We start from the raw sequence: 144,179 nt of genomic DNA, 5'->3' as shown, positions 1-144,179 counted from the left end.
TGAAGCGCCCAAATTGTACCTTTCTGGCTAAAAGTAGTGAAAGGATAAGAACAAGCGGGCACCATTAGCTCGAGTTATTAGTAAAGCCCGTATCATTCACTCTGCTTCAAACGAAATTGCGCGTGCCTTTCTATACCTCATGCCTTCGAGCGATGACGCACTTGAAAACTTGGCCCTTTCGGTCACGGGCTATTCTTTCCAATGAAGCCCTCGTCCGACAATGCCATCTCATTTCTCCCGTTTATTTCGCGAAATGAACAGTTCTCGGTGTTTACTGCATCGGGAAAATGTCCTTTACGCTTCTGCCACGCGCTTCCACTTTCATCGATCTGTTTACATAATAATCGCCACGCCTGAAATTGGAGCTCCGTAATCCGCTTTCGCTCACGCCACGTAGTATTGACTCGTTGCAATCAAAAAATGTTTTTCCATTAGAACAGCCGTCCATGCGTGTGTTACCTGAGTGCGTGTTCCTTCTTTTTGCGCACGCTAGCGGGTCGTTAAGAGATTATCGGCTTGCGAGCCTTCGCGTGCACGACACGGCGCATTTGATGTAGCGCCACACTTGAGTCAGCGTGGCGCTCAATTTCTTTCTAGTATCCCCTGGTGGCGGTTCACACTCTTTTAACAGTCCAGTGCGAATCGGACAAGCGCAGAGCCGGGCTGGGGTCATTACGTCGAAGAGAAAGTGTCCCGTATAGAATTCATTAACGGAACTCCGCGCATGGTGGCGATATGCTTGCATGAAATGAAGAATAAGCTAGAGCGTTGTTTCCTTGAATGTTTGCACCTCTTAACGACGGAGCTGCTTATACCAGTAGTACATCGTAGTTCGAGAAGAGAAAACTCTCTTCATTATGGGCCGGCACGCGATGTCATTCGTCCGCTGCGTCGCTCCCAGAACACGAGCGCCGATTTGTCCATCGTGGGATGGTATAATACTGACGGCTGAGAACTGTACGGAGAGGAGAGAAATTAAGGGAAAGGGAGAAACATAAGTTATTGGCGGAAAATTTTTTGACGAAGCGGGATTCGAACCTGTTTACCCATGATCTGAAGGTGAGCCTCATAACCACCCGCTGTCCACGCACGCTCGCTAGCAGAGCGTAACAGAGCCTTGTATAGTGTACTATACGAAAAAGTGGGAAGGAAGGTGCTTGTGAGGAGGAGGGATAGGAGGATGGGTAAGAGCAAAGTATTGCTTAGAAAGAAATAGAGAAAATAAGGGTGAGGAAAAAAGAGACAGAAAGAGAAGTGAAGGAAAACAGAGAGATTCAAAGAAATAGAGAGAGATTTTAAGACGGAGAGAGAGATTGTACGAACGAGAAAGCTAAAAATAAAGAAAGAGAGGAAACAAAAGGAAAAAAATAAAGAGTTATAAAAACAGCCAGATGTGGAAGTAAATACGTTGAGTGAAAAATTGAAATGGGAATAAAAATAGACACAAAGCAGACATAAAAAAAACTTCACAGCATATCCACGAGGTGAATGCTGATGAGTGGGGCGAAACGTCTGCCCGTTCGTCCGTCCATGCGTCTGTCTGTCTATCCATCCATCCGCTGTTATCACACTAGAGCACGCATCGAGCGGACGGACGGATGGATGGATGAACGCTTCGACCCCCTCATCGTTACTCACTCCGTGGATATGCTCTAAGTTTCTTATTATAACAACGCCACCTATCCTCTTTAATCGTCAATTATACGAAAACCACTAATGTCGCGTAGTGATATTGTTTCCAAGGGCATATACACACAACGCCATCTAGTGAGCAATTCAAGAACTAGAGGTGGCTACAAACAAATTATATACAAATGGAGGTGGGAACGACCCACACCCTATGGAGCTTCGCCCCTGACCAGCAGATAGAAGAGAGCAAAATAAAGACACAGAAGTAGAAATACAAATAAAAATAAATAGAAGCAAACAAATATTCCCAGTTTATTCATGCTTGGCACTACTAGCGCAAAGCGGACTTGATCTTTCTTTGTGCATAAATTGTGACACGCTATAATGAATCAATCCCTTCTGTATTTCTTTCTCCTACGGCCAAAGGCACGGAGGTGAAATTAAGGAGTAGAATAATGTTGCAGGGTGGGCTTGTTGTACGCCATAATTGAAAAACGATGGTAGTGCAAGGTATAACGAGATGCAAGATCAACTCGAAGACACACATATACACATAGCTAGACTTCCAACAAATGGTTTATTTCTGGGCACCACGTGATTCTTATACAGTTTTTTGCGCACAGCTGCACCTAACAAGGGCACAGGCAATTAATTCTTCGTCAGCCTTTTTTAGCAAGAAATCCTACAAGTGAATCATATCGCACAATGAAAAACAATAGTCATTGATTGCACCTTTCAGCTGCAGATTCCGTGAAGTTTTGGAAAGAGTTACATATGGGGCAGACGAGCAAGTGTTAATATTAACGCCATGCTGCATGAGCACAGCAATGAAGTGAACAAGGCACCACCAGAACGATTCATGTCCCTGAATCGCAAGACATATGCACACGAAAATCATGCTTTCAAAATACTGCCAACCTAAGTAGGAGGTGTGAAGTGAGACGCTTAATTCTAAAAGCTGAATGGATAGATAGGGCTGGTAGTGCATGTGTCAGCATTACGCCGATCATGCTCGCAAGAAAGGAGCTACAGTACCTGCGAATGAGCTGGGGGGTGCCATGAACGAATTTGCAATAAGGTTCACTTGCATATTTGTCGGCTCCAAAAAAAAATTCGACGTTGAATGGCTTGTGCTCTCACACCTGCTGGTTGCAGCTGTGAGCATAGGGGGGTATCATAGCCGCATGCTGCCAACAAGTACACCATTTGTTGGAAGTGTAGCGCTATGTGTGCATCTCCGTATTATTATTGTGTCCGGTTACTTTGTGCTGTCATTGCTATCCAAATTAAAGAATAGGTCAATGAATTTCCGGGCTAGTTGATTTTTTTTTCGCGTAAGCTGAAGATGCCGCCCGGGTTCAAGGACTTCGAGCGGTCACCTGAGGCACCGCCATCATAATCGATGGAGAGTGGAAAGGGACAGGGGTTAATCCCCTATTCCCCCACCTCGCCCGGGGAAAACTGCCGGACTTTAAATAAAGTTGATCGATTGATTGACTGATTCATTCATTCATTCATTCATTCATTCATTCATTCATTCATTCATGTGTGTTATCATAACGCTGGAGTGCATATCCTAAATGTCCCCATTTTCATATGTCCCTATATGACATAGGAACATGCGATGGAACGCGTATTTTTATGTCATAACGCCAATAAGCGCATTATCTGTTGTCTTACATATCCTGCACTTCCAGTGCTACAAAATCGTTCATATTCAGAGACGTTTTCATTGTTAAAGGGGTCGTGAAACGCTCGCTCTAAAGCGACAATGCGAAGCCACCGGCGTCCACACGCACTAACTAGGTGATGTCATCATAAGTAATTCTTTGCCTATTGAGCAACGCGGAACTTTTCGGTACTTGCAAGTGCGTGCAACTGGGACGCTCATCAGCGTCTTTGTCATACGCAATCAGCGCTAACTTGAACTCTGACGTCATATTAAGTAGCGTACTTGTGGGACGCGGATCGCGTATGGCAGACGCCGATGAGCGCCTCTTGCGCGTGCTCGATATGCCATAGAGTTTCGCGTTTCTCGATAGGCAAAGCTATGCAGGTCCACTCGGGCTGATGATACAGTTAGCGCATGTGGCTGCCGATGGTGCCGCATTGTCGTTGTAAAGCGACCATTTCACGACCCCTTCAAGTGCTCTTTTCCACTGGTTGGTCACTTTAGCGCCTACTAAACCAAACTTCATGATTGGCTGGAAGCTTATATCAAGAATATTTCTATTGTAAGAATTTTCTGATAAATGCGAGTTTCATTTCATTCAAAGCGACTGCGATGAAGTGCGAGCCTGGTCCGCCTAAGATCAGGAGTTTGATGACTGTATGCAGGGCTTGCTTCAGCATGCACTAAAAATCTTACCTCGTTCAGTTGTCGTTGGTAACTCAAGAATGAGTGGATAAAAGTGCCATGCGATACCTATGCAGGCGAAACCTTCGTTGTTTGGCATATATATTCTATCACAAACACAGCACTTGCGTATGGCGCTCTGAGCCTCATGCGAAGTAACGCAGGAAAGTGGACGTCCTTCTGAAAACTCTCTTATTGATCTACGCTGCAAGCAATATGCCTCTCTTTTACTGCGGTGTTATTGGTCCCGCTGTTCGCAAAGTGGATGAAGTAAACATATACATCCAGATTATTGGATGATTTGGTGATTGATATGTGGGGTTTAACGTCCCAAAACCACCGTATGATTATGAGAGATGCCGTAGTAGAGGGCTCCAGAAATTTCGATTACCTGAGGTTCATGAACGTGCACACAAATATGAGCACACAAGCCTAGATCATTTTTGCCTCCATTTAAAATGCAGCCACCGCAGCCGGGATTCGATCCCACGACCTGAGGGTCAGCAGCCGAGTACGTTAGCCACTCGACCACCGCGGCGCGGTGCATGTGAATGAAGCTGCGAGTCAGCCGTATGCGCAGTCTTTCATGGATCGTAACGTTGAATTGGCGCTGTCAATTAGTTTCGAGAGATTTACCAGTTTGCCTGTATTCTGTGTATGTTCAAAGTTTTTCTTACCCGCGTCTGCCGTAGACTGCGCTGCACTATATACCGGAAGTTGCCGGCGTTTCCATACTCCGACATAAAGCAAGCCTTCCACTTTGTAAAGCGTTTGTTCACGAAGCCTACATTTCGAGGCAACGCACAGTGCTCCCTGAAAAGCGGTTACAGCAAAAACAAAACGAACAAAAAAAAGGCACACTTCCAGAAAGTTTCGAAACCACTTAACGGCGACGTCCAGTGTTTGTACACTGCGGCGACCAATCAGGTTTTTCTGTGTTTACTCTCGAACGCACCACGCAAGACTTCCCTGCGTATACACTAGGAGGTTGGAAGGGTGGAACCGTGCGCGGTCAACTAGCGGTCACATCTCGCGCCCTCTAGGAGCTGGGGAGCCTCTTCTCGTCGTCCCCTGATGTTTACGCCAGCGAAGCGCGTGCACCGCCAGAGATAACTTAAGTTGGGCACGTATACTTCGAAGAGGAGGGTATACGCCGAAGTTGCTCGCTTCTGCGGCAGACATAATCTATCGAGCCAAGCGTCCGCTGCGTAGGCGGTCCGAGATTAATACGAGCTCCGTAATCTTTCTCGATGCGCGCTATACTTACGGCGTTGTCCTACGCATTCCGCCGGATAAGTAGGCTACACCGAAACTTCGAGACCTTGAAAAGGCCGCAACAGCTATGAATAATTTCGCTTTTCTTTTTTTTCCTTGAATGGAACGTTTTTAGAACGCGTAGTCTGACTAAGACTTGGCATTCTTCGTCGTTAATGAGAAATGCCTGATTGGGATGATGGTGTCAATGATGACGAGTTCAAAACAGGCATACGCCAACTTTGAAACTTGAAGTAGACATATTCACAGCTCTCTTGACCTTCACAAAACCAAAGTGCGTGGCGTTCAGAAATACCGACACGATGTAGTCTGAATATTTCAGCAGCACTCTGCGTCGAACGCTCTTGCTTGCTGTCCAGGTGCCGACTTTTTTTTTATTTTTTCCATAAACACTGTCTACATAGTCGTTTTGTTAACTATTGATTGGCCGCCTAGGGATCCAAAAATGGAGTTTTTTGCAGTTTTTTTTCTCGTACTATTTGAATGAACTGCACGCGTGCCTGGGGTTACATATATTTCTTTTCTTTTCTTTCTTTATTCAAAGGTTACCCCGCATTACCTAAAGGCGTTACAGCAGGGGGGTTACAGAAACGACGTAAACAATTCTTCATTCTTACAGCACACTTGCATGGCAGACAATTCATTCCACTCTTTAACAGTTTTAACAAAAAATGAATTCGCGGAGAGGGGGTTACAGAAACGACATAAACAATTCTTCCTTCTTACAGCACACTTGCATGGCAGACAATTCATTCCACTCTAACAGTTCCAACAAAAAATGAATTCGCGAACAGGCTTGTTCGGGTGCGTAATTCTCTTATTTTAAAAACATGGTCAGTAACTAGATTTACGGTAATGAGGTTCCTTAAAGTATTTTTCTTTGTTAATTCCTGTTTTATCATTATATATCTGAAAAAAGAACTTCAGTGCAGTTGGGGGGGGGGGGGGGGTGGATATCAAGCATTGTGATGTAGACATTGAGAAACGTCGTCACGCAAAGCAAACGTCGTACATCATCTTCCCCATTAAACAGAAGCAGCTGCTAGCACTTGTTAATGATATTGAATGAGTTTAGTAAACGTTATAAATTGAATATCCACCTAAGCATAAAAAAGGTCGACGCAGTATAGGCTGCCATCTTTAAGAGGTCCATATTTGGCGCTATATTAAAGAAAACGTGCTATTCATGTACGAAACTAGTCCAGGTTATAATTTATTTGGTACGCGACGAGACGCATGTTGTCGAAACGTCGGCGTAGTAGACGCGGCTGCAGCAAAGCGACCTTCGTGCAGTCTGTTGTTTCGACGCAAAGTGAACGCTGAGAACACGTCAGGTACAAAGGTATGAGCTGTATGCTCATACCTTTGTACACGCTATAGCTTCTGATCACGTAGTTCTAATTGAGAATGAGGAGGCCTCGCGCGACCATGCCCAAGGCCGCTCAACGTATGCGCAGTTTTTGACTGAGCCACGCAACTTACCTTCCGGAGTACGCCATGGGCATTTAGCACGACAGAAGATGGCTGGCGCGTTTTGTTTTTTTTTTCTGCTTGAGTTGCGTTCGTTGGCTTCCCCCTCAGACTTTCACTCTCACCTAGCACTTTGCGCACGGCATAATAAAGAGTTTTAGTACTGCGCATTGGTGCTACGTACGCATCACGCAAACGCCTTGCGTTGCGTGGCGTCGTTTGCCACTAATCGACTTTTAGTACGCCGTAGTACCCGCGTACGTAACGAGCGTGAAGCGGGTTGCGTCATCTGGTAGATCAAAATAGAAGAACGTGTTGTTGACAGCCAATGTGAGCCAATCCAAGTGTTATAGCCAGATTATGGCCATATTTTAAGCCACAGAGCCGGTCGGTGCTTGCCTTCGATGCCGCCATTTTGCAAAACGAAGTCTCGCGCTGTCGCGAACTTGTTCGAGAGCGGCGCGATCACCTCATACGTACGCACGCACGCATCTCATGCGTGCGTACGTAGCGGCTGCGTACGTAACGCGATACGTGCGCGTTGCGGTCTGCGCATGCGCACTACACAGAACGTGGCGTCCATACGTACGCAACGCCGCCACGTACGCAGCGTACGCAGTACTAAAGCTCTCTAATACTACGAACTTTTGAAAGTTTCACGAAAGCTCGCGCTTACGGCAACGGCGTCGGCAATAGCGTGCATGGAGTGTACGAATTATTATATCTACATTTATAATAATGGTAATAATAAATAATGAAATAATTGTTGGGGTTTAAAGTTTTGAAACCAGCATATGATTATGGGGGACGCCTTAGTCTAGACCTCCGGAAATTTTGACCACCTGGGGTTTATAATAATAATAATAATAATAATAATAATAATAATAATAATAATAATAATAATAATAATAATAATAATAATAATAATAATAATAATAATAATAATAATAATAACACTTGCACAACTATATGGAGAACCCATGACTCGTGAAACTCGAACTTAGGGGAGCGCCACAGGTCCACATAAACGTAAGAACCAACACGTAATGAAGTAAGTGCAAGTAAGTGCATTACCTTGGTTTCGCTGAAGTCCTTGTCGCATGTGTGTAGACACGCCATTTCTTCTTCCTCTTGTAAGTTCGTTGATTCGTTCCTGTCACATAAAGAAAAATAATAAGAAGCTGGACTGTCTCGAATTGGAGGCCACTGGTTTACCTTAGCTTTTCCCTTCTGATCAAGACCCCTGTCGTTCCGGTCACTCCCGGCCAACGGAAATGGCTGCTTTCCAATTGATTCTGCTCTACGAGTTGACAACATGTACAGATTGCCAGAGCGAGTAGGTCCCTGTCTGCTTCATTTTTTTCTTCTCACTTGTTTACTAAGAACGGGATGTTATAACGGTGTCGTGATTACTTCAGCTTGCGAAACGTGTCTGTCTGCGCTCTGCAGCTCATCTTGTCGCCTGAAAATGCCACAAGCAAGATACTTTGCTTCCGCGACTATCGATCTCGTTTTTTTTCTTTTAGTGTATTTAAAAGTCTGTATACCATCAATATAGCGGAGCGTATAATGAAGTGTGTATACACGTACACAACGCAACTCCATTGACTCGTTTGAGAGGCTTCAGGTGACATTAAAAAACCGAGATGTTGATTAAAAAAAAGTCTTTATGGTTCCTTTCAGATCTCATCTTGTCGAGTGCTGCATACAGCATGTTGGCGGTGCTTCGGTTGCTAACGTTATGCGACAGCAATGTATGTGCGAGTTCCCGAGTAGAAATAGCTGCGAAGGGCTCGAGAAACTAACCTTTTGTGCGGGCTTACGTTCTAAGAATGCCGGTAAACGTGGGCGGGCACCTCTCCACTTCTCTTGTCATCTACGCACCACTTCTCTCTATCATCTCTCTATCTATCAGCATTTCCCACCCTTTCCCATTTTTAAAGGCACTGAGCCAGGCCACCACGACGGAAGGAATGAAATAGTGTCCTTTTATTTTCTTCTTCTTCTTGAATCACTCTCTCTTCTCTCCTTCTCCTCTGGCTGCCTAACTCCCTGAAGACCAGACATTGTACTCTCTTGGTCTTTCCGTTGCCACCTTGAAAGCACGACGCTTGCCTAGATAATGGTGACAATAAAGCAAAGTACGAACAAAATGGCCAGCACACTCGGGATTACTCTGGATGTATTTTTTTTTGTTCTTCAAGTTCTTGGGAAGGTCTAGGTTTTCAACAGTGCCCGCTGCTACCCCTACTTGGAAGGTATCTTCAGAAGTGTTGAGAGAATATGTGGGGAGAATAATGTGCCCGACAATGCTGAGAAAGTAATCCGTAATTTGGGCCGCTCTGTCATAAGTCCTCTTTAAAATAAAGGCCTGCAAAATATGCAAAAACCGTTTTTAGATCACATTTGAAAATTTTTATAAACAAATGTACTTTACGCACAGAATCGAAATATAATTTATCGTAAGCGCAAGTACGCCTGCATTTATCTTAAGAAATGTGAGATACGTAGCTTTAATGTATATTGTGTAAATATTCGCAAAAAAAAAAAAACAAGCAGAGCAGCTAAGCGTGGCACTCCACCTCTTCGTCATTATTGATTTACTGTGCTTCTAAAAAAATTTTCACCAAAATCACTTGCGGGTATCTTTTTTCCAATGATCAGGCAACAATCTACAAAATTTTGAAAGAAATTTAAGAGGTCGACCAGCCATGCTTTGTTCGATCTTACATGGAAACACCTAGTAGTAGGTAATAAAGTTTCTTGTTTGTATAAGAGCCTACGCGGCTTGTACCTGACACTATAGATTGGCCATTAAGGTTGAACAAAAAAAAAAGAGAGAGAAAGGACGCCGTTTGTGCTTCTCAGTGTTCGCCGCGGTACTGATACGGGGACTGATCGGAGGACAGTCCAGCGTTAGCGGTCCGAAGGTAGGAAGGGAGGAACAGAAAATGAAGGAAAGGCGGGGATGTTAATCAGTCTAGAAGGACCGCTATGCTACGCCACACTGGGCGAAAGGGTGAGGGAGTTTTAAAGATGGAGAAAGAGAGAGAGTAGATAAATCGTGCTCACACGTGGCGCTAACCTGCGCGTCTTGTTATGCACTCCACCGATATACAGTCCCAGCACAACGTTTCAGAACACCGTGTTTGAAATATTAATGGCTGATCAAGCGAACAGCAGCTTAAAAATTCCCCGGGATCAGGAAATGGCGGCTGTTCTATTTGCGTTTCTAACTTTACTAAAAGAAGAAAAGGGAGAACACGAGGACAGCATAGGCTTAATGAGCAGGCTCAGAGCTGCTGGTAGGGCTGTACAAATGGCCTCTAAGGAAAGCCATTATTTGTAATGTGCAGTCATCACTTATCAAGAGCAAAGCATGCTTATGTGTATGCGTACATTCGAGCACCTTTTCGGATACACCGCTTTCTGGCGCGCCACTTTCTTTCTATATGTGCACGTGTTTAAAAGTTCTTATGCACGTGTGCGTTTGCGCACTGTGTGTGTGCGTGCGCATGAAGTTTGTAATGAGAAAATCACTCCTCAAGTCATGAACACCCGTGATTGCTCATTAGCAAAGCAGTCACTTAGGCACTTTCGATCGAATCCGAATATCTTTGCGGTCAAAAGAACTTTACTCAATATGGCTCTCATCATTTTCCTAAGCGAAGTTGATTTGTCAGTTCACAAGTGAGGATGAAGGTGCTTGCTATTAATATGAAACACGTGGGGCCACAAGGAAAGTAATTTATTCACTACCCTTAAAGCAGCACTCACAAACACTCAGCCAGCCTAACGTGCGAAAATGCGTGTAACAGCTCTGTGAGTCAACAAGTTAATCTGCCTCCTAGGCAGGTATACGTGCTTACTTCATAAAGCTAATAGATTCCGACAGCAACCGAGCTCTAGCTTGCGTTCTATGCTGTCACTGAGCGATAAATAAATTGATTATTTCGCTAATATAATTCACTTACATGCTATCAATATACACCTCGTGACATACACATCAAGCAGAGTAATCGCGTTTGTGCTGGGTGACTTTTAGCAAAAAGGCCCTACAAGTTTCCTTCTTTTCTTCTTTATATAGCAGCAACCTTACGTATACAATTAGCAAGCTTTGTTTGTTTCGTGTGTGTGTGTGTGTGTGTGTGTGTGTGTGTGTGTGTGTGTGTGTGTGTGTGTGTGTGTGTGTGTGTGCGAGATATTGAGCTGCCTTAATCATGTAATCACTAGCAGTCCTCTACGAAATGTCTAAAATTTTGTGTGCCGCAAGTATTATCTCGTTATACCATTTAAGTTTCCAGCGCAATCGTTCTTCTGATTTATAAACAGTCGTTATCAACAAGTGAACTCCCCACTGAGTGAAAAGTATGAAAGTCAGTGCCTCTTTCCAAAAGTAAACATTTGCACGAAACTCATCGCCCCATCTCACTAACATACACTTGCTGCAAGACATTTGAGCACATCTGCAATCGCCTAGAATATAATAATTTCTTCCTCCAAAATAAGCATGGTTTCAGGAAAGGCTTCTGTGAGTCACAGTTATGTGAATTCACTACTGACCTTCAGTAAAACATAAATATTAATTTACAAACAGATTGTATCTTCCTAGGATTTGTACTAGAGAATTCGATCCCGTAACGCATTGCCGACTAATATAAAACCTTTCTGTGCTTAAGTTGGATTTTCTAACCTTTTGATGTGTTCGTACCTTTTTTTTCTAGCCGCCAGGAGTTCACCGTCGTTAATAATTACTTCTTGTCTCCCTCCAACGTCACATCAGGAGTTCTGCTTCGTAGCGTTCGTGGCCTTTTGCTATTCGTAATTCACGTTATTGACCTGATAAATAGCATATGATGTTGTGCACGTATATTTGTTGATGACTGCACTGTTTATTGTTGCACAAACAGTGCTGATGATCACCTGTCCCTCGAAAGTGTCTTGGATCGCATTGACAACTGTTGTAAAACATGGCCAATGACTTCTAACATTTTAAAATTTGAAATAATATCAGTTACCCATAAATAAGTTCATTCGTGCTTTGTTTTTTAAAATAAATGTATATAAGGAGAGGTTATTGCCAATGCGTGGCAACGGCTACTCCTCTTTTCTTGCACAAAAGTCGACATCGCATATTCTGTAGCAAACACAAGGCTATACATAGGTGCATTGCACGACGGTTGCGCAATGAGTCCACGTTTTTCAATACTGTGTGCCCACACCACACAGAAATGTGTCCACACTACATAAAAATGTGTCCACACCATGCAGAGTTTGTAAAAACACAAGTAATCACGCCAATTTAAATGTTCCCACAAAAAATAAATGTTCAACAAACTGTCTAAGGTGATCTTGTCGCTTAGGTACTGAACTCTTTTCAGAAAGGTTTTCTTTTTCTGTCCTCTCCTCCTCATTTTCACTTACTTTTCCCACCCCCTTCTTATACTATACAGTATAAAGCCATGCTACGTTTGCTCTCTTCCTGTTCATTTGTATCGTTTTCTAAACTTGATGGGCAGTCAAACTCGGCTCCGCTGAAGCCTGGGGGTCCCGGAAGGACATCTTAGGGTTCCGAGAACGGCTTGAACGATTGCGAGTTATTCACATGTTACCCCTATTTGCAACTAATTTACTTTTTCGGACAGGCAAGTTCGGGATGAGGAGCCCCGCGGGTTTCTGGAATATCCGTTTATGTTTTCGACGTTTGAGAAGCCCTGCTGCTCCTTTATTTTGTTGTCTCTTTTTCTTTCTCTCTTTTCTGGTTTTCCAGCTCACATCAACGCGTTGATACCGTTCCTTAAATATTTTCTTCCGATAGCTTGCCTGGATAGCTGAGTGGGTATGACGCTTGCCTTCGAAACGTAGTCACGCGTGTTCGAATTCAGCCTCACCGAGACAGACAGACAGACAGACAGACAGACAGACAGACAGACAGACAGACAGACAGACAGACAGACAGACAGACAGACAGACAGACAGACAGACAGACAGACAGACAGACAGACAGACAGACAGACAGACTTCTAATGCACATATCCTGAGAAACGCTACTCCTTCATAGCAATGCCGCGGGCCACCCCAACGTGGGTTGCCTAACCTAACCTAATCTCATCGCGGGCTCTCTAGACAGCCCGTAGTTGTGGTAGTAACTCGGAACTTCGTAAGGTAGAGTCACAATCCTGTTCTGTGAGCCAACTTGGGTCCCCTAACGAGGGACACTGCTAGAGCATGTGTTCAAAGTTACTAACCTCACTGCAATCAAGGCAAGTAGACGCAAAATCCTCGGATGAGACGATGCTGAGGAAAGATAGATTGAATAGTACTTGTTCTGCAGCGTTCGAACGTGATGGCCTGAGGTCTAGCCAACTTGCTGTGCGGAGGATAAAACAAACATCTAGTCAACTGAGCCTCGCCGAGAACGTTCATTTTCAAGCGAAGCTTGCATAGACTGACCTATGTAGGTGAAGGTGTGCCAGAAAACTATCTTGATCGTCTTATGGCGCACGCGCACGAAGTAAATAATAAATAAAACAAAGTAAAATTTCTTTTTGGGGCTGCGGTTCGAAGCCTGGTCACCGTGGCCTGAACGCGATTGCGTAGAACACTAGGCCACGCACCCATGTTGTCATATGTGAATTGAGCTGAAGCTCAATTCACATATGACATTCACATATGAATGCGTTCTACCAACTGTCTAAAACACATTTGGGGAAAAAGTATACGCTTGTTGTGCGCGCTTCATTGTAATATTTCATACGGGCGGACTGAAACCAATCTCCTACAGAACGCGCAAGGTTGCTTTTACCGAAGGTTTTGACTTTGAAAAAAAAAATTGAATACGGAACTTCGTTTCCATGATCACGTGAAACTTCTCTTGTTGACCCGGTCGCGTATTTGGTATTGCTGGTCCCGCATCGCACGAAAGAGGAAAAAAAAAAGAGTGCGAGGAGGACGCCAGCGGCAGCGTCAGGATTGCTCGCGCGCTATCGGTTCCTCTCTGCAGGTGACATGCACGCCTGTAGGTGACGTGCAGATGACGCACGCACGCGCCCGCGATGGAATGAGCGGAGTTTTTCCGGCTGTTCTATCGTACACAAGCACCCACAACTTACCGCCACACTCTTTCTCTACCTTTTCTTTCTGACTTTTGGCGTCCCTCTTTTTCTCTCCCTGTGAAAGCTGAGCTGAACCGTGCTACCCGCAAAAGTTGCAGAAGAGTGACTGTTGTTTTTATTCAATCAACCACTACTACATACGCGACACTGTTGGCGTGGTCGACGTAAGGTCCCTAGATGTTTCATCTAGGGGCATTACCTAGGGATGGTAGTGTGCGAAATAAAGTTCGAAATCACCATCTAATATTCAGTCAAGTGCATTGCGCTTCTGTCACAGACTGCACCAGTTCCAGCTGCCCTTGCAGAAACACGATTCCGACTGCCACGGCAGACGCCCAGACGCTCACGTCTGAATTAGACGCCAGTACAACAAACGCGAAGCCTGTTTCGGTTAGCGACGTGGTTCCGAAAGACATGACAGCCACGCACACATTTAAGTGCGATATAGACGCCACTTCAGCCAGCCCATCTGACGTGAAGTGCCTCCTCGTCGACCTCTGCAAAGACGGATGCACACGAGTGGCTCGCCAGCTACAGCAAGGCAAGTAATACGACGATCCACGTCGTGTTAGTTGCTTGCTGCTGTCTGTGCTGAAGGCGTCGCAGAGGCACTTCCCGACGACAGTCGAAACCTTTTCGCTCATTGACACCATCCCCATGCTATCGTCATTTGATCGAAACCCACTCGCTCGCACCGTCGCCTCACGGTAGCGATCCACCCAAGTCACAGAAGGGGCGAGGGTGCTTCCGCACTATGGAACAGCCGTAAACACTTTCTCTGTGTTTCGGTGACTCAGCGATGACGACAGTAACCGTACGCGTGTCTTCGGGAGATCGGTGGCTGAGCGAAAATTCGCCCCATGTCTTTGCTTCAAACGACCATGACGCAGGCAGTCTTGGGGGAGCTAACAATGCCCTCTGCGAGGCTTCCGCGGCATCTGAATAAGCAGCTGGAGCACCCAACCAATGTCTTTTCTTCACTACCCTAGTGTGTATCCCCAACCCCGTCCCTCGTTATCATGGATTATGGCGGGGGCTGCGCCGCTTAGACGGACAGGGACAATGGCAGAGCGGGGAGCATGGGTGAAAATGAGGTGCAGGTGTACATGGATGGATGGTAAAACTTTATTTCGTCAGAAAGCAGCTACGGATGGTTGTTAGATGGCCATCAACCCAAGGTTGGCGGCGACCTGTGTGGCTCACTCCACGACCCTTAACTGGACGACTGGGTCTGAGCTCGTCAACATGGCCTCCCAGTGCTAACAGGTGTGCAAGCTTAGTCTGTGTCGCTGCGTCACCAGCGCACGCGTCACCAACACGTCACCTACAGAGGCGAACCAATAGCGCGCGAGCAATCCTGACGCTGGTGCTGGCGTCCACATCGCACTCTTTCTTTTCTCTCTTTCGTGCGATGTGGGACCAACAATTCCAAATACGTGAACCGGTCTAAAGGCTTAGGAACGATAGAAAAAAGATGAAAAACGCCACGCCGCTTCTGCCCGAAAGCAGCGTTCCAGGAACGGCTGCTACTAATAAATAAATAAATAAATAAATAAATAAATAAATAAATAAATAAATAAATAAATAAATAAATAAATAAATAAATAAATAGAAAACGCCTGTTGAGCACGCCCTGCACGCTCTCGCGTGTTATGCACGTTTCTGAATTTCAGTTTTATTCATTTCTTCTGCTTGTCCTGACCCTTTCTCTTTCGCGCTCCTCCTATTTTCTTTCATAAAACGCGTTGCTAGGCGACGCTAGGCGCCATATAAGGTAGAGGTCATTCTTGATGATGGTAGTTTTCTGTTAACGCCACATGGGTCATTGGCGAGCTTAAACGGCGCCAGTTTTTAGGAGGGCTGACGACATTCAAATTCTGTCTTCGATTCCTTTTTCGGACTCTCGTATTCGGGAACACTTCCTAAATATAAACACTGCCTCCGCTTTCACCGAACCACAATCCGGACATCCAGGAAACCATACGCGCTTGATGTCACCCAGCAGCCGAAAATTTGCAAGACAGATGAAAGATCGGGCAGAGGGTGAGTGAGCATGTTGAATGAGTGAGTTAGTGAGTGTTTATGATTCTCCGAAATAGCAGTTTCGTGATAAGCTGTGGCTGATTTATCTGTCGACTTGGTGACAAGGTTACAGGTGTTCGCAAGTTTTTTTGTTCTTTTTTAGCCTGCTGTATCGCATAACTTGAAGTCATACATAGAGAAATTACTGCGGATTTATAAGAGAAAGAGAGGGTGGAGAGAATGACTGCAGTTTTTTGTCTAATTTGCTTTATTAAGTTCCAAATGCAGTGACAGCTTTTAGACGGTGTGACATTTAGCTTGGCGATCCTTTCTGCTGAATGTAACAAAACAAAATTAAAAAAAAAATTGCCCGCAGCTTCCCTCGGGGTACACTGAGGAGGATGCAGAGCATATAATTGGTTAACGGGTGTTAAAGTGCGACTTACTTGGGTCGATGGCTAAATTGGTTAACGTGGTTGTGAAATGGGGTGTTAAATTGCGACTTACTTGGGTCGATGGCTAAATTGGTTAACGTGGTTGTAGGAGGGGGTGTTAAATGAGTGAACACGTACACACGTATGCGAAAGGGCGGCGCTGGTCGAAGGGACGTCGATCATTGTGTTTGTGGATTCGTTGGAATTCATTTCACCGTGACCTTGGACGTCGACGCGCCGTACAAACCAACCGACGAGCGGCAACTGAGCGAGCGAGCGCCGACCTTGAGTATATATACAGCACGACGGCGCATGCACTGTCAGCTGTCGAATGTTCGAGAAGGGGGGGAAGCGCAACGGCGCATGCGCGCGCGTCAGCTGCCGATGTTCTCGAAGCGTGACGGCGCATGCGCGCTACATTATACAGCTAGCGAATGTTCGTGAAGAGGAGAAGCGCACGCGTTGTGTAGAGGAGGAAGGGTGCACAGATGGTGGAGGAGTGAAGCGCGCGCGGTGTGTAGAGAAGGAAGGGATGCACAGATGGTGGAAGAAGGAGGAGGAAGCTTGCGGACGGCGCCGCACTACAAGCCTCGAGTATTAGATGCTCCGCATCTAAAAACCCTGAGAAAAAGCTAGAATATGCAAAAATCAAGAACCCATTACAAACAGAGAATACATGTGAAATGGTTGCATCCGTAGAGACGAAGCAAAGCCGAGCACAAAAGGAAATTGAAGCTCCAGAGAAGCACAGAATGCCTCAATTTTTCACACAGACACGTGTTGCTGAAACTTTTTAAAGCGTCTTACCTTCTTTTCTCAAGCAGTCTAAGAAATCTGACGACATCGACTTGCTTTTTTTTTATTTGCGTGTCAGGGGATGGGGTCTTTCCTCAGTTCTTTTTTTCTTACTGGTCTTAGCGTTACTTACAGACACGTGGCATAGTGTCAAATTCCTGGATCTTTCAGAACCTCAGATCGATCGCTCACTTGAGCGGTGCACAGTCTTGCCTCTGAACACACTATGAGCTGAGGTGTTCACTCGCAGTGTTTTTAAAATGGCAGTAGTTATAGTATGTAAAGATAGAAAAAAATCTATAAATTTAGTGCAAAAGTAGAGCAAACAGCTGGGACAAAAGTGTCTCAGAGGCGGCGAGAAAAGTAGGTAGGCTCGGTGGGAGTGGACAAAGAAAAACACGAACGTACCTATCGTTTTACAATGTAGCTTACCGCATCCATCAAGCCACCGCCGACGTTCAACGCCGAAGGCTTCACTTGAAATCGCTGCCACAGGTGTCGACAGACGCTAAGTGCCAGGCAACTCAAGTGCGAATCCGTAAGTGTCCTTGAAAGCGGCTGTCACTCATCACCGAGTGATGGATTTTCGCGAAAACCACAGAGAAGTTTTAAAGGAAGTTAGACACATACCACGAAAATGCACAGATATGCTGAACGAATGACTGTTATCTCTCGAGAGAGAAGCAAATAGCCGCGGCTTCCAAAGAGCGCGTCACGTTAAAACGTGAAAGGTGAAAGATATTTGCGTCCATTCAGAAAACAGACAGGCCATCGATTAAGGGACAGATGCTTCTCCAGCGCAGCGCTCTTATCGATTGCCAATGACGTGGCGGAAATGTCGCGAAGAGGCTCCTGGCCACTCACTCGCGTGGTCCGTAAACTTTTGTGCTTGGCTACACACGTGAAAGGGCCACAGAAGTGATATAAAAATAAAGAAAACCGAGGCAATTCAAAGGAATTAGATTTGTAAAGAGTCCTTGACCTGTCGATCAAGATCTAATTGCATGCTTCTCTGCTGTTGGCGTGAACGCATCGCATGATGCTAATAAAGTATAACGCCAAAGGGGAGACACGCTGCGAAGGCGGAGCATGACGGCACTGTCGAGAAGCGATATCAATCAATGTCGATTTCCCTATGGTACAAAAGAAAAAAAAACGATAATGTGAGGTGGCCTGGATTAAGCGCCTTTTCTCCATCGAGAAGATACTCGAAGAAAGTTACCCTGGTTCGGCTCAACAACGCGCGACGAGAAGAAAGCGCTGGTCTTGTCCCAACAAACTGCAACAACAGTGTACCAATGAAAATGTGAGTTAAGCTTGTTGCTATAAATAGCACAGCGCCCGTGCCGGCGTGGTTATAAAAAATAGTGTCCGTTAATGAAGACGTATTTGAAAACACAAAGGCTTGGATAAAAAACCATCTTTCCACGCGTCATTGACGCCTCCAACTTTGCCGTCTTGTGCGGTGTTGCGCTCGCTTTTTCTGTATTTTGTTTATTGGCAATTGGGAGTTTAGGGAGTTCGTGTTCTCGAAGACATCACATCTTGGTAAGCCAAAAAGTCTGGCCTGTTTATGCATTGTTTAGCTTCTCGGTATTGCTCTCTTGTTGCTACAAAAAGTATCTATAAGCCCAAGTAAAGAAAAAAAAAACATTTGGTGCACTGATCCGATAAGACAGCCTCAATGTAGAGTCTGCTGGGTAAAAGTGAACCTAACTGCGGGATTACACACGCAAAAAGTTGCGTCATTTTCTAAGAAGTCTCTTTTCGTATTTGTACGGCTGAAGAAAACGTGTCCGCGTTCCTTCGACGTCTTTCAATCGCTCATTGCTATTGTGCACGAGAGAGACAAAGAAAGGAAAAGTAAAGACTGGGAGCTTGAACTGGAAAAAACTCCCGTTTGCATGACTGTACTGGGGAAAGGTTAACAGCAAAACGAAAGAAGAAGAGATAATGTAACGTCATTGTCCAAAAGCATTCTCTGAGACCAGTGACCTGTCGTTCAGTCTGGTTTCTTGAACAGACTTCAACAGCGCCACTATATATAGCCGCTCGCGCTAGAGACCGGGTAGGTCAGTACCCTAAGAATCTATCCTCTTTGATAGGGTGGTTATCTATCTGGCTCAATGTGGCTGAAAGGGCTGCTCTTTGAAATGAATAAGCAGGCGAGAATGCCTCTCCGATCCAGAGACAAGCCGGCAGAGTATACGAACACGTCGCAAAAGGTTAGATTGGAGCTGTAATTAAGGATCTGGGTTTGAGGCATGCATGCGGAGGGTTGGGAACGTCTGTGTATCCCACCGGTTCAGCGCTAAATGACGTGCTAGCACGCGAAGTCTTTCAGCTGCGTCAGACCTTGATAGCGGGCTGTGGTGGTCACTGCTGACGCCGTCGGGGGCGCATCGAGTAGCTGTGTCCACTCGATCATTGTCCGAAGTGCCAAAGTGTCTTGCTAATTAACCCCTGGAATATTATATGGTGTCTTTTGATCGCGGATTCATGGCGAACATGCCTAAATTCTGCAACTAGCTGCTCATGTAGGCCGTTACGCAAAATGGAGAACAAACTTTGGAGGGCTGCATACTTTGCAGTCACTCAGGATTAGGTGGTTCTTGTGCGACAAACTGTATACAGAGCTGCATCATGGGCACCCATATTCGGGGACAGCTTCTGGAACTGTAGCAAAAGCTACCGGGGGGGGGGAGGGGAGGGGGAGAGCAAACTGTTTTTTGTTAATACGCCAGAGTCTAGATCCCGATACACTGGTTTCATTTACAGTTTCTGCGTGACACTTGTCTCATGTGCTCCATTTCAGCGAGCAGAATTTTAACGCGATAGAGTTAAAGCGCTCGTTTCGCAGAAACGCTGGCATCAGCGTCGTTGGTTGTGAGCGAAAAATCACCATCTTATGCGTGACAAAAATATCGAGAACGATGCAAATAAAATAATTGATAAAAAATACTGGGTTAGAGTGGGGATGAAACTCTGGTCGTTTGCGTGGAAAGCAAATGTTCTACACTCTAAGCCAAAAATGGCCAAAATGGGAGCAACGGCTGTTTTTACTCCTTCAGACCGACTGTTACTCTCCGAAAAGACCAAGCGGAACAAGATGGCCGACTTGTTCGAGAAGGGGGGAGCAACTGTATTCATCTTAAGTTTGTAAGGGAGCAACGGAAGGAGGAACCGCTGTAAATGCTCTCGTCACGCAACGGTTACTCCCCGGCAGGACACCGCACACAAATATGCATGCCGCCCACAATGATAATCATGGACCAGAATATTGTTTGTTCTGTGTGCCAAACTTCACCAAACCAAACCAGTGATTTATTTTAGCATCCGCAGATAATAAGATAGCAGCGCTGGCTGAACACAGAAGGCCTGAGAATACAGCTACGGCAAGTACCTAACACACGCAGCAGCAGAATGGAGAGTTGGCACGTCAAAGCGGACCGAACACTGAAACACGTGCAAAACAACGATAAAAAAAGCCTAGACATGCCGTTCGTCCGCGAAGTAAGGGCGTCAAAGTCGATCAAGCACCGAAACACGTGCATAAGGAGCCCCCCCCCCCCCCCCCGCCCAGATATATCGGAGAAGAAAAAAAAAAAAAGCGGACCCAGACGCGCTTCTCATCAGCGATATACTTAGTAGCACGCTTCACCGTGTAGTTTGAGGGCAGAATGACAAATCTGCGCCATCTGCGCCCGCACGACAAATGTGGCGCTAGTGTAGCAAACGATGTAAGTTACAAAGTAATTTTTATTCAGTGTTTATGTTGACTAGCACTAAATAAAAATTACACTCAACTTTTTATATTTATTTATGAGTTTTAGTGTACCTCAGTTTTTTTTTATAATTGTATTAGGAGAACACACTGAAATTATTGCGCTGACGCCTGTGCTGCCACTGCTCGACGTTTTTTTTTTTTTTTTTTTCGGCGCAACTAGGTTCGCGTTCGCACTACTTACTCATTTTCATATGGTCTGTGGTTGGCGAGCACATGGACGTGCGAGCTTGTAAGCTATGTTTTGATCGTGTGTGTGTGTCGCAGATTTGCGTTTCTACTTATTCGTGATGAAGGTTAGTGTATATATATCTTTATGGAGCGCGAAGTAGTTGTGGATTTTGCTGCTGGGTGGAACAAACACATCGTAAACACGTCTTCAGCTATCTGCAAGCCTGTTCGCTCGTCGGACAAAGGACTGTGCATGCATCAGCGTGCAGGTGAGTGGCATTTCCAGCAACATTTAATGCTCTTACAATACATTGTTGAGTGGTTGCGCTATTGAAAGAGAAATGATTTGCTCTTATTCACCGTATCCATTGCTGGCCGTATCGGACTAAATTACCTCTATTACCGCCTGCATACCCTCTTGCTTCCCCTGTCACCACTGCAGTGCCAGTGTACTTTTGCAGTTAAAACTTCATTTCCGCAACACTACCTCGCTTGAAAAAACATTGGGGCGGGGTTGTAGCTGCATTCATACTGGCACTTTTCTACCATTGGCTTTATGTAATGTTAACGGCTGAGTGTTGGGGCCTTGGGCCGCATTTTTTAGAGATGTAAAGTGTATGTAAATCAGTAAGTTAACAAATCATTGTCGCATCACTTCACTGGCATAGCCAGGCGGTTGCGCACAGAATTTTTTTAGGCCGGGCGTAGGGAGCCCAAATTGACGACCATATTTGCTTGCCCGGCCTATTCAGATAAGCGGACCCCCCCCCCCCCCTCCCCGCACGCCTAAAAAAAAAAAAATCTGCCCACATCACTGCGTCACTTGCTTCACCTCTGCGCTGAACGTACTATTTTATAAGCGCACCATCAAGCGAGCAGTTTACATATTGACAGAACAATTGGAGGAGGAATGACCCAAATCTTTCAGATTTCTTTAGTGATGCAAAACCTTAGCAAAACTGAATATTGTAAAAGACAATCATAAATGCTGTACGTTCTCGTTAGCGCTGTCATTATTCTGCATCATGAAATCTTTATGCACTGTGAAAACTTGGCATGCCGTTGAAGTCACATATCGACGTTAATACCAATCGACGAAAATTTCGACAACCTCAATTACGCCGTTTGGGATTCGCCGCATGCACATAATTAGGCTGATTCCCACTTGGCTGTTCTTAACCTGACTTCACTGCTACCATATGAAACAATATTTGATGCATGTCTTTTACTTTTTTTCAGGGATATGACACAAATTTGGTTATACTGCAGATAAAGATGCTCCCAACGATGCTAAAGTACAGAAAGCAAGTGAATTTTGGTAAGTGCAGACTTTTTGTACTACGTATATGAAAGCATCGCTTTTTAGGGGCAAACTGTGCATGTGTTGGCCAGAGAATAGTTCATTATGCCACATGGTTACACTGGCACTGACAATTCGACATGGCTGCGCTGGCCCGTGAGTGTGCTCACACTGTTACCGTTAAGATAAAATGTTTATGTTTTCATTGCAGGGATTGCTGTTTGTACTAAAAAGCCAACTGCCAAGATTTGTTTACGCTGGTACTCCTAATAGTATGCTTTCCCTATTTACATGGATTTTGGCTTGCACAAAGCATAACACTTGAGTCTAGATTCACAAAGCTGTCCATGCGCAGGCCTTCATAACAGCGTTTCTTGACTTGCCTTTACCCTGTTTTCTGCAGATGTTTCGTGGGTTTAAAATTGCCACAGCATGTTGACCTCCCCCACTCTGAAATATTCGCGTTCAAAGTTCCGCAAGAGTGGGCTTAACTTTCTTGTGCACCTCTTTGCTAGTCCAAGATACTGAAGTGTTATGCTCTTACTAGAGGTGGCAGTGTTTCTAATGTTTGTATTTCCATCACATTGACCAAGTATGCGATCTTGGCTTGACTGGTAGCACATCCTCAACAAATGTCTTTGTGGCACATGTAGAAGGCAGTACAAAATAAATAGGCAGACATTCACACCGGGAGCTAACTTCTAATAATGCTTTTTTTTTGGAAACCATGGTGTGCTTATTCCAATTTGTCTAACAAGCAGTAACCTGTTTGGCTGTGAACCAACAAGACCTTGAACTAATAAAAGCTTCACATCTTGTTGCTCTCAAATATATATGTATTGGAAAGCTATCTGTGACACTGTCAAACAAAGAATCAGAATATCTGTGCATGCCTTAAGATATATTGCTTCGTTTACATATCTCGTGGCTGTGACTCGTCAACCGAGTGAACAAATGCACCCTAGTTTTTTAAATTTAAAGCATTTTTTGAATGTAGCACGGTCTACATTTATTTGTCTATAGTTTTGTCCAGCCGTTTGCGTCAGGTACAAAGAAATATACTGAAGATTATCATGTAGCCTCTGCAAATGGTTGCTTTCAAGCGGGCTTTGCATGCTTGGCTTGTGCCTACAGGTATTGCACAATTCAAGACGCAGCAGCGTATGATAGAACAGTAGAATCGAGAGCAACTATGTGCACGAGCTAAATAAGTATTTTAACATGAGCGGACAGTACGTGTTATTTGCCACACACATGACCTCCTTTAGAATGCCCATTGCTGAATGGGCTCATAGAAATGTCACTCAGCTGTGTATAGGAAACAAGTTAACTGAACCTAAAGGTATCTTTACCTGCTACAAATATGCCTTGTTGAGGTGCTGAACATTTTCTTCCAGAATATTGCTGTCTGAGACATCATGTGAAGAGCGTCTACCACATCAGCATTTATATGGCTTGCCAAGTAACGTTTGGCCGAACCTTCCTTTTTTTCACATTTCGTTTTGCAGTAGACATCCTAGAATGTAAGCGCTGCTGCAGTGTGTGTGACTCATTGTTATGAATTGATTCTGGCATGTTTAACCTCACACTTCTATTTTTTTTCTTGCAGCAATGAGATGCTTCACATATGCCTGCGGTGACGTTCTGCTGCGCTAGCCTGATGGAAACACCAGCTGCGAAACTTTAGTTCTTCAGAATTGGAGAAGTTGCCCTTCTGTCACCAATGATGACACAAACTGCCCTATGCTAGAAATTCAAGATTGTTTTTCCACGGATGACGCAGAAAACCTTTGGTGTATTATGGTGTTTGTTTAGTGTTGGCTGTGGTGTGGCGAAGTCTACTTTTATGTGTGGTCACACGTCGCCTCATAAAAAGAACAATAAAGCATTTATTTTCCTTTCAATATTGTCCACTTTTTGTGTTAGAAGCACCCAAGCAGTGCTCTTCCAAGGAGCTCTCGCCATGTGTTAAGCGTTAAAAAGTGGCGACGATGTGTGTTATAACACACATCGTCGCCACTTTTTCTTCTCTTACATGATATTTAGCACAATTGCGGTTTAGGTACAAGCATAGCGTACGACATACGTAAGAATGCTTCGACAAATGTACAATGTACATTACAAAGCAAATCCCATAATACACAATGTCTAAAAGGGTATTAGAGCAGCACGATTCATGAACTCTGGATACCAGTCCGGCTGAAACTGCAGCTGGTCATAAAAGTCTTTTAGCTGCACAGTCATTTGTACAAAGTGGCATTGCGAAGACGCCATTAATTCCGCATGCCTGTCCAACACGCGAGTTTTCCATAAAGTATGCATGCCCATTAACAACAACATGTCAACTGACATATCATTGCATTTGGGTGGTACAAGATATCGAATATTATGATCATTTAAATTCAGTCATTCTTTTAAAGCCCTCTGCAGGACATCCCGAAAAAGAATGGCGTTCTTACAACTAATAAAGCAATGTTCTATTGTTTTTCGAACTTCACAGAGGCGGCAGTTAGTTGAGAATACAAAGATGCCTTTGGCGTTTAAGCAAGTTTTTACAGGTATTGTTTCTATATGCGCTTCGTAAAAAAGTCCTGGCTATGGGTGAAATAGGCTTCGTTACACGTAATGACACGACATGACCAGACAATCCAATATAGGGGGAGCGGTAAAGTGGGGCAGGAAATACCATACCGAATACAGCATAATATAGATATTTTTTTGAGCTAGAGAACAAATTTTAATTGGCGAATGTGGCTGTTGGAAAACGCACGGGCTTGTACACTTGACGCATAAACTCTTGCAGATAGGAAGGCGATGAAAAATTAGTAGGTACCACTGAATTTGGTAAAACATCTGTGAAATTTACTTGCAAGAATTTTCGAAGCAGCGGGGGAGCACAGTCAAGGAAATAGGAAAAATTCCACACCAGTTGTCTGATAAAGAGGTGCGCCAACCCAAGACCTCCTGCACAAACAGGTCTAAAAACATTGTCTAGCCACATCAGTTCTTAGGTTGATGACCAAATAAAGGTAGCAAATACACGGTGAAATTTCTGTATGTGAATCCTTGATTAACAAATCATTTGCAGTACGTCGTCATCATCATCATCATCATGACTACGTCCACTGCAGGACAAAGGCCACTCCCATGTTCCGCCAGTCGACTCAGTCCTGTGCTTGCTGCTGTCATTTTATACCCACCAACTTTTTAAGCTCATCTGCCCATCTAACTATCTGTCTCCCCTAACTCGCTTGCCTTCTCTGGGAATTCAGTTAGTTATCCTTAATGACCAGTGGTTATCCTGTCTACGCGCTACATGCCCAGCCCATCTCAATTTTCTCTTCTTGATTTCAACTATCATATCCTTAACCCCCGTTTGTTCCCTAATACACTCTGCCTTCTTCTTGTGTCTTAAGTTTACACCCACCACTTTTCTTTCCATTGCTCGCTGCGGCGTCCTCAATTCAAGCTGAACCCTCTTTGTAAGTCTCCAGGTCTCTGCTTTGTAGCTAAGTACCGGCAAGATGCAGCTGTTATATACCTTTCTTTGAGGGATAGTGGAAATCTACCAGTACTGATTTGAGAGTGTTTGCCGAATGTCCTCCACCCCATTCTTATTCTTCCAGTTACTTCAATCTCGTGGTTCGGCTCCGCCGTTATTACCCGTCTTAAGTAGACGTAGTCTTTTACAACTTCAAGTGCACTATTACTGATCTCGAAGCGCTGTTCTTTTCCGAGGTTGTTATAAATTACTTAAGTTTCCTGCAGATTACTTTCAAGATCTTTTAAGGCCATTACCTCATTTCCATAAGCACTGAAACCACGGACGTTACTAGATCGAATTACTCCTAAGCGCAGTGGCTCCAAGTAAAGAACAAAAAGCATTGACGACAACGCAAAACCTTGTTTCACAAACGAGTTAGGGAACACGGGCTTTAAAGAATAGCCAGTAACAATTGAATGGGTTGGAAAGTCATTGCAGCATAGTTTTGCACCTTTCAATATAGTGGAGCCTACGTTGGCATGTTCGAGAAAAGAAAACAGAAAATAATGGTGAATGCGATAAAAAGCCTTCGCTAAGTCTATTTGCAGTATGGCCAATTGTTTATATGAGTGTGAAAAATGTTCCAATATTGTGCGAGAAATATGTATGTAAGACTGTATTGGGCGACATTTTAGTCCGCAGGTCTGATAGGCAACGATAAATTTCAACATTGCAAATTGAAGTGTGTTTGAAAGTACCTTTGCAAAAATTTTGTTGTCAACGTTGAACTTTGTAAATGGTCAGTAGCTACAAACGTGGCGAAATTTCTCTATATCTGAATATTTTGGGATTAGAACAGTGTTACTTTCAGTAAAAGATCGAAAGAGCGTTTCCAGATTAAAACACAGCGTGAGAATCTCTAGAGGTACGGGGTACAATAATGATATAAATGTTTTGTAAAACTCGCCGCACATTCCATCAGGTCCTGGCCTTTTCGACAATGGTAACTGTTCAATGGCAAGTTCTGTTTCTTGTATAGTGATTGGCTTACTAATAGATTCAGATTCCTAGTCAGTTAGATTAATCACAAAGAACAAAGACTGCGTCACGAGATCTACATTTTGACTTTCAGAAGAGGCATTGAACAATTATTTGTAATAAGTTTGAAATTCTGATAGAATTTCATTGGGATAGTTGACCAATAATCCAGCTGAGTAAAGATCTCGTGTGTTTTTCATTTTAGCGTTGCGATATTCATCGAGTGAGCATTGACGTTTGCGCTCCCCTGAATGCGAAATACGGGTATTGCGGGATCAAACACAGGCACCTCTGCAACGTAAAGCATCATACCTCTGGAGTGCGTTTTCGGCGTTAGCAATTTTGTCTGTACAACGACCAGGAGCCTCGCGCCCATATTCATATAGGTTTGGAAGACTTTGCTTTAGCATCTTTTGCTCTAACTTCCTGTAAAAGTCCCTCACAGATCCAGTTTTTTATAGCTATTGTCCGAAATTCGTGTTTAAAAAGTTCCCAAGAGGCGAACAAAGGCAGCAAACAGTTCCTCGGTGATACGCGGACGCACGCAGTAAACTCCTGGTCATTGAAAATTGAGGAGCTGGGTTTCGAAAGTGCCCACTGTTACCTTAGGTGAGATCGAATGGTGCTACGTATCTGCCCAACAACCATGCAGTGATCTGAAAAAGAAACAGGCTCCGTTTTCTATGAGACGTCACAGGAAATAGGAGGTGCTGAAACACAAATGTGATCGAGGCACGAATGTGCACTTCCTTGTGCATGCGAATACGAGGGCAGGTTATTGAGTGTTGCTATATCAACTAGTCTCCCACTTTCGACTATAAGTGAGAGCACTTCAGCACTTTTGTCATTGCGACTAAGCCCGGTACGATCGAATGGATTACAGACACAGTTGAAATTGCCCATGAGCACAATGTTACGGTCAGGATCTAACAATGGCAGCGACTTCTCTGCTTGTGAACACTGTGAATAGAAATAACTTCATCTGCTAATAAATGCAGTGAATGTAACTTTCATGCTTAAAAACACACACACGTCCCTTATACGTGGCTCACAATGTACCATGAAATATTCCAGCAATAATGTGTGGTACAAGCTATATTGCCATCTGTCATCAGATCATGTGATTAACATGACGACTTCGTGGTTTTAAGTTGGTCACCCACTACGAAAGACGCACACGTTTCTGCGCCTATTCCCTTAAGGCTACGTAGTGTGTTCATGGCAAGTTCAAAAAGATTTTATGCAATATGTGTTTGAAATACGCCCAAGTGACAGGATATCACTATCGCGTTCAACTCTTAAAGGTGAAACTTAGGTGCATGGTGAAACAAGGGCCAAAAAGTACAAACACTCTGAAAAAACGCAGGACGAGCACTCGTCCTGGATCCTTTCTCAGTGTTTGTACCTTTTAGCGTTGTTCGATTATAAACTTATACCAACATGCCCAACTAGCAGTCATGCTAAACGAAACTTGAAAGAGTCCCGCAATTTTTTTGTTTAATGCTTGCGCAGACTACTCGGTATAGCGGGGCTTGCCCAATTCCTGTGGCGCATACCCACCTGTAGAGTTTTGCGTGGTGGAGACAACTTGCCATTAGCTTAAACAGCATCGCTTAAAAAAAGAAAAAAAAACGTTTTATGCACTCGCGTAAGATGTTGGAAGACGAAACCCATCTTCTCTGTCTTCTCAGTGGATGTTTTGATCTGCCCCCGCCCACGTACGAAAGCTTTTTGCCCATAACCTGGTTTCACGATCGAAAGAAGAAAAAAAGCTCTTCGTCTTAGGAAAATTGCGTTGGAGGGGAACTGCAGCGAAATAGCGGGGCGTTTTCTAGTCACGTTCGCACATTAGGAGCACCCCTTCGCGCAGAATGACGTGTGGCCTACTGAGGTGGGCAAAGCAAGCTCTCGTGTTTGCGCGCGAAAGAAGCGCGCCGTTGAAGCGTTGCGTGGTGGATGGTGTCGGTAGCAGCGATGTCCGCACCGCGTGTCACCGCACAATCGATTTTTTTTTTCATCCAATAGATTTTGTGTGGCCTCCAGGATCGGAAGCATTGCAGGATTTCCATCCCCTCGCCTGGTTTTCTACTGCCTCCTTCATCGGCCCATCGTTTGACCGGGAGACGATTTCATGTAGTGACGTCACCATTTGAGATCACGATGGGTGACGTCGAAGTGACGTCATATCACGTCACACGCTTTTGCTATGAGCCGCTACGGTGACAGGTCGTGGCGACGTTTTTGCATTTTTCGTGTTGATGTCACCGATGGTCTTTTTCAAGTGTTTTATAGGGAATATAAGGCTTTGGCCTTAATAGAAATACTTTATGAGGAATACCAATTATCTAGAGAGATTAAACACCTTGAACTACTAATGTCACTTTGTATACTTTGATAATTGTCTTCTGCTTATGTTCACGATTGCCCGACTGTTTCATGAACAACTTAAAGGGATGCTGACACCTTCTTTCGAAGGTGAGTTTACTCTGCCATACAAATCTGTACACCGAGGCGGTTCTGAGCATGTTTTACACTCAGCAAATGCTTATAAGATATTTTTTATTTTGATATTAAAATCAATTTTTTCTTGGCGAACCTATCGACATCAACACTAACTTGACGTCAAACTACAGTATACTAATCCTGGCGACTTCCCGCAGTATTCTGGCAAGTTGTGATGACGTCAAGCACCAAAACACGAGAAATTGTTGGCGTAGCCAGAAGGTGGCTGGGGAGGGAGGGGTTTCGACCCCATCGAAATTTTTCACGCTACTCCCGATCCCCCGCCACTTGCCCACCTGTTTCTTTCGTTGCTTCGCGCTGACATGATTTTGAAACTAAATGTCGCTACTTTCACAGTATCATTCCTGGGTGCTCTTACAGTGAATAATGTCTGCATACGGTCTGCATGTATGCAAGACATGTGTGCAAGTGTGCTTCTTTTTTTTTAACAAAAAAGCACACATGTCTTGGAGAGAGCTCTCTCCTGATAGTTTAAATAAACCAGGCAGGAAAGCACTTTTGTTTCGGAGGTCGGAACATCAGTTTACGCTTACTAACTGAGAGAAAGTTGTAGTTAGCGCCTGGTTTCCATGGCATATAGCAAACATCGCGCAGTCTCGCCGTCCTGCAACTCTCGACATCTTGGCCTCCGTTAAACTTGCGAAGACTAACGTCGTTGTCAGGAATTGCGGTTTCCGTACGTTCCTCATGCTCCGATCAATTTTCATGAGTTCTTTCGGCACACAAGTCATACTCAGGCAGTGCATAACTACAGCTGGGACCGTTTCTTTGGCTGCTGTAGGCTGCCAGTTGTCTAGTATGCACTGGGAGCAGCGTCGCTTTTCGAGGAATAATTATCAAGCGTTACCTTACGGTGTTTCGGTGCAGCCATCGAATCTCAAAGACGGGCGTTGCTTCTCACACAACACGAACTACCCAGCAACACGTGTAGGCAGCGTATTTCAAAGGGGTGACTTTGGATTGCTAGAAAGCAACGCACTCAGCAAAGGTAGGGCGGTGACACTGAATGCCAGAAACGAGTGGTTTAGCGACGATACATGACGGACAGTAAAGTTCCGCCTAAAACACTAGCGCTCGCTTCTCCCCTGGCGGAAATATTTGTGACTATACAGCTCCTCCGCTTCCCTTCAGGCTCCGGTAAGGTCGCGCTCGCCCAGTGTCCGCACGTGAAATACATCTTGAAGCATTTTAGCTTTCATCGAAAGTGGGGCCACCATGACCGTACTTTCTATACTTTAAACATACATGTCAGGCAGCACCTTGCTAGTTCACGGGACGAACTCTCGGACGCGGTAGCCTCATTTCGATAGACGCAATCTGCTAGAAGCCCGCGTGATCAGATTTAGAAGCACGTCATTTCCACGTCGTCGAACTATCGGGCCCTCTGATACGGCATCCTTCACATTCATATCGCGTTTGTTGGATGAAAAACCACCAACAATATTTACAAGAAGTATATCCGCTTTTTGTGAAGCCACAAAAGGCGAAGTATAGTGGAAAAAACCTCGCAAAACACGGGGAAGACAAGTTAACCTGCGCTACAAGTTAAGTAACCTACAAATCAATATAGCGAAATACTGCCATTAGACTGTTAAGTCATTAAATGTATGCCAACCTCTTCAAGATGTGCAATTAGCCGAGCTTTTCGACACGGTAAAAAATTTGATTAGCTTTCACTGAGTCGTCCAAGGCTGGGGCATAACAAAGCTATAGTCGGCGCTGGCTGGTCCAGGCTTGACTATAGGCACGCATTAAGTTACACGCCCATGCAAGAAATGTTCACGCGATCACTATATTAACTGTATTAACGGTGGGCATATCTCCGATGCTGTTAAGGAAAAAAAAAGAATATGTTTGACTGCCTTTCCAAAATATTCAGTGCAGTCGGGCAGAAGTTTTTGTGTTTTTTTTTTCTTTTTTTGATACATCAAACGATTTGTTACCGTAGAATCCGGTAACGGCTAGCCTTTTAACGTATACAACTCGTCTGTTTTATGTCGGTCACCGTTGACGAGGAACTGCGGCAAACCTAGCCAAGTCTGGAATCCTTTTTTGTGTGTTCTTGTGTTTCTTTTCTTTTTTGTCGCGACGCATTTCTTGATTTCGCGCGAGATTGAAGAAACGCCAGGACTGCGTTGAAGGCGCAGCACAGTCACAGCGAAAGCATAAAAAGCAGCCTTTCAGAGCTTTTTTTTTAAAATATTAAAATGCCTTACAGGCCCATTGAGGGGGATTGAGTAAGGGGGGGGGGGTGAGTATATACATAAAGATACTGGCAAAAAGCTAAAAAGAACAAGAGAACAAAGAAACAATAACGCAAACAAATTATTAAACTAGAAGGTGCAATGAAGTTATACAGCAGAAAAACACAACGAAATCAGGTTACGAAGGATTTACGGTTAGAGATTGATACGATGCGTTCTGGAAGGCTTTTTTTTTTATTCAAAGCACCTTTTTTATTTATCTAAACACTCTTTGGGTGAGTGCTAGAAGCACACTTGCTGGGTACCTACTACGCCATAAATATTGTAAGATGGCGTCAAGTACCCTCAAGACTCTTCTTTATTGTCTCGAGTATGTGCCCCACAACCTAAACTTGACTGGTGGTGATGAGTATGTACAGATGAAAAGATGGGACGCACAAATAATGCTCACACTTATTTTCCCCGCGCACTTGAGCGGCCGGCCCGGCCGAGACTTTGGCGGGAAAGGTACGGCGAACAAAGGGTTTAAGACGTGAAACGTGGACTATCTCGGAGGCACGGTAACGACGGTCCGAGGAACCCTCGACGGGAGTGACAAGGTAATTGAAAGGAGATGTTCATTCACAAACAACGTAAGGCCCCAGAAAGCGTGACTGAAACTTTTCACACAATCCGGATGTGCGAACAGGCGTCCAAAGTACTTTATCTCCAGGACGGAAGGTGACGTCTCGACGAAAGCTGTCATAGCGTTGATTGTGGTCTTGTTGACTGGCCTCCGTGTTGAGTTGAGCACGTTGTCGTGCGTCAGCGAGCCTGGAGAGGAAATGTTCTGGTGTAACGTTTTTGTCGTTACATTGAAGAAATAGTCGTCAATGGTGAATGTCAGCGCATGACCGTAGACGAGGAATAAAGGTGAATACCCAGTGGTTCGTTGAACAGTGGTGTTGTATGCAAACGTTAAGAACGGCAAGATTTTGTCCCAGTTATCGTAGTTCAGTCTGATGTACATGGATATCATGTCAATTAGAGTCCGGTGGAATCGCTCTGTCAGGCCATTGGTCTGCGGGTGGTAAGCGTATGTGGTCTTATGAACTGTGCCACAAGTTTTTTTAGGATTTCGTCAAGAATTGTGAACAGGAAGGCCTTGCCTCAGTCACTCAACAACGCGCGAGGTGCACCATGACGCAACACAATGGCATCTAAAAAGAAGGCGGACAGGTCGGAGGCCGAGCTAGTGCGTAGAGGAGTGGTCTTCACGTATCGTGTGAAGTGGTCGACGGCGGTGACGATCCAGTGGTGGCCCGCTAGAGTTACGGGAAGTGGCCCGACGAAGTCTATTCCGACAACGACAAAAGGTGTATCAGGACATGGAAGGGGTTGTAATAAGCCAGCAGGAGCTGAAGTTGTTCGTTTCCGGCGTTGACAAAGTGCGCATGAAGCGACATAATTAGCCACAAAGGCAGAAAGACCATACCAGAAGAAACGGCTCCAAACGCGGTTGTAGGTCTTCTGAAATCCTAAGTGTCCAGCTGATGGGTCGTCGTGCAATGCTTCGAGAACTGGTTTTCGCTGCGCGCGGGGAAATACGGGCACCCACCGATGCCCATCCGCATTGTAAGTATAGCACTGCAAAACATTGTTCTCTAGCTTGAACTGCCGCAGCTGACGACGTAGTCTGGCATTAGGTGGACAAGGCGAGCCATTCAAGTATCCGATAATGCGGTTACAGTAGGGGTCGTCACGTTGGTACGCGGCAAACTGGGCGCTGCTGTTTGAAGATAGTTACCAGCAACTGCCAGGGGTGATAACGTGAGTGAAGAGGAAGCCGCTTGATCACGTGAGGGGTATTGAGGATGCGTGGTTGGCGATGAAAGTGGCAGAGGGCAGCGAGAGAGAGCGTCAGCATCCTGATGCTGTTTGAACGGAGCTCCAGGGATGTGTTCTAGAAGACGCTGGGGTTGTCCGAGATCGCGAGAGGACGCAGGAACCGGGCAGCACTCTCCACCACTTGTAAGATGGCGTCGAGTACCCTCAACACTCTTCGTTATTGTCTCGAGTATGTGCCCCACAACCTAAACTTGACTGGTGATGATGAGTATGCGACATAATTAGCCACAAAGGCAGAAAGACCATACCAGAAGAAACGGCTCCAAACGCGGTTGTAGGTCTTCTGAAATCCTAAGTGTCCAGCTGATGGGTCGTCGTGCAATGCTTCGAGAACTGGTTTTCGCAGCGTGCGGGGAAATACGGGCACCCACCGATGCCCATCCGCATTGTAAGTATAGCACTGCAAGACATTGTTCTCTAGCTTGAACTGCCGCAGCTGACGACGTAGTCTGGCATTAGGTGGACAAGGCGAGCCATTCAAGTATTCAAGATGGGACGCACAAATAATGCTCACAATATTTATAATTTTTGCATAGTAGGCCAGCAATCACTATACTATCTTTCATCCTTCTTCGGAGAATCGTGGTGTGCGCTAAACGCTTGTAACGAATTTTGTGTTGCATGCAGTGGCTGACGACGAATAAGAATTACGCCTAAAATAGGTATGTGCCACAGCTTAACATGTTATGAAGAACGAGAGAGAGAGAGAATAAGAATGAAAGAAAGGCGGGGAGGTTAACCATGGCTAAGCATGGTAGGCTACCTTGCACTGGGGAGGGGGTAAGGAAATAAAAGTTAGAGAGAGAAGGAAGGGAAGAAATGCCACTCATGCCGTCGACAAAAAGGCAGTTATGTGTTTAACATCACAGATGGTGAGTTACACCCGTGTCTTAATCAAATGAGTACATTCGTTGCAATAACTTCTATGCAGGGTCTCATATGCACCCAAACTTTTGCCGATGGCGAAGCCATATGGTGCCACATGCGTCCTCAAGCAGCAGACTTCTGAAGGCTTGCGAGAACTGGAGTGATGGTGTCAAGCAGTTGCAACATGCTTGAACTGTCGGCGTATGCACCTTGCTCATCAGCATGCCCGTAGCACTGACCAGGTTGCTGACCATGCCGATAACTTGTCCGTATTCGTCCGTCAGGTTATGAGGTAACGGTGAAGTGTACCTCACTATCGAAGTCTGATGCCGCTCATCAGGCGCATGCATCTTAGGTAGTTCGGACCAAGCGTCAACTGCATTGCTGGTAGAGCCGTCTTTGTCCTTTGAGACGGCTGCGTTCGGACTGGGTGGTAAGAATGAAGTGTCAACTCCACTGCCATAGCAGAAGCACCTTTGTTCTTGAAACCGACAGCGCTTGACCCGAGTTGGAGAGGTGGAGGGGGCTTTGGACGTGCTTAGGGAGGTGCCGAGTTTTGGGAGGCTTTGGTGCAGCGCCGGCGACGAGACCGTCGTAGCGTAATGGATGTAGCTGCTTCTCGGGCCCTTTTCTTCAGTGTTGTTAGCTCCCTTCGAATAAAAGGACAGTCCTTCGAAGATAAATCATGTGGCCTATTGTAATTTAAGCACCCCAGTATTGTGGACTGGCACGTGCCCTTATTGTAGGGCCCAGTGCATCGGAAACAGATGCTTGAGTTCGTGCACCCAGCACTTACGTGACCTAACTTCCTGCACTTTCAGCACTGAAGCGGTTTCGGTACAAAAGGGTGAACTGGGTGTTGGAACTGGCCCACATTTACCTGTTATGGGAGTGATTCGCCCTCAAATGTAATTCTTACACATCATGATGTTCCGATACAATATATACTTGAAATAATAGTATCTTCTGAAGCCGGCTTGATCAAGACTGGTAGGTCCGTGTTGATAATGGTTTCGTCAACTTAATATATTACCCCAGTCCTCACTTCATTGCCCTACGGTATATGAGAGCGGTCTTTTCTTCCGTTAAGTTCCGTGTAACTTCACGCAATAAGTCAAGCGCAGTCGCATGATTGACGTCAATTGCTAGAATGTTCTTGCGGCTATTCACTCTGACTTCTTTTACTTCGTTCGGCACCAGTGCCTCTAGCTGTACAGAAATGGCTTGCCCGTTATGGCGTCACATGTTATCGCTAGCGAGAACTGGCATGAAAAGGATGGTATACCCCGGTATTTCGCGACGATAGCATGGTGGGCTCACTCGAATGGGCTGACGCCCTCATAAATCGTCTCTTTCCCTTGTGGTTCCTCACAAGCTCAAAGATGCGTCCTCTGATTCTTCACTGCTGGCGTGGCCGTGTACGGGTCGCTGTCAGTGCCACTCTCGGAGCTGTAGCGCGTGCTGGAAGCAACACCCGTGGTCATTCCAATGTCCGGTAGTCTTGCGTAGGGCTCTACCTTAAGGTTTTCTAATGGGTTGGAGTATAGGATGACCGAATAGTTATGCGATTCACATTGTGTGAAGCCTGGTTGTTCCTTTGCTGCAGTAAAACGCTTTATTATTCATTGAAACGCGATTTCTTTCCCGACATCAAGCCTGCCTAAGCAAGTTTGTGAACAAGTCCCAAGCACCGGCGTGTTTCAGCAGTAGAATACTGGGCTGGCACGCAGTAGACCCGGGTTCCAATCTCAATGTCAACACATGTCTTCGGATTGTAGTGAAGAAGAGGAGCTTCAGCGGCATTTCTTGGCGCCTCAGGGGCATCGCCATCAGCATAAGCTCGTAGTTGCTGCGCTTGGCCGGACGTTACAGGTGTTTTTTTTATTCGGGTTATTTTTTTTCTTGTTTCATGTGATAGTGGTTACAGACACTGATGGCGGTGGCAGCGGACGACTACGGCGCTGCGCGTGACCCATGTCGTGATCTGATAACAGCTTTCGCTCTAAAAGATAAATTTCATGTGGCACGGTGGGTTAAACAGGTGAACTAAACGCCGATGTCTGTAAAAGCTAGATCTGTACCACCCGGTTGCACTGCTCATGCCATGTCGTGACGTCAGGTTACACTAAAAACCGAAGCTAGCTTTTGAATCCATGCTGCAAATATTAAAGACGACAGTCTTTTTTGGGGACCTTCGACGCAAAACTTTTGGTCTGTCTGTCTGACAGACAGACCAAAATATGTTTGTCTGTTTGTCCACCCTTAATGGTACCCTAAATGGCACCAAAGTGACCAATCAATACTCAAAATGGCCGACCACATCCGCAGCACCCACCAATATTGCTCACGGTTTAGCGGTCATACTTGTGCGATTGTCAATTAAAAAGCAATTATTGCGCATATCTGAGGCACCATAACAACACGTGAATATTATATATGTGTATTTTTTACTAGAAAAGACATACATAAGTAATTTTAAGGATCGGAGCCTTTATAACGCTGTGCTGGCCATGAAACGCTTGCACGAAACGGCAAGTGTTTCCAACGCTTTGCTAAGACGACACGGTGGTGGCACCTACCCGTCACCTTGTGTTGTACACCTTATCAACTCCGAGGCAGGCGCGCACGGCACGCGCCCTGTTATCCAGGATAACTGCCAGATAGCGCTCATGTATCACATATGACGTGACTTGGTGCGCTCGTTCGCCTACGCTGCATGCTTGAGGCACTCTACGGCCGCGTTCACACTGAGCATTCCGGCCGCCGAAAGTGCTCTGAATCCGGTTCGGCGGTGGCGAGATCCGCCGAAAGGGTCCTCTCCGCGCCGATCGCTCTCGGACCGATTTTTGCGGCGTCTGCCGCCGAATCGGTCACCGTGGACCAATACGAGCGCTAGTCAAGGAATTTTGAAAAATGGCGGTCAAGCCCTACTCACTTGTTATGCCGCAGTGCACGTAACTGAATGTTGAAACCAACGGGAGTTTAACCTACTCTGTGCCTACTTCGCGTCCGTATTTCGTGGAAGAGGTGACCGAGCTTGATGTTGGCGTGACCGAGCTTGTTGCGGTCTTGCAGAGCAAAACGAACCCACCAACGCCACTGGCGTCGGCGGTTTTTCTGCTCTTCGTGCATTACAAGATAGCCACTTGCCAGCAAAGTAAGCAGTACTGTCTTTTCTTGCTTCTTGCGTACGAGAATCGTCGAAGTATACACCACCGGATAGCGTAGTAGCGTTTGCGAGCCGCGACAACAATCGGGTGACAGCGCATCCATCCCGCGTTAGCCCCGTAGTATATGGCATATTCGGCAGCGCGGGGTGCGTCCAGTGCGAACGACGCTGCGTTTCGGCGGCAGGGGAATTTCGTTCGCTGTAGAAAGCGGATGTTTCAGTGTGAACTAGGCATAACTCAGTGCTTCCAGAATACCATTCGCCGATTTTAAGTGTGAATACACTTTATAAGCGACCCCAAACCATCCACCGCCGTCGGCGGCGTCCGCAGTCTTCTCTCTATCTTTAAAAGAAAGAGGACTTGGCGGGCCGCAGCGCGACGCTCTACCGAATAAGCCATGGACGCGACGCTGATATCGGTGTCAGTAACGCGCCTCATACCCCCTCCCACTTCGCTCGCTCCTACGCTCTCCTCGCTCGCTGCAGCTGCGCACGCACCCCTCTCTCTCGCGCGCCCGCCTTCTCTCTCAGTCTCCCGTCGAGAGCGGGTCGTGAGGGGGAGTAAAGTTAAAATCCGTTGGCGTTCGCCAGTGAGTTAACGTAAATTCCCCCGTGTGATCAAATTGCGATTCCCAGGAACCATTACACCATAAAGGCACCATAGTGTGAATAATAAATATAATAGTTCGAATTAATAAATACCCCTCATAGCATTACCCCGTGTATTCGCACTTAACCATGTTCACCCTCGGGGAAATGCTTGGGAGTTTTCTTTAAAAGAAAGAGGACTTGGCGGGCCGCAGCGCGACGCTCTACCGAATAAGCCACGGACGTGACGCTGATATCGGTGTCAGTAACGCGCCTCATACCCCCTCCCACTTCGCTCGCTCCTACGCTCTCCTCGCTCGCTGCAGCTGCGCGCGCACCCCTCTCTCTCGCGCGCCCGCCTTCTCTCTCAGTCTCCCGTCGAGAGCGGGTCGTGAGGGGGAGTAAAGTTAAAATCCGTTGGCGTTCGCCAGTGAGTTAACGTAAACTCCCCCATGTGATCAAATTGCGATTCCCAGGAACCATTACACCATAAAGGCACCATAGTGTGAATAATAAATATAATAGTGCGAATTAATAAATACCCCTTATAGCATCACCCCGTGTATTCACACTTTGAACTTTGAACTTTATTTCAACATTCGGGATGCTGAGGGCCGTGGTCAAAAAGCCTCTAATGGGCTTTACTGGGACCACGACCCCTTACAAATGGGCAGCATAGGCAACACTTTTATTGCAGTGACAATGTACAAAAATTTGAGCAAGCATAAAGCATAAAGTATAATAAGCATAAGCATAATAAAGCATAAGCATTATAAAGCATGACTTAACCATGTTCACCCTCGGGGAAATGCTTGGGAGTTTTAGATGCGGAGCATCTTATACTCGCGCCTTGTAGTGCGCCGTCCGCGCCGTCCGCACCGCTTCTCGAACATTCGACAGCTGACGCGCGCGCATGCGCCGTCGCGCCGTCGCCCACTCTTCCACCATCTGTGCATCCCTTCCTCCTCTACACACCGCGCGTGCTTCACTCCTCCACCATCTGTGCACCCTTCCTCCTCTACACACCGCGTTCGACATCTACAATTCTCCTGATTCTCCAGTGGACGCGCATGTGGCGTCGCGCTTCGAGAACATTCAACAGCTGACAGTGCATGCGCCGTCGAGCTGTATATATACTCAAGGTCGGCGCTCGCTCGCTCAGTTGCCGCTCGTCGGTTGGTTGTACGGCGCGTCGACGTCCAAGGTCGCGGTGAAATGAATTCCAACGAATCCACAAACACAATGATCGACGTCCCTTCGACCAGCGCCGCCCTTTCGCATACGTGTGTACGTGTTCACTCATTTAACACCCCCTCCTACAACCACGTTAACCAATTTAGCCATCGACCCAAGTAAGTCGCAATTTAACACCCCATTTCACAACCACGTTAACCAATTTAGCCATCGACCCAAGTAAGTCGCACTTTAACACCTCGTTAACCAATTATATGCTCCGCATCCTCCTCAGTGTTCCCCCGAGGGAAGCTGCGGGCAATCTTTTTTCTTGCGCAGAACATCAATTAAACGTTTTTGTTTACTCTCTCCAAACACAAGACTATCGTCTGTTGATGATATTTGAGGTGTAACATGCAGACACGGGACAAATTTTTAGGGGCGAAGCTCCTTATAGCGGCACCCGTTCGTTCCCCGTAGTATGTAACAAGTATAACATTTGACCTCCAAGGTGGTGCTGGTGAGAGACTTCTTCTGTGCGTTGTTGAACAATAAAAAATAGTGCTCAATGTACATGTCAATGGCTGCTAATGGGGAATGAGAGACAGGAGCATTCTGCTTTTAGTTAACGCGCAGGCTGCGATCACCATTAGCAGTCATTGGCATGTACATTGAGCACTATCTGACAAGAAAGGGTTGCTACGTTATACTCGCTGGGTGTAACCTCCTTAGCTTTAGAAAGGTTTAGCAAGCGTTGAGCCGCAGTGCCATGAATACAATGAACTTGTGTATACCATGAATGAACTCGAGGTGGTTAGAAATGGGAAGTAGATACGAAGCGCCAGCCGTAAGAAAGTAAAAGCCGAATTCTCCGCCTCTCATTTCCCATTAGCAGCCATTGGCATGTACATTGAGCACTATCTGGCTGAAAAAGTTTGCTACGTCATACTCGCTGGGCGTAACCTCCTTGGTTTTCGAAAGGTTTAGCGAGCGTTCGGCCGCAGTGCCATGAATACAGTGAGCTAGTATATACCATGAACTCGAGGTGGTTAAAGGTGGGAAGTGGACCCGAAGCGCAAGCCGTAAGAAAGTGTACGTGTGCCACCTCTCGTTTAATCCTTGGAATGTCCGCTGGATGGCGGTGCTTCTATATGGGAAATATATGATGAAAAGATGCGAAATAGTGGTACTTGGAGTGTTGAATAGATGGACGAACGGACACATAGACAGATGCATGGATGGACGCATGAACGGACGCAGGGGTGGCTCCATGGATGAACGCAGGGACGGACGCACGAACAGACGCACGCATGGACGGGCGGATGGACGCATGGACGGTCACACTGACGGACGCATGGACGGACGGAAGCAAGAATGAATGGACGGACGAATTGTTCGCCCCACTCTCCATCATTCACTCCGTGGATATGCTGCCATTTTTTTTTCTCAGGGCACACTCATGTTTACTGGTATATTTTCTATGCTCTAGGGGCTGGACCTACTATTTGATGCAAGAAAAAAAAATAAATCAGAAATTTCTTGTCCAAACCCTTTAAATTGCGTTATTGCCTCATTTAATATGCAAGTAGTTTTATTTGGTGGGCTTCTTAGTTATCATTCTCTTACAGCTTAAACAGAGTGGTAGGGAAAAAAATATATCTCTGTTCTTGTGCAGAGCATGCAGAAAGAATGCTACCTCCAAGATGAGCCTCGCTCTAGCTGTTCCACACAATGCAACGTTCATTTGCTTCTCTGAACTCTAAGTCCTATACGTCGCAACACAATTTCTAAGGAAGCTAAATTATGGCAGTACTTCTGCCTAAGCCACGTTCTTTTTTCGCAGAGAAAATAGTGACGTCAGAAGAGGCTCAAAAGACTCAGGACTTTTCTTCTTTTTCAAACTGGTGGATTGTACGAAGAACTTCAGCGCTTCAACGTTTTACTTTTCTCAATTTCGCTTCTGTCTCGCTGCTATTCCAGGTGGTGTAGTCTTTATCTTGTGCGCGCTGCCAGGCCGACGTCTTTGTATGTAGGGTGGTTTTATTAACCCTGTCTGTGTACTTATATAAGCCCTGGTCGGGGCCTTAAAAGCACTTGCCCGTACATGCGGTCAGCCCGAGAAGGTGCACTTTGCTCGGTTCCGAGCGACGCTAATTGAAGTGCTCTGCGAGGAAATAACGTTTGCGAGTGGCCAGAATCACTGCCCGAGGCTATGTGCAGATGTGTAATCGTGTTTTCGGAGAAACAGCAAAGAAAAACGTAAAAGCGATACCCTAGCTTATTTGATGGTAGCAACATAAACCTTACTTATAAAAAAACGTGCCTGCTATTTTTTTTTAGTGTGAGTACCATTTTTGGAACTTCAAGTGCTTTTGCGGCAGGCCACCTGTGCGTCTGTTTGTCTGGTCGTTATTAACTTTTCCCGCGCTAACTTGGTTAGTCCATAGTTTTCCTGACTAACTTAAAGCGGGTTTTCTCAACTTCTTACTTTGGCAATTTTGGATATGCGAAAAAAAAAATAAACGTGGAAGGGCGCGAGGGCAATGGTCTCTAAACAATTTCACACATTTTTTTTTTGTTAACAGCTTCGAGGAGTGAAAGTATTTGTAAAGTTCGTAATGCCGTCGCGATGAACAACGACAAGGGGGGGGGGGGGCTGTGCTACGCGCCCCGTTTCCCACCACGCACATGCACAGAAAACAATCTCGTGCTACTTCGGTGGCTTTTTGATATCGCCAGCTCTGGCCATGATGTACCAGTACACGGATGGTGGCATCAAAAGATGACAGGGATGGTGGCATCAAAAGAGCCTGTTCGTACGCTCACACGGACGTGTGCTCCCTTCTCACTTGGCGAGGAGAAGCACTTGTTGGGGAGGAGAGAAGAGCGGTTGAGCTGAGCCTAGGGAAAGAAAAAAAGCAAGGGACGCGTTTCGATCATCAAACGCGTGTGTGACTCCGCTATTTCGGCACTATTTCGCAAAAATTCTTTCCGCTATATGTTCGCTGTAGACTCGTGCGTAACTGCAACACTACAACGAGCTATCGGCCTTAAGGTGGTTTTGCATATACCTTTAAGCAACGAATCGGGAGGTTTCTCAGAAACAGCTCACAGTCGGGGAGGATGTAGAGTGGGATAGAATAGGTAGTCGAAGAAAAACTAAACTTATGTTTACACAAATGCTTGCCAGTCGAAATTTTTTCATTAATGTTTATTGTGACTCACGCCTCTGGCGGACATCGTGGGAAACATCGTATAGAGTGCATTGATTGATTGATTGATTGATTGATTGATTGATATGTGGGGTTTAACGCCCGAAAACCACTATATGATTATGAGAGACGCCGTAGTGGAGGGCTTCGGAAATTTAGACCACCTGGGGTTCTTTAACGTGCACCCAAATCTGAGCACACGGGCCTACATTTCCGCCTCTATCGGAAACGCAGCTGCCGCAGCCGGGATTTGAACCCGCGCCCTGCGGGTCAGTAGCCGAGTATCTTAGCCACTAGACCACCACGGCGGGGCATCGTATAGAGTGCAGTGTGTCGCGTACCATAAATTGAAGCCCATGAAAGTGCCATAAAAAAGTATAAGAGAGTGTGAGAGGCGCATTCTGTGGCTGCAATACGTGCCTCACACGCAACGTGTTTTGGCGGCGCTAAGCACATGCAAGTCCGCTGGAGTTCCATAGTCGCGCAAGCTTTGACGGACACCGTGAAGTGGGTCCTCCAGGCATGTGTCATTCAGGTAGCGGGCCTCCTGGGAATTTGCGCGGAATATACTTAAGTAACGCTTGTCTACCAAAAGGCAGGCTGTCGCACCACTCACATTGTGCCTAATAGGATGCCTGTCACGCTGAACAAGCCGGATTAGTTAGCAGCACCGAAGGCCGTTGTGCCGCCCGGATGACTCAATGTAGGCGTGCTTGGCGAGTGTTGCCAAAGTTCCATCTTTCGAAAAATTACTCAAACAATCTTTGGAAGCTTCAAAGGCACACATTTAGACCATAAGCTGTTGCCGGGGCAAATTTGGCCCCGAGACCGAATGGAGTCGCCGGATGATGGCCACAAGCTGAAGCGCACCTAGTGTGTATTGCTCCCTGCATCGTCTGTTAGCCACATAAGGCCATAGCATATGCGCGTAGGTTACGCTCGTCCTCAATGGGTTGATGATTGATATGTGGGGTTTAACGTCCCAAAACCACCATATGATTATGAGAGACGCCGCAGTGGAGGGCTCCGGAAATTTCGACCACCTGTGGTTCTTTAACGTGCACCCAAATCTGAGCACACGGGCCTACAACATTTCCGCCTCCATCGGAAATGCAGCCGCCGCAGCCGGGATTCGAGCCCGCGACCTGCGGGTCAGAAGCCGAGTACCTTAGCCACTACACCACCGCGGCGGGGCGTCCTCAAAGGGCGGTTCGTCCCGCTCTGTTAGCGCAAGTTTAACTGCTTCTGCCTTTGCCTATAGCACGACATAGAGACACATTTGACCTTGCTAGGCTGTATATGCACTGCAATAAGATCAGTGCGTATAATTTCCGAGAGTGCCGTGTGTCGTCGTTGTGTGCCTTCCGTCCACCAGGGTCATATCGGTGTAAGGGCCGCTTTGTAGCTGAAGCACATCGTAAAGTGCACTTGTAATCGTCCACAACATGAGGAGTATTGAGTATTCTGTGAAAACGTCGCTTTAGCGACTCAGTGGTAAACGACGTTTTGCAATGTTGTTAGGTGTCTCATTGCGGTGCTCTTACTTATCAGACGAGCTTTAATTTGTGCTTGAGGTAACCTTTTATTGCGCGTTCTTGGTCCCAATAAAGCAAAATATTTTTGCCTGGTAAAATTTGACACTTCAGTACATCATTTTTTTCCTTTAAAAGAACAGAAAATCAAATGACATGGAGGTGATTAAACTTGAGTTGTCATGCGCAATATTGAAATTGGGCCAAATCTTTACACACACGCCAATGCGCTTAGAGTTGGGTTCAATTTTGAAGAAATCTGATAGTAAAAAAATTAATCTCGACGGCGTGCCTCACGCTTATGTCGCATAATTTCACGCGAAACATCTTTTTTCACACTATCTTGAGCCCTTCTGTAGCGTTGTTATATACTGACGGAAGTAGCGGACGATTATTCGCTTGAGGAAAAAAAAACAGCTTTTGTGCCGTCAAATAACCGAACCTTAATTAGCTGCATAATTGTCATGCAGATAATCAGTCGAAGTACGCTGCCTGCTGAATTGTTACGTTTTTATACCTTTACTGGAGTAAGGCCGCCTCACACTGAGCATTCCGGCCGCCGAAAGTGCTCCGAATCCGGTTCGGCGGCGGCGAGTTCCACCAAAAGGGCCCTCTCGGCGCCGATCGCTTTCGGACCGATTTTTGCGGCGTCTGCCGCCGAATCGGTCACCGCGGACCAATAGGAGCGCTACTCAAGGAATTTGGAAAAATGGCGGCCAAGCCCTACTCACTTGTTATGCCGCAGTGCACGTAACTGAATGTTGAAACCAACGGGAGTTTAACCTGCTCTGTGCCTGCTTCGCCTCCGTATTTCGTGAAAGAGGTGATCGAGCTTGCTGTTGGCGTGACCCAGCTTGTTGTGGTCTTGCAGAGCAAAACGAACCCACCAACGCCGCTGGCGTCGGTGGTTTTTCTGTTCTTCGTGCATTACAAGAAGGCCACTTGCCAGCAAAGTAAGCAGTACTGTTTTTTCTCGCTTTTTGCGTACGAGAATCGTCGAAGTATACACCACCGGATAGCGTAGTAGCGTTTGCAAGCCGTGACAACAACCGGGTGACAGCGCGTCCATCCAGCGTTCGCCCCGTAGTAGATGGCATATTGGGCGGCGCGGGGCGCGTTTAGTGCGAACGACGCTGCGTTCCGGCGGCAGGGAAATTTCGGTCGCTGTAGAAAGCTGATGTTTCAGTGTGAACTAGGCATAAGAGGAAGAGCTCTAAACCGCTGTCAGCCACGCAGCTTTTTTTAATAAACTTATAGCAGCTGCTCTACGTTCATTTCATGAAGAATTGTATAGAAAACCACGTACTCGCGCTTCTCATCACCCAAGAATATGAAATTTCTTTCCTTCTTTTTTCTTAGTATCCTAAACCAGCATGCATGATAAAAATTATGAATTCAGTTGCTCTACAATAGCGTGTAGTAGGCGGTACACGAGCTGAACACTTACAAATAAAAATACAAGATTCTCGCTGCAGGGGTTTAGTGGCTAAGGTACTCGGCTGCTGACCCGCAGGTCGCGGGTTCGATTCCCGGCTGCGGCAGCTGCATTTCCGATGGAGGCGGAAATTTTTTAGGCCCAAGTGCTCAAATTTGGGTGCACGTTAAAGAACGCCAGGTGGTTGAAATATCCGGAGCCCTCCAATACGGCGTTTCTCATAATCGTATGGTAGTTTTTGGACGTTAAACGCCACACATCAATAAACAAAAAATACAAGAAACGTTACAAACCACGAGAACGCAGACAATCGCTAAGCGCGAACATCCCTCTCGATAATAGTTACGTTCATTTATTTATTTATTATGTATTTATTTGCAATACTGCTAGTCTCTACTGAGACCATAGCAGGTGGCCACTCTGTACAAATGCTATCATTGCTCATCATAGTAAAAAAAAACTGTAATACAGAACATAGAAGCAACATCAACCTCGCAATTTGTATCTTAGAGTAGTAACGTTTCGCGAGCTTCGTGCATTCACTCGGCAATAGACAACAAATATAGTACGAGTAGCCTGCAGACAAAGCATTTTATTCGCCGACAATCGTCTCACGCCGCTCACAAGAAAGTGCCCCTGTGTATACATTTGCATGCCCTCCACCGGCCACCTATCAACACTTGCGCGGTGGTGATGCTGTCACGTATATCTCGATCTCGGGACAAAGGCTGCTTTATACGGCAAAAAAAATGTTGACGCAAGCCTATAGGTTTGAGTCTTCCCCATGGCGTCCTTATGTAGGCAGCGCATTTAGATAGCGCTTGAGGATGACACAATATACCTGCTGCCACGTGCCCAATGACGAACAATCCGGATTGGTGGAGCAGGTCACGAATTTGCAAATGAATAGACACCGTTGGATCGATACTCTCTGACTTTAGGGCTTTGTATGCCTTCGCGGGGAAATACTTTGCCGTGGGCGTGCTTTGTTACTCGGACAGGGCGAGTGGTATACCGTCCCGATCAGCCACCAAATCAATGACTCGGCGGGCTTATAATAAAGCTTCGTGAATCTTCGCTAGAGTCCAGGAAGTGTTAACTCTGGCACCGTTATATAAAAAATAAACAAATTAATTCACTCGTCGTGCTCAAGACAGCTTTCGGATAGCCTTTTTTTTTACCATTGAAACCAAAAAGTAAAGAGTATAAAAACGCCAAGCCTGCGTGGAAGGCGCTGCACATTCGACGCGAAAGCTATAAGAGCGGCCTTTCGGAGCTGATGCTGATGACCTCTGATGGATGGCGCTCACCCACAAAGGGGGATGGGCCAAGAACCGGGCGGCAGGATACTTAAATGAAACTAAAATGAAAATAAAGCCAATCTGAAAAAAGTAGTTTAGAAATAATACTACCAATAAACAAAAACGTTTGCTGAGCAAGCGGTCAAACCATCTCTTGTTTTTGATAGACATAGCTACGAATTATAAACTAAAGATCTGAAAAGGTTAGGGTTCACTAGCACGGTAATCTTTTAGTTGCGTTGATGTAATCAAACACAGTGGAGCATGTATCCCTGTGGCAGTAACCAAAGGAAGTTCCGCCGAGTGATAAAATTACTGGTAGATATACTTGTATTCCTAGCTTTTCAGAGCCTTTGCAAAACACTCATTGGGTTACTACTGCAAGCACACTTGCTTGATACCCACTAGGGTATTAATAATGAAAACTTTTGGGTAGTGGGCCTGCATTCAATATGCCATTTTTCGTCATTCTTCGGAGAAGTGCGGTATCCGCTAAACACTTGCAAGAAATTTTGTGCCAATTGTTCATCCAGTGAGTGACGACGATGAGGAATAATGGCTGAAGTGGGTATATGCCACAGTTAATAGGCGAACAAGAACAAACGTTTGCAATGGGTTGAAGCAATGGACGGCCCACTTGTTACGCTATTTGCATTGTGCGATGACTGGTTGTTCTTTCGCTGTCATAAACACATTATAAGTCGTATTAACGCGATTGCTTTCCCGACATCAAGCCTGTCTTAGGCAAGTTTGCCAACAAGTCACAAGCACCAGCTTAGCTCAGTGGTATAATACTGGGCTGGTACCCAGCGGACCCGGGTTCAAGCGCCTCTGCGTCTTTGGTGCTAGGCTTGCAAACAAGTCACAAGCACCGGCGTAGCTCAGTGGTAGAATATTGAGCTGGCATCCAGCAGACCCAGGCTGTAATACTTCAGGTGATGATCTATCTATCTATCTGCCCCGCCGCGGTGGTCTAGTGGCTAAGGTACTCGTCTGCTGACCAGCAGGACGCGGGTTCGAATCCCGGCTGCGGCGGCTGCATTTCCGATGCATTTTCGAAATTTCCGGAGCCCTCCACTACGGCGTCTCTCATAATCATATGGTGGTTTTGGGACGTTAAACCCCACAAATCAAATGAAATCAAATCTATCTGTCTGTCTGTCTATCTGTCTGTCTGTCTGTCCATCTATCTATGTGTAGGAAGAGGTATATAGGTGGCGGGGCTCCTTAACTTGGGGTAGACCAAACTAGTATGGGAAGATAATAGAGTTGGATGACCATGTGAGGCTGATCGTGACATGAATAACATTAAAATCTGGTCACGTACGTACATCAAACCTTTTCCTCCCGATACGTCTGACCAATACCCGTATATTCCAGGGGCCGCGATGTGCAGGTATGCGCCACAGGGGATTGACAGTTTATATCTACCCACCAGTAGTAACAGTCAGAACAGACGTTAGCAGTTTAAATGCGAGAGCGTTAAGAAACATTACCATCTCCTGCTAAAGGGAACCAGGTGTTGATGCGAAGCAGCAGGCGCCAACGATTACACTGGCGGCGGTATTGGCACTGGCTCTCATTGCCGCGTATAGCGCAGCAGAAAACCCTGGGGAGGCGCAGAGCTGTTATGGACTGTGTTTTCCCACTGGAAGACGCCAATCGCTGTTAATGGGCAATGAGATACAGAAGACTGTGGTTGCACACAGATACCCACAGTTCACTTTTAGGCAACGCGCACGCGGTGAACTTTTATTGTTCAAGAACGTGGAGGATAAATCTCCCACCGGCATTTCCTTGTAGGTCAAGATCCAGTGCCTATACAGGGTACCCACGCAAATTTAGCCAGAGTTTTAAAATATTCCGGCACACGCGATTACGACGCGACCAAATGCATGTTGCTCACCATTGCCTGGAGTATTTTTGTGCTCTCAAATTTTTGTGTTCTCAAATATTGTTCAATTAGATATGTTGAATTACCTAACTTTTGAAGAAACGAATATAGATAAAAAAATCAATGAGAAAGTTACAGATCGGTTTGCAAAACGTCCGATTACACATTTCTGAAATTTATATCTGTTAGGTATTACTGTTTTTCTACTCATTACAAATGCCCGCAAAATACAAAAAATACCACGTGACAAACGCGCTCGTGCGCCAGTGCGCACAATGATTCTAGTGCTCTCGAACGTTCCGCTTACGAACGACCATGACATTTGCCCCATTGTGCTGTCTTGGCAGGGTCGGAACGATGGTGGTGGCTTTACGATGAACACTTTTTGCTATCGGCCACAAAAAGGATTACCACTGTCACTGCTTATCGCTGTCAAAAACCGGTGCGACGGAAGTTTGTCGTTCGTACGCGGAACGTTAGGGAGCACTAGAATAATAGTGCGCACTGACGAGCAAGCGGGTTTGTCACGTGGTAATTTTTGTATTTCGCGCGAATTTGTAATAAGCAGGAAAACACCAATACTTAACAGATATAAAGTTCTAAACTATCTATTTTGACGTTTTGCAAACCGATCCACAGCTTTCTCGTTGAAACTTTTTATCCATCTTCGTTCCTTCAAAGGTTTGGTAAATAAACAGATCTAATTAAACAATACTTGAGAACACAAAAACTAGTTTAACTGCAGGCAACGGTGAGCAACATAAATTTGATCGCGTCGTAATTACGTGTTCCGGTATATTTTAAACTGTCTAAAGTTACGTGGGACACACTGTATTCGGAGTGGCCAGTGAACTGCTGTGCAGCGCGAGCATTCGGTATTTTCAATCAAGAAAGTCGCTAGCAGAGGCTGCCTGCGTCGGCGTTGCGAGGCGAGAGTGGGGGGAGTGTAGGAAAGGGGTGGGGACGTGCGTGCGCATTGGTGTGTTAGCGCTGCTGAGAGGAATTTCTAGTGAAGGGAGTAGGAGAGCCAGCGTAGGAGAGGAGAGAGGGAGAGGGGCGCGCATGTGCAGCGAGGGTGGGTCACGCCGCGCTCCGGATGCGGCTCGACCATAAGAAGCTTCGCATCTTAAAACTGACATTGGCAGCGTTCACCCGTTATATGCAAAGAATGAATATCGCGGTCCCAGCAGAAATTGAACTGAAAATTTCCGCGTGGCAATCAACTATTCTACGTCAGAGCCACGCCGAGTCTCGAAAGTACTTCGGAAAAAGACCTTACGCAAGCGTTGCCTGCCATTAAGTACTACCATTGTGGTTGCAGTGCTGGCTATCTAAATCGATGAGCATTACGTATACGTTCTTGTAGGATACAGGCGTCCAGTCGGGTTAGTGTGAGTTGTATACTTAAGCGCCATCTACTGAAGTAGATCTACGCAGCACTAGCCGTGGCTATCATCCCCGCCATCTCGAGCGCTGCATATCGGCTTACCGCTTCTGCATATGAAGAATGGGACGATCCCGTTGCGTACGTTGTCAAGCCCTTTGCGCCAGATGCGCGTGGCTCATACCCGTATACCATGGGCGGGCATGTGTCACAGGTGTGCGGTATCTGCGACCTGTTATTTGCAGTTTGTCTATAGTCGGGTACGACTTTAGGAGGCGGCGGCATTCTCCCCACATAAGCGGATGCACGCGAACATCTACCAATAGGCGCGCACTTCAGGTGACGTCACGAGACGGGCGGCCGGTGACCCTGCCGACGGAAAACATGCTGCCTTCGTTGTTTCCAGTTCAGCTCGCAAACGACCGATAGTTGGCAGCAGTGTGACAGCTGAGCGTGTATAGCTGCCCAAATGTGCATTTTGAGGTTGCCGAAGATAATCAGGGAACAATATTGTTTAAATTCATACATGCCAGCGTTGAAATGTGTTTCTAGGCCACTCCTCAAATCGAGCATGATGTATGAGGGACGATGCCTACTGGAACACGCGTTTTAGAAGCAGTCACAATTTTGTGAATGGTGCTATTCCTTTAGTCGTGGAGCGAATCAGCTGCTGCGCTTTGGTCATCTGGGCGGGGCCATTCTTGTCTTCTTAAGTTGTGTTCGACAAGACTCAGGAACACCCGCTTCCCCCTCCCCCTCCCCGTATTATATATATATATATATATATATATATATATATATATATATATATTCAGGAACAGCAAGAACTGACAGAGGTAATTTTAACGCTTACATCGGCAGCGTTGACCCGACGAATGCAAGGAATAAATATCAGGTCCCCAACAAGAACCGAACCCAAATATTCTGCTTGGCAATCAAGTATTCTACCTCAGAGCGATGCCAGGTCTTCATAGGGCTTTGGAAAACGACACCATTCAGGCGTTATGTTGGTGAAACGTCAATTCTGGTTGCAATGTTTACTATTCACATTTTGTAAACATTAGATAGATTACCATGTCTAATGGCCCCGCCGCGGTGGTCTAGTGGCTCAGGTGTTCGGCTGTTGACCCGCAGGTCGCGGGATCGAATCCCGGCAGCAGCGGCTACATTTTTGATGGAGGAGAAAATGCTGTAGGCTGGTGTGCTCAGGTTTGGGTGCACGTGAAAAAGAAGCCCAGGTGGTCGAAATTTCCGGAGCCCTCCACACGGCATCTCTAATAATAACATCGTAGTTTTCGGAAGGTAAACCCCACATATCAATCAACCAAACATTAGACATGTACTCCTATAATACAACTTTCACGCCGGGTTAACGTCAACTGTATAGTTAAGCGCCATCTATTTACGTTGATTTATTTAGCAATGTGTAGCGCTACCATCCTCGCGATTACAAACGCTACATACCGGCCAGCTTACCGCACCTGGTGTTGCTAATAGTCATGTTACTGTTTGAATCATTATGCATGTGTAAACATCTGGTTATATAAAATACATGTGACTGTTCAACATGCCTCTGTGCGTGCAACATTAGCACATGTCTTTAGCGTAATTTCCATGCGTTTCTCTAATTACAACACAGTCACCTTCCCTCCGAATGTTTCGAGTAACGTCTATTCTCAAGCAACGTTGGATCTTCCGAATTCTTTATTTCTCAGTCGCTCATGTAGTGCTTGTGTTCTCCTTTTATTGGATCGCTTCTTTTTTATTTTTGTAAGTGCTGAGATTTACTTGTATTGTCTAGTTCGGCGAGATATAACTTGGTGAGATACACGCTCAGTATGTATCACGGCGTAATAAGCAGCGTCACACAGCTTGCGCCACAATGAATTGTTGCCCTAAGATGACTAACAGGTTCTTGTGTGGTTTATATTTGAGAATCCTTTTAACACATTCAAAATTCAACAGATGTGTGAAACAAAACTTTATTTTCACTTTTTGGTAAGCATTCAATCACAAGTGAGACATGTGTTCTTCGTTTTGTGTAGCATGGTGAATAATATCATTCTGGTGAAGAGAAACTATGAAATGTTCATCTTAATATTTACAAACAAGCACCCGCTGACATAAATAGCTATCAGAGGTTTTGATAGCAAGCACCCAACGTCAACACGTTAAGAAACCAAGAACATTACTCTCTATTGTATACACACAACATCCTGTTTGAAAACGTACCTCCTCTTGTGAAAGAGTCCTCACAACCGCGCTTCTCTTACAGTTGAAGTGCAGACAGATGAGACAGTTTCACTATACATTCGTATAGGCTCAAGCAAGAAAGCAAACACGTCCTCTGCAGAGACATATAACGTCGAAGCAGAGAAAAAAAATGATTTGTCCCATGTACTATTTGGAATGCGCAAGAAACAAAGAATAGACACTAGGAAACACGACTACAACTGAAGGACCTTCTAAAGGTCGCCTTGCTGAGGGATGGCAAGCCGCTCTCTTCGGTGAGGCCCTCGAAGACCAGGAGTTGGCCGCCGTTCAGCGGGCCATGGGGTCATCGTCGAGAATTTCGGAAGATGTTCCTCGAACGGTGGATCCCTGGCAGCCTAAATCCTAGGCATAGCAACAACCGTTGGACAAATAAAGTTTATTTAAAAACAGTACGGCGAGGACTCAAAGAAAGAGTGGCACAACAATGTCCCGCCGGCAAAGTGAAATACTCCACTCAGTCCAAGCTTTCAGACAAAAATGTCCGTTCGATACGCACTGACCGCTCCTAGTGCGCTGTCCAGTCGCTATGCACCGACCGGTCTCAGGTGAAGATTGGTTTCTTTTCCACACACGTACACAGTAAAAAAAAAGAGGATGACATTAATTTTAGGTATGGCGGTCCTTTGCCGCCAATTTCCCACAGGGTGGGTGCCCTCCCAAGCGACTATAACTTCGTTGTGCCGAGCACCAGGCATGAAGTGCGCTTGTATCTATTTATCCAGTAGGTACCTGGCGGCACCAATTCTTTGCCTCCCACAGCAGTGGCAGATGCTCAACTACTTCACCAAGGCTATGGTTCGTTAAGGTACGCCCAGGGGCTTCGTAGAACCTTATGGGGCTACCTATCGAGATGAGTAGTGAGAAATAACTGAACACCAGTTCGATTTAATCTCCTATATACAATTGGGAAAAACCGGTGGGTTCTGGGTCGGCACTGAGAATCGAACCCTGCACCAGCCGCATTGGTAGCGGACGCTCTAACTATAGCCGCCACTGCGGAGTGAAAGCAGGCACTACATTCAAGTGGCGTTATTTCATTAAATGTAAAAACTAAAAGGAAGCTCGGCAGCGCCATTTTGGTCTTTCGCATTATTGTATGCGGGCAACGCAAGCTGCATGTTGTCACGCTCTTGCAAGCACAACAGGAACGAGCAATAAACGGTAACGTACTCGCACTGACACTATATGGTGACAATGCTATACGAGGGATCAGTAGTTTTTGTTTCATGGAACAAAGGTGTGAAGCGAAGTGATCGAGAAGGATCCACACTATACTGATATGAGATTCATTGGATATACACACGGCGGCATTTGGAGTTTTAAACGGCCCTTTCGTTTCTTCTGCAGCGTTCACTTTGTTTTACAAGGCAGGCGCTCTATTGGTCGTTGGGATCTCGGGCGTAGTAAAGTTTGCTGGACGTAATGCTTCGCTTGCAGCTGACAAGTTTTGTTGTAAGTTGCGAATAAGTAATTCCAGCTCAATTACGTACCCAAGAATTTGGCTTCCTTTTTACGAACGAGTTTTCATGAACAAGACACCAATACATCATTCGGGCACATCGGAAAAGAGAACGAGGATTACATACAAAACGATCACATACAACAAAACATCTCTCACAGAACAGTCGCGGATGACCTGTAAAAGGCTGTTAAGTAGCACTCTTATATGTTTACGTGGACCATAGCTGCAGTGCCGGCGTCCGGATTTTCCCGACGTCACTTTGACAAGCACCGAAATACGTCACTCGAAGCGATGTCACTTTGGTCTCCACAGCCGCAATCTCTCCTTTACATGCTGAGCCCATCGATGAACTGGCCTAAGTATACATTGGCTGTCCGAGTCACTGCCCTGCAGGAGAAGACAGTCAAAGAATCGGCGCAGTAAGCTCAACTTCCGCGCTCGCACTCGCTGCTCTCTTGCAGATCCAACATCTGAATTTCGCATGGTGGCAACGTGAACCGTGTGCGCGCCACACGGCTACTGCGCACGGCGCCTTTGGCGTGCCACTAGGAGGTCCTCCGGGAGCCCGTGTCGACGCTGTCGAACGTCTGGCGTGGCACCGAGCGTACGGGCGAGCTCTGTCGGCTGGTGTTGATCTCGGTGCCCTGGGTCGTCATCTCGGGTAGAAGGCCCGCCGTGCCGCGCGGGTGCGACCCGTCCACTGTCTTGTCCTGGTGGCAGCAGCAGCAGCACACTTGTTGCCTCAGCGCCTGCACGAGGTTGCGGTTGAAGAAGAGGTATATCCACGGGTTGACGCAGCTGTTCAGGCTGTTGAGCAGCATCAGGATGGTCACGGTGGCATCTGCGCCGGATAGAAAGCGCACGGAGAAGTCGTCAAGTCAATGTACTCAGAGAAGTTTCCACATCAATCTATTCCTATAGTTACGTCCTGTAGAATGTGCTTGCAAGGCCTCTGGATAGGAAAAAAAAAAATGTCCTTACGGACATTACTGCGCTTATATCGGCTAACTCTGCTCCTAATACCCATATGGGGCCCGAAATGATTACTAGCGAAGTGCGAACCCCCTAAATCCCTAAATCAATGTGACACGTACGCCTAATAGTGTTTTGTAATGAAGGCATAACTAATTCTTGAACACGCGTGTTTGAGAATTTTTCGTATCTTCGAGCTTACGCCGAGTCTCTGGTTTATTCGGTCTCGCAGAGGCAAGTACAGCGAGACATCACATTTGCTTTGGTTCTGCGCGTATGTATCAGTGCGACGTTTGGTGAAACATGGTCATACCGAAAAAGTTCAATATGCGCGCGGCTTTTACTGAAATTATTCATTATATACCAGTACGCCGGATACTGGCACGCGAAGCTACATGCAGATATATGCACTGGTGATGAAGAATTTATTTCGGTAACTACTTCCACGCTCTATGGACCTTCCGACAGGAATTTAATATATCCTAATATGTGGTGCACTGATGAGTTGTCCCACCACAATTTTTTTTACATTTGCTACATATTCCTTCGAGAAAGAGGTTTCCTACTGCAAGTTCATTTTTGTTTTGGCGCGTGTGAAGCTCATCTTTATTACTCTTATGCTGGTGCATGTTGGTGTAGAGCATTAGTATTGTTATGTTATGTTATGTTATGTAATTAGTATTAGTAACACATGCGAAGCAGACAGAAGTAACAACAGCGCATATATATATATATATATATATATATATATATATATATATATATATATATATATATATATATATATATATATATATATATATATATATATATATATATATATATATATATATATATATATACGTTTATTGGTCGAACAAGAAAACAAGAAATTATACGCAAGTGGCGTGCGACAAGGCTAGGGAGTCTGTAAAAAACTGATACAAATGCAGGAACGAAGAAAATTGCTGACATTGTCCCTTTGCGCTTCGAAGAATTTCATTAAGCGTGTATAAATTCTCAAAGTTCACAATGTAAATATATTGCGTTCTTTACAACCTATCTTCGTCTTCTTTCTACTTCATACTACTTTCTCATTCACTTTTTTCAGTGACAGCAGAATGTAGAAGCTGTAAGAAATACAGCTGGGACGCTATCATTTTCGCAAAGGTCGTGGCACCTCCAGAGCTAAACGAACTGCGGTTTTATTAAAATATTTACCTAAATATTTTGTTCGCTATTGAAATTCTCCGACGTCCGCAAAAGTCGATGGCAAGAGGAAGGGAACATTAACGCACTGGCCACTTACGCGACGAGTGACCATGAAATGTCAGAGCTTAACCGCAAGGGCGAAGCGGGGAATGCGACGGCAACAAATTAGAATGTCATACGAAGTATAAATCTAGCAGCTCATTCATTTAGCATCCGATCTGTTGTGACTCAACAAAACACTGACGTACGAAAACGCAGTCGCTACAGGAAGCGAAGCGACTTTCCCGCTGTCTGTCGATTAAACGTTAACTAAAAGATGAGAACAAAGCGCAAACAAAGGTATGAGCTCCCTGTTGACCCTGTCAAAATAGAGCTCGTGCATAGAGGCCCTACTGACCAAGGTACGTAGTTTCTGCCAAGTGGTAAATGATAAATATTAGGTTTGATGTCTAAAACTGACAGCAACTATTTCAAAACGACCGCCTCAGGCACACAGCACCAATTTTTAAGTGGCCTTCGTATGAATTTCAACGCTATGCGTAGGTTCTCAAGGACTCCATTTCACCATAAACGAGAAGAGGGGATTTCATTACGGCATCCGCCTTCTTCACGAGAATGATCCAGTTCAGACGGCGAGTGTTGCGAAGGCTGCAGCAAAGCACAGTGGTTTCGAGGAGATGAATCACCCGTCAACAAGGCCACACCTGGTGCCCACTGACTACTCGACCCCTTTTCCAAGCTTAATAAACATATTCAAGGTTAACATCTGCGGCTCGTCAACAAGTGGGAGGAAAATGCAGTTCGCAGACATTTTAATGGCAAAATCTAGGCTGATTTCTGCAGGGCATGCGGAGGTTAGTTCATAGGTTTTAAAGAGTAGTCGGAGTGAATGTGTATTATATTACAAGTGGCACAATTCTGTTTCTGAGTCAATTAAGAGTTAGTCTGGCTGGAAGCTCAAGGAACTGCTGAAATACCTTGCTTTAATAAAATATGAGGTGGCAATGTGCTTGCCGGTGTACTTTGCCTTCCGTCCTCGTTTGTTCTGTACGTGCGTTGCAATATCATAACTAAGATTTTCTGTATTCCTTAATAAAGATCACGAGAAAGAAATTGCTCAGTGGCCTCCTTGCGATTGCATAGCAGTGTTATCAACGCTGCCGACGACGCTTTCGGAGTCGTTTCAAAGTCCGGCTTGGTTCGCTGGATTGGAAACGGCGTTGGAGTGCTTTTGTCTGGGAAAGTTTGTGCAACATTCGCGAAATAAATCATCGAAAAAAAACAGTACGAAAGACGTGGTTCGCTATTGTTCAGCGCCACACACACCTCAACACTCGTCCTGTTGTACTGTGTGTTTCGTCCCGATCAAATTCTGAAACGGTGACCGAGGAAATGGTTCACAGTGTTTTCGCATCTGCGCCTAACATTCGTACGGATAAGCCAGACATGCAAACCTGACAGCATTTGCGTAAGGTGCAACCCGCAGTCAATACAGCAGCACTGTGCTAGTTAGCGAGAAATATGGTAGTAACTCAACGTGTAAAGAGCGGATTGTTGTTACGTTAGCGATGATTAAGTAGTGGCGTTGTATTCTGAAGGCTGCGTGCGACGCATTACAAACGCGTCTAATACGATGAAGTTTTCTCGCAGCCTGTATAGTCTTGGTAATTGTATAAGGCTTGCCTCTGCTCCAGAAATGACAAATCTGGCAGCATTATCGTAAGAGGGGTTGCGAACCTTTGCCACCCGTGCTCTTCTTTTTTCTCTCTCGTTTGCGGATAATGGCGCGACGACCGGAGAGCCACAAAGTGTTTCCCATAAGGAAGTTGATGGGCCACTTCGTATAATAACGTGCTCTGTTGTAATACAAATAGCACTGCACGCGGGAAGGCTTAGAAGACAATTACGTACTGCCATTTCTGTACACTAAGGCCACTGCGCAGCCTGGTTATTATTTTGGCAGCGTGCAAGGTATACACCTATATTTAGGGAGGGCCGAGATGATGTTTATTCCATCAGAGAGGCCTCCCAGCACACCCGTCAAAAGAATTCGGAATCAATTTGTTACGCAGGTGAACACGGAAGAGAATCCTATTATGGCTGCAAAGCGTTTTCATCCCTCTTGGCGAAAAGCGTCCTCGGAGGATCGCTTTATGTTGGAGTGGCATGCCATACCTACTTCACCGTGTTTTTCCTTACAGTAAAACGCTGTACAAGCTTTCTCATGATGGTCAGTCTGCAAAGATTACTCCGCAACATCGTTCCTTTCATGCACCGTTATTCCCACAACCTCTCAGTTCCTCGTTATTAAGTTGTTTATCTCCCTTGAATTAGCTAACTGAGCGCGTATGTAGGGCCAGTCCGGCCCTTTATCGAAGTAAACAAAACCTGGATCACTGCTCCGCCTTTTATATAATGTGGCTGCTGGTAGACTTGATATGGCACCACGAATGGCTCACATTGTCTGGGATAATTGCCAGAAACATACCCACAATTTTTTTTTTAGAGTTGCACGTACGTCACTCTAGTTTTTGAAAACTATGTTTCGGTTATTTTAGCTGCTAGAATGTTTCTTCTGCGAGTGCCGCACTGCTTCAATATTTGGGTGCAATTTCATTTACACTTATCCCTATATCTAGATTGTCTCTCTCCGCTTTCCACTATACAACGTCTGGCAACTTCCTTAAGTTGACTCTCGCAAAACAGCACAGTATTAATTTTGCAAGTGTGGGTATGCAGCAGCGTAGAGGCCATAAATTGTGGCGAAGGGGCATGTATGTTTTAGCTTCGCTAGCGTGTAACATGGAAAGGCGTGAGACATACACCGGGCACCCTCCTTTCACAAAGCGAAATCTTTACCATTTACTCACCTCCTGTCCACTAACGCACCGTCACTTCGAAGATGTGTTTCAAGAGGTGACTCCTCATACAGATGATTTTACCATAGAGATTCACATTTGTGTCTCTGGTTTTAAATGGGAAACCTGAGCGCCTCTGAAAATTTTGTCGGGAATGCTGACACCGCTGCTAAGCCAAACGTAATGTTTTAAGCACTAGCAATGAAACTTCTACTCATAATATTCTTAGCATTGGCCAGTGGCAAGAAGTGGGACTCAGCCAATTTTCGTGGCACATATTCATTTATCATGAACCGTGACGACAACATGACGCGCTGACAAGTCCTTGTGCTAATGTTTTTCGTTCCTAAAAGGTGAAGCTCTTGTCTTCACGTTTGCAGCACGATGTTGGCGATAAGTTCAGAAAACCTTTAGAACGGTAGAAACGAGTGACTGATTAATGAAGGGATTATCATCCTAAAAAAACACCTGAGCTCCAATTAGCAACGAGTGCACGTAATTTCTTCCGAGAAAATCCTTTTTCGCTTTTCTAAACCTACACGCGCGTAATCTCCAACGAGTGCTCGTATATATAAATAAATGCTATGTATTAGTCTCGCGCTCTATTTTGATTGCTGCTAACCCGCAGATAACGATCGCATAGCCTGTTTTCTCTCCTTGCGATCATGGAAGACTTCATCGGAACTTTGACTGCGAACATTTCTTCGAAGACACACCTCTTACTTCTTTGAAGTCACACTTTCGAGGCGTCATGCAGGATCATTCTATATTAAACCTAGGTCAACAGCATGCGTAATGTCATGCAATTTGTCAAATATTATGTTCAGGTGTTCTGGGAACCCCTTCAATTTAGGCAACTGCGACTAATCCATTAACGAGAAATGCTTAAGTCAGCCAGAAGACATCGTTACAGAAAAATGTACAGCTCCTACAGTGTTCTGAAAACAACGTTAACGAGATGTGTAGGTGTATTGAAGGACATTTCTGTTAAAGTGAGTTTCGGGGCTTCGTATAAAAGCAAAGTCGAGTTGCACATTCCTTTGAAAGTTCACTTTTATGTTATATAGTGGCAACATTGTCTCCATTTCTTTATTTCTTTCTTTTCATGAGTATCGTTTGCCCGCTCGTCTTATTAGCGATAAGCAAGGCCACTTTTGTGCACGCCTGATTTTTTCCCAAAAGATCGCTTTCGGTTTTTAGTCCTGTTACATCAATGGAACGCATTCATGGAACGAACACAGCGTGCATGAGTGCCCTGCGTCTTGTGTTCACGTAATGGACAAGGCCATGCAAGTCACTAGCCTAAAAACAATTTGAAAAAAAAGAACAACAGGGGAAAAAACGAACACAAGCATTCTGCGCAGTATGTTGGCCCATTTTTTTTCTAGGGCAGCCTCCTTTCAACGACGATAACGAAGTAGATGCACTCACAAAAGGTGGATGTCACGTCTTCTTTTCGCCTAATTTGGTCCTCGTTCCACTAATTAGCCGATTACAGCTGAGCGTGTTCTCTTTAGTCTTTAGCTCTAACTTTCCGGAATCTGGCTTTCACTGACGTTTCTGTGTGCGTGTGTGCATGCGCGTGTGCCGTTACTTCTACGCTGCACTTTTATTATGCGTTCGTACTCTGCAGGCACATGCATGCTTCAGCTCTTCACGTACAAAAGGGCACGCTGAACCATACGGTGTACTCAAAGTTCACGAGACAACTATCCACGACGTCAACCTAAAAAACTATATACTCAGTACAGGAGTGCATAATGCCTGAAACGATTCGTTAGAGGATAACGAACCAAATCGAAAGGCTGAATAATCACGTCTACCGTCCAAACCCTCCTCAGCAAACTAGATTAGTCTAGTTTAGTTTTCATTTATTTCAACAGAGCACTCCTATACCGCCCAGTGGAGTAAAGAACACGCTCTGTATGAAGAATGCAAGCGTCTGCATTGTCTACTGTTTTCTCAGAGAGAAAATGTACACCTAGCTGAACTGCAGTATAATGTAGAGCGTAAAAAAAAAGAAACAAGCGAAAGTATTCTATATCGCATTGAAAACAAGAGGGCTTATTACTTACGCTCGTTGCTTCTGAGGAAGAGAAAAAAAGAGCAGGGTGAAACACGAGGGCCGCTAGGCGACTCAAGTATACGAAAGCGTATGCTGAAGCACCGGCTTCAGTGTGTATACTCCCCAGCTTTTTGATCTCAGGAGAGTCATTGATCCTGATTAGCGTTAGGTCAAACAGGATCGAGCTCTTCAGAGACACAATACCAGTGTCACCTTACACCATTAGTGTTTTCATGGTTATTACTTGCTTTGCCACTGTCATTGTTCTGCCTCGAAGATACGGGTACTTTCTAACGCAATGTGACGACTGGACAATCTCACACTTTCCGTGCAGGTGCTCTTACAGAACCGTCTTTGTCTCCCGATGGTCCGCAAGGTATACTGAAAGCGCTGTTATGCTTTTAGAATACGACGGGATTTTGCGAACGCCTCTGACTTTTGGCGCAGTTTCACACGTGACAGTGAATTCAATGCTTCTTCTTCTTCTCTTCTTCTTCTTCTTCTTCTTCTTCTTCTTCTTCTTCTTCTTCTTCTTCTTCTTCTTCTTCTTCTTCTTCTTCTTCTTCTTCTTCTTCTTCTTCTTCTTCTTCTTCTTCTTCTTCTTCTTCTTCTTCTTCTTCTTCTTCTTCTTCTTCTTCTTCTTCTTCTTCTTCTTCTTCGTCTTCTTCTTCTTCTTCTTCTCTCACGTCTCTATTCCTTCCCCTAATCCCCAGTGTAACGTTGCCTATACGAAGTTATTCTGATTAACCTTCCCGCCTTCTCCCTTTCTCAGTTGTTCCGTCCTTGATTAGCCATTAATTGATAATGATTCAATCAATTTACATTCCGTTTCTAGTCCTTCTGAAAGCGGTAAGCTATCTCCAACGCTCCAAAGTAAACAAAGTAAAGAGTCGCCCTTCTAGAGAAAGCTCGGTCTAAGGGCAAGAACCAGACCCAGAAATCCAGAAACGTCTGAGTAAAAAATGGCCACCTACCACGTGTTCAATCAAAGGTGCAATTGCATGGGCTTAAGCGAATAAGAGAACTCGGTCGCTTTTATTTCCTACAGAGGTCACTAAAGCTGTGTAACTAAAAATTTAAGAACAATTACAAGAAATCGCTTGCACTTTAACAATTGCCGTACCTTTTTTTTTTTTTTTGCCAAGTTAAACCCAACCTCGCGACCCTTCTTTCTGTTCGAAATGCGGACCTTCTTCGTTTCAACGAGAAATCGCACAGCTCTGCCTGGGGCCCCGCTGTCAGCTAACAAGTTCGGCTCAGCCGTGCCTCCCTCCGTGAGAACAGCATGTGCCGTCGTTCGGGGACGGAAAAGGGCGCCACCCCTTTTCCCGTTTCGGATCTTTTCCCTATTCACATTTCGGTGGAGACGAAATCGTTGAGGCCCGTGTACTGTGTGATATCAGTGAACGTTAAGGAACACCAGGTGGTCGAAATTTCCGGGGCCCTTCACTAGGTCGTCTCTCATAATCATAGTGGGGCTTTGACGCGAAAAACACACCATATTATTATTATTATTATTATTATTATTATTATTATTATTATTATTATTATTATTATTATTATTATTATTATTATTATTATTATTATTATTATTATTATTATTATTATTATTATTATTATTATTATTATTATTATTATTATTATTATTATTATTATTAAATATTAGCCCAGAAGCTGCCTTCGGCGAAGGCAAACCAAAAAAGCTTTCTCAATCGGAAGCTGTACGCCTATAGATGGGTAGAAAACGGCAGGGTAACAATGGTGTCAATTAGTAGTAAATAATTTTACGCTGCAGAAAAAAAAAACAGTAAACGATAACGTGGATTCAAACAAACCTGCAAAAAAATTACTCCTAAAATGATGGGTGAACAAGTAGAGAAGGTGAGTACATGACAAAGTACCACAAGAGAGAAACCATGCCGCGTTTAAAATAATGTACGAGTCGGCTGACTTTCAGGATAACTACTTGCAAAGCTATTTAAACGGCTCAGGAGATATGATTTGAATTTACTTATTCTCTCCTCAATCATGTTTTTATTTTAAAAAAGTTGAAATGCCGCTTAGTCGACCTAGAAGCTATTGTTACATAAAGGGAGTCTTTTCTGGAAAGCCAGTCTGCATAAATTTACCAAAAATCCTAACAAATGATCGCAAGGCTGAACAAAACTTGAAACTTCTTTACGGAAATAACAACGGTCAAACGGAGTGAAAACTCAAAGTGAACTTATTGTGACTCATTAGAATATTCCAAGTTTATGCACGCTCCAACAACGGGCCTAGCATAACAGGAAATTCAAAGAATGCGTCAACGCGTCATCGCGTCGTCTATGGGAGCGCCATGAACCACCGTTATTTCGTGTGGCCCCCCTTGTATACGGTACGGTCGAGCCGCCTTTACGACTGCCGTCTTTTTTTACGACATCCGAGAAACAAGAGACCTGCGCACCCGCGAAAGCTCGCCAAGCTGTTCTAGACATTTATCACGACGACACCGCACCGTAGAATTTCGTAGGCGTGTTGAAGGACAAGGTTCCCCCTTTCGTATTTCGCCATTCCATCCACGTCGTGGGGAACGGTGGTGTTCGCGCTTCCATCTCTACAAGTCCGGCGCGGCGGGGACGTTGTCAACCACTCGGCCATCGAGAACGGCGTCAGCCGCAGCTGGTTCTCCTGTGTCCAGTGCCACGCGATCAAGTCAACCGAAAGAAAATATGCACACAGCTATATAGGGAGGCCGCAAGCATAGTAAACCACGTGTGGGACGAACCTGCGGAGAACACAAGCGCTTTTTTATTTTTCATTTTTTGTCTTTGCTCGTCTACGCCTTGCTCTATACTGCGGAAAGGTCCGTAGAACGCAGGAGGTTGGGGAAAACGCAGGCTCAATTTTCCTTGCAACAGAGGTGCTGCGTCGGCGTTTTCTAGACTTTGGTGATATCTTTCTTTCTTTCTTTCCTTCTTTATTTCCTTCCTTCTCTCTTTTCTTTTTCCTTTCTTTCTTTGTTTTTTTTTCTCTCTTTATTTTCTTGCGTCTTGTTTGTCGCTCCTGGTCACGTCATCCACGGTGACATGGCCACAGGGCTTATTCGGGCTGGGTCACTACAGCTTCGTCATCACTGCCTTTTGCGCCTGCTCTAGGTTGCATACCTTACCGGTCACAGTCAAACCGAAACCGCGCGCTCGGTAGTTTTGGTTTGCTATACAGTTGCGACACCACGTGGTGGCACACGTCACAGCAGGAAGAACGCTGCGCAAAACCTACTTATAGGCCGAGGGTTTGCTTTTGCAAATACAGTCGACCCTCCTGTATTTAGGTTGGAGTGGACGACATATATATATATATGTATATATATATATATATATATATATATATATATAAAGCCCCGGATCGAGCATGGGTCAGGACATATCTTCACTATATGGGCACGTCGAAATGCCGGCGCGGCTTACATTGTTTGTCTTCGTCATTTAGGGACTGGTGGGCATGCAATACAGCTAGATTACTCCTTGCCATTCAGTCGAGCGGACAAGTATCTGACGTCGTCCTCTTCGCGCGCGCAATTTTTTTTTTTTTGGTTCTTAGAATCTTCCTTGGCCTGTGTGTTTCTTCTTTGGGATTGCTATTGAGAAGAGAATTTCATAGGCTCAGCAGTGGCGTCAGTAAGCAATGTTCGAAATATCGAGCCGGTTGGACCCGCATATTTTTTTTTACAGCGAAAGCTGTTGTGAGATCACAGCTCGGGTCACGCGCAGTTGTCCGCCGCCGCCGCCACCGACACCGGAGTCCATAACCACATCGCGCGAAACCAGAAAAAAAAAATAGCACCAATGGCACAGTGGGGCTTGAACCCTAATCCTGCGCCGGTGCTACGCCGGCACTAGTGACTTGTTGGCAAACTTGCCTTAGGCAGGCTTGATGTCGGGAAAGCAATCGCGTTAATATGATTTATAAAGCGTTTTCAAACAGCGAAAAAACAACCAGTCTTCGCACAATGCGAATAGCGTAACGAGTGGGCCGTCGAATGTTCCAACCCATTACAAAAGCTTGTTCTTGTTTCCCTGTTAACTGTGGCGCATAACCACTTCAGCCGTAATTCCTCATCGTCGACCGCCACTGCATGAACGCTTGGCACAAAATTTCTCGCAAGTGTTTAGCGGATACCACGCTTCTCAGAAGAATGACGAAAAATAGCATATTGAATGCCGGCCTACTACCCAAAAGTGTGATTGCAGCAGTTACCCAATGGATGTTTAGAAAAGGCTCTGAAAGTCCGCTCTTCAAGCTTTCGCTGTGACTGTGCTGCGCCTACCGCGCAGGCCTGGCGTTTTTTTTTTTTTTCCTCGAGTGTATTGTTAAAAAAAAAAAAAAGAGACCGGTGCTAGTCCAGAATAGCATACAAGTAGACAGCAGCGTTTTCTCGTATTTCGGTCGATTGTATTGAAAAGAAATCTTCAAGGTCAGTGCAACACGGCCGGCGGTCTTAAAATGAAAATCTTCGCGCTTTCTGCGCTGAACCAGGCTACTTCAAAAGCACAAATCACTGCCGTTGTTTTCACGCGTGCTGTATCAACATCTTACGAGGGCTCTGTGTTTCAACTATTTTCAGGATAGTCCAAGGCCGTCGCTTGACGCTTGCAACAGTGCTGTGGTTATAGGAAAACAGTTGCTAGAAGCTGACGTGGGCGTCTGCGGTGTTTTTCACTCATGCTGAACAAAGTCTATGAGCTGGTGCAAATTTAGCGTCTAGACAGGTTTAATAAAAAGATATAGAAGCATATCCAAAAGTAGGCCAGCTTAATTCGTAGACACAAAGGACAATACAAAAAATGGCGAAGCTTTTACTATGTCACCTAATGTTTGAAGTAGCGAAGCTGCACGGTTCTGAATATTAATCTGGTTGCCCCTAGGTTCTTAGTTGGCTTTATTTAGGCGATGTTAGTTTGTTTTTAAGCTGTTCCTAAGCTAATGCTACGGTTGTTTCAAGGTTGTTTTTCAGCGCAGACAGGGTAGATTTAAACCGCAGACAGACGCAGCCACGACACGTGTGTCCAAACGCTAAATACAGAAGTTCGCGTAGAAACCGATAGTTTCTACGCGAACCGAGCTACGACGCCGTAGACAATCCTTAAGATCTCTCTATCCGTACAGGTCGCCTCTGGAAACTAAACTTGGTAACGTTTAACACGAGCTCTCCCCCTCTTTCGGAAGAGCGAGACAGAGAAAGGTAGAGGAACGAAACAAAGTTCAATTAGAGTGGCGCAGAAAGAGTCAAACACATTGGCTCTTGTAAAAGCGTGTGTGTGCCTTAAAAACATCGCCATTTTCCGACGTTTTATATACATGACAACAGACTAGCAATGGTGCATGGTAGCAGACCAATAGCGATACTCTTATTGTGAAGAGAGTGACTTTGCGCGTATGCGCTCCTCCTGTCTCTCCTTCTCTCCACATCTAACTTTCGTAGTCTCGTCAGCCTCGGTGGCGCCGTGGTCAAAGGTCTAGACTGCTGACCGAAAGGATTTTTTTTTTGTAGCGCGAGGCGAAATACGGAAACAGGAAGAAACAGGGTGATGGGACGGGACTAACAAGCCCACATTGCAACTCTCCTGCTGACCGATGGTGGTGGCTTCGATGTTGGTTGCGGTGGTCGAATTTCGACGGAGGCAATACGATAAAGACCCGTGCACTGGACAATGTCAGTGCACGCTAAAGAACACTAGGTCATCGATAATCCGGGCTCCCTTCATTACATGGCGTGCCTCAGAGCTATATTGTTGTTTTAGACCCTAAACCCCCAGATATCGTTATAACTGCCAGATTTCCCACCTCAATGTAGCTTGCGAGGTGTACTTCTCGATTGGCTAACACCTTTACCTTTGGCCTTTCTCTCATCATCTTTCTTTCCTTCTAACGCTGTGGACGCAGCACACGGTAGAAGCTTTTGTCCGTTCCCTTCATTACGGTATATTCATGGACTAGCTCCAACGACATTTACAGCTACCGCGGCCTGCTGTACGTCATCGCAAGCCAAATGGTTTATTAAATCCGAGGAATAATAGACATGAAAGGACCTTTTGCGGGTCTGGTTCGTGCACGTTGACGAGAATTACTTTGCGCAAGAAAAACACGCAGCACACAAGAAAGGCACACAAAAAACAAGCGCTATTTACAAGTGTTAATTCCACAACGTCGTCGTGAAACATATATATACATATATACATGTGGCACATATAAACAAATGCAGTCAATAGTAAACAATTAGGACTTTTAAAAATGTATAGCTGTTCTGTTCTGTTCTGTTTTAACTGTTTTGCTGCGGAGAGGTTGAGGTGCCTGTTGCCTCGGCTACTCCATATCACAAAGTTCTGCAGCAAAAAATAAAATAATAATACAGAACGGTACCCAAAAATTAACAATACGGAAAAGAAAAGAAAAAACACATAATAGGACACTGAAACCAGTTCAAATAACATGCCAATACACAGTTTTCTTCACGCAGTTCACACAGTCAGAAAATACTTACACGCACACCTTACTAATCTAATGTCAGTATATACATGACCACATTTTACATAATACCCATCTCTGGCTGTCAGTCATAGGCGCTTGTCCAGTCCGGTCTCCACTAAAAAGTCTGTCAGGAAGATTATTGCCTTTTTCTGGAGATGCTTCTCAGGCCATGGTCCAAGTAGTTTCTTTATTGTGAGGGGCCGTCTGTCCAAACTTGCTAATTTGTTCTTTAATTTTTCTCTTTCATTCGCGTATTTAACGCACTCCAAAAGAATATGGCGAACATTTTCTTCTGCATGACCACAATGGCATTCCGGTGAGTTGGATCGATGTAACTTGTGCAGGAAGCTGTTTGTGTATGCTACTTCCAATCTAAGTCGGTGGATCAATGTCTCCAGGTGTCGTGGGAGGTCTGTCGCTATGGAAAATTTTCTGTGTGGATCAACTTCATAAAGTACCGTTTCCTTTGATTTAGGGCTCTCAAACCACTTCTCCATCGAACAATGGTTAGCTCCTTGCGATATAAAATGTCGAATATCCGCCCCAGACATAGGGATTGTGCAATCCCGTCCTTCCTTCAATGCTTTCTTCACGAGACTATCAGCATCTTCATTTCCCTTTATTCCAATGTGGCTGGGTATCCATTGGAATACGATGTTGTGACCCTGCGATGAGGCATATTATGGATGAGGCATATATGGATGAGGCATAGCAGATTTATTATCTTATATATTCTTATATCTTGTGCGTATTTCTTGTATCTGCGTGTTTTTTTTCTTGCGCGAAGTAATTCTCGTGAATAATAGATAAAATGACGACTGTATAGCAATTTTGCATTGGTGGACACTGTGGTTTTGTGTCGCGCGCTTGCGTGCGATTCTTGATGGTAACAAGTTTTTCCGTTGTGCGTTTCTGCCGATTGTGTCCGGAACACAGCAGATCAATGCAGTGCGACGAGTGGGATTCACTGTATTTTGTTGAAAGTAAAGTGCGCAGCAGCTGAACTGAGATTTGTCTTTCTGTGAAAGTTCACTCAGTACAACAGAAATACAAAAGACGAATACCAACGAATGTAAAAAAGTCAGTTTCGCCAAATGGGTGAACCAATGAATGTGATAGCAACATGTTCAAATGTTTTACGAAGCAGGGCTAGCTTTCGCCAAATGGACGGACCAATGAATGTGATAGACACACATTCGAATGTTTTACGAAGCAGGGCTAGCATTTTTAGGAGCAATAATAATTGTAATAAACATGCGCTTGCTAAGTAGCCCAGTTTCCTGCGGCGCGGCCACAGTAGATGACCACAACAAGGCTCGTGCGTAGTGGCAGTGTTGTTATTCGAAGTGAGGCTGGCAGTCAACTCGTTTAGATTCGATCTCACATAACTCTACGAAACGCTGGTGTAAGAGAACACGGCCGCTCCACGTAGAGTTCTCGCACCGTTTGTGTGTGTGTGAGAGAGAGAGAGGAGAGAGAGAGAGTGTGTGTGCGTGTGTGTGTGTGTGTGTGTGTGTGTGTGTGTGTGTGTGTGTGTGTGTGTGTGTGTGTGTGTGTGTGTGTGTGTGTGTGTGTGTGTGTGTGTGTGTGTGTGTGTGTGGTTTGAGAGCGTATCCCGTAGAAGCTTCTGCTTGTTGTGGGAGCACAAGGCGCGCGCTGATCGTTGCCGGGATTGCGCGGCAACCATAAACCTCCCCTCTCCTCCCCTTTTGTTCGCTGGCGAGATAAGCGTGCGCGCAGACGAGCCCGGCCGGAAAGGCGATGTTCGCTCCGCAGGAAGAGGAGGCTAGCGCATCTTTCCCCTTATACATATGCGTACATATACGTGAATGACGGCGGCGGTGGCGGCAACGGCAAAAACCAGCTGAGACTGTCCGTATGATTGCTATCGCAATAAAAAAATAAGTAGTGGGGAACAGCGATTGGTGCGGGGATTGAGTGCTGCGGGTCTTCGTGGCCGTCTGTGTAGTGTTAACCCTGCATACACGCACACCGACCATCAGCGGAAAATATGAGGACTTTAAAAGGGACGTTTGGGGGGGCTGGTGTTACTCATCCTGCTGAAACAATAGCGAAAAAACAACAACAACAAACATATCAAAGATGAACAAAGAACTCGTTCAGTCTTCATCTTGTCTTGTTTATTTACTTGCGCTATGGTTTCTGCAACGCGAATATGAGCAGTTGGTTGCAATGTTTCTTGCTTCTGCAATGCGCGAAACACTGCACTCAACTGCTCGTGGTTTGTAGTCTCCACTGGCTTCGCCGCCGGCCTTGAAGTGATGCGGTAACAATCGCGGAACACGAAACTTTTGTGCGAGTGTCCCACGTTTCTGGACAGGCGTGTAGCCGCCAGACACCAAAAGAATCCGGCAGCAGTATATAGATCAAATCTCAGATTACGTTTCGTTGTATTGCAGACCTACATTCTAGATTCGCGAATAAAACGCAGATGCTGTGTACGCGTCGACTGTCTGGACATTCTCTGGTATACTCTTGCCCTTCTTCGGGCAGCTTTTTATCTTTTCTAGCTTCGTTTATCCAATGTGATTTAGTTGCGAGGAGCGCAGCAAACACATAGAGAAGTATACGGTCTGCGTCACAGGGTTATAATAAATGACGCAGAATAAGGGACTTGGACGCAGCGTAGACCCGTTATAACACAGTAATCGGTATAATTAATGGCGTGATTATAACTGGATCCCTTGTGCAAAATGTCAGCCAACAACACAGAAAAAATGTTGCAGCTTCACCTGCATCGCAAAGCACACAGCTGTTGCCGTGTTGCGCGTGATAAGTCATGCGTTGTTTCGTGCTGTTTTTGTTGCAGAATATGCGTGCTTTGCAGTTTCTTTGGAGCAGAAAGGAAAAGAAAGGGAAAGTAGTGTTTTTTCTGTAAAAAAGGCAAACATGTTTGACTAAAATACCTAATTATATACTTGTTTTGTTGCACCGTAAATTAAATAAAGCGCCTAACATGAGCCATCCGGTATATGTAACGGCGTCTATAGACTGTATAGTGCAGCAAATTATGCTTTCTGTTAGAAAACTCTTCTTTTGAAGTACTGGTTCATTTGGAAGGGCTGCTTTTTGTGGTTTCCAACTGTCGACTGTATCCGGGTGGCACCAAAAATCACTCTATTTATGAAAACATGGCAGAACTTTCTGCTTCTTTTTTTTCTTTGTCTGTCTTTTGCTATCTTTCTTCCTTAGAAGATTGGTCGATGGGAACGTTCTGCTACGAACGCTTTTCAAGGACGTAGACATGTCAGTCCAATTTTCTTACTGCTTGAATATACTGGATGTTCTTCACGGTACGTTTTGAGGCTGCTGGGTAAATAGTCTTTGGAAATGTATAGGACGCCTAATCAACTGCCGAAGGTCGGCAGTCTTCAAGATAGCCTTTTCTATTTTCACATGTAAATTCGGTTTACGGACGAATAACATAGGTGGTGAACGAACATCCGCCGGACTGGATGATCGCATTGTGTACGGTATGGCCCACGGTTAAAGGGAACACTCGAATGCACACGATCTATATCCTTGACTCACTAAGAGCAAGTGGATTAAGAAACAATCTTTATGCAAGTCAATAGTCTGTCAAGAGGAGTCGGAACTTTTAACCACCAGTGGCTTTATGCATATCTAAGCCTCTATGATTCCGTAAGATAGCGAAATCTAAACACGCTGCTCACGCAGGTGTTCCCTTTAACAGTGGAGCCGTCTGTACATGTGTGTCTACGTGTTCTTTGAAGTATATAGTAGTCTATGTCAATTCTTGTCAAAACAGGGCGCTTCGGTGTTTGCGAAACTCTTGCGGGACTCGAGAGCATCGTCTTCAAGAGCTAACGCGAAAGCGTGTTCGGGCCTCGTTTTCGTCGCCTTCTCAAAAACGCTACAGCCTAGCTTCCATTCTCGGCGGGAAGCTCAACGGTGCTGAGGGAAGAAAACGTCTGCTCGTAACATCCTTTGAAACTGTACCGCCGCGGTGGTCTAGTGGCTAAGGTACTCGGCTGCTGACCCGCAGGGCGCGGGTTCAAATCCCGGCTGCGGCTGCTGCATTTCCGATGGAGGCGGAAATGTTGTAGGCCCGTGTGCTCAGATTTGGGTGCACGTTAAAGAACCCCAGGCGGTCTAAATTTCCGGAGCCCTCCACTACGGCGTCTCTCATATAGTGGTTTTGGGACGTTAAACCCCACATATACATCAATCACTCATCCTTTCAAACTATCCCAGAACACCTGCAGCAAGTACAGTTGTAAAAATACCACTATGCCGTATTCTTCCTTTTGCCAATTGGCAATGTACGCGTCTGTCAACACTCGTGTTGTCGAAGCTGTTACTGTACATTATATTCATATATTGTTTTTTTTTCAAAACAGTTCCAAGTACCAGCGTACCCATGTGGTAGCCACCTGCTGTCACGCTGAAGGTCGGGTTTTGATTACCACTCGGACCTAAATATTTTTTTGCTCATTTGCATCTATCTGAATTTTTCGTTCACGAGGCTGGTTTTCGCTCACATCCAACGACGCCGACAGAAGAATTTCTGCTAAATAAGCTCTTTAATGCTGTCGCTTAAGTATGCTCCGTAGATGATTCTTTTGACAGCTAAGTGGACGGAGGCATTGTTTAGTTCCAATTTAATCTTGGCGGATACGACAACTAGTACGGATTCGCGAACAACACATGTCAATTACAAAGGCTATAAATTATTCGTTTTTTTTGGCCAATCACCTAAGCAGGTGTGAGCTATACATATTTGCCGCCATCATCATCTTCATCATCATCATCACCGACCCCACCATCATCATCTATGAAGTTGTAACTAGGTGGTGGCTGAGCAGAAAGCTAGCAACTCGCTGGAAACGTCGTGTACTCAAAACAAAGCGAAGTCGCGTTTTTTTTTTTGTGCTCTAAATTTAGGCCACGTTGAGCTTTCTCATTTTCGTACTCGAAAAACGCTTCTAAAAAATTAATCATTTTTATGTGTTTTGTATGTTCTTTTTTTTTCAGTTTGGTCGTGATGACACCGGAGGGTGCCAGACGAAATCTAGACACGTTCAATTACTCGGGTGACTCGACCTCGAAGGTGTCTTTTAGGCTACGGCACAGGCTGCCCGCAATGCTGACAGAAATCGCAATCCAAATTTGGATGCTAGTGGCACATTTGGCATGATATTTTCCTCCCCTTTAACTCATACTGTGAACAAATAAGCGGTGGCGTTACCTCTAAAATTTATTTAATTCCAGATATTACGTGGGGAAAAAAATTAAACGGAGCGCAAAATTAAAATTAACGACATAATCATTTACGAACTGCGCGAACAGCGAGATGGCGAGACATGGCCAGGATTTTCGGACAGGTGTACGTAGCACTGTTTCCATTCGGTGACAAGAAGATTTACTTGTTACGTTATTCCTGATCGAATTCGAGTACCGAGTATCTCGAATTCTCATTTATTAAGTAATTTCAAAAAATAGTTCTGTGCCGATACTTTATTCGTACGTAACCTTCAAGACTGTTCAGCTTTTGTATATTGCCTAGATGATGGGCTGATTATTTTTCTTCATCTGAGCTTCAAATTCTTTTTTTTTCTCATTATGTTACCCGCTGGTTTACTGACCATTCCAGCGTAGTGAGTACCAGCCAAAACATAGGTACGAGCAAGCAAGTAAGCAACCAAGCAAGCAGCTAAGCGATGGCCTGCCGTAACTGATTGGGAAATAGGCGAAAAAATCTTATCTGACGAAAATAGATAGTGATCAAAAACAACTCTCGGTTCACTATACTGGGACTTATTTGGGCATTGTGTTAATATTACAGCGTCACACTATGGTCCACTTGACTTTCCAAAGTGTTTAATGTTTTACAATAGGGCCTGTTGTGTTTCTAATGTGTGGTGTTCAATTGCCTGGTGAAGCTACACGCCTTCTAGGGCGACACTTGACTTTTTCTAAATGTTCCAGTGAGTATCTGCTGTTGAGAACTCGTGGCTGTTTCTGATAGCTAGCTTTTTCAAAGAGAAATGTTTTTTACCTATTTTTCATTCATTTTTTAAAGAACGCCCTTTCTGCCGCTGAGGACATGGCTACGCGTACAAGTGTTCCAAAATCTTAGGAATTTTGCCGACATCGTCTCGCCTTCTTGTGTTGTCACCTTCTATCCCCATAATCTTAGCGAAGCGAGGAGACTATTTTTTTGGAGATTGTAGGCAAGAGTTTTTTTTATGCCATCCATTGATTGGGCTTTGAGATTCAGGAACGAGCACCAAAGCAGTGCTTGTGAAATGCTGTTTGGTAGATGGGAGATGATAGTTAAGTACAATGAATACGTACATGGGTATATGCCGGTTGATAGACAAGGCGACGATAACCACACACACACACATGCATATATATATATATATATATATATATATATATATATATATATATATATATATATATATATATATATATATATATATATATATATATATATATATATATATATATATATATATATATATATATATATGGCATATATGGCACAACGGGAGCGTTGTCAACAAGGATAAATATATTTATTTCCCAACAGTTTCGGGAGGGGCTCTCCCTTCATCAGGGGATGAGTTATACTAACATATACTAATAAAGTTATACTAATATATATATATATATATATATATATATATATATATATATACATATATATATATATATATATATATATATATATATATATATATATAATTTATTTATTTATATAATTCATGAATTCCAAACTCTCTCCAACGGAATTAACGAAAGCTCTGGAACACTTACCGGCATGTTGCTTTCGTTATTCGTTTACATTTTAGCAAAGGCTGGTGTATTTTTGCTGTGCTAGTCTAATTATTTGCCTACTATTGCGTATACATAATGCCTCTCGTCTGCGTCACTCATACCTTTCAACATACATGCTTTGTGCACTTCTTGTGTTATTATTCCCTTTATTATTTTGGTCTTTATCTATTTATTTATTTGCTCATTTAAGAGACTATCCTTCCAAATGTGTTCACGTGAGCGATAATTCGTAGCTTGCTGTTCCATTTGAATTCGCGGAGCACGTGTTTTTAATCACCTAATTTTACTTTATTTGCATTCTGTTTTGTAAGTCTGCTCTGAAGCACACAATTCACCGCGTATGTAAGATATGCCATCTGACTATATTGCAAGTGATCATGCGTACACATTACATATAACCACGTCTATCAATTGGCTTTCATCGTTCACCTGCAACCCGGCGTGAAAGAGCGAAAAGTGACGCATTGAGGCCATACCAGAGCCAGCCGCTCATATACAGGCCCTGCACGGCCTTTCATCATTTACTCGGTCGGACTTGTCAGCGTGCCGGAAGTTCTGGTCGTGCAAGCGCGCATTGGAGTGTGCACGATCATGTTGTCCTTTTCTGTTAACTAAGCTCGCTTCCTCCTTATCTGATTTTCTGCATTGTCTGCGGAGCCCCTACGCGCTCCGAATCCGACGTGTGCGTTGCTTTAACGCTCACGCTTCAACAGCGCCGATCAGTACTCATCGATCCGTACCACTTTACGCCAACCTATACACAGCGTTATCGCAAAATGCGTTTGCCTAAAAGCACGACGGGAGCGTTCCAAAACACGATTGTCACGAAACCTGCTGTCTCTGCAGCAGCTATTGACGCCGTCCGAGTGCACTGACTGTGATGACTGAGTTTATAGAATGTGAACAGTGTTTCGATGTTGCCACGCTCGCCTAATGATGGAGGCGGACGGGTGAAACTCCCGAACTTGTGGGATAGATAGACACGCAGTAAATAATGTAAACCATCGTCTACGCTTCGTATACCGCCTAGGCTTCATTACAGCGCTAGGGCTTATGAATGTCAATACTATACCAACTTTTAGTTTATAATGACTGAGGAAGCGGCCGTCACTCCTGCCTGCGCGATTTTTTTTTCTTTTCTTCTTGGTATACGAGTTTGCATCTGCTGATGAGTTGCGTACAGAGAACTTGATAATCCGAATGTTTCAGTGGATATAAACTTTAATTAGCTCTGGCTTTAACTATTCTGCTGACAGTTAACGTAGGCAACAATTCGGTATGCAGGTTGCGCAAGCACGCTTCATATCGACCTTGGTCGTTACCCGAGGACGGCGACACAATTTTGTTCACAGTGTTTTCGTAATGCGCAGCGTTATCTCGCAACACTTCAGTCCCCGCGTTTTCGAAAACGTTGTGTGAATATTCCTTCGTATACGATAATTATGCGACCGGATAGCATCAATTTAGCAATGCTAGTAAATATGAAACCAGTATCTCGAGTGCAGTGTCACGTTTGCATATACAGTGCCGATATAATTTATTCCAACAGCCTTTTCAGATAGTGATTCAAAATGCGTTGGTGTGAGATCGTTTTCTTTGGGTCTTTGTAAGTATACTGATGACGTCACTCGTTCACGCTGGATAAAAAATACTTGTATGTGAGATTCCATGCCCCCAAAACCGCGGCATGATTATGACGGATGCTCTAATAGAGGATTTCGGAAATACCGAGGCGAAAGCCCCGAGTGTCTCATACTCGTGGCCCTACGTCCATGCTCTGGAACGGCTCCAACTGTACTCAAACTCTGTCAGCAATCACATGATGGCGCAGCGACGCATAGCAGCAGTTGCACCGCCACAGCTGTGGCCTCACAACATTCCTTTTTGTAATTTCTCTTTCTCTTCGCAACATTTCTTTTTAACAACTTTCATTCCCCTCACCCCTTTCCCCAGCACAGGGTAGCCAGCCGGTCTAAGAACTGGCTAACCTCCCTGTCCTTCCGCTTAAACTTTCTTCCTCCTCCTCCTTACACTCTCGCATCACTCGCATGATTGCTGGGAGAGCGTTAAAAAAGGGAAAGAATAGATATGGCACAATTACTCGAATGGTAAGAGGCTTTCGCAGAACACAGTTTGGAGTGTACGTAGTGTCTTTCGATATTTTGCCCACTGGCGTTCTATAAGGGACACCGACATCGTACAGAATACGATCCTTTAGCCCTGCGCCTCCATCGACATGCGATCGCCGTGATTGGGATCGAACTGGCGACCTTTGCGTCAGCAGTCAATCACCGTAACCGTGACACCACCGCGGGGGACACTGAATAGAAGCAGAGAGGATGAGAGGAATACAGGATAGAAAAGCTTCACAAAAAGTAAGTGACCTATGGCAACTCGAGTCAAGTCGACCTCTGCGCTACAAGTGTGGCAGCTTGGGCTAGTTGGTAAGGCATGACGATAGTTATAGTGCGAGAACAAAACGACGACACAGAGACAAGAAGGAAGGAAGTCGTGTCTTTCGTGTCCTTCTTGTCTCTGTGTGGTCGTTTTGTTCTCGCGCTATAACTATCGTCTGCGCTACAAATAATGAAATTGTTCAGGTTTTTGTTGTTTTTTTTTTTTGTCTTTGCAGCTACATAACGCAGTGAGTACAGACGATCTTACGTAACACATGCGGGCACAGCCAACTTGATGTCAAACGGAAGTTTTCTCTCTCTCTCTTTTTTCATGTCGTGAAAGCAATCGGTAAGGTCGGAAAACTTTGTTTTTATGAGAATGCGTGCACCGTATCGCTGTTTGTCTTGTTCTTAAATATAGAAAACGGAAATGTGAAGAGCCCGATATGGCGGCATCAACACCTATTTGTAAATAGTTTATACAGAAGCAAACAGCATGCGCATTTCTGCTGGAGCTGTCAGTTTAAAAATGCCGATCTGCTCAGCCTCTTCAGGGAATGAACAGCTCCTCCCAAACACGTCTTCTCTCGACTGCCGAACCTGGGGTCGCGGAATCGAATCCCAGCCGTGGCGGCCGCACTTTTCATGTGGGCGAAAATGCTCGGGGCCCACTTACTTTGACTTAGACGTAGGTTGAAGAACCCCAGGTGGCCAAAATTTACGGAGCCCACCACTACGGTGTCTTTAATTATCATGTCATGGTTTTGGGATGTTAAAGCCTGACATTTATTAATAGCATCACAAAGCCAGCTTTACTGCGTTTGTCAGGTAACCTTACTTATGAGCTTCTGGCGTGGGAACAGGACGCGGTTAAGCACTGTCCTCCGATTCAGCTAGATTGTCTTTTGCACAGACATTCATAGGCGTGCGCAGGGATGAAGGGGGGGGGGGTGAAAGTTCGTCACAGCACCCCCCTCCCCCTTCCTGTTATGTCAATGTATGGGGCTGGCTTTGCACCTTCCCTCCTTCTTCGGTGACTAGGGGAGCGGATGCCCTCTCTCCGCCTTCCCCTTCCACATCCCCTCCCGTCACATGCCTATGCAGACACCGTTTACTGTCACAGTGCCACGCCAACTGTGAAGACTCGAAATTTGCAGGAAAGCCATGTTCGTGCTTTGTGTGAGAATGTAGCCTATATACAATTAAAGGTTGCAGCCTATAGGAGCTATTGTAAGCTATTCAGGTACCGGCTATAGTTCAGAAGCTTCGTGCATCGAAAGTCACGAAATTCGAAATTGCAGCAGAGCCCACGCCCCGTGAACTGTTGCGGCCGGATGTAAATTGAAATCCGGATAAACGAAACGCGCAAAAGCTATATCACTCATTAAATAGAACGATGTTCAGTCGATAGTCAAGAAACAAAAACAAAAATGGCCTGAGAAGTTGCAGTAAAATATTGCGCCGCATTTCGTTAAGCAGGCTGGAGAAGGTTATACATCGCAAGAGTTTTTCGCGAGAAAAACGAGCGATCCATCATAGCTGAAGTCTTGACACATGATTCTCGCCACAGATAAACGTACAGAAAAGTTAGCGCTTTTCTAAGTGGTTGTCTAATGAGAGCGCCAGCACGCGTATAACATACATTCTTTAATAGGAAGCTCGCCTTTCTTCAACTTCGCAGAACAGGCCTCTAGTTTTACGCGCGTGAAGCCCTTTCTGAACGCTACTCAGCGTGACACCCCATCATCCAAGCAGCATACGGTGGCACTTAACACCGCGCTACGTTCTAATATGCTAACTACTCAAATATAGCTACCATCAGTCTCGATCAATCGAGGTCTACAAATTACATTCATCGGTATGGTAGAACATCATCTTTGGCGAAGAAACTTCAGGCAGCACGTTTATCCAATTTTTTTTCTCACTATCTTAAAATTGCTGTGTATATACTTACAAAACTTCATGTGCTTTGAGAATTAGATAATGAAAGGCGGATTCAGATATATTCTCTCCCTTGACCAAGTGAGGTGGCTGCAGTGAAGAGACTATGGAATCTGGGCAATTTTCAGAGTGACGGTGGAAGCCGATACTTAGCACGCAGTCTGGTCCCTGTGACCACTGTCACGCCCTTAGTGTCAATGAACAATGCTTATTAGAACGTTCCCGAGTTGGACACAGAGTGTTTTATAATTGCAAATGCAGTAAAATGAATACTTGATCGTACTCACTTAACTATAGGCGTCCATCGTTATTAGATACACGACTTTTTGTAGTCTAAAGGTTCGAGTTTTAAGGAGGGACGATGACCACAGATCCGCTGCATAAGCTTGCATAACCACGACTGTCAATATGTGTTCTCCTCGGTGCCCCGCCGTGGTGGTCTTGTGGCTAAGGTACTCGGCTGCTGACCCGCAGGTAGCGGGTTCGAATCCCGGCTGCGGCGGCTGCATTTTCGATGGAGGCGGAAACGTTGTAGGCCCGTGGGCTCAGATTTGGGTGCACGTTAAAGAACCCCAGGTGGTCTAAATTTCCGGAGCCCTCCACTACGGCGTCTCTCATAATCATATAGTGGTTTTGGGACGTTAAACCCTACATATCAATCAATGTGTTCTCCTCGGTTTCACACCACGCGATGTTATTCGTATTTGGTTTCTTCCTGCTCTCATTTTTCCTTTCCTAATCATTTTTGTTTTGTATGGTGTTATATCAAATGTATATGATATCTAAATGCTTACAGAATTAAAAAAAAAAACAACGAAAGCACAGTCAAGCCAAAGAAAGTGTAGGGGGCGTTATTATAAACATTTTTGATGCAAATGTGAGCAAATATAGCGAGCGAAAAGATGATTTGCCACCACGAGGGACTTAATCGAGAGTCTCGTTCTAGCAGACTTCACGCTTTCAGGTGGTATCGGTGAGGAATTATGGGTCATCTGCCAGCGTGTAAGAACACCACGCGCTACGTGATGCCAGCAGGTGTATAAAAGAGTGTGCCACGCTCGGCGTCATTGTTACAAGCGGCGCTGAATAACGCTCCCAGGTTCAAGTGGACACGTATACCCTGTGAAGTGGACGCAAGGTTGACCGCCACCGTAGCACAGTGGTAGAGCATCGAACGCGTTATTCGAAGGTCGCCGCTTCGGCCCCCGATGGCGGTAAGTTGTTTTTTTATCTACTTCTCTTTCTTCACATTTACATTACATTTTATGCTAATAACACCTCCTATGCTTTCTTGGCGTAATCTTAACAAAACGATCTACTACAGCCTCGAAGCTTCTCGAACATCGTAGGCACGGTTTGCGCTGAACGTACTGTAACGGGGCAATAACAAAGCCTGAGAAAGTAACGTGGCCGTATTATTGTCTGTTAGTTCTCATTGATATTGCATCTAGGAAAAAAAAAACAAACCCTCAAAGATTCCATTCTTTTGTTACAGAACTTTCTTCTTCGTAACCAGAGCACTGATTCCAGCGTCTTTTTTTTATATATACGAACGCGAGCGTTACAAGGTATTGTTTAAACCTGAAATGTCATCAATAAGTTTTATCGGTCGGTCCGCGCGAGACTGCTGGAAACAAACGCAAAATGAACGAACAAAAACACTGTATCCCTTTGTTTACATTTGTATTCGAAACCTAAGCCTTGGACTGGTCTTTTCAGTGGTTAACAAACATTATTTAACCAACACTGAGGGAACATCCCCCCCAAAAGTTTCCGGCAAGTACATTGGTCTCTTGTCAAGAGGGGTTGCTTTAGTACTTCTTTCTTTCCTGGAATTACCTTCAAATCTAATATCGCTGTGAAAAGATCCATACTTCGTTTGGATTGAATAGGTTCATTATAGGCATTCCACGTTCTTGTCAAAGCAAGGACACAAAGATAAAAATAAAGCATGGATAAGCGGGTTACGTCAACGGCACGTGGAGGAAATATCGCTTTAGTCATGTTTAAAAGCTTTCGTTCTATAGACATTCCGTAGGCTTAAGAACGTACACGAACATCTGCGCTAGTGAATAGAAAGATAACGAGGAACCGCACAGCAGCATCCAAATAAAACTTCATTCTACTATGTGTTCGTGTAAAGAGGTTTGCCTCCGCGTATACGTGTTATATATGCGACCATCTTTCCGTTGGCTGCCAACGGTAAGGGCAATTTACGGCACTTCTCGGCCCGGTTATACGGCTGGGAGCCGTTCAGAGTGGACGTGCTTCGCGCTGGGTAATTCGGTTTTTTTCCTCAATTCGTTCCTTCTGTGGAAGGAGGGGGGGGGGGGGGAGTGGCAACGCCATTTCATCGCCTCGAGAAGTAGAAGAAGGCCCCGTTAATCTCGCTCCAAACGTGCGGCTACTGGGACTCGATTTCGGCTCGAAATGAAGAAATCGCGCGCATTCGCTTTTTTTCTTTCTGATTTTTCTTTCTGTGGTCGTTTTCAACACGCGTAGTATTCGCGTAATGAGCCGTAATCGGTCTTACTTTGCTCCGTCGAGTTAAGGTTAGAGGTTGCGCCATTCGCAACGATCGCGCCGAACCGCCGCTCGGCACGGGTGGTGTTTTTATATAGAAAAAGGGGGGTTGGGGGGGGGGGGGGCTGAGAGATCTTTTTTGTCTCTCCGTGCACGAGAGAACTGTCCAGATTAAAGCAAATATGCCGATGTGCTTTATTCGCCGGAATGAGACCAGGCTGAAAGTTTCATTTTTATAGGAGTCATTGCACATCTAAAGACAGCTGTCTCCTAATTACGATACGCTTGCTCTTTGAGCAAAGCTACAACTTCGGCTTGTTGGCATGCCATTTAACGTAATGGCTCTGTGCAAAATGCGCTAAAGATTGAAAACAAAGCAGTTAAAATAGAAATAAACAGCTGAAACTTTTCCCCACATACTGGTCTCGTTGTCATTGACCTCAGTGCTTCGTGCCTTTCGGTCAGAGCAATGTTATGTGACACTCGTCCGCATTTGTGGAAGTCATGGATGAGCACTTCAAAGCAGTCTACAAAAGCGACCATAAATTTGTACAGTGGCGTACAGGCATCTGGAGAGTGTAAACGTGGTGACGACGTTTATTGTCTCTGGCGTTATTACTTGGCGTTCATGCACTTGGTGTCCATGCAATACGACAAGCCTGTCTTTCCTCTTTAACGACCAGGCTTATCGCTGTGAATGTAGCCGTTGTGTGGCTGCCTTATTGGCGAAAATGTCACAGAGCAGACTGGTTTACACTGTGTGAGTATCAGCATCGCGCAAAACCGATATGGCCTTGAATGATTTGAATCTTACTAAGTGTAATGAGGCACTTTTTTTCTTCATTATAGAACGCTGCATCGGTAAATACGAAGCCTTGCTTCTAGGTTTTTTTTTTTATTTGGTTCGCAATTCTGTGTAGTCTAACATTCTCGCCATATATTTTCTACGGGCAATCGCAAAACTCGGGAACACCACTGCGACATCGTTTACAGCCATATAACCGATCTCGCGTCTGCTGTACCTCAGCATATTGCTAAAGGTAGACTCGTTTCGCCATCTAAGCTCTCACGAACTACACAGGGCCGTATTTCAGGAGTCTCCGCTATTTCATCTATTTTTACCGTGATAATTTTTTATGGCCAGTTCCATAGGAGTCCCCTTCATACGCTTCAATTGCGGCTGCCCGAAGCTACTCTCATGGCGCTGCTCAAAACCGTGTACAAGTACTTGATTGAAAAAACAAAAACACTTGACCCTTCTTTTGACACATTTTGATTTCATTTTCACATTGGTCATGCTCTAACCTAAAATACGCAGATCACATTTCTCGCGTAAAAAGAAAATATCATCCGGTGCTATATTTAAAACTCGTCCCTGCATTACACGTGCCCATTTATTGTCGTTGTACCACTTCCGCGTTAGCTCTCACATTAATTGCGGCCTAATGTGCCGGAGTAGCACGTGTAATATTCATTTGGTAACCCTTCAAGTATACCCCACAACCAATCCAGAAGAATCATCACAAAGATTTCACACTTTTCCTAACCGTAAACGCCTACAATTTCAGAGCTCGTCTAGTACAAGTGAGAAATCACACTACAAATACTTGAACAGGTAACTACCGCCAGTGTGGTTCTCACCTTCTGAGCTTATCACTCACAGTATTACCAAATTTCCGCATAATATTAAAGCTGTTTTGCCTAAAATATGCATTAATTATGGTAAACACAATGCTCAATTTTTCTCGATATCGTTATTGAATACTTTACCAACTTTAGTAAAAAAATTCAAGACACACCAACTGAAGATACAGATAAGATTGGACATAATACATACATACATACATACATACATACATACATACATACATACATACATACATACATACATACATACATACATACATACATACATACATACATACATACATACATACATACATACATACATACATACATACATACATACGTACGTACATACACACGTACATACACACGTACACACACACGTACACATACATACATACATACATACATACATACATACATACATACATACATACATACATACATACATACATACATACATACATACATACATACATACATACATACGCACCTACATACATACATACATACATACATACATACATACATACATACGCACCTACATACATACATACATACATACATACATACATACATACATACATACATACATACATACATACATACATACATACATACATACATATTTCGTTCATCTTTGTAGTTTCATTTCGTTTATTTTGTACTGTTCTACAGTAATCGCGTTCAGTGTTATTCATATATCTGATGAGCTCTGCTGTTGCTTCAACCATTGTTTATTGTCAGATTCTACCATTAATATGAGGTCTCGGTGCAGTCTTCGGCTTTCGGACCTCCTTAGGTGTACTAACCACGTGTATTATTCCTGTGTTTATATCATGAAATTTCCTATGCTGGTTCTGAAACACTACGTTTAATTTCAACGGCCGAAGTTTGCCCTTCCATCGGCAATGAAATTGCCGCGCCTTGACACTACCTGATATTACGCGCTGGCTGCCATTTTTTTTAGCGTTGGAGTAGTCATATTACGTCACCTGTTTATGCTGATTTCTCATCCGTGACTGCAAAATGTGCGATGCGCCCACGGTTGTTTCATTTCAGATATAAGACTGTTAATTTAAGTACAATCCGCTTAATCAGCCGAAAACAGAGCAATGAAAATGAGATCCATACGTGGTCATAAAGATAAAAGATATTAACGGGTAAATCGTAGTAAGCGCTACCCTTCCGGCTAATCTCTCTCTCCTGACGCATATACTATTTTACTTAAAACGACATGTCTTGTTGTTTATTTTCATGTGTTCCATGCCTGTCATATTGATTTCTTGTAATTTTTATTTCTTTCTATTCTTCTTCTATTTTTATTTTTGTATTTATATGTCACTGATGACAACAATTGGCAATTATATGTTTGCGAATGTCCCAAATACCAGCCTTTTACTAAGGGACCCTACAGTGTTTGCAATCGAGTTGTATTTATTTCATGCCAATAAACAAAACCACGGCGAGCGTGCTATTCCCCCGCACTTTTCGGTGTAACATAAAAGTGAGAATGGCCAATCAATGTCGAACAGCAGTTAGGAACGGTGGGCTTCGTGAACACTTGCAGCCGCAGCTTCCGATTCCGGCTAACCCTAATCGCTGGTAATTAGCACTCAGCAAATGACTTTCAGCGTGGTGTGCCAAAGCGAAACGTTATAGGTAACTTGAGTGGAGGCTCGGTATACAGTTAATAACTCCTTTCGTGCTTCTATAACAACCCCCCTCACTTACCAACCCCGCGCGCTGCAATGTTTCTGTACTGCGGTGCTTTTAACGAGGGCGTTGCATTTCCTTCTCGCCACCTACGAAAACACAAAGAAACAAGTGACAAAAGCCTGCAGTAGTGAGTTTGAGAGAAGTATAGTCTGTGGTGTAGGCATGGTTGTCTTGAAGTTCTAATAAGCGAACTCGCTCTGTTATGCTGTTCTCAGATTTGGGTGCACGTCGAAGAACCGCAGGTGGTCGAAATGTCTGTAGCCCTCCAGTACGGCGTCTCTCATAATCATACGCTGGTTTTCGGACGTTAAACCCCACATATCAAACAAATCTGTTATGCTGTTTACGCGCAACGCAGTACGTGTGCGCGGGTCCAAGTGTTATCCTTGCTGGAGTGTTGCAACTACACAATTGCACTGTCGAGTGTATGAAGAGATCATGCATTATCGGGCATTCCTAAACTTCAGAAGCGGTCATGACTTGGCAGAAAAGTATGCGCTGCTCTTCGTAATGAAACCTGGCGTTTTCAGGCTCACCCTAGTTCAGCCGGTTTAGCTACACGCAATCGTCGTAGAAAACATCGAAGGAAAACCGTCTTTAGCAATGGTTACGAGATTAAACGTGACGGGTAAATGAGTGAACAGTGCAAGATTCGTTTGCAGAAGACGGCGCATCTCAAAGATTGGGCAGCGCGATATTGTGAAAGCACTTAACAAGTTTTTGCACGAGAGAGAACTCGGGTAGAGGTTTTTAAATAGTTTCTGAAGATCCAAGACTTCGCTTGAACGCCCCTTTCAACCTCATTGTCATCAACACCAATTATCACACCTTCCCCTCTACTAACACTGCAATTTCTCAGCAATGCTTGTAACTATACGCAGTTTCCATTATCTATCTTTGTCTTGTATGTAGCTTTTGGTTCAAAATATTTGACGTATGCCATTCGCCTTTGCTAATACCAGATTTCGCTGTACTTTTTGTAGCAGCTATTGCATCTATTCTCTCTACCGCTTCCAAACATCTGCGACTGCACCTTGCCAAAAATTATGCAGAGCTCATTGGCGCAGGTGCACATATAGCAAAAAAATACAAATGTTCAAAATGATAATAAATAAAATTAAAAACGATGTGCTTAAGAAAATTACAAATTAGGTGCAGCAAAAAAAAAAGGGGGGGGGAGTCAGTGGCAAGATTTATTGCCTGAATCCTTCGAACCCGGATATTATTAATCTTCTGGCTGTCTTGCAGATGGATGTTTCTACACAGAAGGGCATTTCGAAAGCATATCGAATGAAGCTTCCTCCCGAAGCACGCAGATAACTAAGTACAACAGTAAAAAGCAAAAAAGTCCCTTGGAGCAACAAATCCTCGACCTGATAATCTTATTCCAGAAGCACTTGCACGGAATGAATAACAGCTGGCTTTTACCTATAGAATTTAGTTGTCAAAGATGAAAGGGCCTGCACTTTGAGCCTGCGCCGGTCTTGTCGTTAATTGCTTTCTCGCTTCTGCCGTGTTGACAGAAAGTGACTCGAGAATTTATGTTCGCTCTCGTCCAATTACTGCGCCTGGATCTCGCCTAATCGTAATTTAGGTGGAAGTAAAAAAACAAGAAGGGTGTCTTCATTCGTTCTTGTTCACTAAAAAAAAAAACATCTTGCAGGAGCCCATAATGCGCGCTGTCGTGGCCTCATCGGGCAGCCCCGTGTTTGAATTATATATATATATGTCTTTTAGCGTCTATTCACTGAGCCGAAGAAAACAAAATTAAGTCGGCTTCAACCTATAGTGGCTCCAAGCCTAAAATTGAGGAGCCAAGCTCTTCTTTCTATTCGCTTTACTCTTTCTTTCCTTGTCTCTTTATTAAATGCGAAGCGTTTTTAGCGAAGTTCAGCAACTTTGAGCGTATCCTATCTATCTATCTATCTATCTATCTATCTATCTATCTATCTATCTATCTATCTATCTATCTATCTATCTATCTATGGTATCAATACCAAACTTTGTATGGCATAATATGACTGCGTGAAGAACATATTTAAGAAGTCATAACGTGAAAATCATGGCATGTTTGTCATGAATCGGATTATTTACATTTATTGGTCCTGCAGCTCTTGCGGTGGTATCGTACACATGGCATGTTGCAAAACTGGTATGGCACGACATTATTGTAAGGCGAACACAAGCGACAGACCCTAAAATGAAAATCATGGCATGCGTGTCGTGTAACAACAGGACTAGTGCCACGCTCATGATGCGCTCACGGCCGTTTCGCTAGCGTCACATATACCATATTCGGTATTACGGTACGTGAATGGATGGCGAAGGTATGTGACTGGTGCAAACATGATAATCAGGAGATACGTTTCATGTGACAACATGACTACATGCCACGCTCATGATGCGCTGGTGGCCGTTTCGCTAGCTTCACTTATGCCAAATTTGGTATTACGGGACATGAATGGATGACGAAGGTATGATATTGGTGCAAACATAATAAACATCAGATGTGTGTCATGTAACAACATAACTACGTGCTATGCTCATGATGCGCTCGCGGCCGTTTTGCTAGCTTCACATGTGCTAAACTCGGTATTACGCGACTTGAACGGACAAGATAGGTAAATGAAACATGCAAACATGATAACCACGACATGCGAGTGATGTAACAACGTGACTACATGCGACACTTATGATGCGCTCGCGGCCGTTTTGTATTACGTGACATTATTGCATGACGAAGGTATGTGAATTGTGGAAACATAATAATCATGAGATGCGTGTCATGTGAGACCATGACTACATGCCACAGTGAACGCGTCAATACATTTTGACGTGACGCTTTGGACATGCTCGCTGGCGTTCCATTTCGTCGCGTCACGCCGGCGTTGCCACGCCAGGCGCCGGTCCTGCCTTTAATCGCAGGCGCGCGCCGCGCTGCGTTGGTTTGACGCTTGCGCGTTCCAGCGCGTCCAGCATCCCTCCGGCACGAAACGATGGAGACGCAGTGTTGTCTGGGTAATGCATCAGCGCGAAATGCCACATGTCGCATTTCGCGCCGGTTACCGCTGGGCCGCGTCGGTCACGCCTATAGAGTGCTCGCCTTTTGCTATAGGGAGCTCACGTTTTGCTAACGTAGCGTCGCTGTGCCCAGCGTGCACGCGCGTCAACGTTACATTGGAGTATATTGGGCCCTTCATGATGCGCTCGCAGCCATTTTGCTAGCTCCTTATATGCCAAATTCGGTGTTACGTCACGTAAATGGATAACGAAAGTGAATGACTGGTGCAAACATGATAATCCTGACAAGCTGACAACATACCACGCTCATAGCATGCTCGCGGCCGTTTCGCTAGCTCCGCATATACTAAATTTGGTATCACGTGACTTAAATAGATGACGAAGGAAAACGAGACATTCAAACATGATAATCACGACACGTAAGTCATGTACGACGTCATTTATTTCCACCTCGTAACATTGTGCTGATTTTAAAATGACATATCAACCTTTCTCATTCGTGCCTCGCATATCATTGATTCCCACTGTACGTGCGATGTGCCAATTTTTTTCTTGTCTTTTCTTTCAAATAATTTTTGTCTTTTTTTTCTTTATTGCATTATAATTCTACTTTCGTTCCTAATTATTCTCCTTTATTTCTCTCTTTTTCTATTTCTCGCTTGCTTCCTCATTCAACATTTACACGTAGTTTGAGTAGTCGTTTTCTTGCTAGCCATAGTAGTAATGTCTGCACTTATTATCATCATTCAGGCTCTCTAGCTCAAGACAAGGAAAACATCTTTGCGCGGGCGCGCGGAATATGCTACACTTGGATATATTCCACCTTTCTTTGCTTCAGCCATTATCATCTCGAAGGCGCTCGAAGAAGAAAAAGAAGATTACTTCTCTTGGGTGCGAGCATGCGCTCAACATGCTACAGCTGCCACCTGGGTGTTAGTCCATCCCCTTTGCGCCATTCATGTGAGGTCATCATTATCATGATCAATAGGCTACAACTGCCGATGCCGTATGTGGTTTTGTTTGCCTGCGTTTCGCCAAACAACGATGACAACATATGACAGCCTGCTCCCCCTAAAGTGCTTCACAAGTAAATAAACATGGCAGCTTCACACGAGTAATGCCAAGCTTGAAGGAAGAGCGCAGCTTGGGGGGGGGGGGCACTTCTGCTTCGTTCGCTGTTTTTTTCCCTCTGTCTTCCTCTCTCTGTTTTGCTCCCTGCTTTTGTAAAGACGATGGTCTTTCTTGGGGACCTTTGACGCCAAAATTTTGGTTTGTCTGTCTTTCTGTAAGTCTGTCTGTACATTTGTCTGTTTGTCCACAGTAACGATCTCTCTAACGGCAGGTCAGCCCCAAAACACAACTCAAACAGAGTCGGCATTCATATTTGTGTGATTGTCAATTAAAAAGCAATTATTGCGCATATCTCAGGCACCATAACAACACTTCGTTGTATTGTATGTGTGCCTTTTTACTAGAGAAGGCACACACAAGTAATTCTAAGGACCGTAGCGTTTATCGCGCTGCGCTGGCAGTGCAACGTGATACTCAAAAAGGCAACTGTTTCCAACGCTTTGCTAAGGCGACACAGTGGTGGCACCTGCCCGTCGCTTTGCGTTCTACACCTTATCGCCACCGACACAGGCGCGCATCTTTCTCCGCTGGCACGCACGCCTTCCCTCATTTTCAAAGATAACTGCCAGATGGCGCTCGTGTCTAACGTGCCTCGATGCACTCGTTCGCCTTCGCTGCACGGATTGAGAATCTCTAACGCAGCGCTTCCAGAATACAATTCAGCGATTTTCTCGCGCAGAACATCAAATAAACGTTTTGTTCTCTCTCTCCACACGCAAGACTATCGCCTTTCGACATCTGCAGTGAAACATTCAGATACGGGGCCAATTTTGTTTTCTATCTTGTTTTCGTGTGAATTTATTTCCATACTTTTCTGTAACTTTATGTCTGTCTCTGTATTTATATATTTTTTGTGTTTTTTTAAGTGTCTCTTGCTCCAAGCTTCTTTTTCTTTCTCGATTTCTTCGTTTCTTACTCTTTATGGCTTGCTCTGTGTTTTTTCTCTCTCTATGTTTTTATTTTTTGCATTTGTCTTTTTCTCTAACCTTCACGTATTTCACGTGCTCCACTTCGCCGAGCAGAGTGATTGTTTATCCCATGGCAGTCAGCGCAAACAGTGTACGAACGAGGAGAAAGAAACTACGACACAGTCGTTTTCCTCTTCCCGTCCGTCTTCTGTTCTCGATGGCCGTCATCACACGTTTTGGGGCCAATCCCCCGTGGTGGGTTTTGCCATTGTTTCAGGAACAACAGCAGCAGCAGAAGCAACAACAACAACAACAACAACAACAACAACAACAACAACAACACTGGTAACTGCCGTCATGAGCATATTCCAACTGGCCCAACTCGGTACCATTTCCCCGTTTTTAACCATCGCATGTCTGCTGTGCTCGTTAGCTGGGCCTGTCCAATACCCGTGGCACATGCCCACTTGTGTAGTTTTGCGCAACACCACACAAACCACGGGCAGCTACGACAGGTCAGCTGTTGAAAAATTGCACGCAGAAAAGAAAAGCCCAGTGCTGACGGACATTGAAAGCAACAGCTGCAAAGTTGGTTCCCTCGACCCTGCAGCTTGTTGATGCCACTGGAAACAAATAATTTCTTGGCTGCTGACGTTTCTCTCAAGTCGCCGCGTCCACATTTCTCTTTTCTGAAGAGCGAAGTAATATGATCATGGGAGATTAGTTCTGTTCTCCTTACCGTAATGCGCACGTCCAAGCTTCCACTCTTGCGTGCTTTTTTTTTCTTTTGTTGAATTGTATATACCATCGCAATGTTTTGATCCCGGCTTTCCTAAAGGTTGCATATTGAACGTGTTCGGGGATATCAAATGTTATGTTTACCGGGCGGGAAAAAAAGCTCAAAAGCGTCAATAACGCCCCATCGTTCGACCGCAAAGAAACAACAGCGGAAGTTAAGCATTGGGCCGAATTGGTTATGCAAATGTGTTTAGTGAAAAAAGAAACTTTCAAATTTCGCAGTGCGTGTGCATGTTCGTATAAGTTTCAGCATGATTTGGGGAACCTCATATGCGCGTATTAAGAGAATAAGTCTTTGTATCAAATGCATATACACAACCTTCCCATTTTTTGTACATTATTTAAGCACATACGTGCAGCTCAACGGATGCTGGCGCCACAAAAATCGCAGGATTATGCCTGCTGGTCAGAGTGGCTAATGTGCACTTTTATATGAACACGCGTGCTTATTTCAGCATTCGACCAATTTTACCTAAAATTTCACGAATATCTTGCGCGGACGTTGTCTAGAATAAGTTCTTAACTGAACCAATCGGTGAGAGTTCATGTAAGAATGCCTTCGCCATGGTTCTAGCCCAGCAACGGATGACGCGTATCGCTGCTCGTCCTCCGGCTGAGCTCGTAGTGCTTCTACTTCCGCGTGCTTTGTCAAGACTGAGACGCAAACTTCAAAATCTTGCGTGAGCATGCAATCTATTCTGCTTACGTGACAGTGTCAAAAACATCGAGTTGCGAACGGAAAGTCACTGTAGTGTACGGAAATGCTTGGTGTCATGGCAGAGAGGCGAGATCTTGCCCCCGGACACTTCGCAAAGTTTCACAGGTATCTGAGCACCTCAAGTGAATTCGCGAACACAGGTTGACTTTGAGGGTGTCAGAACTTGAACTAGGGAATGCCGCGACGCGCGGGGATCACTGGAGCGCGATATTGCTGCGAGAAAGTGAAAACGCGCTGCAGGTTACTTCGCGTCAAAAAGTTTTTACTCGCACCGTGGCAGCCGTCCCGGAATGACGCGGCCTTAGTCGTTTAGTGTATCGAGGACGCGGACGAGCGGGCACAAACCCGCATGGTTCAAATCTTCATTTTCACTCTTTGAATCTCCATATCTCCCTCTTGTGCCACTGAGCCGTGCTTCTTTATGGGTTGCACAACGTATCGATCGCTTTTCGTAATCCCCACGTCCGTCTGGAGATTTTCCTGTCATGCGCAATATTGCGTTTAGAAAAACATATTTCTTGTTTGTTGTTGCTTTTTTGCCTGTAAAACTTGCTCTTCCATTCGTAATAATGCATTTTAAGGACTCTTATAAAACTACGCAAACTTCAGGTGGAAGATAACCATCCATCAGGTTATGTAGTTTGCAAATACTGTTTCCGTAAATATGAAAGTTGGGTGAGTCTGTGACAGTTAATTTTAACCGCGAAAACACCACATGTAGACAAGCCATAAAACGAACGAACGAGTAAACAGGACCACTACTGCCTGCATTGGTGCCCTGCTTCACGCCTTCAACAAGACCATCGTTTTTGTCCGTGTGCTGCTTCGCACGTTAAAATATAATTTCCAGTTTAATCTACTGCACGACGGTGCTATATAGCCCTAATTCCCTGTTTTCGGACCAAGTTATACAACTTAAAAAACGTATAGCTATGTGTAAAATGAAACTATGACACACGCAGCATAGAATGCTTCGCGTGTGTACTCACTCGTCCAGGCGTCGCTCATGTCGAGTCCCGAGCCCCAGTACATCCACATCTGGACGCAGATGAACGGAGACGAGCAGATGATGTAGAAGCTGATCACCACCACGGTAATCTTGACCGTCTTGATCTTGGCCCTGGACAGGCCGCGAGCTGAAGAGTGACTGCGCGGAACCAGCGGACCCCGCACGTACGAAGACGAGTCGTTGCTGGAGGTGGCGCCACCTTGCGGACTCTTGAAGCGGTACGCTTTGCCACGGCCTTCAACGTCCGAGCTTTTTCTTTTCAGGTACAAGTTCTGCCAGATGGCGCGGCAGATGCAGACGTATGTGAAGACGAGCACCAGCAGCGGGATGAAGAATACACTGACGGCGTACCACGTGACGTAGGCGCGCAAGCCCCATGGTTCGATGTAGGTGCCCCAGCAGTCGTACACGCCCGGCGCCACCTCCTGGTAGCTGAACACGAACAGTTGAGGCACGCAGCAGAGCAGCGATACGGCCCACGCTAAGGACACCAGGAGCTTGGACTTGGTGGGCGTCCAGGAGCAGTTTGAGAGTGGAAAGCATATGGCCTGGTACCGGTCCACGGCCGTCACCACGAGAACGTACGAAGAGAGGTAAGGACCCAGGATCTGGCCGTACTTAACGCACTTGCAGAAAAGGTTGCCGCCCTGGAAGCGGTATGTTGCGTCCCAGCCGAGCTGAGGGAGCACCGTGAAGAATGCGGTGGTCAGGTCGGAGACGCACAGGTGTACCAGGAAGTAGTACATGCGCGTCATCTTGGAACGGCGCGCATTCAGGGCCACCAGCACGCACGAGTTTCCGACAACGGTGAGCGCGAAGATGAAGGTGAGGATGGCGAGCTCGATGAGCGCCAGGGACTCGTCGCGGTGGGCGGCATTCTCAAGTTCGGTGATGTTATCGCTGCCGTTGGAGTCGACTGGCACTGGACCCGAAGTAGGCTCGAACAGCTCATGCGCCTCGTCCACGAGATTCATGGTTGCCGCTGTAGAGGATCAAGAAAAGGACAACATCGAGTGAGTCAGCACGTCAACTTGAGAATTGTAGCATCAAACAATAATTCAGGGATACCCAGTCTTAACCTACGCCATGAAGTTCTGACACAGCATATTTCGTGCAGGGGCAGTGAGGTGAATACGTGAACAAGCGAAATGTGACACGTGTTTTAAACGCGCAAGTTGAGAGTTGTTAATGCTGTTACCTTCATTTCAAGCAATGTCGATAAAACGACCCCTTTTTTCATGAAAATAGCATAAATTGATCCACTAAGTCAATTAAGAACTCGTAACCAAATTTAAAGACGACCACTCTAAGAGTATGCTTGTGCAATTCGAAACAATTTTTAAGCTATCATTTCATCCTTACGTCTGCTGATTCATTGTTCTTTTAATACGTTTGCTAACATATGCTGGCACCCCTATTGGCGCTTTCACTATTCCCCATGAAACAAAACTAAAGGTGAGTTAATTATTTATAACATTAGAAAGCATGGTAGGTAATGCAATACCACAAACGTTTGCTCATTTCCGTAAGCGAGTACAGGAAATCATAGAACTTGGATGAACACTGCAGGAAATGCTTACTTTTCTGATTAGTGTAAGTGCTTGAAATAGTATATAAACGCGTACATAACGTCTAAAGTCTTAGGTGAAACTCTTCAGGTTAAAACATCGGCTTCCTCGTTTCTCTCTCGCATTCATCGTGCATTATGGCGACGATTCAAGACTCTACATAATTCCCTTAAATATTCTACTCTCAACGCTACCACACAGCCCTGCTCTTCGATTGCGTAATTATCCAGCGCAATTGCACTGATGCATCGAGGTGCCTTACTACATTGTGATTCTGTATTAAATGTCCTCGTAGCAAATCTTTTATACTTTCTGTAGTTGTTCAGTGGAAACACGTATGCCTTGTCTTTCTGCGCGTTAGACTGTTGCTTCCCATCGCATCAGTGCCGCTTTTTTCTTTACTGCTTGGGGACCACGTTTTTGTTGTTTTTGGTGGTTGTTGCTCATTGCAACGATTGAAGAACCGTGCGGAGAATTTTCTGTTCTATGGAGTCAGAAACAAGGAAGTCCGGGTCTCCTGACCAATCTCAGCTGCTGCAAGCTTTTTAAAGTCCTTGTTCAAACTCGAAACTGCAGTAATCTTGTCAATAGTCCCTCCACGCGTTCAGTTACATAGATAATGAACAATGCAAACGTTTACAAAAAGTATAAAAATAACCCAGTCGTTGGTAAGACATTCTTTATTACCCCGCACTTTGCCAAGCATCTCGAAAAAACATTTTGATGAATGATACACACCTCCAAAAAGTTTAAACAAATTATTTATTCGTACTACGTTACAGTCCTCAGAGTAGCAGTGAGTACGGGAGGCTACAGTAAATTACAGCCATCTAGTACACTACAGCCATCTAGGCGTTGTGACGATAATAAATGCTAGAGCCCAAAGAAACTTTTTTTTTGCTTGTAAAAAGTATTTCGTAATCCACAAATTCCCCCGAAAGCCGTAGCCTTCTCACACATGCCCACGCAAGAAAATATAGTTGCGCGAAACGACCAGGAGTGAGGTCAGAAAAAAAAATTCGTTCGTAACGGCTGTTTTTTTTTTTCATTTGGCAGTTCGTTTTCACTAACAGTAAGCTAAGCGCCGAGATTGTCTAGAACTTTCTTCTGGTAAAAACTGTAGTGTGATGGAAATTTGTGAAAATAGACTAGAGGTATAATGCACACTACAAGTTTGCACTGATCGGCGATGGTATAAGCATGTACAATTCAGAGGACGTAAATGGTTTGAGCAACCTGAGGAATCTTTTCGCCCCCTTTATCTCTTCCACAAGTGCAGGGAGCAGGGCCTGGTTAACCTTACCACCTTTCCTTGCATCTTTCTCTCTCTCTCTCTCTCTCTCTCTCTCTCTCTCTCTCTCTGAGGAATTACTGGAGTATCATTTGCTTTATGGTTCTCAAGAGAACGAGAAATGCTCGTCTGCGAAATCGGGGCGGGACGTCCTTAACGGGCAAGAAACCTACGTGCGACAGGAGCTTCGTGCAGTGGCTCTATGCTCATGGACCTAATGTCCAACTTAACTTTCCATGTTAGGCAACTATTCGCGAAGTGACAAGTAAACACGCGGATATCCAGAAATCGTACCCTCGCGTACAATCGGGCTTGGCCGTATCGGGACCGTCTGCACCGGTACATTCGTTGTGCTGTCCTGTCGTCTAGTTCTCTCGCAGGGAGCACAACGTAACAGGAACGACCATTTCACGTTGTGAGGCCGAAATCACTGCTTCATGACGGCATAACAGCGTGGGTGTGACGCGGCATGAAAAGAAAAGCACTCGTGTCGCCACTCGAAAGCATCTATATAGCTCGAGGGCGTTAGGCGGGAAACGCAAGACGCTTGTTCAGGTTCAGCCGAGAGTCGTAAGGATGCGCTAGCATCAGTCTAGTGCCTCTGTAGCAATCTGCTTGGAAATCTCACGAGGTGAAGTAAGCCCGGCCCTGAGCGGGACGCACCGCTGCGAGGTCGTTGATTGGGTGGCCTCGTAGTTACACTAAGCTGCTTATGGGGCGTACGTCTGTGTACCTCAATGATGCTTCTTCGCTGGCCGATGTTTTGTTAGCAATTCACGACTGAGGAAATCAAGCGAGCAAAATAAAGAAAGCGAGATTTATTCTGTGAATGGCCATTTTCTTCGAGGTCATTGCATCGTGGTGTGTCCTTGTGTAAGTGCGACTGGAGACGTGCTAGCACGTGGTGATGTCTTCTCTATACATAGCTTATTTTCATAATGTGATATCACGTAGCTTTCTTTCTAGGTCGTCTGTTTCTTCGCACACGCAGCAAAGTTTGTCGATGCTCTATATTCAAATTCTCGCTTAACGCCCTCTTCTAAGCTCTTCCCTTTTAAGTTCATTCACATTTTTCGCATTTACGAAGCAACCTGCAAATTTAGGCAAGCGTACCTGCTTATCTTCCAGCGCTAGCGTTTTGTTCAAACACCAGAATCAAACAGCCAGAGAAATTGTGCAAGTACATCAGATTGAAAAACTAAAAGAAAATTGCATCAGCCATCCTTCCATTGCTACGTTGAACGAAGAAACATCACTACTTTAATCATACATTCAATGACGATTTTTTTATTTTTCCTAGTTGTTTGCTAGATGTGCAGATGACGTAGTGTGTTGCTGTGAAAGCGCTAATCTGTATATGCTCGAGTGGTGTGTGTGTGTGCGTACGTGTGTGTGTGTGTGTGTGTGTGTGTGTGTGTGTGTGTGTGTGTGTGTGTGTGTGTGTGTGTGTGTGTGTGTGTGTGTGTCTGTGTGTGTGCGTGCGTACGTGTGCGTGCGTGCGTGTGTGTGTGTGTGTGTGTGTGAGTGTGTGTGTGAGTGTGTGTGAGTGTGTGTGTGAGTGTGTGTGTGTGTGTGAGTGTGAGTGTGTGTGTGTGTGCGTGCGTGCGTGCGTGCGTGTGTGTGTGTGTGTGTGTGTGTGTGTGTGTGTGTGTGTGTGTGTGTGTGTGTGTGTGTGTGTGTGCGCGCGACGAGTTCACGCAGATCACGTTGGCTACTTTAGCAGATGTATTTTCCAAAATAATTCAGATGTTAGATTACGCTCACTTGTTCCATCTCCATTCTTACTCCCTGTTTTTTTCGCACAAAGTGTCTAAAAGATGAATTCGTTACAACTAGGCCAGCTAGGAGTTTTGCTTAAGCATGTCCGTCTCGTTTTTATTTCTTTTTGTCATCCTGTGCCACTGTCCGGAACTGCCGTTTAAACATAAACACTTGCGTCTTACACGATCATCTCAGTGAGAAATGTTTAGTCTCTGTTCTGCTACGTATCACCGTGTGTTTGTGTTTAGCATAGACGGTTAAAATGAATCAGTAACTCACTCACGTATTTACGTCATTAAATGTACGAACAATTGCTTCAGAACTTAAAGGAAACTGCTGATAAGAACAGGTCATGAAACAAATAAAAAAAGTATTTTTTCTTTGTAAAAAAGCGAGCATAGTCAACAGGACAACAGCCTGTCCTGTTCGTTGCATTCCTTTTTTTTGTTTCGTGCCTGCAATATGAATCGTTGTCAACTATCGCAAATCAAGGTTCTAGCAACAATGCACTCTTATTGTCTGTGTGGGAAATTGTGTTCTAATCCTATTTTCCAATGGTTCCGACCGGTGTTTTTGTCGGGGTTTATGATGTTCACAAACCCTGACAACAATTAAATTAAATAAAAGTTTATTTTCCGTTCTGCAGTACAGAAAGAGAGAACTGGGGAAAAAAAAGACTGCGTTTTAAAACTGCTTGACTAGTTCACAGCCCCCTACCAAAAATAGCAGGAAAAATAAGTACAAAGTAAACAGTTTAAACGGCAGCAGCAACGCGGTAAACGTGGAGATATAGCACCTCATGGGTAGCACACCATAATTACGAGTGCATATTGTAGTAATGGTTTATACATGTATTAACAGCATATTAAAAACGATATTGTTACACTGTCTAGAATAACAAACATGATGACTCGATGTTCATCCAGAAACAAAATATCAGGCACATAATACGCTACATAAAAGTACATACATTGCAACATTATACACTACATAGATCATAATCCCAGTAGTACCTACAAGCGATCAAAAAGGAAATTCATCGACAACTCGGTGCACACGGACCCCAGTAATGCAAATTATTTCTGTTGAATCCCACAAGGTAGCTGAAAGATTAAGTAAGAAGAAATATAAAATAGAAAGGGAAACAGCCATTTGCCCTTGCGCTGCGACTCTCTAGCTGCTTGTTAGCTCAGTTGATAGAGCGAACATCACGGATTGGCGTCGGTCGCAGTTTCGAACTAAGAAGCTTTTCTTACTGCGTAATCTATGTGGAGTTGCTTCGTGCTACAAACGGGGGGTCGTCTATTTTTTTTTTTCTCTATCTTAGAACCAAGCTTGTAACAGAAGCACGGCGAGCTGTGATTACAAGACAACCTAGGAGACAGTCGCTGGAAGTGCGAAACGATGCGATCCTACTCGCAGGTCACGTTCACTGTAAACGCATGCTGTAGCACAGCGAGGACGCTGCTCTGTAGAACTGGACCAACATTTCGAAAATTGTGTATTCGGCTCAGTCCCACGTTTGAGGCGATGGTACTCAGTTTCAGAACTCGAACGATAAAACGGCCTTTTATTACCCGCCAGCTCGTAGCATCGAATGAGTGTGTGGCCCATCCAAGTTCTGGCGAAGAAACTGGATGACTGACGGAAAGATAAAAAAAAACGTAGCGAGGTATTATGTTGGAGTTGAGCAAACGCATTCGGTGAGATGAAAAAAAAAATTATAGCATATCCACAAAGTGAATGATGATGAGTGGGACGAATGTTCTGTCCGTCCGTTCACCCCGAAGGATGGACGTACAGAAGAACAGATGGAAGGACGCACGGATGGACGCATGGATGCACGAACGGACGGACAGACGGACTGACGCAAGCATGGACGGACTAATGGATGAACGGAAGCACGAATGGATGGACGGATGGACGCTTCGCCCCAATCATCATCAATCACTGCGTGGATATGTTTAGAAAACTACTAATGCCATCTGGTTATATTATTTCCAAGAACATATACACAGAACGGCATCTATTGAGCAACTGATAAACTAAATGTGGCTACATACTACTACTACCACTACTACAGAGGAAGGATAGACCCACGGCATAAGAAGCATCGCTCCTAAAAAAAAAATTGGCTCCTTATCTTCATGTTTCACTGCAAATGACGTCGAAAGATTACAGTATTCCGTCTTGAGACAGTGAATAAAACGTTTATTTGATGTTCTGCGCGAGAAAATCAGTGAATAGGATTCTGGAGGCGCTCTGTTAGGGTGCCTTGATGGCCGGGCGTGCGCATTGAGGCACCCTACGAGGCGTTAGTCACTGTATGTGCTATCTTTAGGTAGCATGACTAGCCCATCTCTTTTCTAACGCTGCTAGCAACCATGCACCGAGGAGAAGCCAGTGCACAGGCCGCACCACCTAAAGCGGTCGCCGTCCACCTGGAATCCATCAAGTGACCGTCATGCGCTCGTTAGCTACAAACGGGTGCTTTTATTCACTTTAGATTCATGTCCTTAAGCTTGTACAGCAATGTATTTGCGTGGACTCAGCACCATTTTCGAAAAATATGCTGAAATACTTAGTGAGGTGATCCTTGAATCTCGGAGTACCTAAATTTTGTGTTTGTGAGTTGTTGCTTATCCTCTATAGCTGGCGCTTCGTGACCGTGCGGCAACGGTGGTGCATGTTGTTCGACTCTACGCTGTGCCTTTGCGCTTTTCCTTACTAGACAGACTAAAAAATGCTTCTGAACTCTCATGCAGCAGTTCCGAAAGCAGGTGTTTTTCTTTCTTCGCCGGTCGTTCACATGCTAGGCACGTCGACTGGCGATTGGCGACACGCTTCTTCGATCGGCGACAGGCTTAAAGGCCGTTTCACATGACACAAAAAGTGGCGATGTGATGTTCAGGCTGCGAATTCGCTCGCAGCGAAAAAAAGGGCAGTTTGCTCCCGCCGCAGCGGTCCGCGGCGAGCTTCCGACATGTTGGAAATTTTCGCTCTGATCGCAGCGCCAGGAGCGATTTTTGGTCGGGACCTGTCAAAATAGGGCTGGTCTGGCCAAGCCGTCAAAATAGAGTCGACGTGTTTCTTTTGCTAAGGGCCGATGCTGTGCATTTTAAAAGGAATTCAGACTGGAAAGTGTTCTTAAATGACGAAACAAGCGGGTCTTTCGATACCCTTCACGGTAACTCCATGATATCATAATGCACATATTATTACATTACATTCGTGTCTGCCACAATGAGGGGTGGCAAGAACTCGCCGCTCCAGTCGTACAGCGAAAATCGCGGACTGTTCGCGGTCCATGTGAAACGAAACCGCCATTAGCGACGGTTGCGAACGGAGCGATTGGAGCGAAATGAACGATTTTTTTTTTCGCTGCAATCGCGGCACGTGAAACAGCCTTAAGCAAGTCGCCTGCAGAAACGGAGCACGGTTTCGCCACCCAGACAAGATGGCGGACCTATGTCCAACTCTGCTCCCGTAAGGAGCACATACAGTGACTCTACACGGCGTGAGATTTGAGTGTCATCTGGCAGTAATCATAGCAAACGAAAGGATGACCTCCGATATAGCGAGAAATAGCGAGCACGTGGCGTGCGCGCGCAATCTCGGAGGCCATCATTTGTAGAATGCAAGGCCACGGATAGGTGGTAGCACCGTATCGTCCTAGCAAAGGGTAGGAAACATCTGCCTTTTCGCTCATAAAGTCGCATTGTGAGCGCAGCGTAATAAACGCTATGATCCGCAGCATTATTTATGCCTTTAATAGTGTAAAGAAACACACCACAGGATATTAACTTGTTAATATTGTGCATCAGATATGCGCGAAATTACTTTTCAATCGACAATGCGCACAAGTATAAACGCCGAAACCGGATCAAAGTTGGCGGGCGTTGAGGAAGTGATTGAACTTTTGCCGTTTCGGTTGACCGACAGGCTATTCGATTGACATACGGACCAAACACTTTGCGCTGTAATATCCCACTATCGCCTTTAACAAAGCGCAGCGCAGTATGGTGTCCTTGTTGAGCAAATGCATTCGGTGGGTGGCCGAAAGGGAACGACAGAAAGGTGAACTGGATGTAAGCGCAGAAAGGAGTGGAGGGATAGAAGAAACATGTGAAAGAGCTAGTCTGAGTACCGTCTTGGAATAAATTTGGTTCGCTCGATGGAACGCATCATGAAACCGTGTTTAGCAAACATTCTTTGAGATACGGAAGACACAGTGGATGCAGATTCTGGCGGGAAAGTCAACACCTAATTTGAGTACGAAGGCAGAATGGGTGTCGATTGAGGTGGGAAAGCTTTGCATTCTCTAATGAGTTTTGGAGAGGTAGCCCAACGTCTTGTACCTACGATTCCTTAATTTGGATTATAGCGACAACAAAAACAATGAAATGCGTATGCGTAATGCCTTTATATATATATATATATATATATATATATATATATATATATATATATATATATATATATATATATATATATATATATATATATATATATATATATATATATATATATATATGTATATATATATATATATATACACTTGATACTGCGCAGGAACTTTGCCTACTCTAATGGGGTGGAATTTTTTTTTGTAAGCGTGATAGTTCCCATAGTCAAAGCAAATTTACCGCTTTGTGCCTCAACGACGGAAGAGAATTCTGAAAGCTCGTTTCCTGGCCTGAAACAGCCTTAGTGATAATTAGGAGACACTGAAGCCTAAAAGATATAGGAGGCGTTAATTATGCTGTTTTATTTGTATTGTGCTAATTATGATATGAACTTGAAGAAAGAAAGAGGACAACAGGGGGCGAGCCTTCGACCTTCGGGTTACGCAACCGATGCTGTTATCAATCGAGTTACTGCAGCTGTCGAGGCCCCGCCCACCTGATCGCGTATTTACGTGACTGCAAAGCAGAGTCTGAGCATATTCTGAGCATTTGAGCATGCTCAGAATATAACCAACCACTATACATAGCCTTCATAGATTACGAGAAGGCGTTTGATTCAGTAGAAATATCAGCCGTCATGCAAACACTGTGGAATCAGGGCGTAGATGAAGTATATATAAACATTCTGGAAGAAATCTACAGGGGATCAACTGCTACCATAGTGCTTCATAAAGAAAGCAACAGAATACCAATCAAGAAGGGTGTAAGGCAGGGGGACACAATTTCCCCAATGCTATTTACCGCGTGCTTACAGGAGGTTTTCAGAAGCCTAGAATGGGAACAGTTAGGGATAAGAGTCAATGGAGAATACCTTAGTAACCTGCACTTCGCCGATGACATTGCATAGCTGAGTAACTCAGGGGACGAATTGAAACTCATGATTACGGAGTTAGACAAGGAGAGCAGAAAGGTGGGTCTTAAAATTAATCTGCAGAAAACGAAAGTAATGTACAACAACCTCGGCAAGGAGCAGCGCTTCGAGATAGGTAATAGTGCACTTGAAGTTGTAAAAGACTATGTCTACTTAGGGCAGGTAATAACCGCAGAGCCGAACCACGAGATTGAAGTAACTAGAAGAATAAGAATGGGGTGGAGCACATTCGGCAAACACTCTCAAATTATGACAGATAGATTGCCACTATCCCTCAAGAGGAAGGTATATAACAGCTGTATCTTGCCGGTACTTAGCTACGGAGCAGAAACCTGGAGGCTTACAAAGAGGGTTCAGCTTAAATTGAGGACGACGCAGCGAGCAATGGAAAGAAAAATGGTAGGTGTAACCTTAAGAGACAAGAAGAGAGCAGAGTGGATTAGGGAACAAACGGGGGTTAAGGATATCATAGCTGAAATCAAGAAGAAGAAATGGACATGGGCAAGGTATGTAGCGCGTAGACAGGATAACCGCTGGTCATTAAGGGTAACCGACTGGATTCCCAGAGAAGGGAAGCGGGTTACGGGGAGATAGAAGGTTAGGTGGGCGGATGAGATTAAGAAGTTTGCGGGTATAAATTGGCAGCAGCAAGCACAGGACCGGGTTAACTAGCGGAACATGGGAGAGGCCTTTGTCCTGCAGAGGAGGTAGTCAGGCTGATGATGATGATGATGATGATGATGAAAGCAGAGTCTTGGGCGGTGTCTCTTGTAGCCATGACGGCGAGTGTGAGAGATATTTTTTGCCAGATAGTGTCATGTATCTCGTGAATCTTTAGTGAGCGGCCAGCTCACCAATAAGCCCTCACACATTTCCTGATCGCATCGTTGGGACTCGGGAGTCAGAAGAATCCCATCGCTGCATTCAGTTGTTGGGCCCGGTGGTTGCAGCATCTGCGCGCTCGATTGACTTGTGGGATTTAACGTCCCAAACCCACCATATGATTATGAGACACGCCGTAGTGGAGTGCTCCGGAAATTTAGACCACCTTGGGTTCTTTAACGTGCACCCAAATCTGAGCACACGGGCCTACGACATTTCCGCCTCCATCGGAAATGCAGCCGCTGCTGCCGGGATTCGAACCCGCGACCTGCGGGTCAGCAGCCGAGTACCTTAGCCACTAGACCACCGCGGTGGGGCACATCTTCTCGCTCATACCTGTCGTTGGGAACCCGGGCGCGGGTCAGGCTGGTCTCGAAATTGGTAGTTGGCCCCCGTAGTCAGACCTATCGTGTAACTTCGCAAAGATGAGAGGCTCTCGAATGAAAACGAAGTAGATTTATTTACATGGTCAGAAGTTAGGGAGTCGAGAAGTTGACAAGAAATTATCGAGTTATCATGGGAACTGAAATGATGTGCTCTAATATACAAAAAAAGAAACATCTTCAGCTTTTATAGCGCCACGCTGCCAACCGTAGGTGCATTGTCCGCATCTTTAGCCAATCAGTGTCCGGTGGTTTTGCACACGGCCGAGGACTTTGGCACGTCATGGTCATAAAACTCTCCTGGCGAGAAGGGGGACAGTCTGAAAGGCGTTGTGGAAGATGCCGTCAACCTCCCAGGTGCACCTACAAATCTTTATGATATCACTTTTGTACAGTGGCAACCGGAGTCGCTTCAGCTGCCGAGCTTAACCAGCGAATGCCCCAGTGGGCTCGATGAATAAATACCTCGTTCTGTGTTTGGAGACGGTTTTTAGACAGGCTGTTAGTTTTGCAAAACAAAGGTCTGTACGCTACACAGAAAACCTCAAACATAGGAAAAATATTCCTCCATTTTTCGGCAAGCTTCAGATACTTACTGACTACCAATTATACAATCGTAAACTCAGCTTATATGTCAGTATTGAAATAGGAAACCACGTTGGCACTTATATGGAGAATTGCTACCCAAGCGATACTCCCTCTGACCTACGCTTTGATCATTTTCGATTGCCTTTATTCAGAAAAACTTATGGTAAGGAAACATTATCGTATCGAATACCTTGTCACTCCACAAAAATAGATATGCCCTTTAACTTTGGAAGAACGTAATACTAGAAACGGTGTGAAGAAAAAGTCAAGATGTACTTCCTCACTTGTAATGACCCATAGTTGTATTATCTATTAGAGGCATTTCTTTTGTGCCTTTCGTATTTTTATATATTTGATGAAAGTTGCTCATTTTCTTTCTTTTCAAGTATATTTCTCTGTAGCACTGTCTCAACTGTCTAAACTTTCTCATGGTTTCAGTTTGTCGTATATTTCTTTGTCTGGCTACTGCTAACTGGTGATGACTGTAATGCCTCATTTTAAAACGCATGTTTGGATATCTGTTACACTTTTCGAATTTGATTTTTGTGTCCCCTCATTCAAAATAAGAATGAAATTTTTTTATATTTGTTCCCCTGCACCCGAGCAAACATATGGGTAGAGGGACCTTAGTCAGGCAGAGGTAATCTGTCTTTGGTCCCTTCAACCTAGGCATTCTTTGTTTTTGTCTGAATAAACAATGAATGAATGAATGAATGAATTAATGAATGAATTAATGAATGAATTAATGAATAAATGAATGAATGGCATTTATTGTAACGTTGTTTTTCGCGCTGTACCCGTCCGTCGACACCTTTGTTCGCGCTTGGCTATGAGGTGCTGAGTCTTTTTCAGGTGTACGCCTCTCTTGGAGTGCGTTGACGAACTAGCTGACGATGAAGATGACTGGCAGAAATGTGCTCCGCCCGAAGAATTCCAGTGCTGGTCATAACAGCATCAAGTACGCCGGGTCTATTCGTCATACTACCTTAAAGCTTCAAGTATGTGAGAGCTTATTGGTCACCTGCCCACTCGTTAAACGTATTATTATGCGACGTGACACCATCTGGCAAAAACAAGGAGGGTTTCACACTCAACCTCATGGCTTAACAGCAGTGCTGACTAACACTAGTTCTGACTAGTTCTGACTAACACTCCCAAGTTTGCAGGCGCGTAAATACGCGATGAAGGGGACGATGGGACGACACCTACATTAGCTGCAGTGGCAAGATCATCTAGCCAGTTCATTGATGGATATGTGATGTTTAACGTCTCAAAACCACCATATGATAATGAGAGACGCCGTAGTGGAGGGCTCCGGAAATTACGACCACTTTGGGGTTCTTTAACGTACACCCAAGTTTGAGCACACCGGCCTACAGCATTTTCGCCTCCACGAAAAATGCAGCCGCCGCAACCGGAATTCGATCCTGCAACCTGCGGGCCAGCAGCCGAGTGCCTTTGCCACTAGAGCCCCGCGGCGGGGCTAGTCTGCAGGTCCAGTCCCTGCTGGCAGCATGAGGTCTTTTCGTCCACCTTATTTTCTTCACATCTACCATATTTAAACGACTTTATTTGCAGCTAGCAACGCCTGTCCGTTCCGCTCAGGGATGGCCGACACAACAGCCTCTGGCTGCTGCGGCAATCAAGAAAAAAATTGGACGTGATGTTTTGCGACTCCCCACGGTACAGTGCACAGCGACTGTCTCGTTGCAAGGCCCTCAATAACTTGGTTGACCGAGCACCGTCGGAGCGGATTCTTACGGCATTGACAGGACACGCCGAAAAAGGTACTGCAAGCTCTACTACGCTTCTTGCGATCGACCAGCCCTTCTGAAGGACTGTAATCAGAAATATCTTCCAATACGTGTGTTTGTGTGTGGGGAGGAAGGGGAATTCAAGCGTCCGCGCCAGTGCTCGGACGCCATGGAGAATCCTCGCGTCGCTTTTCCTCCCGACGGGACGGACTGTGGCTGGTCATAAATCACCGTCACTTCGCTGCCATCCCCGCCCCTCAAACTTTAACAAGGTGTCCCATTGGCCTAATTTTTGTGGGATTCGGACCTTTCTCGCGCTCGCCCGACAAGCGGGGGTGCGAGACGGTGTTCGGGAGACCACTTCGGGACTTCGGAGGGTGCGTATGCGTTTTCGCCTCTCCAGCCAGCGGCGAATCTTTCTTTTTCGTCGCCACCGGCCTGTGGTTACGTCGCTTCGTCGGGGCCTAGGCCCCGGCGGGCGCACGCTCCTTTCCGCGATCTCGAAGTCCCGAGGCAGCGCCTTGCGATCGTGCACCGTATGTTCCTCTCAAGTGGTGCTATGTTTGTCCATTCTACTTATTCTGCTTGTTCTGGGGTGCGCGATTGCAGAAGCACTTGCCGAAGGGTACGTCGGCGCTTCGAAATCGGTTCTTTGTCTATTTGTTTGTTTGATTGTTCTATACACGTGCGCCGTTCGCGGCCACTATTCGACTTATGGGGTAACTTGTATTATCTAATATGCGTGCCTGTATATTTATGTCACGTACGACTGGGTTATATCGAATGACTGATGTTTTGTTGCACTAAATTCTCAGTAATGAACTAGCCATTTGGAAAGCGTCACCTGAGGGGTTCTCCCTCGCTGCGCGCGCGCGGGCTCGCCTTCCCTTCGTGGCGATGGTCCGAGCTCACGTGCGCAGCAGTACGATAGATATACACGTCGCGCCGAGACCGATGAACGAGGACGCGACACCCCTGCTTGGACATCGCAGTGCTCTAACCCTCGGTGGTGTACGAAGGCAACACATATAACCGAGAGAGAGAGAGACACCACAATGTGTATGTGTGCGTTTCTTCCTTTTCTTTTTTCTCTCTCTCTTTCTCTCTATTTACACCCTTTTGCTTGCTTCTACTTTGTCACCCCAGTGCTGGGTATCAAACCGGATGCTTGTGTCTGGTTAACCACTCGGCACTCCTCCTCATCACCATTTCTCTCTAAATGCACTCCACAGCGGTGAGAATATTTTTGTGGGTATCTCTCAACTTATATCACATCTCGATTTCGCGTTTTCTCGAAAAGATGAAGCTTAAAAAAAGTGCATATTAATAGCGTTTTTTTTAGGAACCCGCTCGTCTTCATATAATTCTCACACAATGAGAACATTGTAGCGAATGCTCCTCAACAAAATATTCTGATGCTGCTACCTGTCACCACGAGCCAACACTTAGCGTATTCCTGTCTGACGTAGTTACGCTCAACCCAGAGCCTAACCTGTTGTAAACAATGCCGTGTATGCCAGTTCACTTCTCTCTGAAAGAGCTGTCCCCAAGTGAGCAGTCGATTAGCATATTCAAGACAAAAATGTAATTTTCGTATCGAGCCTCAAAAGGTTGCCTGCTTCTATAGATGAGGGGCGGCTGTTGGTGAAGTTAGACATAAACCGAGGCTCCTTTGTGAACTAAAAAAACTATGAAAAAAAGTAACAGGTTGATTTGGCATCAAACACAGCCTTGTGGGTCCTGCGCCAACAATTCAGTCATGGCCCCTCACCCGTAAATGAGATGAATACGCCAGCTTTGATCGTGCATGTTTTCCTCCATTCCAGCTGCCAACAGCTGCGGCTGAGTTTCACGAAAAGTCTCAACTAGTTGAACACAGTTGCTTCGAATGTTTGAGCGCGTGAAGTGCTCCGAACTCAGCTCCATAATGACGGGCCAAAACGAAGTGAAGTTTGGCGTTGTTGTTGACAAGATTAACGCTAAAACTTTGAGGTGACTGCGCGTCCAAATCGTGGTGACTTCTGAATAATTTCGACGAATATCTGGGACAATCAGCTGCTTCGAAGTGCACAGTATGCTTTGGTTGAAAATTGCGCTAATGGAATTTCAAGCTGCCAGCGCGCCTATTACAGACTTCATTCTCCTGTGTCCGCCTGTTTGCATTTTTGGTACACAATTAATTCAGGCCATGACGTCGTAGTTGGGCAAGCACAGCACTTTTAAACGCTCTCTCAATTATGTCTTTTTACGCTCAAGCATATATGGTTGAAGTAACAAAATATTAAGAATGCGTTGTATCGGTTGGTTAACAACAGAACAATGTGGAGACGCAGACTGTGGAGTGCTATAAGCAGGCGTATTTACTGGTGTAAAACTATTCACGGGACTCGGATAGAAAACAGAATGAGTTATACCCCTGACAAATGTAAGGTCATTTACAGCGAATGTTATTCGTTTGTAATGTCATTGTTGTAACTTGGTTATACGGGGGAGTGCTGGTGATGTTTGAGAGGTGCAAGTGTCTCTTTTGCACCCCCCCCCCCCCCCCCCCGATGTTCATGAAGCAGTACTCAACGCTCAGCTCAACTCAAGTACTCAACTCTCAGAAGGTGTGGCGCACGGATGACCCCTCCGCGTACGCAAAGTGTGCGTGATGTTTTTTTTTTCTTTTTTTTGTTGCACGCGCGCAGCTACAAAATGGGGGCCCTTTTTCGTGCGCTGTCTCGAAAACAGTTTCTGAATTGAAAAAAAAAAAACGTAGGAGTATTGTACGATAGCAAACACGTTCAAGTACCTCCGAACTCTGCATACCACACCAAAGGTAAAAGGTGGTCTTGAATAGCTCGCTGTTTTTGTGCTGGCACATGCATGGTGTGTGGCTGAGTTATATAATACTGATAATTGCTTTGTTTTTATCACGTTTTATCAACGATGGAGGAGACTGTGGAGAAAAGTTGCTTGAGACACAAGCAACTTGACAGAAGGCCCGCAGCCATATTATAAAGGGAAAGAGGAAGAACGGTATCTATTAGGTATTTGTATACTTTTTACCGCAAACAGAGCAAAAATACTCCAACGAAAAGCGTGTTTTTTTTTTAAAAAAGATACACGATTTAACCCCTTCTTTCAGGTGACCTTAACAGTTGCTTTCGTGTTGAGATGACCCAACAAACACCGGAAACACCCTTCCAAGCCTAAGTTGTATAACAGTACGTGGGAATGGGTCTCAATTATTCCGGAAGAATACAACTGACGCGAATTCAAATGTCACAGACGGTCAGTTCCACTTGTGCGTTCCCAAGGAGAACAGCACGAGAAAACAGCAAATGCTCCGTGAAGCTTTTGCACGGTACCATGCAAGCACTGCCGTACTTTAAGCACCTACCAGAGCTTACCAAACGAAAATATGCAATGAAAGCTTGCTCTGGCGAAAATTAAGTGATGAAAGCTTTTGAATCTCTTAGCTTTTTCTCGCAGTTCAGTAGCCTGATGACATCAGTATGGTTCACTGTCAACAATACTCCAGTTTAATGTCTAAGTACCGCACAGAAGCCCCCTGTATGTGAAATACCGGCAAATAAGTCTCGAGTCACAGGCCATTTGCCATGCCAGTTACCCGCGCACTTGCTCCAGGTCACCGAATTGGCTCACATAAAATATTCACAATTTTGGCCCTTTCAGCGACGCTTTCATAATCATGTTTACAAAATGCAGCTATATCTTCGGCGTATGCCAGTAACTGTATTAAAGCTTGTTGTAGCTTGTACCCTTTTATGTTTCACTATACTATCTATATCCTTCTGGTCAAAATTACTCTGTATGTATTTAATATATAAGAGAAGACAGACTACAGCCTTGCTGCACAGACAGGCCGACATTGATCCATTTCTCAATAACTTTGTTGATGCTTACCGGCGTTTTCCAATATAAGTCATTATGACTGCATCCCGAATCACGCTGCCGAAGCGAACATAGTCCCACAAGGGTACTATTTCACAGCGTACTTCGTGAAAGGCTTTGTCAAAGATCGATCTGGATCATTGCTATGTAGTCATTTGGGTCATTGCAACATTCCAGTACACTTCGTGCCTTATGAATGTTTGTGTAGATCCAGCTCAGCATGTTAAGCCTTGTAAAAAAAAAAAGTGAAGGAAACACCCGGATGGAAATTCTTTTTTTTTTATTACACACTGGAACATTTCCTGCTCAAACATGGATGCAGGAAAACGACTTATTCGTTGCTTGGGGGAGACCATTGTTTTTTCTGCATGGCGCCGGATGGTCGTACATGTTCTTATTTAATCCTGGAATGGAGTGCTTTCTTTAGGGGCGAAACTTCTTAGGGCATGAGTCGTTCTCTCGTAATAGTATGTAGTAATGGTAACCGCTCCAAATTAGTTTTAAGAATTGCTCACTGACGTTGTGCGTATATGTCCAATTCAATAAAGAAAAAGAACAATTTACATGCTGCGGGGGAGTTAAGAGAACGGGGGAACATGTTCTGATTCAAAGCAGCGATATTTACCCAGGTATACTTGTGGGTACAGGCCTACATAAGACTTCGGGTTTGAGGAAGAAATATGGAAAACTGAACACGTCCACGATAACAGCAAGTAAGAGATGGTTAGATTATTGTTGGCAGAAAAGTAGAGATAAAAAACAGAAATAGTGGGAAAATGAGGTTATTATGTCTGAAGAAGCAGAGATATGGAACACAAATTTATATTTTTCTTTATTAGAATAAAATCGATTTAATCAAAATAGACAAGACATTAGGCCAACATAAAAAGAAACATTTATTTTCGTTTGTTTTACTTGCGAGCCTGGTGGTACATGTCACCGCCTCGTTATAAAGGGGACGCTTCATAAAGCATTCATCCTTGAACATGATGGCACTAGATGGCGTTGGCGTTTTTCGTATAGTTGACGATTAAAGAGTATAAATGACGATTTTATAATAAGAAATTCACAGCATATCCACGGAGTGAATGATGATGAGGAGAGCGAAGCGTTCGTCCGTCAGCTACACGGACGGACGGACGGACGGACGGACGGACGGACGGACGGACAGACAGACAGACAGACAGACAGACAGACAGACGGACAGACAGACAGACGGACGGATGGACGGACGGGTAGACTCCATAGATATGCTGTGAGTTTTTTGTACGTGTTTTACTCTTTGATGTCCAGAGCATCATATTTTTCCCAGTTGCAAACGAAGAAGAGGTGCCATTCAATCTAGGTATTTTACTGGGCCTGCACAATAAATGGCCATCAAGAATGGCAGTGTTCCACACTGATATCAACGCACGTCCGGTGCGACAGCACTTTTGTGAATCTATGTCTTCATTTCTGGAAACTGAAAGGTCTATTCGAATTCCCAATAGTGTGCCTTGGAATGTTTTTTTCTTCTGATTAATTCTCCCTCTCTCTCTCTCTCTCGGCGTAACATTGAGAGATCCGGAGACCACCGAACTAACCATGGAACAAGCCAGTGTGGCCGATGTTCTAGCCGGCTTTAAGCGACGGAAGTAGATCAGGACCGCCAACATAATGCGTAAGACAGACAAAGAGCAACACAATAATTAACAAGTAATGGAAAACTTAGCTGAGGGTGGCACCGAGTTAATTAATCTGCAGATACTTTATGGAACAGCCTCGCACAAAAGTAAATGGCAGACAGTTGGACAGGCCTTCACTCTGCGGTGAACGTAAACTTTAGCTTTTTAATAAAGATGGGTATCAAAGTGCCCGAATTTTTATTGTATTGTTAATGTCCTTGTTGCTTGAACTTTATTGAGGACTTTATTTTGTTACGTGTGTACTCGCTCGTTATTAAACAGAAGCCCTTTACCAACATTTTTAAGGCAATGTAAGTTCAGAGAATTGGCAACCTATATAAAACTAATCAACTACACATTTTTGCGCGAGCATTCACTTTATCAGCTTGTACGTGTAACTGTATCTTTATTCTTCTTCGTGTAATTTATTAATTTTTTGACAATGCGATGTTTACAGTAGTATTTCTGTTGCTAGATATTTATTTTATTTTATTTTATTTACAGAATACTGCGGTCGAAAGACCAAGCAGGGGGGCATAATAAAAAGTGATTCACAATGTAACCCAAATAAAAGAAAGTTCAAGCAATAAAAACATGTTAAGGCAGTAGAACACAGGATAGCATTAGATATGTCACACCAGTTACTGTCGTTTACATTATTGTTGTTGCTTGGTTATTAACTGCGCAATATAATTTTCCTCGTACATGTTTCTTTTCAGTGCAAGCGTTTTTTTTTCTCATATTTTTCCACACAAATATTCGCCTTGCCAAGCACATTTTATTCTGTAGAAAGAAACATGCATTTGTTGCAAGTTCCGCCCACAGCTTCTACATTTGAACATGGCACAGTGAGTACCCAACTTTGATAACTATCGATATGATTAATTAAACTAGAAGGTTCACACTTAGCACGCCTGTAAGAGAAGTCGGTTACTGGTAAGATGCGCTCAAGTTTGCACGTTGCATAGAGTGCGATCACATCAGGTGTATTTATTTGTTAACCTCTGTGCCATTCCCACTTCACCTGCTTCTTCATTCCTAATGCTTCATATGATTACAGTGATTGACAATTATTATGTACTTCCCGATCGCTGCTCGGCGCTAGTGCTGATTTGAGCTTCTGCGTTTTTATTCAGTGCAGTTGTAGAAATCAATGCTTTGTTATTAAAAAATGGCGGCAAGATTTAGTCTATATAATCTCGGCAACTGACAGGCAACAGCTATTGTGAACACTTGCGCATGTGGTCAATCGAAAGAAGGTTAGTCTCAGCATACCTCAATATAAACAAGACTCGCCGAAAGAGGCCGTATTGATGTGAACACTTTTTCGGTTTGTCATTAATGCGACAAGCTTTTTATAAGCAGACATACCTAATAACTTGGTGAAAGCTCAGGGACAAGTTATCCGTGCACCAATTGTCAGGTTATCTCGAACGAGATATTGCACCCGCCAGCAAAGCATCGCTCCAGCTGCAAGTCACTCACCTTCTTGTGTTGCAGGAGCTTTAGTTTCGCCACTCAGTATTTGGCTGCTGCGAAGTCCAGCAAGGGAAGAACTGTGGGAATCGCATCGTACCGACACTGCCACAATTACGAGAGCAAGTCACGTATGTATCCTTTCCTACTTGCGGTGTTCCAGGTTACTTCAGCACGCTATAGCTTTCTACAACACAGAGTGCCCGGCGCACTTTTCGCACTTCTGTGCCGAGAAGACAACTTCACGAGTCCGCTGCCAGTACCGCGTCTGAGAGCGCGCCGCTACGCGAAACCCAATTCATCGTTTCTTTCCTCCTCTACTCCCTTTCTCTCTCCCTCCATTACTGAATAACTTTCTCGTTTCTCTCTGCTTCCTTATTCTTCCCTAGGCTTCCCCAAAGGGTATCCCTAGCGGAACGCTTCATTTCCGGCCGCGCTTCCCGAGGTTCCCTACACGTCTGCTTCCCTTGCCTTTCCAGGTTTTGCATCCCTTACACGGCTGCTTCCGTGATCGAGGCGATTCAGCCTCACGCGTGTGAAGCGAGGAAAATATATTGCTGTAGTCGCAAATGCATGAAATCAAGCCATCGAGCAAAGGAATACAAATAACATTTAAAATTGGGAATTAAGTGTATGTAATATTGCCTCAGAGGCAACGAATGGGTGCCTCTTAGTAAACAGTTCTAATAATTGGAGGTTGTCGGGAAAAATTATACTTGAAGGTGCGCGTAACGTGAACGTGTTCACACAGCTCTTGAAAAACTATGGTTCTAGGATGTATTGCTGATCGGTGATGAGCCAATCGAATTGATACAGCAGTGTCTGTCAGGACCCTATATCGGCCAATAAATATGCACTTCATATGGTGTAAAAATATATATATTTGAAGTGTTCCTGTGCAGTGAGCGTCATTACCATAAGAGTTAGTGGTTAAGCATTATTAAACCCGAAATGATTATGCAGTAGAGCTACTACTCCAGTAAAGATTTTAAACAAAAGGGCTGGGAGGCGTGTGCTTCATAAATTGCGTGGCAGCCCCTCAACCTTCAAAGATGGACCATGCTGGGTGACGCCTACCAAATGGTTCTCGCTATAGAATTCTTCCTGTGAAAAGTCTAAGAATTTTTTTTTTCAAATCAAAACAGGAATTCTAGGTAGAGAGGTATACACATGCTGACGATGATAACAATGGTAGCACTTTTTTTATTCTTGTCGACTTCTTATCAATGCAGCGAATGCTACAGAGCCAAATCGCGCATATCCGAATAACAATTGTAGTCCTACAACTGTGTCCTTATTTTCAACGTGAAGTGTATAAAATACTGCCTTCATTTTTTGTATGTAACAAATGACGCAGCTCACACCAGTAAGATATTCGTATTTATTTCAATTTATTCGTTGTCACTTCATGTTTTTTTTTATTGCGTGAGAAGGCCGCGCCTTTCACGTGGACCTCAAACGCCAACTGGCGTCCATATGAAACGCTATAGTCGCGCACAGCTATCTCTTTCCACAGCGGTACAAAACGCATGACATACTAGAATATGGAGAGTTATAGTTTACCGTTAACGCGTGATAGCGGATGTTACGGGAGTAACGTTACCGTAGTGGTACTGTGTACTTCGCTTATTCGCTTAGAACAAAGAGACGCTAAGTGATCCAGAACAACTTATAGACGGCCGTATAACGGGGCGTCTTTACCTCCGACTACCAAAGCATGTTTATTTATTATTAAAACCAAACATTGAATAAAAACATGCCTCAGATGGAAAAAATCATCGCACAATTTTTTTAGTGCGATGCGAACGCATTTATTGCAAGAAGTATTGCTAGCCTCCACAGCTTGCACCAGATGTGTGACATAGAGTATAGTGGCACATGTGCAGAAGCTCTGCCCCTCTCGCTTTCCCTCGATCGCCAAGAAAAGTTGCCCGTGTATATAGCAAAAACGGGGCATGTGAGAAATGGTGTTTCCGCTCGACCAACCAGAAACCGGAGGAGGGGCGAATCACGCCGTGTGTGCCGATGTTTTCTCGCAGCAAAACATTTACTCTCTACTGTTTTACTCGCCCCGGGCTCACTGTTTCAGGCAGTAACGACGAACGTTCAACTCGCAACATGCATGGTATTCAGTTTAGACCGGTGGCGAGTTGTGAAACTTACCCAATATTTTCGCCGTACATACCCGTTTATGGTGGACAGAGACGACGACTTGACACGCCGACAACCCGAGACCTGCAGAGTTGCTTCACCCCTAATATAAAGTGGATCTGGATGGGACAGGTGACCGATGGTCCCTTATCAAATCTCGCCCCAGCCAGCGTGCCACAGTCACGCTATTGAGTCCTTCAAGGGCCGGGGCAGTGCAATTAGTAGGAGGGGGGGGTAAGGGGGTCACACTTTGCCAGCAAACGCTGCCGTTTAAAAGAAGACTATTACATACCTCATATGCAGGTCATTTATGAAGAAGATTTGGTGCCAGAATTTTGATAACATGTTGATATCAATCTCCAAAATCACTCAAATCTTGACGTCAATTGTAAAATAAATTTTCTGTTTCACGGTTATGATTTAGCATAAGTCGACACGCGGGATGATTCACAGAGACAGTGGCGTAAGGCAGCCTGGACTGTGTAGCGCACGAACATTTTTTATGAAAAAACAAAATAAAAAAATCGTGGGCCAAAGATATTCATGTGTGTGCCATGGGCAGCAGCCGAGAGCATCACAGGTCTCATTTGTGAGACCCCTGGTTCACGAAATGGGCCACCAAGAGATGACGAATGCAGCTGATAACGGCAGAGAGGCTGGTGAGAAATCGAATCGAGAAAATTTGAATACACAAAGTGTAATCATCTCCCGTAAGCCAGCGTAAATAGTAAATCATTGAGAGAGGCCTTCTGTACGTAGAATAAGCTGAGAATGGTGATAACGGAGACGACTTCGTTTGGTCTTTCTCGAACGTGGCGTCTGTGTAACTTATTCAAGCTTGGCGTGGCGTCACCATCAGCGACATCTCAAGACACGCGGTGCCAACGATGAGTGGAGCGACGTAGCTTTGCAATGCGTGCGCTTCACAACCCACAATGCAACAACACTGAAAATGTCTGCCTCAAATATTTTGGTGTACATATACGACTGAGCGTGTCATGAAGGATACGAAAGGAAGACCCGGCATGTCGCACTGCGAACGAGAACGCCTTTGGTAACTTCTCGAGAATTGGCGTTGGCTATAAGGTAGAGGCGGCAAGTGGGGGGGGGGGGGAGAACTTTTTGGGAACAATACTGAGTGTGCTAGCAGCCTTTAGCCAGACAGGAATAGAAAACTAGAGATGAATTCAAGGCGCTTGAGTAAACATGATAGGAAGTGTAACCTAATGTCAATATTGACATAGACAGACTGCTGCCCACTTTGAATTTTTTTTTTCAGTGGTATACGGTTTTTTTTTTCTGCATAAGCTTCTGAAACGGTACTATTACCCACGCCATACCAATCTCAAGGACCCCCCTTTTCATTCTCGCCGTATATATGTTTGCTTGCTCCGCCAGAGGTATGAGAGTACTCACACGCAAGATATTTTATTTGCAGTGGGTGGTCGGTTGTACACGCGCTCAAATGCAATCACGTATCACGAGTTTTCCGTTGCGTTTGACGTTTGCGACGCCGCTATATCTTCCGTGTCAGTAAATATAAGCCACAGATTTTCCGTCAGTGTTTGTGCAAGGAGTAACTTATATTTACCGAGGACAAAAAAGCAAAAATCAACGAGCGTATATAAACAACGGCGTGAAGCAACGTTCGGATAAACAAGGCAAGGCTGCCGATTCATTAACGGCGTTTTGCACAGGCAGGCCTCATATACGGCGCTTGGCGTCGACCTGGTGCACAAGTTCGCGAGTACGCAACATCGTTTCCGCGCTTTCCCAACCGGCTCTTCCAGAGCCGAAAAGTCGAAGGGCGCTTCGATAATGACCGCAGATAGATGTCAGCTACAACTTCGAATCCGAATTTGCCCAGGAACGGGCTCGGTAACCACTGGAGTTTGCATAAACAATCGTCCTGCCTACAATTTTTAGCCAAATGAAAGTTGCGTCGACGTACGTCACCTCCTGTATGTCCGCATGTCATTAACCGTACTTCCTGTCAACAGTAATTGCGGGCGTCGGTAAATATACTTCATCGGTAACGTTGTTCTGTGGCGCGTACGTTGCGCTTTATGTCGGCGCTTTCATTACCCGTGCGGGACAGAGGTATAAATTGGACTCCACGAATATTTTAGGTGTTATTGCGTTCTGCGTGTGTGTCTTCATTCACCTATACGTGCCTTAACTGCGGAGCTGTTTAGGCAAGTCGTAAAAAAACTTTGGCGTGCGCAGAAAACCACAGATGGGTATGTGCGGAGAAATTGGGCAAGTTACACTACCGATTACGAAATCTGCGAACGTTAAACGCAAACTGTACTCGGTGAAGCGGAGCACGTGAAACATGTGAGAGGAAGAGAAAGAGAGAAAGCTACTGAGAAAATAGAGAGATAAAGAAAAGCTAGTAAAAGAAAGTTATATAAAGAACTAGAAAAATTCATAGAAACAAAGGAAAAGAAATGAAGACATAAAAATACGTAGAAAGACAGCTGAAGAAAAAGCAAAGAGAACATGCACGAAAAAGAGAAAGGAAAGAAGGAAACACATAGAAACAAACAGAGAGGAAAGAACCACCAAAAAGGCAGGCACGAAAAAAAGTTAAGAGATAAATAAGTCGGAAAACAAGACCAGTAAAGAAAGAAATAAATAAAAAAGCAACAGAGAAAAAGAACGAAAGAGAGAGAGAAAGTGAGAGAGAGAGGGATAGCGAGAAATAGGCACGAAAAAGAGATAGAAATAACAGAGAGATAAACAAAGAAAGAAAAAGAGAGGGATGGAGAGAAAGAAGCCGAGAGAGGGGGGATGAAGGAGGAGGGAAGACATAAGGAGAAGGAAAGGCAAAGAAATAGAAAGAAGAAATTATAAGCCAACAGGTAGGGAAAAAAAAACAGACACAAGAAACAGGCTGAAAGAAAAAAAAAATCAGAGAGAAAAAGAAAAGCCACCCAGCTTCACTCTTCCTTCAGGTTTGCCACCACTAGTATGAAGCTGCCATGTTTTTGTTTTCTTTTTCTTTCATAGCGCTTCTTTGATCATTTATCCTCCTCTACGTTTCAGCTATAGTTCGCCAAGCCTGTGGATAAGATGTGTTAGCAAATCTAAAATGAGACTTTAATGCCTTTCTCATTTTGCAATGCCCAATTTCCTATTAACTTGGATTACGACTGCAATAGTGCTCCCTTCCGTATCTATATTAAAGTGCGCTACACAACTTCTGCCAACGGGAGCGATGGTTTTTATACATGTTTGAATTCTTTTAAAATGAATACACGCCGATAGTCGGAAGCCGTGTTTGCACATCCCGACAGGACAACTTATGACGCGACGGAGGTTAGTCGTAGCGCTGTTGGCACGGTGACAGCGCCGACAAGAGGACGCGCTCGTATAATCTACGCACTGAACAGCAAAGACTACATGATCCCCACAGCAACGTTTCACGCGATTGCAACAAAGTTCACAAAAATAAGAAGAATAGGAAGCTTTAATGAAAAGTAAAAATTTCGGACAGCTGCTCAAATTTCGTACTTATGTGGTTTGTGAAAACTAGCACAGCCGCTTATTAGATAGACCATGCAAATGGACAATGAAATTGAAAAAAGCAGTATGCCTATATTTCTTGAGTCATTCTGAGGATTGGTTTCTTCGCCGCCGCATTTATTTCGGCAAAAATATATGCGACCCATTCGCGGACAAACACATATCAGTCACGCTGGCATGTTCAGCGTTCTAAACTCGGCAATCACCCTTTGTAAACAAGGTCGTTCCAGGAGGCTGGCGCCAGGGCGGAAAGTGAAACGTTATGAGCGCCCTACAACGAGTATTAATTTCAGCGCATGCGGCTTTGAATGCGTAAATGAAATAGAAATAAAGAGAGCAGATGTCACCATTTTCTGGCGATGCCTCCGTTTTTCCCTTGATTCTCAACATAATACGAAAATATATATATATATATATTGAAGTGATTCTGGGAAATAATTAAACAGTGCGATTGAGCTTGTTGGCCTACTGCATTACTGTAACAAAGACAGCGTTGAGCATGAAAGCTGAACTCTTTATTTTGAAAAAGAGCGCTATGACTGTTCCGTCAAATGGTATCCTTGAGCGTGTTTTTCTTTCTTTTGTTTGCGTTCTGGTTTTATTATTTCAGAAAAAGAACGTGGAAAGTGTTTTGTGCTATCGCGCTTTATTGCATGCTTTTTTTTTATGGATGATGGTTTTCTGAACATGTCATTTCCTAATAAAACACAGAGAAGAGACGGATAAAAAAACCAAGCGGGCACCAGCTTCCAGCTGTTTCTTTATGGTAAAACCTGAAAAACAAATAAAACATTTCCAAGCATGCGTCCAAGCATGCGTCTTGGTGTGAAAGAATCATCACGTCAAACATCTCTTCGCGTGAGCTGCCCATTAAAGAAGCATAACTCATATCTATATAGCACAACTGATATGCCATTGATACAGGTGGTCTGCTTTTGCTAATAATCTTGATTTACGCGAAACGTGGCACATACAAGTTGGACTTAACGTGCGCCGGAGATGCGCCCATTATACCATTGCTGCTGGCATCGTTAGTCAGGCGGCAATGGTTGTGTGTAGTTTCTTTTAATCTCTCCAGACTTTTTTCCGGCATATATACGTGACGTAACATGGTGAACGCTACGCTGCCTAAGCGTTTGTTTGTTTGTTTGTTTGTGGTACGCACTACTAAAGCTCCTAAAATTACTTTGCTAAAGTCAGAAATTCCTGCTATTAGTGAATCCACGTCGTCTTATAAACTAAGCCTCGATTGCGTGCCAGTTATAACGCAATTTCCTTTTGTATGGGTATTGCTAGTATTTTCTGTTATGATTTGTCGTTTTTATTACTGTTCCTACGTTTTTCAGCTCCAATGCAGTTCTAAGGCAACTGTATCGCGTAACATTACTATTTTCAACATTTCTGGTCGGTGTTCAGGGTTTTTGTTTCAACCATGCCATTTCATCCCGACCAGGCATTATTTCTCCCAATTCTCGATTTCTAACGCAACGTGCTGCAAGAAACTATACTTGTCAAAATATACTGCTTTGATTGATGGTTCGTGCTTAATCGCTTAATCTAAATGTTTGGGACGTAACCTAAGAAAAAAAAAAGGTTGTTTTCTGACTTATTTCTGTTTTTTTCCGCCTCGGTTTGCATTCCGGTTACATTTGAATAAAACTATAATATACCAGCCCAGCATGTCATTCCGTATGCGGCTGTATCTGACCTGACCACGATGGTCAAAAAAAAGAAAAAGAAAACAATTCTCAAAGGGTAACGGAACTCGAAGAGCCCATGAAGCACTTCCGCTTGTCCCCACAGAGGTCATCCGCCTCCCCTTTTTTATCTGTTTTCAATATGAAACTTTCCATTAATCCATCCATCCATCCTTCCATGGATGTATGGATGAATGGAAACCAATTGGGGCAGCTTAACTCGTTACACGAGTTATGGGGCACCTTTAACCGCATTGCAACATTACTACAAATCTTTCCTGCTCCATGGCTTATGCAACGTTGGCCTCACGTATGCAGTGTCGGTTGCTTGGCTACTTAAGAGAGCGCGCCGTCACTATAGTTAAAAAGGAAAGAAAAAAAGAAAACAACAGGGCGGAGTTTTTTGCACGGGTCTAAGTTGAATCTGTTTCCCGAACATCATTTTATCCGGGAACGATGAACCCGAGTGTTTATTTGTCATTGTTTCTTGTTGCGAACACACAGGCCATTCATTTGGAAGCACGTCCGTAATTATTTGTGTTTCGGAGGTCGGCAAGTCGTTGCAAAATTGGCGTAGGCGAACGAACGCAGTCACTATTCATCTTTACACCTTGTTTACACTCTAACCTCTCGGAGTGTGTCGACGGAATCGTAGCACCTCTCAAGCTAAGCGAAACGTTAGCACCATATTGTGCACCTATTGAACCGGAAGAAGAAAAAAAGAACAACCATGGGGGCGTACTTGTTCTACAGATACTTCGTGCGTGTCGTTACACGTTCTGGTTCGGGTGATGAAAGTTCTGGCAGTTTTCGGCGCACACAGACAAGTGTTTACGTCGGTCTCGTTTCATGTTTGAGTTTCTTCAATAACCTGATACCCACACAGCCAACATCACAAAGAACGGGTACCCTGCGGGTGTCAGGCTATTAAAGAAGCTCAAACATGAAACGCGGGACCATTTTTAGAAACGGGTGCGCTGAGTGGTTCTAGATCTAAGGTAGTAGCAATCCCTTACGCACACTACTTTCGCACCTAATAAAGAAGGTAGCTAGAAGGTGTACGATATAAAGGTGGTGTTTTCGGCCAATCACAAAATAGGAGGAGTGTGTGCGCTTTTTTTTAACCAGAAATCTGACAAAGTGAGCAGTGTACATAAAGAATGCATCGTAAAACAGAAGCTCCCGTTTGTTGAATGTGCACACAATATGGTGTATTGTATACTACTGACGTGCGGTTGTGTGTATATAGGACGGAATAGCAGTTTTATTAACGCGAAAATAAGGCGGCACACGTCGAGTCTGAAAGGTCACCCAACACGCATTTAGCACTGCATTGCAATGAGTGCGCAAGTTTTCCCTGTTTTAACAACAGCATACCTTGCAATATAGGCATTGAAACAGAACTTCAAGAGAAATAATCGAAGCCTATTTTATAGACGAGCTGAAAGATAAGTGTGTTAGCCACCCTTCGGTTGTCTTACAAGCGAAATATATTTCGCTCCTGTCTGTCGTTCAAAGAGATTGTGATCGTAAGTGGTTATATGTGTGCAGTCTAAATGTTTTTGGTGACCAGATTGCACAGATCTGTGGGGTGTTATTATGTGAATGTTTAAAAAAAAAATAAACCAGTTGTTATGTTGCGCCCGCTTGTGTTCTCTTCTGTGTCCCCGTGTCCCTGCGCAAACATTTCAAAATGAATATGTTCTAACTAGGCCGAATCGCAGTTTTGACACATTCGATGTCCGCTTCTCTTGAGTCTGCGCTGTACTTAAAAAATTATGTGCGTGCAAACACGAATATTAATGCTGGCCAAAAGTGCAAGTTTACCTTATAGATGCGGGAGCCCAACTTATTGTTGGCGGTGATGCTTTCATGAAAACGAGATCGCTTGAATAAATATCAGGAACGCTCAAGTCCGCGGCTTCGGAATCTATGCGCCATGAAGTTATTGCCTTCGCGCTTTTCCCACGTTGCCTTACTATTTATTCGTCGTATTTTCCAGACACATTTCAGGAGTTTTCCATTCCGGAAAACTTTCTTTAAAAAAAGTTCTTATTTTTATTGTGTCAAGAAAACTTGTTCGTATTTTCATGTCCGAAGGCTTAAGCACAATGAAACAGAAAGCATCAAAACGCAAGAAATTCAAATCACTGCAATTCAGGGATTACAACAGCTACAAACTTGTTTACTTGTTTACATAACAATTTTGTTATGTTTTTTTTTTCGCCAACGGTGCCTCTAGAGGAATGGCCAAGAACGATATGAAATCGGAATGACGACAAAGAGAAAATCTCACTATGACAAACAAAGAGAAAATCAGAAAGTATCCCAAGAAACAATCAAGTACTGCAAGCTTAGACGGAAAATCACCCAGAAGCTATCCCAAGTTCTTTTTTTTTTAGCCATGCAGCTATAATCTCATTTTAGTGTGACCAATTGAAGAGGCTCCAATAGAAAAATAATTCTGACATAGAAAGTCATTTATGACTTGTCTGAGCTCTTCATTTGTTCTAATCCACTTTCCTTTTCCGACGACTTATGTCCTCAATCGGAGACCGGCCACGATTGAGATATAATTAGAATACGTTTTTTTTGACAAGTAAACAACGGAAATTTTTGCGTAAGCAAGAGCATGAAAAATTATGAGTTAGGCTTCACGCACTCGTAAGTTTACTCTGAGGAAGTCTTCTACGACTGATTCAGAACATGCGTATCATTTTTATTGCGATACTCTCGGCTGACTTTTGCCTTCACCGTCATGTACCGGATATTTATGTGTACCCATGTATGTAAAAAAAAGACACGAAAAATACTCAGTAGAACGAAATTTGGAAGCAACATTTTGAGGATTTGAACCAGAGACTCCTCACTCTGCCGCCTGCGGCGCTGGCCAACACAGCCAACCGTCATTTTTTTCTCTCTCTCTCTATCTTTATTGATGCAGCTGTGTCGTCCAATAACAGCCACGTGTCATGATTGTGCCGGTGGTGGTGACACTTTATTTGACCAAGGGATTCGGTTGCCTCAGTTCCTTCCCCACACGACCCACTGTGCCATGCGTTCACGTAGTTGCATGACGTGGGGGGCCCCGTCTCCCATTCCTCCCATGTCAAGCTATAGAAGCGAGGGTTTCAGCGTTACTTCTCGGGTGGCCAAACTGTTATTTCGGGCTCGCCTCGTTTCGCGAGTCGCTCCGCGCGGACCGATGGGCGAGCGCCGAAACGGAGACGATGCATTGTGACGTTGTATACGCAAGCCGCGGGTACGAATCGCGATTTCATCCATCGTGTAAACACAGCTTTGTGCGCGTAACAATGGAAAAAAAAGTGTGGAACCACACTTACAAGCTCCAGGTTAACATTCAAAGTTTGGGCGGGCGTGGCAAAAGATCGGAACAGTTTCTGGACATAAAATGCGAGCGTGTTACGTGGGCGTCGATTCGTGCGGCTTTGTGTTTTCATGTTTTTTTTTTTTTTGGTCGTGGCGAACCCGGATGATCGATCGCTGGAACAAATCAGGATATACGTCCCCACCTGATGAAAGGAAAAGACGCGTATAAAAAAAAAAGACTTGTGAATCGTTTTTGGTTGTGACGCACAGTTATTTTTCTCAAACTTTGGAAATCCCGAAAGAAATCCTCCTCATTCTCGTGGTGATCTATCCTCGTGTCCTGTCAGGCTTCTCTTTAACAATGTGCGAAAGAAAGTCACTGGACTCCGCATTTACACGGACGGTTAAGTTTCTTCTGCAAGCACAGCAGGGACAGTGGTCATTCCTGAAAAATCCGTCACCATAAAATTTAAGACATCGCATTTGACTTGATCGACGGCTGCTCTACATATACTGCGTACAAATACTCGGGTCGCGGCATTCAATGAAGGCATTCGGGCGCATTGGCGGACTGCGCTGCTCAGTTCGGGCCTGGACAAGCTACTTTGGGCAATCCAGCAGGCCAAAGAAGCTGCCGGGAGACACGGTCTCTCCATGAGCTCCTAGGTGAGAGCCCGGCCCAGAGGTCTGCCAGAAATAAATAATGTTTGCCTCTCTCTTTTTAAGAACCACCGCAGGCACGGTCAGTCTCCTACGACTCCAGATCAGCCCTCGAGTGCATCATGTCCCTGTATCGTCATGTACAATACGAAAAGCCTTTTCCATCCCCGCTCTGTAGACAAACAGCGCAACGAATTTTATCAATTGATTCCGGGTCATTGTGGCATCTACGGAATTGACCATGGCAGAAGAAGCCACCAGATCCGCTCATGATGCTCTCCATTGTGCAGCTATACCGTTAGCAAGAACGGACGCCGCCGCAAGGCTTGGCTTTCGCTTACACGTGAATTGACACTCGCACAGTGGAACTCGACGGAATTCACCAACGCACGTCTTCGCAAGCTAGACCCGCATCCACAGCTCCGTCTTCCGACAGGAATAACTAGAGCTGAGGAGACGCTACTGTGCCGTCTGTAGATAGGGGTGGCCTTCACGAATGCTTACTCGTTTCGCATGGGAATGGTCAGTAGCCCGTCATGTGTTAATTGCAGTTGCGAGAAGACAATCGCCCATATCCTGTGTGTGTGTGTCCTCGCTTCAGTGCACCACGCAAAGAACTCTCAAAAGTGTTCGATAAACTTGACGATCGCCTGTTGTCGGAGGAAAGGGTCTTCGGTCACTGGCCGAAACCGTCTTCTTCGGCACCGAAAGCTCTCAGAGCGTTGTTACATTTCCTACGGACATCTAGTCTCACAAAAAGACTTTAAGCAGTGTAGTCCAACGCCCTGTTTCTTTTTCTCTTTTTCATAATTTTTTAACATATCTCTTCTATCATCTTTTATTGCCCCTACCCCCTTCCCCAGCCAGTCTGAGAATTGGCTAACCTCCTTGTTCTTCGCTTATTTCTCCTTCTTTTTACTGGCGAAAACTTTTTTTTCATGCGGCGGACTTTCTGCCTTTTAATTGTATTTATTCAACAGAAAAAATGCACGAAATTTTTCGTGGTACAAAAAGTTCTTTTTTTCCCTGCGCATAAACAATGACTTCCACTGGTCATTGTGTTGAAAATACATTGTAATATAAATACTTTTCGATTGTGCCAAAACGGCATATTCGTGACAGCACCATGTGCTAATCGGGCTTGCAAAGGTTACGCTCTCCATTTATTACTCATCGTGTCTCTACGATTAATATGTTCCCCTTGTAACCATTATTGCGTTTCTTCCCTCTGTAACAATCTCTCCTCACGACAAAAATGTCATGAAACGATTGTCACACGACGGTAAAAAAAAATCAGATGTGTTGAAAAATGATTGCGGAGTTGAGAAGATTAATTACACAAGTCACAAATATACTTCCTATTAAATTAAAACTTAGAAACATTTTTTTAAAGAAGGAAGGCATTAAAGCCGTATAAGCTATTCTTTTTTCATTCGCGGGACCTTTTAATAAACGATGCTTCTACCGAGCCGAGCTGGCTGTTATTTGTTTCGATGATAAATTGACGCTTCAGTCAGCGTTAGAGCGGCAGCCGCGCGAAAGGCTTTCAGTGTCACAGGCTTGCTGTCATCAAACTTTGCTTTACCCGCCATTAGGGCAAAAATTTTCTTTTTCATTGATGGACGGATGAAGGCCATTACTCAAGATCCAAGTAAAGATGACAAAATAGTATTGGCTGACGTATGTATTGGTATGCATAAAATAACGTATAGTGATAAAGGAATGAAGCACTGTAGAACAACACAAAACCCCAACACGACGAGGCATTTTTAGCTGTCTTTTTACATTTATCCGGGTGTCAGGTTCAATTATCTTGTCTGCTTATCAGCCCTTTTGATCAATGATGTCCAAATGATGTATTCGCCAGTGTTTCCCACAACATACAGTGCAGATCTCTTTCTCGCGCTGAGCCTTTGACCTGTGTATATAACCAAATACAAAAAAAAAATCTTACGATGACACAAAAGCGTTCGTTAGGTGCTGGAAATGCTCTCCTATAGTAATTTGCCTAGCTTGCTAGTAAATATGATGAAGAGCTGTGATGGGTTTCGTAAAAAGCACAGGACTGAACACTTTATACGCTAGTGAAGCCATGGTGCTGCGTCATTATTTTATAAATGCATAACTTACTTCTGTCGCCACCATCACCCTTCATCACTTTTTTTTCCTTTCCCTCTTCCCCTGTGCAGAGTAGCAGACTGGGTAAACTAGCTGAGGCCTACCTCTCTGCCTTAAAATAAATCATCTCTCTATCTAGTTAAGACTGAAGACAAAAAAAAAAGGTTATACGTAAAACGACTCAGTCATAGACTGCATGAACGTACGTGACGGCATTGTCACGTTGTCGGTCGTTGACGAAGGTATGTTCGAGGCATTCAAGCTTACATCGCATCGTTATAACACTTCCGGCAGGTGGCTCACATGTTAGGAAGCCTTGTCTTACGCGCTCGATCACTTTCAGGGTAAGTATTGAGGAAGCGAGTGCCATGCGGGTCACAGGTAATCCGTACTTACGACGAACTCATCCTGATTGATATGTGGGGTTTAACGTCCCAAAACCACCACATGATTATGAGAGACGCCGTAGTGGAGTGCTCCGGAAATTTCGACCACCTGGGGTTCTTTAACGTGCACCCAAATCTGAGCACACGGGCCTACAACATTTCCGCCTCCATCGGAAATGCAGCCGCCGCAGCCGGGATTACGAACTCGTCCTTGGTGTTTGTCAGCGCAGTTTATCGTTAGTAGACTGAGTCTGTGTTTATGGTATTGGTGATGTTACTTCCTTCTACACTCTTAGTCGGGCCCCACGCCTGCTGCTAAATGTAGCCGGGAGACTGGACAGTTTTCGTCTAGTTTCATGGTTATAAATGGCACTTTACCTCGCAGTTGAGTCAAAGCGTAGTAATCTTGACTAACTTAGCCCGCAGTTACTGTGCAGGAGCATTATTTCTTGCTTCGAATATTTATCGATTAGCAAGTCAATCCCAACTTCTCCAAGAAATGCGTGTAGATAGATTTGGACTGCCTTTTGCGCTTTTACACTTTTATCATGCGTGTGGCGGGAGAGGGGAAGGGAGCCTGCGGTGTTTTCCTCAGTGAATTGGAGTTTCTGTTTTCCGTGTTAAGTCTCACTGAATTTCTTGGTCCATTATTCGTGTCACCTTTCTCCTGTCTCATTTTTTTTTCAAGCCCGTCATTTAATCACTGCATTTCGAATTCTCAATGAGGCTGAAGATTTGTTATTGTCCCTGCTGCATTGATTCAGTCATGTTGAACTGCCGAGCACATTACAGGTTTGATTCTCATGCACTGCGGTTCCCCTAAAGAGATCTGACAAAAAATAAAAAACACCGTCATAATGATCATTAGGTACCCGATAAGTGCATGATGGTCGAAATTATTATCTCGCTTACGATCATCCTTCTAACAGTCCATGCCATAACTTTAACTTCATCATCTTAAACATGAAATGAATTAAATAATGTCAAAAAAACACCAGTGTATCATGGTTTGTGTATGCCTTGAAGGGACGCTGAAGGCAAATATTATGTCAACGTTTATTGTTGAAATGGTGGTTAAAAAACCTCGTACTGTTACTTTTGTGCGGAGAAAGTGCTTATTTTTAAATAAAATCACTTTTTAGTGGTTTGCAGCGCTTTGCGCACTTCAAATCACCCGCTTGAAAGTGGTTTTTCTGACGTCACTGTTGCCGTGCCCAACTTTGCCCGCCTTCACTGCGTGCTCGCTGTCACTAGCAGCAGAAGAGCTAAAGTAGCGGGAGCCACAGCAGCACTAACAGCCGCTGAACAAGTTCTTACACAGCCTAACCAGGCGAAAACGGAACTTTTGAATTAGTCGCGTCACTCATCATAGTGATGCTCGGAGGTTCTTTTTTCTATTAATCAAACAAAAAATTACAAACAACATGTTGTCCAAGTGCTATTAAATTTCTGATTGAAATTTTTCAGAAATTTACTTTGATTATCTTTTGTTTTTTATTATTTAACCTCTTTGTGCCAAATTTTCGTTTTAAACGAATGCGTTAATTATTGTAGTTGTCCTTTTTCAGCGTTCTTGTGAAATTTCGATAAACACACCAATCCATACAGTGACAAACAAAAATTGGGCCGGAATTGAGAAATATTGTCATACCAGAGTGCTCTTAGCTATTCAAGTCAGCCGGTTTTTGCAAATGCATCGGGATTAACCACTGTGGTTAATCCTGATTTAGTCGTCTAGTGTCGATTTCCGGCCATCGATGCTGCATGTCAAGGGGGGTGCGAGACAGTAATGTAGGTTTATAATCTGCAGATTAAGGTACGCACACTTTAAAGAACGCCAGGTGGTCAAGCTTAACATGTAACCTCCGTAAACCCCATTTCAGCCCACCTCTCATTAAGGCGTGGCTCACATTCATGCATGGTATTAGCTTCGGGATTTTTTGAGGAATTCGAATTTGTTGCAATTTTTTCTACAAAATGCAAGGGTTGGCACGTCTTGTGAATTTTGATTATGACTCGCTAGCGCTGGCTCAGTGGCGTTTGAAAACACAAGTAACCAATGAAGGTATATAAATTACAAGAACCAGATAAACCAAGACAAGCTAAAGAAAAGCACGAGGAATCACTAATTCATATACTGCTTGAGGAACAAGTAAAGCGACAATTTTTTTATAATTAGTACAGCCGCAACATGTGGCTATTCATTTAATACGCTTGGAAGCGAGTTTTAAATTAGACTATGCGCCCCTTCTCAGGTGCCTTTGGTAACGTACAAAAATCATGGCTCGTTGAGTTTTTCAAGATCGACACGTGTGCCTCCGAGCAGTGTTTTGCGTTTGCTGGGCAGCTTCAGTTAACTCTGACAACACAGGTTATAGTTATTCGATCACCGCGGCTTCCTTTTGTGTCTCATGCCTCGAATGTCTCACCAAACGGTCTCCATATCTAATTAAAACGCACAGTTTTGCCGTTGTATGAAGGTAAGAACATTTATTGCCAATGTGTGAGCCTGGGGGCTCAGCCCCATGCGTGGCTCGTGGGTGCACCCACTGTGCTAAGACAGCCTTGAAGGGGACACCCGAGAGATTGGAACGGTTTTTAGGGGCGAAGCTCCTTATAGCGGCACCCGTTCGTCCCACGTCCCGTCGTAGTATGTAACCAGTCTTACGCTTTGACCTGCAAGGTGGTGCCCAATATAACATTTTGACCTCCAAGGTGGTGCCGGTGAGAGATTTCTTCTGTGCGTTGTTTAACAATAAAAAATAGTGCTCAATGTACATGCCAATGGCTGCTAATGGGGAATGAGAGACAGGAGCATTCGGCTTTTAGTCAACGCGCACGCTGCGATCCCCATTAGCAGCCATTGGCATGTACATTGAGCACTATCGGACAAGAAAGGGTTGCTACATTATACTCGCTGGGCGTAACCTCCTTGGTTTTAGAAAGGTTTAGCGAGCGTTGGGCCTCAGTGCCATGAATACAGTGAACTAGTATATACCATGAATGAATTCGAGGTGGTTAAAGGGGGGAAGCAGATACGAAGCGCAAGCCATAAGAAATTAAAAGCTGAATCCTCCTGTCTCTCATTTCACATTAGCAGCCACTGGCATGTACATTGAGCACTATCTGACAGGAAAAGGTTGCTACGTTATACTCGCTGGGCGTAAACTCCTTGGTTTTAGAAAGGTTTAGCGAGCATTGGACCGCAGTGCCATGAATACAGTGAACTAGTATATACCATGAACTCAAGGTGGTTGAAGGTGGGAAGTAGACCCGAAGCGCAAGCCGTAAGAAAGTGTGCGTGTGCCACCTTTCGTTTAGTCCTTGGAATGTCCAGTGAAGGGGGGTGCTTCTATATGGGGAATAATGATAAAAAGATGCGAGATGGTGGGACTTGGAGTGTTGAATAGATGGACGAACGGACACACAGACAGATGCATGGATGGACGCATGAACGGACGCAGGGGCAGATGCATGAACGAACGCAGGGACGGGCGCACGAACAGACACATGGACGGTCACACAGACGGACGCATGGACGGACGAATGCTTCGCCCCACTCTCCTTCATTCACTCCGTGGATATGCTGCGAATTTTTTTGCGTATTAGTGAAGTACGATTGCATAGCGCCGAAGACGCCACTTTTGCCACGATGCGACGCTTGTTAAGCAAGAAAACACGCGGGAAAGAAAATGCGGCTGGAGACGTCAACTTGAGATTTCCTAACCATACACCATTACGTCACAAATTTCTTCAACGCCACGGTGTTCGGTACGTTTCGAAATGCGTTCTCATCTTTGAGTGCCGTAGACCTAGCATACTAAGTTTTAAATTATTTCATTGAGCCAATGTCGCTAAAACACGAAAAATACATTTAAAAGTGTTTGACGTCATGCGCGGAGAAATCGCCGCGAAATTTAAAAATGAAACTTGACCATTGATTCCCTCCGCTAATAATGCCATTATGAGGGTGAAACTCCTGACATTATAGTTCTCAGAGTACACTTTACTATCAATCCAAACCAAGTCATTGTTCAAATTTAGTGTTCCGTTAACATAGCGAAGGAAAGCCCAAGAAGCGCAATGCGTCCACAGCGTGGTGATTTCGGAATTGTTAAAGGGTAACTTCCTAATAGGAGAAAAGTCGTCCGTGTATTTATTGTCCTTTTATATATCGCTTACAAGCGGTGTATTTAGGAAAATTCACTTTATTACCGAAAGCTCATCGCATAAAAAAAATCGCTGCAGATCCACGAAATGAGTGTTGATGATGGGACGAAGCAGTGTGCATCAGATCATGAATTGTGGCATTCTATTTTGTTCTGGTTAACAACTTTTTATGTGTTCTTGTTTTGTTCTGTCATGTGCTTTCATTGATTGGTGGATTAATGTCGATGTTTTGCGTTGTTGTGGCGTTTTATTTTTTTATTTTTCTCAACCATATGCGCACTATGTACGTTCTGAAGGCGGTGTTGCGCACAAGTATTTTGCACCCAGTTTTGACTCGGGACCACGACAAGGTGAGGCTCGTCGTGGTCCACAGAACCGCCGAGGTTCTGTGAAAGAGAGCCTTGCTACCAGGTTTCCACTCAAACTGTAGATGTTTTTTCCCCTTGTCTAATGTAAATACTATGCATATTAAGAGCGAAAGGTTCATGGCTAAAGTTTTAGGTGAACAGTAATGTCATAACTCCTGAAGAAACTGACCAATGCACTCAAGTTTTCAACCTAAAACCAGGGACACAAACGTGTGCCTGTCTGGAAAAAAAAAGAAAAACGACGATCTAAAACACTCAGTAAGTGTTTGACGTCACGAAATGAGCAAGCGCTATTTAATGGAACATTTACGCGTATAATTTGTTGAAAATACAGTAGGTGGCGCTCACATTTTGCCTCAGCTTATAAACAAATATAGCAACACGAAGCTGGCTTGCAAACCGACACTTTCTGTTCACATGCAATGTCGTTCGGAGGGGATGTAACTAGGATTTTTCATTTCCGTGGGTGAATAGGGCGAGGCGGGGCGTCCAAATGTTCTATGTCAATGTTACCTACTGTTTACATGCGTTCGTGCTTATATAGCCACAAGCTGTAAATGTTGCGGCAGAAATATACCCCCCCCCCCTCCTTCCTCCCCAAATGTAGATACGCCCCTCTCCCAGTGGGGGGGGGGGGAGTGTTCAAGCATCTGGCCAAGTGTTTACATTTTACTCAATCTTCAAACTTGCCACGTTGTTGAGTGTATTGTTTTAGCGTACACTGTTCTCTAAGATTACGCTCTTCTGCTACGCGCTATGTTGTCGCTCCGCATTCCACCTTTTGGTCGAGATTCAACTTGAATGTTCGCGCTGGCTCTATCGATTACAAGGAATTCCTCTCAAGCTCTCCGCAAACAAGAATCGCGTTTCAAAATCATTCGAATACTCGGGCGAAAGCAGCGCGTTTCAGCGGGGCCACGTTTGCCAGCACCGCTCATTCGAATAACACAAGTGGAAAGAATGAAAAGGCAACCAAGTTACGCTTTACGTCTGAAAAATCACCTTTCAGCGTCCCCCCTTCCTCCAAGCCTCCATTTAACTTTTTTTTCCCTCGTCGTCACGACAACGTATGTCGAGTATTCCGCAAAGCCATTGTTCGCACAGTGAATCGAGATACATCTACAAGAAGTAGCGCATGGAATGCTACAGGTCGCCCGAGTGGGAAATCATCGGAACTGGGAATGAAACGTGTCTTGTTTCTTTGCGGTATTTGTTATCCGATCTTACACAGTTTTAATTCGAACCAGTTCGCGCTTGTGCGTTATTACCATCTGCGTTCTCCCACTTACAGCGACGAAAATTAGGCCAATAAGCTCCCACCTCACTGTCAGTATATACTTCGTCAACAAGCGTAACATTAGTGACGGATGTTGTGGCACAGTTCGTGAATTCGGATTCCTGCAGCTATATAGCAGACGTCCGCATTTCGACCACATCGGCACGCGCGCTTCTCTTCAGAGACGAGAGTGGGAATATCGCATTTCTGAACCACGGTCGTCCCCGCGCTTCTTTTAACACGCTCTCGAACTTGGCGAAATGAGAAAGAACTTCTTGCTTCACATCAAAGGGAGAGTAGCAGCGGTGGCTTTCCTCTTTGAAGCGCAGCATGTATTATTCGACGAGCGGTGCTTATAGATATCGGGGCACAAGTCACTTCCTGCGCCTATATATGCTGCTTACGCTTTCTCCCTGACGCCGCTTTCTTTACTTTACTCCCTGCTGCACCACATGTGGCCGCATCTGCTGACTCTCGAAGCGCGAATCGTATTAACGCAGCCTCACTTTCTGCCGCCAACTGAAGACTACAAAGAGAGATGCCGCAACTTCAAACAAAACCTTCGATTCGTAGAGGCGCTACGCATGTTGTTTGCAATGCGTATTCATGCTATAGTTTACTTCTAATGTAATATATGCTCCATTCAATCTTACGTGTTATTATTATTATTATTATTATTATTATTATTATTATTATTATTATTATTATTATTATTATTATTATTATTATTATTATTATTATTATTATTATTATTATTATTATTATATGCATACACAAATACGCAACAACAGAGAGGAATGGGTGGGGCGGGGGGGGGGGTATGCTAGCAGCTGCCGCTTAGAAAGGCGCAAGGCCTGTCGAATCTTTCGAGACGAGGGAAGACATATACAGGGAAGGAACATAAGAGGAGACGAATGAGGTGGAAAACAAAACGTAAGTAATTGACTGACAGTCCGAAAGAAGCAAGTTGGAACCACGGTTGGCATACAGAAGAACGTCAATAAGCGGGAGGTCGATTTTGGTGCCAGTGTCCAGAGAAGTTGGGGGGTGCTCGATGTGCCCGGTCACGTTGGCCAGCGCGCTTTCTCGGAAACGGGTGACCAAGCGTTATTCGTAACGGCGTCATTTAACCAATTTATAACAAATCCAGCCGGCACTGTGCTATATAATGGACGACGTCATTAGTTATTAAAGTGACAGCGTTAAAGTGCTCGTTTGGCAGCAATTCCACCTTTGGTGTGGGTGTCGTTGGTTGGGAGCGAAAAATTATCCCCGTTTTCGTGACCGAAATATGAAAAAAGATCGATGCAAACAAATAAATGAAAAATTTACCCGGAAGAAAAGGCGATAAGCGTGTCAGTTTGCCGTCAGTTTCGATCAGTGAAGTAGTATTTCAGTATTTATGTGGCACTTGCAAAATATGATAACCGCGTAAATCTGTATTTTCTTGCTCTTGCCCTTTTGTGGTTTTTTTTTCTTTCTGTTTGTATTTGGTTCGCTTATACATCACCCATGCGTATGCTTAATTCTCCCAATAAAGTTTAATTGAGAGTCAGCGCCTGTCTTTGTCCTCGTTCCGTGCGCGCTGCATCAACAAATTGCAAGCTGTACCCTGTGTTGACCCGCAATGGTCCTGAAGACTTCGTTGAGTGTCAGCGCCTCTACTGTTTTCTTTCCTACATGCATTCCCTTTCACTTTGTGCTGCTCAGCATCATGACCCAGAGCGAGAGCTTGCCCCGCTTAGGACATTAATGCATGCAGTCCTTCTTGTATCACTTACGTTCTTTTTTTTTCTCGGCGAACTCGAACAACGACAGTAATCCCGCTGAAACGCACCTCGAGAGCGTAATTTGTCAGCGCTAATAGGCAAAAACGGACGTTGACATCTATAGGGCTTGTTCTGACGCTGTCTGTGACACTTCGCTTGTACAGTGGGTGGACAAGTAAGGGGGCCTTGGTTGTATCCAAAACCGCGATGGTGAACGACAGTGTCACCTAATATATCTTCGCGTAGTACGTGGACGCCCGCATTCAATTCACGTCTGGTACGAAAGGAGACAGGAGCGTCAGACGAGCCAAGTTCAAGAACCACGTATCTCAGTACCTCCTTACCAGATAATGCTGATTACGTAGTATATATATATATATATATATATTGTGAGCGCTGGCTATGTACTTCATCTTCACCTGTATGACCAAACCATCGTAGTCATCATCATCATCGTATGTCACCCGGGCTGGGCCTCTTTGGCTTGTGCATCTAGATTGAAAATATAACCTGGTTATATATAACCGGACGTGGTCTCGTAAGTGGTGGAGCGTGCTTTGGTTCCCACGTCCTCCTGCTCTACCCGTCACCCCTGGAGCTCCGGTCTGGTCGACGGTTGTGCCCTCAAGCAACAGCGATGGCAGAACCCAATGCGTCCGCTGCTGCAACCGCTCCTCCTCAGCTACTTAGGCTTCACTACACCGTGAGTACATCTCACCGAGACCCTCCGGTATTTTCCGGCCTTCGCAACGAAGACGTCGAAGAATGGCTGAACATTTATGATCGAACCAGCGTGTGTAATTACTAGGACGAGGCGCACAAACTTCGCTACGTTCCTTTTTACCTCAATGGCGTCGCTAAGACCTGGTATTACAACCACGAGAGCGACTTCTCCAATAGGTCGGCCTTCATGGGGCATCTCCGTCAGATATTTAGCACGTCTGCAGGATGCTCTGCGGTAGCGAAACCGAAGCTCGCAACCCGCATTCACGGGGACGACGAATCATATACGTCCTATATACATTGAAGATGTGGCTCTCTGTCACTGAGCACAAAATGACATGACGGAGGCTGATCGCATCCGTCACCTACTAAAAGGTATCAAATCTGTGGCCTTCAATGCTCTCGTTATCCAGAATCCAACTACCGTCCGGGACGTCATCACCACATGCCAACGCCTGGACGCGCTTCATTCCATGCGCTTTCACACGCCTCCTGCGACTCTCGCTTTACTGGAGAGCATGAATTGCGAGCCCTTATCCGCACAATTGTCAGAAAGGAACTCCACGGCCATATTCCAGGAAACCCAACCATTGCGTCTGTCCGCACACCTCCTCCCAACCTGCGTGAGATAATCAAGGACGACCTGGCATCAGTGACAAACGCTGCACATGCCCCGTCTCCTGTGCGCTTTCTGGCGCCTTCTTACGCAGAAGTTGCATCACGGGCCCTTGCACCAGTTCCAACCGTGCCTACGGACACCGGATGCGACCATTTGGCTGCAATGGCAACTCAAGGGCCAAAAGCCACCCCACTATTCTACATGCCATCATCCGCGCCCCATCTGTTTCTACTGTGGCATAAGGGGTCATATATCCCGTTTCTGCCACCGCCGTCAGCAGGATGAACGACGTGGTTATCCAGCTTACGAAAGAGACTTTGCCACGAGACCCGTTGAATGTGATCCCGCACCATATCCGTCCACCTCCCATTGGTCCCCTTCCCCTCCACGGTCTCAAGCTGGGCCTCATCCTTCTCGTTCATCTCGCCGCCGTTCTCCGTCGCCGTTTCGGCGTACGTCATCATGTCTGTGTCCCGCGCCGATCTCTCTGGACTCGGAAAACTAGAAGGTGCAGTTTATGGAGGGCAAACTGCTTGTTGTCAAAACGTTACAACTCCTCCATCTTGTCCAGCTAATTTACTGCCTGTTTGTGTGGAAGGCGTTTTCGTTGACGCCCTTATAGACACTTGAGCTGCCATTTCGGTAATTTATCGTGAATTGTGTTTTCGCCTGCGTAAAGTGCAAACTCCTTTTGCCGGTCCCATGTTATGCGGTGCTAATGACAGTCCGATTTGCCCGACCGGATTGTGTACTGCTCGTGTTCTCGTCGATGGAATCCGTCATCACATACAATTGGCTGTGCTGTCTTCGTGCGCTCATCAGATAATCTTAGGCAGGGACTTCTTGTCAGCTGCGTCTGCTGTAATTTCGTGTGGTCGGCCCCTCATTCGTAATACGGACACTGAGCTTCCTTCTGCTGCCGACCTTTCGTTGCCCAATCTTGTCACAACTGCGGATTTCCTCCTGCCTCCCGGACAAGAACGTGTCCTTACGATCAAGTCATGAGACATTCTAGATGGTGACGCTGTGGTTATTCCTTGCCAGCGCTGCATTTTTCGAGGGATCACCATCGCATATTTTTAGTGCAGTTATCACGTGGGTATATATGCAAGCATCACCGTTTGAAACAGGACGCCTGAACCACTACGTCTGCCAGAGAGGACCACTGTTGCCAGAATTACCGAAGAAGCACCGGTTTGTGTCGTAACTGGTTCATCTGCTTCGTCATTCTCAAAATGTATGGCAGACGAAGATTCATCTCCTGTTCTCAAGGCCACTTTGTGTAAACATCTCAACCAAACACAAACTGATGCCTTGCTAGCGTTATTAATGAAGCACAAAACTTGCTTTGACGTTTGTTCCGAAGGTCTTGGTCAAACAACAGCGGCCGCTCATCGTATCGACACCGACGGATCCCGTGTCATTCGCCGCCGCCCTTACGGGGTGTCGGCTTCTCAACGCAAGCTTATAGAAGAACAAGTAAACGACATGCTCGCGCGCAACGTCATCAAGCCTTCGACAAGCGCATGGTCTTCTCCTGTCGTACTAGTAAAAAAAAGGATGGTTCGGTACAGTTTTGCATTGATTACAGATCGCTCAACAAAATTACTCGTAAGGACGTTCAACCGGATCACAAAAACTGGGACACTATACTTCCTTTTGTCACGTTCACACATAATACTGCTATACAGCGTACGACGAATTACAACCCCCTTTTTCTCGTGTATGGTCGGGTACTGACTTTTGTTCTGGACACCTCCTTTTTGTCCACATCTTCCTTTCCATCTTCATCTCTCCCGGAAGAGTTCGACGCTCGCGTCGCCCGCTGCCATGAAATCGCCCGTGCCAACACTGCTACCATTCAGGACAAGAGAAAAATCGGCATTGATGCAAAGCGTCGAGTTGTTGAGTTCCGCCCAGGCGACGAAGTCCTTTAGTGGACACATGTTCGTGCACCTGGGCTCTGCAAAAATTTTTTTCACCGATATCTCGGTCCCTACACAATCCTGGAATGAACATCCGAAGTCAACTATCGCGTTGCTCCTGTCAACGCGGCTCCTGATCGTCGTTGCCGCCGCACCAAGATCGCCCTTGTCTCTCGACTGAAACCATATATTCGGTGTCTCAACCCTTTCTAACTTGCTGCAGCCCTCTTTCGCGAAGGGGGGGGAAATAGTGTGTGAGCACTATGTACATCCTCTTCATCTGTATGACCAAACCATTGTAGTGATCATCATCGTATGTCACGCGGGCTGGGCCTCTTTAGCTCGTGCTTCTGGATTGATAATCGAAAATATAACCTGGTTACTGCCGTACCGGATGTGGTCTCAGTGTTGGGGGTTTGGGTGGAAGCAAATGGTCTCGTCAGCTCATTTCCCGAAGACGGCTATGTCATCGGTTTTCTGTTTACACGAACCTACACGAGAGCTTGCCCATTAAACAGCATCGTGACACTGTTCACCCACTCTTTCTTCACATTTACATTATATATACGAATCAGTCTAATAACTTGCCCTATATTTTCCTGGCGTAATTGTCTGTTAGATCTCATTATACATTAATATTGAGTCAAACACGAAAAAACGAGCCCTTAAGTATATACACTTCTTTATATATATACATAAAGAGCAGCTGTCTGCACGTAGCCACTTTCGAATTCGAGTGGATGCGCTTCGATCGTAGCTTTTTCAATTATCTTGAGGGTGGAAATGCGTGAATACCATTTCTCTCTTGGGTAAACTTGAATGTTTATGCGGCGAAACTTGAAAACTAAGGCCAATGATCTCTAGACGCCGGTCCGTGCCACACACGTACGCTCGTATATAGAATGACTGCGGGTTCTCTGGGGTGAGTGTGTTCCTTGAACTACGAGACAGCAAGATAAAATAAATTGCGTATTTTTCAACTCCGATCGCGTATGTTTATATTATCGTAGTGTTTAGCATAATGCAGTGTAGTTTGAAAACACGACAGGCACTTTATATTCCAGACATCTCCGAGCGTTGCACTCAATTTTTGTTTGTATTTATATTAGGATATCGAAAAGAGCATGAATGCCTCACGACTTCGCAACAACTTCCATTTTTGAAAACTGTAGACCAAATATTAAAAACTGTAGTATAAAATTGGCAAGGGCGCTTGTTATATTCGTATAATTTTTTATCCAGCCATACAGATACGTGTCAAATATGTCCGCGTTTTACCCTGCTTTTATGTTGGCACGAATACGTTTACCGCTATATGAATGCGTGGCTTGAGGTCTTTTTCACCGCTAACCGGCTTTTGCATACGCTCGTTAATGGTTTGTGGTATCACAAGGATTTCGAGATTACCAAAACTTTACGAAATGGTGTCACTAATATTCAGCATTCGCATCTCATAATTTAGTATTTCATTGCATAAGACGACGGCAAGTGCCCTCTGGCTGTGCTTGAACGACAAAGTGGCAGCCATATTGAAAGGATTTCATGGTATGAATGGCGCAACGATTACACTTAACACCATACGAACCCGCGCACGCACTCACTAATTAGAGCGCACGTAAGTCTCGGAAGACGAAATGCTTGTGTATATTGTATGGGCAAGCATTCCTGCAAGCATTTCACAACGTACTAACGCAACAGAATAGGCTGCCTCCTCAGGACGAGCACGACGTCGGCAAACATGCAAACACGCTGTGGCTAGCAGACGATGCAAGGAGCGATCCACACGGCGAGGTTTCTCCTGCTCGTCGCTTGGTGCCCACTGTTCGATATCGTGGCCAATAAGGCTTTTTGGCCTCGTCAGCAATTATGGAGGTGATTCTAATACTTGACATGGGTGCCCTGTGTTGTCGCTCGCCCGTCATAATTCGTGGGCCGTGGTGTACTTCTGGGGTCAGCTGTAGAATGAAGGCTGCTTTTTTTCTTTGTTAGGCACAACCTTGAATGGGAAACTGGGCTGTGTTTGACATGCTGCTAAAGGGCATCTCAGAGGCCGCGTAGAAATGAGCGCTTGGTTGAGATCTGCTCCACCAGGTGTCGCAATGATCCCAGCCGGTTTCATCCATTCGATTAATTCAATCAATCATCATTAATCATCTTTCTGGTTAATTATACATTATTTTAAGCCAAGTTACTGAAGAAAATCCACGCACATCTACGCAGTGGATGATGACGAACGGACGAAGCTCTTGGTATTGTATCGGTGAGTAACCATACGTTACCTGAGTGTTGCCTCATGTAACGTAAGTGGAGTGGCATAAATATTATATAAAAATGTAAATTTATTTCGCCTTCCATTCGTCTTACGCAATTCAAGGAGGATTTAGACAATGGCTAGAGTGTAGGTTAGGCCTCGAAAGTGAATCCAAGACCTCACCGTCTTACCGGTAGCAAGATAACATTTTATCATGAGTAATTTGTTGGGGCATATTGAGAAGCCTCAATATCCAGGCACCTTTCAGCAAAGATCAACTTATCAGTACTCTTCTCAATAGGTTATTTTCGCCGGGAGCAGCCATCGCCTACCTTATATTAACTAACCCATGTCTACGTTCAAGTCTACTGTAAAAAACGTTTATGGGGTCCCACATATGTTTCGACTATAGCAACGGTTCTATACCTTGACCACAACGGGAGACAAGACTGGGTACTAAGGAACTTCGCCCCTGAAAGTAGACAAACGACTCGGACAGGAATAAAAGCAATTAAAAACACGAAAAAAGACCCATAGACGCGAGGTCTGAAAAGTCGTTGACCACGACCAACGTGAGTTCAAATCATTGTTGCACCTGTGTTCAGACAGGCTTACCTGCACGCCTCAAGAGCATGTGCTATGATGTGAACGCTTTTGCAGCTAGTGCATATCTGCGCGCCGAACAGCGTGAATGAAGTCATTACATGTGTTGTACCATAGCCAGTTGTCATCATACCATACCTCCTTCTCCCTCTGTCTTTCCTTTTACCCTCATCCCGGTGACGCGTAGTAGGATAGTGACATGCTCTCCACTGCAAACTCCCTTCCTTTTTCATCATTAAATACATGCCTCTACATTTTTTTCTTTTGCACGTTACTTCCTGTTTGTCTAATTGTACTTAAAACAAAAAACAGCAAGTCTGCATCAGACCTGAAAAAGCCAAAACGAAGAAATTGATACTCAAGTATCTGATAAAAAGAAAGAAAATGGCATAATGGAAGTATACGCGTGCACGAATGCAAAAGTCCTCGACTGTGCTTCAATTCCGTGTCGTATGACAGCCAGCCGAGCAAGACCGTGTTCAACCTCGCTGTCTCGACTTTCTCGTATCTATCTCTGCCTTGGAATTTAAAAGGCAAAAAAAGACTGATTCAACAGTAGGAACAATCCATATGTGGTCCTCAGAAAGTGCCCCGCTCTCAGGTGTTTTCCTGAGGAGCTTATAATCGTTATAACTCAAAGGCACACAAAAAGTAGAAAAACATGATAATGTCCTTGGATATTAGAACCGATATGCGGTTCTTTTGCAAGCACTTGCCAAGCGGACTTTTTTTGTTTTCGGAAAACACAGCGATCCTTCACTGTACGAGCACAAATAGATGGCTGTATTTACAGCTCAAAGCGAATGGAATACCAACAAAACACCATTTCTTGGACTGGTCTTCTTAACCTCTTCCCCCAAAAGCATACATACATACATACATACATACATACATACATACATACATACATACATACATACATACATACATACATACATACATACATACATACATACATACATACATACATACATACATACATACATGCATGCATACATGCATGCATACATACATACATACATACATACATACATACATACATACATACATACATACATACATACATACATACATGCATACATGCATACATGCATACGTGCATACGTGCATACGTGCATACATGCATACATGCATACATACATACATACATACATACATACATACATACATACATACATACATACATACATACATACATACATACATACATACATACATACATACATACATACATACATACATACATACATACATACATACATACATACATACATACATACATACATACATGACCACGCACGTGCACAGCAGCGAGATGGACAGGATGTTAAAGCGCATCGTTAACCCTTGTGCAACGTTAGCAAGGAAACTCTGCTTGCTTCGCCCGTTCCGGCAGCGCGTGCTTAACACATTTCCGAGTAAGGTTAGCTAATCAACGATTGCTGGGGTTTCGTTTTTCTTTGTCTTCTTTTGAATTTTGTATCTCGCGTCACGACTGTTCTTAGTAATTTCCGGATGCGTGATGCACACGCTGTTGGACAGGTTTGAGCCGAGTGAACAGAAATAAACGTTGCGAAGCGAGACAGTACCGGGAAATATGGAACGTTGCTGAAAGGACGACACGTGTACTTTTCGCGGCTCCGTATGTGAACTTAACTGACTGGGCTGACAGGGAGGAAGTTTAGGAAGTCGAAAAAAAAAGGTAGAGACACATGTTCCAGAGGAGTTTAGTGGATTCAGGCATACAGTTTAGCTAAGATGGTGTGCCAGCCGGAAGCTTCCTAATAGATTCAATTTTGCGTTTGTTTTCTTCTTTTGGGTTCACGTAACTGTTTCTGACGTACGTGCACTAAGATGTTGGTGAGTGGACTTCCTGATTCAAAATTTGTGGAAGTTTTGGCGAGTTGGCGTGCCACTCCTTCCCTCTTTTTTGTTATTTTGCTGCTACCTCAACTATTTCCGGATTGCGATAGTTCTTGAAAAAAATTTCGTAACTAAAATTTCGCATGCAAAAAATATGGATGCCTTTATCACTATAATAATAAGACACGACATACTGTTGCGCAGTCTCTTCACAAGACAATCCGTTTTCTTTATGAGTGAAGGAGCAGGAGGAAGAAAGTAAGACAAAGGAACAAAAATTAACCACAGTGCAACACCTTTTTGCTTACACTACACTTAAAAGAATCAAGTAGAGTATAAATATTAAAGGTACAAAATGAGCACAAAACCACCCATGACTTTGCAATAGATAAAAAAGTAAAAAACAGGACGCATAGAGTTCGCGAACGTTTCTAAAGGCTTTTGTCCGAAGTCAGCGCTTAATATTTCACAGAGACCGCCGATGAGGCCAGGTACTTTTGCAGTATCCGAACAAGAGATGCTATCCAGAAAACTTAGCGTATGTTATTTATACTTTTCTTTTCTGCTATGGGCTTAGTCACACATAACACCGGCCGACAGCTAAAAGTCAGGAAGCAAGTAGACTGAAACGTTGATAAATATGGGTATTTGGGTGTACAAATTGTAATTTGATTCAGACTGTGTTTGACTTGTTCGTACTAATTTTGACCACCTGGCGTTAGTTTACTTGTACCTATTGCGTTTATTATCCGAGCATCTTTACAGCTTTCATATATATCTGTATTTGTCTGCGGGACAATATATGATCGGAACCACCTCGCAACTTCGTCCACAGAAGTGCAGTGCCATATCCTCCATTTTTAAGTTGTGTGGCTGCTATCACTCCCTGTGAAGTCGTTTGCGCCTCGTGATGCACTAACGTATCGTAGATTAGCCGCATTTAGGTTTAACACCCACCAAGTGGGAGGTGGCGCTGTGCTCGTGTGAATTAGAATTAGCGCAGCGCCGCCAGCAGCGCCGCGTGGCAGGTGGCAGAGAGTCTAGACCCGGTAGAGTGTACTAGAAGCTTCTAGTACAGTGTATAGGCCCGGTGCACGGAACACAGTATTGAGTCTCCTTGTGGTTTCGCAGCGGGTGCCGACGGAGGGCTTCGGTGATGGGTTCGTGGGGTCCGTGGGAACGACACGGTGGGTCGTTTCCCGCGGATCTCTCGTGGTGAGTCGAGCGGCGGTGACGGCACATTCGCGGTACCTTGTGTTTGCGATGTTGCTTGTGTCTTGTAGTGGAATATATTATAAGGTCATTTAGCGTGTAAGTAGTATGTATTTCATTCCGCTAGCGAGCTCGTCTAATAATAACTGTCGGGGTTTGCCGTCCCGAAATCACCCTATTACTCTTGTCACGCGGCAAATCTAATGTCATTTACAACGAATGACATTAAGTGGACCTAATGGCCTTTTTACCTGCGTGCTGTCACACGAAGAAAACAAATGTCATTTTGAAACGATGACCAAGAACTTAGCCCTCCTTGGCCGTGGATCTTGGGAGAAATATAAATATAATAAAGCTTGCGTGTAACATGCGTGTATTCACAAAAATAGTCTTTATGAGTAAAAAGATGCTCCTATAAAGGCGGCCGTTTTGGACAACTCGCCACAGCTGCACGACACACTCTAAAACCAACATGGCCGACGATATGACCTGGCATGAGTACAATATAGTAGAGTGAACTGAAACTGGGACTGACTTCCCGCCTGCAGAAGTGACACAGCGGCAGCGATTTCATGTACTCACTCCCTCGGTCTCCACAGCACGTGCAATCTGACGATCAACATGCGCGATATAGGCAACAGTTACAGGGCAACAATTAAACATGGCCGGCATCCAGCCACCGTAGTTGAAAGTAGCTTTATTTTAAGAAACTTTTGCGCAAGCTATGATGTCATAAACTAGTAATAAGTTCCTCTAGTAAAGAACAAAATATATACAACTAATAAGAGTTACGTATACACATAAGTTAACAGTCATCTCCCTCAAGGTCCCTGCATCGAGACTTCTTCTTCGGTTCCATATCGAATGTTAATATGTTTCGGCAATTCATTCGACAGAAAGTGTCGTTTTCGTCAGATGTCATTAGTTTCCGCGT

At 44.8% G+C, this 144,179-nt stretch overlaps 1 protein-coding gene and 1 long non-coding RNA gene across 3 annotated transcripts; one reads left to right on the top strand and one right to left on the bottom strand.

Annotated features, from left to right (window-relative positions):
* Positions 1-20,798: 20,798 nt before the first annotated feature.
* On the top strand, positions 20,799-24,084 carry LOC142769655 (uncharacterized). Of its 2 annotated transcripts, none has more exons than XR_012885831.1 (3): positions 20,799-21,320; positions 22,291-22,369; positions 23,961-24,084. It is a non-coding gene; the product is annotated as an uncharacterized LOC142769655 (long non-coding RNA). The 2 variants fall into 2 exon arrangements; XR_012885832.1 differs by lacking the exon at positions 23,961-24,084 and adding an exon at positions 22,563-23,699.
* A 27,924-nt stretch (positions 24,085-52,008) lies between these two features.
* LOC142815854 (oxytocin receptor-like) lies at positions 52,009-112,837 on the bottom strand. Its single transcript, XM_075894159.1, has 3 exons — positions 112,606-112,837; positions 91,973-92,974; positions 52,009-54,619 (listed from the first exon to the last, which is right to left on the bottom strand). Exons 2-3 carry the CDS (start codon positions 92,964-92,966, stop codon positions 54,324-54,326), a joined length of 1,290 nt encoding a protein of 429 aa, XP_075750274.1. The 5' UTR covers positions 92,967-92,974; positions 112,606-112,837; the 3' UTR covers positions 52,009-54,323.
* Positions 112,838-144,179: the final 31,342 nt, after the last annotated feature.

This window comes from Rhipicephalus microplus, chromosome 1, assembly GCF_043290135.1.
Source record: "Rhipicephalus microplus isolate Deutch F79 chromosome 1, USDA_Rmic, whole genome shotgun sequence".
NCBI classification, from domain to species: Eukaryota; Metazoa; Arthropoda; class Arachnida; order Ixodida; family Ixodidae; genus Rhipicephalus; species Rhipicephalus microplus.
This window is presented reverse-complemented; position numbering and strand designations above follow the sequence as displayed.

Excerpts from the sequence above, each read along its gene's own strand:
- LOC142815854 (XM_075894159.1), bottom strand. The coding sequence starts at position 92,966 with ATGAATCTCGTGGACGAGGCGCATGAGCTGTTCGAGCCTACTTCGGGT. Across the intron at positions 54,620-91,972 it reads CATGAGCGACGCCTGGACGA|ATGCCACCGTGACCATCCTG; the intron begins GTGAGTACACAC and ends TATCCGGCGCAG.